The sequence below is a fragment of the Carcharhinus amblyrhynchos genome, chromosome 2 (genome assembly GCF_965287045.1).
Source record: "Carcharhinus amblyrhynchos chromosome 2, sCarAmb.v2.hapA, whole genome shotgun sequence".
Classification (NCBI taxonomy): Eukaryota; Metazoa; Chordata; class Chondrichthyes; order Carcharhiniformes; family Carcharhinidae; genus Carcharhinus; species Carcharhinus amblyrhynchos.
In genome coordinates, this window is record NC_137325.1 from 146,826,130 (window position 1) to 146,931,721 (window position 105,592).

The following is a 105,592-nucleotide window of genomic DNA, read 5'->3' on the forward strand; positions in this document are numbered from 1 at the left end:
AATCAGCTGAGGGTGGGATGGGGTGGTGTAATTGGGCAAAGGGAATATCAATGAGAATGAAAAAAGCTGAGAAAGGTGCTAAAAGTGTTCATTAAGTGATCAGAATGTGTAAATGGCAGAACGGAGATACAGATGGTTAAGAGACTGCCTGTGGATTATGGCAGATGCCCTGAAGGGGAAGGGCAGGCGGGCAAAGAAAGGAGCTGGAATGGAGAAGTGGAAAAATGAAATTGAGAAAGCACAATTTTATTAGGAGGCTAACTGAGTACAGGAGTAAGGAGATGATGCTGAACTTGTACAAGACACTATAGTTAGGCCTTATCTGAAGTACTGCATTAAAGTTTTGGTGTCATTCTTGAGAAAGGATGTGAAGACATTGGAGAGAATAGAGGAGGTTCACAAGAATGGTTCCGGGGGGCATAAAGAGCTATGGTTATGTGGAAAGATTGGGACTGCCTCAGAATACAATGGAAGCGGGGTCACTGGATATTTCTGAGGCAGAGGTAAATAGATTCTTATCAGATAAGGGAATCAAAGCTTATCAGGGATAGATGGGAATGTTGAACTCGACAGATCTTGTTGAATGGCACAGTGGGGCCGAATGACCTACTTCTGGTTTGATTTCATATGTTCGTGGAGTGCCCCAGGGGTCGGTGCTGGGGCCTCAGCTATTTACCATTTATATAGATGATCTGGAGGAGGGAACCGAGTGTCGGGTGTCGAAATTTGCTGATGACACCAAAATTGGTGGAAAGGCAAATTGTGCGGAGGGTGGGGAGAGTCTACAGAAGGATCTAGATAGGCTGGGCGAATGGGCCAGGAAATGGCAAATGGAATTTAATGTTGGCAAGTGCAAGGTGGTCCACTTTGGTAGGAATAATGGTAGGAAGGATTATTACTTACGTGGAGAAAAACTGCAGCAGGCGACGGTGCAGAGGAACCTCGGGGTCCTTGTGCATAAGTCGCAAAAACCCAGCTTGCAGGTGCAGCAGGTGGTCAGGAAGGCGAATGGGATGCTGGCCTTCATCACGAGGGGGATTGAATATAAAAGTAGGGAGGTCTTGCTGCGGCTGTATAGGGCATTGGTGAGGCCGCAGCTGGAGTACTGTGTGCAGTTTTGGGCACCATACTTACGCAAGGATATTTTGGCCTTGGAGGGAGTGCAGAGGAGGTTTACTAGGCTGATGCCGGAGTTGAGGGGGTTGAGCTATGAGGAGAGGCTGAATAAATTAGGCTTGTACACGTTAGAGTTTAGAAGAACGAGGGGAGATCTCATTGAGACGTATAAGATGAAGAATGGGATGGATAGGATAGAGGTGGAGAGACTCTTCCCGCTCAGAAAGGATAGCAGGACTAGGGGGCACAGCCTCAAGATAAAGGGGGGGCGGTTTAGAACAGAGTTGAGGAGGAACTTCTTCACTCAAAGGGTGGTGAATCTCTGGAATTCTCTGCCCGTTGAAGTGGTGGAGGCTACCTCGCTAAATATTTTTAAGACGCAGGTTGATGGGTTTTTGATAAGAGAGGGGATTAAGGGTTATGGGGAGAGGGCAGGAATGTGGAACTGAGCACGACAGATCAGCCATGATCTTATTGAATGGCGGGGCAGCCTTGAAGGGCTAGTTGGCCTACTCCTGCTCCTATTTCTTATGTTCTTATGTATGTCTTCCTTATAATAAAGAAGGCTGTGGAGTGGAGCGAGAGGCATGTAACAAAGGTCAGGATCAGCGTGAAGCAGACCGGGGAGCAGCGGGAAGCCATGGTTTGGCCACAATTACCTTTCCACTCTTGTGCCAAGGAGGAATAAACAACTTCTGGAGTTCACCGTCCAGTTTGTACATGTCCCACCTCCCCAAGAACCAATCCCAATGTCCCAGGAATCTGAAACCCTTCCCCTCACACCAGCCTTTCAGCCTTGTATTCATTCTGTATATCCTACTGTTTCCACTCAGACTAGTACGTGGCTCTGGTAGTAATCCTGAGATCATCATCTTTGAGGTTTGGATCCTACTTTGGTGGAAATCCTGTTCATTAATCATCCCTGCATTACACTGGCTTTCCAGCTGTGCATCAGTTTTAAATGTCTCATCTCTCTACAAGAATCTCTCCCACTTTGTCTCTGTTATCCCCCCAGCACGCTCAGAGAGTAGAATTCTTCATGCTCTACAGCAGTCTGCACTCTAAGTTCTGGAATTTCTATATCTCTTCCCTCTATCTCTCTCCTCCTGTATGACAGTCTTTGACCAAGCTTCCAGTCGCCTGTCTTAATATCTCTCTATATGGTTCATTATCAATGTCTTACTCCTGTAGTTTAAGGAACATGTCTGTTCTTTTTTCAGAAAGCATAAAGTAGTCTGGGACCAAGCAGCGTTAGTACTTAGTGGACAGAAAGCATAATCTTACCGCTCAGTCACATTTCTCTCCTTATCTCCCTAAATGGTTGACAATTTGTCACATTGGGGTTAGGGTTAAATCATTTACTATGAGCCTACACTTGAGCATTAGCTTGAGCTTTCAGCTATGAGGATCTGGGAGAGAGCAGGAAGTCGAGCACAGCTATTACCTCATTCATCCCTGAATAACCTCTTGTGCACTACCTTCCCCTTTTCCCCATTTGCTCTGTCATTGACAGCTTTCTCTTCCACTCTGTGTTATACACTTGGAAATTCTTTCCAGCTCCAAATCAGCAAAAGCCACCTCTTTGATTAAACTTTCATTCATTCCCCCCATATCTCCGATTTTCAAATTCTCATCCATGTTTTCAAATCCCGTGGCCTCAGTACCTTGCCATCTCTGTAATCTCCATCAGCCTCACAACCCAGTGAGGCCTCTGCTTCCATCCTGCCCTTTAAACATGTCCCTGATTCCCCTGGAACCACCATCATGGTTAGCTTCAGCTGTCCAACTCCTCTGGAATTACCCCTCCTCAACCTCACAGAATCTTCACAGTGCAGAACAAGGCCGTTCTGCCCATTGAGTCTGCACCGGTTCTCTGAAAGAGTATTTTACTTTCTGCCTCATCCCCATAATCCTGCACATTCTGTCTTTTCATATAACAATCCCATTATCTTCCCAATACCTCAACTGAACCCGCCTCCTCCATCCTCTCAGGAAGTATGTTCTGGACTCCACCGCCCTCTGAGGAAAATATTTTCGTTTCTACTCCTTTTATCCATTCCATTATTTTGAACCTATGCCGTCTAGCTGGAATCATAGAATCCCTATAATCTGAAGGAGGCCATTCAGCCCATCAAGTCTACACCAACCACAATTCCATCCAGGCCATAAGCCCATAACACCATGTATTTACCCTAGCTCGTCCCCCTGACACTAAGGGACAATTTAGCATTGCCAATCCACCTAACCTGCACATCTTTGGACTGTAGGAGGAAACTGGGGCACCCAAAGAAAACCCACGCAGATGCAAAAAGAACGTGCAAACTCTACACAGACAGTGACCCAGGCCGGGAATCAAACCCGGATCTCTAGCGCTTTCAGACAGCACTGCTAACCACTGTGCCACCCAGTTCTTGATGGCCACTTGAGAGGGAACAGTTTCTCATTATTTACTCTCTCAATACTCTGTGATCTTAAATATCTCTATTAAGTTTCCTCTCAGCCTAACCTCTCCAATCTATCTTCATAGCTGCAGTTCTTGATCCCTGGAATTGTCCTTGTGAATCTCCACTGTACTCTCTCCGGTACCTTCACATCCTTCCTCAGGCACAGTTCCCAGAACTGGACAAAGTGCAAGATCAGGCTTTACTAGTGTCATATACAAAAGTAGGGATGTACTGCTGTGGCTTTATATCGTCTGGTCAGACTACATTTGGAATATTGTGAGCAATTTTGTGCCCCCTATCTAAGGATGGATGTGCTGAGCTTGGAGGCAGTCCAGAGGACGTCCATGATAATGATCCTGGGAATGAAAAGCTTGATGTACGAGGAGCATTTGAGGACGGAGTCTGTACTCAATGGAGTTTAGAAGGATGAGGGAGGGGATCTCATTGAAACTTATAGAATACTGAAAGGCCTGGATAGACTGGACCTGGGAAAGATGGTTCCATTTGTAAGGGAGACTAGGATCCAAGTGTACAGCCTCAGAGTAAACCTTTAGAACTGAGATGAGGAGGAATTTGTTAAGGCAGAGGGTGATGAATCTGTGGAATTCATTGCCACAGAAGACTGTAGAGACCATTGAGTGTATTTAAGACAGAGATAGATAGGTTCTTAACTGATGAGGGAATCAATGGTTATGGGGAAAAGGCAGGAGAATGGAGCTGAGAAACTTATCAGCCATGTTTGAGTGGCGGAGCAGACCGCCCCTTACACTAAAGCTATGCCCCCTCATGACTGACCCCTCAACCAAGGGGAACAGTGCTCCCCACTCACCCTGTCATGTAACTAGACCATTGCAAGAGCTGTCATTGCATTCCCATAGCTCAAAATCATCACCGGGTGAATAATAATCACCAATTCTGCTTATGGTCTAGTACTTGTTGGAGTTTAGAAGGCTGAGGGGGGATCTTATAGAGACATATAAGATAATGAAGGGGATAGATAGGGTAGAGGTAGAGAGATTCTTCCCGCTTAGAAAGGACAGCAGGACTAGAGGGCACAGCCTCAAAGTAAGGGGGGGGGAGTAGTTTAGATCGGAGTTGAGGAGGAACTTCTTCACTCAAGGGGTGGTGAATCTCTGGAATTCTCTGCCCATTGAAGTGGTGGAGGCTACCTCGCTGAATATATTTAAGTCATGGGTGGATAGGTTTCTGATAGACAAGGGAATTAAGGGTTATGGGGAGAAAGCTGGAAAGTGGAACTGATCCACTTCAGATCAGCCATGATCTTGTTGAATGGCGGGGCAGGCTCGAAGGGCTAGGTGGCCCACTCCTGCTCCTATTTCTTATGTTCTTATGTTCAACAGGACCTCCTTACTCTTGTACTCAGCGTCCTGTATTCAGGGTCGTGAATGTAGCCCAATCCACCACGCAAACCAACCTCCCATCCATCGACTGTCTACCCTTCCTGCTGCCTGAACAAAGCAACCAGCATAATTAAGGACCCCAGGCACCCTGGACATTTCACCTTCTTCCGTCAGCAAAAAGATAACAAAAGCCTGAGGTCATATGCCAATCGACTCAAGCACAGCTTCTTCCCTGCTGCTGTCAGACTTTTGAATGGACCTACTTGTATTAAGTTGATCTTTCTCTACATCCTAGCTATGACCGTAACACTACATTCTGCACTCATTTCCTTCTCTATGAATGGTATGTTTTGCCTGTATAGCACACAAGAAACAGTACTTTTCACTGTATGTTAATACACGTGACAATAATAAATCAAATCAAATGCTTTGTGCTTTATTCACTGCTCTCTCAACATGCCGTGCCACTTTTCAATGACTTATGTACATAAACACCAAGGTCCCTTTCTCTGTGTACCTCCTTAAGAATTTCTCTCTCTGGCTCTCAGCCTACGTTCGCTCCAGTATTTCATGGTTGTGCACTGTTTTACTGCACCATGACAGCCTCTTTAGAGAGCTGCACAGACACACAGCTTAGTGCAAACAACAAGATCTCCAATTCTCCTTTAAACACTCCTATGTCTTTTGACTCAACTTCTATCCTGATATCTCTTTATGGGGTTGAGTGTCAAACTGTTTGTTAATGTTCAATGAAGCCTCTCAGGATGTTTAATATATATAAAAGCAGCATTATAAACGGAAGTGGGATCCATTTTCCCTTTGGTTATGTTTCCTTCCAGCAAAGTTTCTCCACATTCAGTGCAAGTTGCTGTTTCGCCTCTCTCTCAACAAGAGAGAGCTGTCCCCAGCTAGGGGCCATACGATCAGGCAAATTTTCAAAACCACACTCAAAATTGTAAAGTCAGCTCGGAATAGCAATTGAACTTTGGGACCTTCAGTTCTGTGTCATAGAATTGCACAGCATAGAAAATGCCCTTTGGCCCATGAGTCTGCACCAAAGATATCTACTACTAAAGTCATGCTAATCCCATTTTCCAGCACGTGTCCCAAATCCTTGAATGTTTTGATGTTTCAAGTGGTCGTCCAAATTTTTTTTTAAAAGGTTGTAAGGTTTCTGGTCTCCACTACGTTCCCAGGCAGTGCATTCCTGATTCCCACCACCCTCTGAATGAAAATATGTAAACTCAAATCCTCTCTAAATCTCCTGCCCCTCACTCTAAAACTATGACCCCTCAACAAAGGGGAATAGCTGCTCCCTGCTCTACATGTAACACCCCTGTAGTTACATGACAGTAGTATATGGACCCCTAGTTACATGACAGGAGTCCACACACCCCTGTCATGTAACTAAACCATTGCAAGAGCTATCATTGCATTCCCGTAGCTCAAAATCATCATCGGGTGAACGACAATCAACATTTCTGATCACTTCATTGGAGGCATCTCTGGACTTTAGCCTGGTGTATGAGACTTCTTACTGTGTTTACCCAAGTCCAACGCTGGCATCTCCACATCACGGCACCTCTCCCAAAAAAAGTCTAATTTTGATTGGATCACTTCTCCTGCAGACCATTAGGTGGCAGTGTAATCAAATCAGTCAGTGCCTACTCTCCAGTGTAAAGTATCCAATACAACAACAACAACAACAACATCATTTCCATTTAGGTAACACCCTGAACATGCCTGCCTGACAATGTCAGCTTCGGATCACTGAGAGCACAACTGGGTTTGAATCATAGAACCCTACAGTGCAGAAAGAGGCCCTTCGGCCCACTGAGTCTGCACCGCCCACAATCCCACCTAGGCCCTACCCCCCCATGTTTCTATACATTTACCCACTAATCCCTCTAACCTACACATCCCTGGACACTAAGGGGAAATTTCTTAGCATGGCCAATCAACCTAACCCACACATCTTTGGACTGTGGGAGGAAACCGGAGGAAACCCACAGACACGGGGAGAATGTGCAAACATCAAAACTCCACACAGACAGTGACCCGAGCCGCGAATCGAACCCAGGACCCTGGAGCTGTGAAGCAGCAGTGCTAATCACTGTGCTACCATGCTGCCCCGGGTTCACAACATCCCCAGAAGACAGAAGCTTGCAATCCCAGACTGACTATGAGGGACTGAAAGTTACACTGTCAGGCAACTGGCGCCAGGGGGGCGCGGGGGGGCGGTACCCAGGAGTCACACCGGCCAAGCACCGCCCCGTCTGGGAGGGGGACAGCTCCAGGCGAGTGCCACCCCACCCAGGAGGGGGGTCAGTGCCAGGCAGGGGTCCAGCCGGGAGGGGGAAAGGCACAGGCCCTGCCCAGGAGGGGGCCGGCACCTTCCAGGAGAATGCCGCCCTGCCCGGGGGAGCGGTGCTGGGGGAGGCCACGCTGATTTGTGTCCTGTTGATGGTGGATAGCACGATGGGAGTGAAGAGGTGACTTACCATAGGATTCCTTGCCTTTGACCTCCTCTGGTAGTCAGGGGGTATTTATATACCTAGTCCGATTCAGTTTCTGGTCAATGCTAACCCTCAGGATGTTGACAGTGGACGATTCAGTAAAGGTAATGCCATTGAATGTCAAGTGGCGCTGGTTAGAATCTTGGAGATGGACATTGCCTGGCCCTTGTGTGGGGCAAATATGTTAAATTTCACTCACGCCTCTGTCAATTTAGTCTGCTATATTTAAATGCAGTCTGGTCTACATTGTGGAGACTAAACGCAGACTGGGTGAGTGCTCTGCGAAGCGTCCTCTCCCAGCCCCCAAGCTGGATCCCAGCCTTGCTTGCTGGCTATTCAAAACAAACAAAGTTTATTTACTAGTGTCACAACTAGGCTTACATTAACACTGCAATGAAGTTACTGTGAAAATCTGCTCAACTCAGCACCTTGCTCTCATGCCCCCATGTCCATCCTTGACCTGCTGCAATGCTCCAGTGAAGCCCAATGCAAACTGGAAATACAACATCTCATCTTCCAACTCGGCACATTACAGCCTTCCAGACTCAACATGGAGTTCAAACAACTTCAAACTGTGACCTTTTTTATATCCCAAATATTTTGTGTCAACTTTCCTCCCTGTTCTTTAGTTTTGCTTTCACTTAATATTGATCTTTATTAACACATTCTGATACCTTATTCAACACCTTCCACCATTAATGAATCCTCTGTTTGTGGCAATCTCTCCTAGCTCCCGCCACTGATCTCTGCCCCAACTGCTCCACCCTCTCTTATACAATGGCACAGTGGTTAGCACTGCTGCCTCAGTACCAGGGACACAGCTTTGATTCCTGGTTTGGGTCACAGTCTGTGTGGAGTTTGCATGTTCTCCCCATGTCCGTGTGGGTTTCCTGTGGGTGCTTCAGTTTCCTCCCACAGTCCAAAAGATGTGCTGGTTCGGTGCACTGGCCACACTAAATTCTTCCTCAGTGTACCTGAGCAGGTGCCAGTGTGGTTTCTGGGGGATTTTCACACTAAGTTTATTGCAGTGTTAATGTAAGCCTACTTGTGATTAATAAATAAATTTGGAAGCCTTGGATGAACCTGTATCTGGGGTCAGCATTGTAGACATCAGAGCAGCCGTCTCAAAGGTCAACTGACAGAAGGCGACTGGTCTGGATGGGATACCTAGACGAGCACTCAGATCCTGCGTGCATCAATTGGCAGGGTACTTGCAGATATTTTCAACTTCTCTTTACAGCAATCAGAGGTCCCTATTTGCCTCAAGAAGATGACAATCACCCTGGTACCTAAAAAAAGCCAAGCAGCGTGCCTTAATGACTATCGGCCGGTGGCTCTGACACCCATCATTATGAAGTGCTTCGAAATATTAGTCATGGCACGAATCAATTCCAGCCTCCTGGACTGCCTGGATCCACTACAATTTGCCCACGGCTGCAACAGGTCCACAGCAGACACCATCTCCCTGGTCCGACACTCAACCCTGGTCACCTATATAAACAATGACGCCTATGTCAGACTCCTACTTATCAACTATCGTTCGGCCTTCAACACCATTATTCCTACAAAACTCCGTGACCTGGGCCTTGGCTCCTCCCTCTGCAACTGGATCCTGAGCTTCCTAACACACAGACCACAATCAGGAAGGATAGGCAACAACGCCACCTCCACGATCATCCTCAACACCGGTGCCCCATAAAGCTGTGTTCTCGGCTCACTACTATACTCCTTACACGCCAATGACCGTGCGGCCAAATTTCCTTCCAACTCAAACAAAGTACAAAGAGCAATACAGCACAGGGACAGGCCCTTCAGTCCTCCAAGCCTGCACCAATCACATGTTCCTACTAGACCATCCGTATGTATCCCTCTGTTCCAAGTTTTCAATTTTAAAGTTTGCTGACAACACCACCATAGTGCGTTGGATCTCAAACAACGATGAGACAGGAATGAGATAGAGAATCTGGTGAACTGGTGCTGCAACAATAACCTCTCCCTCAATGTCAACAAAACGAAGGAGATTGTCATCGGCTTCAGGAAGCGTAAAGGAGAACATGCTCCTTTCTACATCAAAGGGGATGAAGTGGAAAGGGTCAACAGCTTCAAGTTTTTAGGTGTCCAGATCACCAAAAACCTGTTCTGGTACCCATAAGAAAGCCCACCAACACCTCTACTTTCTCAGAAGACTAAGGAAATTTGGCATGTCCACTGTGACTCTTTTACAGATGCACCATAGCATTCTTTCCAGTTGTATCACAACTTGGTACGGTTCCTGCTCTACCCAAGACACCAAGAAACCGTAAAAGATCATGAATGTAGCTCAATCCATTACGCAAACCAGCCTCACATCCATTGACTCTGTCCACACTTGCAGCTGCCTCAGCCAGCACAATCAAGGACTCCACACACCCAAGACATTCTCTCTTCCTTCTTCCATCGGGAAAAAGATACAGAAGTCTGAGGTCACATACCCACCGACTCAAGAACAGCTTCTTCCCTGCTGCTGTCAGACTTTTGAATGGACTTACCTTCATTGAGTTGATCTTTCTCTGCACCCTAGCTATGACTGTACACTTCATTCTGCACTCGCTCGTTGCCTTCTTTATGAACAATATGCTCTGTCTGTATAGTGCACAAGAAACAATACTTTTCACTGTATGCTAATACTCGTGACAATAATAAATCAATCAAAAAACTTAATCCAGCACATTTCTCCCTCTCTATAGCTCTGTAGAAGAATGAAATAGACTCGACACAGTAACTCAGTTTCTCTCTCCACAGATACTTCCAGACCTGCTGAGTTTTCCCAGCATTTTCTGTTTTTGTTAATGGAATGCAAGTCTTTTCTGAGCATAGGGGAGTTATACCTTGCTAAGCACTTTCAGCATCTTCTGCCTTTATTATAGGAAAACAAATACCTTGCATGAACCAAAGGCACAGAGTCATAGCGTCTTACAGCAAAGCAAGAGGCTCTTCAGCGCATCCTGCCTGCGCTGGCTACCAGGCACCTATCTATTCTAATCCCATTCTCCACCACTTGGTCTGTAGTCTTCAGTGCCAAGCCATTTCAAGTTCTCATCTAAATGCTTCTTCAATATTGAGGGTTCCTGTCCCTACCATCCTTTCAGGTGGTGAGTTCCAGATTCCCACCACCCTCTGGGTGGAAAGGTTTTCCTCAAAGTCTCTCTAAATCTTCTGTCCCTGGTTATTGACCTCTCTACTAAGGAGAAAAATGTTCCTATCTACCTTGATGGGCCAAAGGGCCTCTTTATGCACTATAGGGTTCTATGATTCTATAATCTTATTCGAGTCAGTCAGTTCCCCTCAGTCTCCTCTGCTCCAATCCCAGCCTCTCTTCAGAGCTCAAATTCCCCAGCCCAGGTATCAGGAGGGAGAGTAGAAATATGATTATAATAAAACACAAATAGAAAACCAATTCAAACGTCATGACACGATAATTGTAAAGGGGGAACATCATTTACAGTCAGAAATTGATTAGCTCCAACTCTCACCAAGGCTGGAGCCAAAACAGTCACCTCCCACCTGTCCCTTCAGGAACTGAACTACATTTCCCAGAAGGCGGCTCGGCTGGGAGACGCATGCGCTTTTGACTCGGATCAGAAGAGAGTTGAGGCTCACTCACTGATTGGCTTCTGGCCCAGGCGCGCGAGCGCAAGGTGGGAAAGCTGTGCTCACGTGGGGAGGAACACAGCGCTGACTCGCCTCCCGTCACCAAGACAACAGGAGCGACCCCCAGCAAAACCGTCACCGTGGAGACGCCCTCCCAATCGTTGAGCCTCGCCCACCCACGCTGGGTACGGCCACTAACCCGAGTGAAGGCCCCGCTCGGAACATTGAAGATTCCGCCCACAGCCCCGCCCCCACGCATAAAGCACGCCCACAGCCCCGCCCCACTCATAGGGCCCGCCCCAATACTCAAGGCCCCGTCCCACATGCCTCGCCCCAATACTAACGGCTCCGCCCCAGGCTAAGGCCCCGCCCCACATTCCCCGCCCCAATCCTAACAGCCCCGCCCCAGACTAAGGCCCACATGCCCCAACCCAATACTAACGGCCCCGCCCCAAGGGTAAGGCCCCGCCCCACATTCCCCCGTCCCAATACTAACGGCCCCGCCCACAGCCTACCGCCCCCGCCCAACTTCCCCGCCCCAGTATGAACGGCCACGACCCCAGGCTAAGGCTCCGCCTGCATTCCCCGCCCCCCCCAACCAGGTTAAGGCCCCGCCCCCCCCCACTCCTTACCCCGCCCACTTCCCGGGCGCGAGCTGATTGCCCTCCTGAGCGGCCGGAGCCGTTTCCTCAGCACCGACACCGGGAGCTGAACCCGGGGCCATGAGCGGAGCGGCGGCCACTCCGGTGCGGCGGCGCGGGCATGGCACCGGCATCGGATCCGGATCGACGGGTGGCGGGAAAGCGTCCCGGGCCATGAGTTACCGAGACCTGAAAAAACTACAGGAGCCGCAAGAGGAACCGAGTGAGAGCAACTGGCTGAGGTAAACGGCGGAAAGCACCGGCTCCGTGAGGGTCTATCCGTGTCCCTGTCGGTAAATCACCGTAAACACCGAGTCTGTGTCCCTGTCGGTAACTTTAAACTTGGTCCATGTGTAATTTCAACCATGATTTGGAAAACAACTGCATGATTGAGTTTATCTGTAACCCGACATAATGTGAATTTTTATAGGAGCACATGTTTGTATGAGCTTGTATGTGCTTATTTACCACAGCATAAATCTAAATAAATATGTTTATACACTGTAGAGCAGGTATTGTGTTATAAATTCGAGAGAAAAAACAGAGTATATTACCACTGGCGAGCTCAGAGGGAAACTGCTCCCACTCTGACAGGAAGGTGCTGAACCCAGGGTGAATCTTATCAGCAACTTGGGAGTGACACACCTAGGTTGAGCCAGAACAGTGGTGACTCTGGCCCCAGCTAAATGATTGTCTGATCTGGACAGACAGAGTGTGGGAGCTCCCAGTTAGTCAAGGATCAGAGAAAAGAGTGCAAAAGAAGCCCAGGAGTGATAGATTTGTGAGAAGCCTCCCAGTGAGGGTGGATGATCTTCGGATAAGTGTGTTTCTACGTGGGTCTTCATTGCAGCCGTGTGTAAGGGAGCAGAGGAGGCAGGCTGAGCAGAGTAAATCGGTCGACCGGTTTGTGCTGGGAGATCCCATGGTCGCAGGAGTCAGCTTGAAGCTTTAGAACGGGAGCACCCTTAAGTTGCAACTCAGCAATGTTTCGCTTGTGGTAATAGACTCAGCATGTGCTTAGTACCAATGGGTGTGAATGTTACCCATGATCATTGTGCAGAGCATACCTGAATGGGAAAGTTTCTTTCCTTCCTTCCCATGTATTGTGCAGGAACTCCCTCTGCTATAAGATTTCTTCACTGTCCCTCCAATGTGGTCAATCAGCTTTTCCTTCCACCTAGCTTCAAAATGGGAAAATGCTCTTGAGCTGCGCATCAAGTTTCCTGTCAGCTCAGTTTTGGAGTACATTTCAAGCTAGAAGGAGTTTTTGTTGAAATGTGAAAAAGCCTGCCTCACTGCAGCAACACAGTAAAAAGTCTCTCAACACCAGATTAAAGTCCAACAGGTTTATTTGGTAGCAAATGTCACTAGATTTCAGAGCTTTGCCCCTTTGTCAGGCGAGTGGGGAGAACTCCCCATTCATCTGACGAAGGAGCAACGCTCCAAAAGCTAGTGGTGTTTGCTACCAAATAAACCTGTTGGACTTTAACCTGGTGTTGAGAGATTCTTATTGTGTTTACCCCAGTCCAACGTCGGCATCTCCACATTATCACTGCAGCAAGACGTAAATGCTGAAAATTCAATACAAAGTAGCTGGATCATGTAGCTAAATTGCCAAAGAAAATCAAAACAGCAACATTATCTTTTAGTCTGAGGAAAGGAGAATTTTTATCAATGAAAAAATTTGAAGTTTTATAACTTTGTCCAAAGTGACATAATCAGAACATTTAGCCCAGAACCTGCAGTCATCCTCTGGAGTTGAAACAGGTCTTGAAGCCATTGTACCTGAATGTGGGGAGGTGATGGTGGGGTAACATAGAACATTACAGCACAGAACAGGCCCTTCGGCCCACGATGTTGCGCCAACCAATTAAGAGAAAAGCAATGACCCTCTAACCTAAACCAATCCCTTTCCATCCATAAACCTATCCAAGGACCTCTTAAATGCCCCCAAACTAGGCACATCTACAACTGCAGCAGGCAGGGCATTCCATTCCCCCACCACCCTCTGGGTAAAGAACCTACCTCTGACATCCGTCCTATAACTACCACCCCTTAATTTAAAGCTATGCCCCCTCGTGCTAGCTTTCTCCATCCGAGGAAAAAGGCTATCACTGTCCACCCTATCTATACCTCTAATCATCTTGTATGTTTCAATAAGGTATCCTCTTAGCCGCCTTCTTTCCAACGAAAACAACCCCAAATCCCTCAGTCTCTCCTCATAGGACCTTCCCTCCATACCAGGCAACATCCTGGTAAACCTCCTCTGCACCCTCTCCAATTCCTCCACATCCTTCCTATAATGTGGGGACCAGAACTGTACACAATACTCAAGTGCGGCCGCACCAGAGTTTTGTACAGTTGCAACATGACGTTGTGGCTCCTAAATTCAATCCCCCTACCAATAAACGCCAAGACACCGTATGCCTTCCTAACAACCTTATCTACTTGATTCCCAACTTTCAGGGATCTATGCACATATACACCTAGATCCCGCTGTTCGTCAACACTATTCAGAGTCCTACCGTTAGCCCTATACTCTACACATCTGTTATTCCTGCCAAAGTGAATTGCCTCACACTTTTCCGCATTAAACTCCATCCGCCACCTCTCAGCCCAGCTCTGCAACTTGTCCAAGTCTCTCTGTAAAGTATGATACCCCTCTTCACTATCTACCACTCCTCCGACTTTGGTGTCATCAGCAAATTTACTAATCCATCCTTCTATACCCTCATCCAGATCATTTATAAAAATTACAAACAGCAGTGGCCCTAAAACAGATCCCTGAGGCACACCACTTGTAACTGAACTCCATGACGAATACTTCCCATCAACCACCACCCTCTGTCTCCTATCAGCTAGCCAATTCCTGATCCAATTAACTAAATCACCCTCAATCCCATACATCTGCATTTTCTGCAGAAGCCTTCCATGGTGAACCTTATCAAATGCCTTACTAAAGTCCATATATACCACGTCAACTGCCTTACCCCCATCCACCTCTTTGGTCACTTTTTCAAAAAACTTAGTAAGGCACGACCTACCCTTAGTGGGACTTCTGCCCCTCACTGCCTCTGGCTGGCAGCTCCAGCGTTCCTGGCAGTGCCAAGATCTCATTGTTGGTCACTGCCAGCCCAAGATGATCCAATGGATTCCAGAGTGAGTAAGTCTAGGGTATTGGGCATGGAGGGTTTGGCCAACTTAGGGAGGGAGTGGGTGGGTTTTACAGAGCCAGTGGGGAGCTAGATCTTGGGGGGATTGTCTCCCTCCTTGCATGTATACACTTCCCCAAGGCTGCACAAAGGGCACCCCTGAACATAGTAACCCCTCTTTCTCCCTGCACTTCAAAAAACTTGTTAACAAGCATGGCCTGCCCATTCCCAGCTGACTGCCCATGCCAAGCCTATTATGGCATACACAATGTATTATTGGGACCAGTTGGCTTGGTGACGACCTCAGTTGTGCCACGATTATTTATTTTGACATAACAGGCTGGTTGCCAATCATAACACCTGCCTACTTACCATGTTATGGGGCTGAGATTGGAGTTTGGCAAGAGGGTGATGAGGTGGATCCCTGCCCTATTTTATGTGCACCCATCGCCCTGCTGAAAACACCTGGCAAGGGCACATAAAAATTAAGCCCCTAGCCTCAGAAATGATGATCGTGTAACGAATATCGATTGTTTTACAGACCCATTTTGGGAAATCTGGTGTCCTTCCCCCATTTGGGGTGATAGGTTTTTGGGGGTAGGCAGGATTGTTATAAAGTGGAGGTTGATTTCCCCTCCCCACATCTGAGAACTGACACCAAAGCAGCCAAAGAGGAGTATAATCTGTAAAAAGTGTGAAAGAAGTAGTGTGACCTGCTCTTCAGAAATTTCTAATGGTTAAAAAATCCCTGACACTCACTCTAAAATCAACACACAATTTATTTAACTAACAGTGAGCAAATTAACTGAATTATTGACAAACAGAATAAATCCCTTCTAACTATTCCCAAATAAAACAAGATTCTAATGGTATGCCGTTCAAATAATTATAAACTCACATTCATTCTCAAAATAGAATTTAGCCACACTCTGTTACAACCAGGTTTCGTATCTTCTGGAATATTCTCGGCCTTCTCTGTTGATTCTTCTATCTGGGACTTCTTTCTTCTTTGGTACTTTTGCTATCTAGATGGTGCTTCCTCTAAGACATAGATGAAGCTATGAGAGCTAGTAATTCTCTCAAATTGAGAGCTGTTAGCTCTGGCAGGTGGCAGTTGTTCTTCTTCTTTGTCCCATTTCCCCCTTTTATGCCTGTGATGACATCTCAATGTTTCCCATAATAGGATTGGTTCATAAGAACTAGGAGCAGGAGTAGGCCATCTGGCCCCTCGAGCCTGCTCCGCCATTCAGTAAGATCATGGCTGATCTTTTCGTGGACTCAGCTGCACTTATCCGCCCACTCACCGTAACTCCTAATTCCTTTACTGTTCAAAAATTTATCTATCCTTGCCTTAAAAACATTCAATGAGGCAGCCTCAACTGCTTCACTGGGCAGGGAATTCCACAGATTCACAACCCTTTGTGTGAAGAAGTTCCTCCTCAACTCAGTCTTAAATCTGCTTCCCCTTATTTTGAGGCTATGCCCCCTTGTTCTAGTTTCACTTACCAGGGGAAACAGCTTCCCTGCTTCTATCTTATCTATTCCCTTCATAATCTTATATGTTTCTATAAGATCTCCCATCATTCTTCTGAATTCCAATGAGTACAGCCCTAGTCTTCTCAGTCTCTCCTCATAAGCCAACCCTCCCAACCTAGTGAATCTCCTCTGCACCCCCTCCAGTGCCAGTATATCCTTTCTCAAGTAAGGAGACCAAAACTCTACACAGTACTCCAGGTGTGGCCTCACCAGCACCTTATACAGCTGCAACATAACCTCGCTGCTTTTAAACTCCATCCCTCCTTCTTAATTACCTGCTGCGTCTGCAAACCAACTCCTTGAGATTCCTGCACAAGGACACCCAGGTCTCTCTGCACAGCAGCATGCTGCATTTTTTTACTATTTAAATAATAGTCCACTTTGCTGTTATTCCTACCAAAATGGATGACCTCACATTTACCAACATTGTAGTCCATCTGCCAGACCCTCGCCCAGTCACATAGATTATCTGTATTCCTTTGCAGACTTTCAGCGTCCTCTGAACACTTTGCTCTTGCATCCATCTTAGTGTCATCAGTGAATTTTGGCACACTACACTTGGTTCCCAACTCCAAATCATCTATGTAAATGGTAAACAATTTGCGACCCCAACACTGATCCCTGAGGCACACCATTAGTCACTGATCGCCAACCAGAAAAAAACCCATTTACCCCCCTTCTTTGTTTTCTGTTAGTTAACCAATCCTTCATCCATGCTAATACGTTATCCATAACACTGTGCACCTTTATCTTATGTAGCATCTTTGGTGCGTCACCTTGTCAAATGCCTTCTGGAAATCCAGATGCACCACATCCACAGGTTCCCCATTGTCCGCTGCACATGTAATGTTCTCAAAGAATCCCATCAAATTAGTCAAATATGACCTGCCGTTCATGAACCCATACTGCGTCTTACCAATGGGACAATTTATATCCCGATGTCTTGCTATTTCTTCCTTGATGATAGGTTCAAGCATTTTCCCTACTACAGAAGTTAAGCTAACCAGACTACCTGTCTTTTGTCTACCTCCTCTTTTAAACAGTGGCGTCACATTTGTTGTTTTCCAATCTGTGGGAACCACCCCTGAGTCCAACGAATTTTGGTAAATTACCCTAGTGCATTTGCTATTTCTCCTGGTTCTGGATTGTCAAAACCATTAGATTTAAATTTAATAGGTTTTTGGTACCTAAGTGTCTGATTCAAATTGATTGGCTAAATTCAAAAGCCTGTTATCTTGTAAAACTGCTGCTTGGCCTTTCCATATAAATGTTTCACTTTTGTCTTTGTGTACTTGCATTTTTTAAATCTCTAAGCACAGAAAAAGTACCAGCTTTTAATGGAATCATGCAATGCTTTCCCCCTGAGCATTTTACAATTTCCTCATTCTTACAAACTTCAAATTCTAACTTCCTACCTCCCAATCTCCAATTACTCTGTCCAACTTCACAACAGGATGCAGTTATGAGGTTACTATCCAATCAGCCATAATCTTATTAAATGGGGGAGCAGGTTTGAGGGGCCGAATGGCTTACTCCTGCTCCTTGTTTGTCTGAGACTACAGATCCACGTGCATGCCACTCAGTCTAAAGGTATTTAGAGATGGGGCAACAAACACTGGCCTTGCTGGTGACACCCACTTCCATGAAAGAATAAATTTGAAAATAGCCCACAGCTCAAAGTTGCAGTGATACAGAAGGAATTGTATCTATAAGCCTAAGATTTATTTTAGTCAAAATGCAGAACAGCTGAGATAGCCATCTCTATTTGACCCTGAAACTTATCAACATGGTCAAATGTACCAACATGTGTTGAGAAAGAGAATGGTTACTTATTATTCATGCTGTTCATAAATATACAGCTCGTACAGCTGGGATCCACAGACCCACCGGGGTTCTGTGAGGGGTCTCCAGGGAATCTCCAAAGCTGACAGTCAGTGTGTGACCAGTAAACTCCAATTCAAGTATGCAACATATAGAAGAATTCAAGAAGTCAAATGGGCCAATCACAGCAAGGCCTCTTGGAGAAGTCAGCCCATTACTATCCAGCACTCCCACATGCTTGCTCCGATTGGTCCGTTTGCTTTATTCCATCTTGCTGTTGCTGAGCAGATTTGCCAGTGGCAAGGCTGAGCTATAGGAAAGGACATGGTGAGGTTCAGGTGTTGGGAATGGAGTGGAGAGGTTCAGGCGTGAGGGTGTCCGAGTGTGGTCCTATATGTGAAGGTGAGCATGTATGAGTCAGAGAGGGGGAATTGAGCATAAAATATAAGAACTTTGAAAATCTTGTGTTTCACCTACAGGACATGTCTCGATTCCCTTTTGTCCCAGTGTCCAAAGCTGGCATCGTATTGGGGCACGTTGTGAGTAGGGCACTGTAGTGTTTCATCAAGGCATTCCAAGTGAGATTGCACTTATCCAGCAAAATAATTTCATTCTGTAGAAAGGTCAATTAGCTCCAAAATACAAACTCTGTCTCTCTCCTCAGAGTGCAATTTGTGACATGCATTTAGATAGTTACATGGGTAAGATGGGGAGAGGGATATGGGCCAAATGCAATTGGGATTAGCTTCAAGGGTTTAAAAAAAAGGTGACATTGACAAGTTGGGCCGAAGGACCTGTTTTCATGCTGTAAACCTCTGACTCCACGCCTGAGTTTATCCAGCATTTTCTGTATTTCTTAACTTAGTATCCACTCACTCTCTGTATTAGTGCCCTAATAGGATTCAATGTGTTTGGAGTCAATCTACAGTGACTCCTAGATTCGTTTTCATTTGGCTTTTAATTGTCCCCACAGCATGAGAATATACTCATGAGGCATGTTCCTCCCAACATGTTCAAACTTCCATTTTGTCTAAAAAATTTTCTGCTACTACATTGTGTAACTTCCCTGTCGCTCGCTGCCTATTTCTTCCACGACTCTTCTTCCTAGTTTCATGTCAGCCATTGCTGGCACAGGTACAGTGGCCCGAATGGCTTCATTCTGTACTGTATTAATTTGTGATTCTATATGTTCTATATGGGGGTGGCACAGTGGTTAGCACTGCTGCCTCATAGCGCCAGGGGTCTGGATTCGATTCCCAGCTCAGGTCATTGTCTGTGTGGGGTTTGCATGTTCTCCCCATGTCTGTGTGGATTTCCTTCCACAGTCTGAAAGACATGCTGGTTAGGTGCATGGGACATGCTAAATTCTCCCTCCGTGTGCCCGAACAGATGCTGGAGTGTGGCAACTAAGGCATTTTCATAGTAACTTAATTGCGTTGTTAATGTAAGCCTACTTGTGACTAATAAATACTTAAACTTTAGTATAATTGCTAGGCTGGCGATATCTTGCCTTTATAGGACGGGGTATAGAGTATAAAAATTGGCGTCTGACATTACAGCTGCATAGAACGTTGGTTAGGCCACATTTGGAGTACTGCGTCCAGTTCTGGTCGCCACACTACCAGAAGGATGTGGAGGCTTTGGAGAGAGTGCAGAGAAGGTTTACAGGATTTTGCCTGGCATGGTGGGTCTTAGCTATGAGGAGAGATTGGGTAAACTGGGGTTGTTCTTCCTGGAAAGATGGAGAATGAGGGGAGACCTAATAGAGGTGTATAAAATTATAAAGGGTATAGATAGGATGAACAGTGGGAAGCTTTTTCCCAGGTCGGAGGTGACAAACACGAGGGGTCGCAGGTTCAAGGTGAGGGGGGGGGAGGGCAGCGAGGTTTAACTCAGATATCAGAGGGACGTATTTTACACGAGGGCGGTGGGGGCCTGGAATGCACTGCCAAGCAGGGTGGTGGAGGCGGACGTGCTGGGATCATTTAAGACTCATCTGGATAGTCACATGAGCAGACTGGGAATGGAGGAATAGAGAAGAGTGATCTAGTTAGACCAATGAGCGGCGCAGGCTTGGAGGGCCGAAGGGCCTGTTTCCTGTGCTGTATTCTTTGTTCTTTGTATCTCAGCAGGTTCAATTTGCCAAATGGTTTAACTCTGCAAGAATGACCTGTCACCTGAGTTGTACTTATTTACTGAAGATTAGAAATAGTTGTTCAGGTTTCATTGTGTACCCATTGTTCTATTGAATATCTTAATTAATGTCAAGTGCTGAATTTAAAATGGTTGTCTCTGGCTGTGTTGATATACGCATAAAGGTAAGAGTTTGCCCTATCTTTCAGTTAGATGACAGCTACTATAACAGCTTCCTTTGGTAAGGTGTAATAAGTTCTAGGTGTCCACTTGTGTGTGAATTGCTTCCTGACATTATCCCTGAACACAGTAAAAAGTCTGACAACACCAGGTTTTAGTCCAACCGATTTATTTGATAGTAAACGCACAAGCTTTCGAGGTTTCCCTCTTCGTCAGGTGAATGGAGAGTTCTGGCCTCGGACAGAGCATATAAAGCACAGACAGTTTAGAGATTACTGATTAGAATGCGAATCTTTACACCTAACCTGCTGTTCAAGTCTTAAAGTGGCTGACAATGTGAGTGGAAGGAGCACTGATCACAGGTTAAAGAGATGTGTATTGTCTCCAGACAGCACAGTGAGTGAGGTTTTGCAAACCCAGGCAAGTCAACCCCCGTGACTTGCCTGGGTTTGCAAAACCTCACTCACTGTGCTGTCTGGAGACAATACACATCTCTTTAACCTGTGATCAGTGCTCCTTCCACTCACATTGTCAGCCACTTTAAGACTTGAACAGCAGGTTAGGTGTAAAGATTCGCATTCTAATCAGTAATCTCTAAACTGTCTGTGCTTTATATGCTCTGTCCGAGGCCAGAACTCTCCATTCACCTGACGAAGAGGGAAACCTCGAAAGCTTGTGCGTTTACTATCAAATAAATCGTTTGGACTAAAACCTGGTGTTGTCAGACTTTTTACTGTGTTTACCCCAGTCCAACACCGGCACATCCACATCATTATCCCTGAACAGTTAGCTCTAACCTTAAGGGTTTACCACTTGTTCTGAAGTCCTCCCTGGAGGAAATAGTTTCTCTTTATCTAGCCTATGGGATTCTTTAAACATTACAATAGAGCACCCCATCAACTTTGAAATTCCAGGGAAATCAAGCCCAGTCAGTGCAATGTATCCTCATAACTTGATCCTCTTAATTGCTATATCATACTGATGAATGTGTGTCACACTCCCTCCAAGTATATCCTTCTTTAGGGAGAATACCCTGAACTAAATGCAGTTATTCCAAACAGATTCTCATCTGAGTTCTGTACAGCTGTGACATCTCCTTTTTATTCTGCAAGTAAAATGACCTGTTGTTTTATACTAATACTTGCCTCAGGATGTGGGGAAACACTGTATAATAGAGTGGGTTTGTAAACACAGGAAGCATATTGCTCTAAGCAAACTAAGATGAAGATGCAATACCACTAATCTCACCTTTTTTTTAGCTGTTTATAGGTGAACTCTTTCGCTTGCCAAGTAATTCTGTACTTAGATCCTTTTTGTGAATTGTAAATAGATCAAAAGATTGAACAGATCTTTGTACCATAAACATCCATTCAATAATCTAATCAAGAAAATTTGGCCAAACTTATCTCTTGAGCAGAGGTTGTCAGATATAAAATTGCTTTGCAGGATGAAGTTCAGTGACAACTTCCATTTCTATAATTGTAATAGAGTCCCAAGGTGCTTTCTCACAAGGCATTCACGTTATCTGTAAAAGTTTGACATCAAAGCTCTTAAAAATATTACAAAAGGTGATGAGCCAGGTCAGAGTTGGGTTTTATGGAGGGAGAGAGGTTTAGGAAGGAAATTCCAGTGTATGGATGTTATGCAGTGGAATGCACATCTGCCAGTCATTGCTCCCTTGGGTTTCAGCCTACTGTTTATTCATAATTCCCTTTATTTTTACTCTCAAGATTTGGGCAGGACAGGCATGGTAGGAACGCAGGAACAGGAGTAGACCATTCAGCCCATCAAGCCTGCTCCGCCATTCAGTTTGTTCCAGGTTGATCATCTACCTCGATGCCACTTTCACAACACTAGCTCCATGTTCCACAATATTATTGGTATCCAGAAATCTATTGATTTCTATCTTGTACATACTTAATGACTGAGCTTCCACAGCCTTCTGGAGTAGAGAATTCCAAAAATTCACCATCTCAGTCTAAAATGTTCTCCCTCGTATTCTGAGATTGGTCCCTGGTTTTAGACTCACCGTGTTATGGAGATGTCAGCGTTGGACTGGGGTAACAACAGTAAGAAGTGTCTCAACACCAGGTTAAAGTCCAACCAGTTTATTTGGTAGCACAAGCTACAAGCTTTTGGAGCACTGCCCCATCATCAGGTGAGTGGGAGTTCTAGTCATTGACGGGGCATATATAGACACAAACTCAATTTACAAAATAATGGTTCGAATGCGAGTCTTTAGAGGTAATCAAGTCTTAAAGATACAGACAATGTGAGTGGGAGAGGGTAAGCACAGATTAGAGATGTGTATTGTCTCCAGCCTGGACAATTAGTGAGATTTTGCAAGCCCTGGGAGTTACAGGTAGTGTGACATGAACCCAACATCCTGGTTGAGGCCTTCCTTGTGTGTAGAACTTGGCTATCGGTTTTTGCTCAGCAATTCTGCGTTATTGTGTGTCGTGAAAGCCGCCTTGGAGAATGCTTACTCGAAGATCAGAGCCGAATGCCTGTGACCGCTGAAGTGTTCACCAACAAGAAGAGAACCACTCTTTCCTTGTGATTGTCGAGCGGTGTTCATTCATCCGTTGTCGTAGCGTCTACATGGTCTCCCCAACGTACCATGCCTCAGGACATCCTTTCCTGCAGCTTAACAGGTAGACAATGTTGGCTGAGTTGCACATAGGTACAAAGTATGTACCATGTACTTAGTGGATGGTGTTCTCACGTGAGATGATGGCATCCGTGTCGACGATCAGGCATGTCTTGCAGAGGTTGCTGTGGCAGGGTTGTGTGGTGTCGTGGTCACTGTTCTCCTGAAGGCCTGCTGGTTTGCTGCAGACAATGGTCTGTTTGTTGTGCGGTTGTTCGATGGCAAGAAGTGGGGTGTGGGGATGGCCTTGGTGAGATGTTCATCTTCATTGATGACATGTTGAAGGCTCCAGAGAAGATGTCATAGCTTCTCCGCTCCAAGGAAGTACTGGACGACGAAGGGTACTCTGTCTACTGTGTCCCGTGTTTGTCTTCTGAGGAGGTCGGTGCAGTTTTTCGTTGTGGCGAGTCGAGCACCACATCCTGGTCTTATGAGGGCATCCTTCAGTGTCTGGAGGTGTCTGTTACGATCCTCCTCATCTGAGCAGATCCTACTTATATGGAGGGCTTGTCTGTAGGGGATGGCTTCTTTAATGTCTTGCCTGGACTTGCAAAATCTCACTAACTATCCTGGCTGGAGACAATACACATCTCTTTAAAGTGTGCTTAACCCTTTCTCCACTCACATTTTCTGTGCCTTCAAGACCTGATTATCTGTAAAGACTCACATTCCAACTATTATCTTGTAAATTGAGTTAGTGTCTATATATGCCCTGTTTGTGAACAGAACTCCCACTCACCTGATGAAAGGGCACTGCTCCGAAAGCTTGTGGCTTGTGCTGCCAAATAAACCTGTTGGACTTTAAGCTGGTGTTGAGACTTTTTAGACTCACCAGCCAGGGGGAGCATCTTACCTACACCTACTCTGTCGCGCTTTGGAAGAATTTTATAAGGTGTAATGAGGTCATTCTTCAAAACTTTAGGAAATACAGAGTCAGTCTCTCCAAATCTCTTTTTTTAAACAGAATAAAACACAGGGTTGTGAGGCCTTGGATCAACATTTGGTCATATAGAGGGTTGAAGGAAAGGCGATTAGAAATATATGGGAACAAGATGGGTACGTGGCATCCAGACTGCTGTTCGTGTGAAAGGAAGAAACAGGCTAGTTGGTCCATTTTCATCATGTAAATTTTATTAATGTGCACCTTCACTTTAGTACTTCATGTACTAAATTCCTTAACACAGGCTGTCAAAAATGAAACTGACAATTTGGGAAAGGAAGTTCAGTAAACTTGATCATTTGTGAACTGGGAGTAGATAAACATGACCATGAGAGATGGTGGATTGTCATAAAAACACAACTGATAAACTCTTTGCCAGTCAGGTCAAAAGACTTCAGCCCCACACTACGTTATTGACTCAGTGTTTACCGCCCAATAATGATGCACAATGAAAGCTGCAAGTCGGCTCTGCTGGAACTGGGAAACTGCACAAAGATGTGACGATAGGCAGGCAGTGGCTAGCACTTGAAATTCAGCACGTTCTGCAGCAGACAGACATTCCTCAAAACATAAACACTCAACGAGAAAGGTAAATCCACCCGTGCTTCACAACAGAAGTTAACTATTGCATTAGATCAAAGGAAGTGGTTTATATTGCCAGAAAAAGTGATAAACCTGAGGATTGGGAGCAGTTCAGAATCCAGCAAAGGAGGACCAAGGAACTGATTAAGAAAGGAAAAGAGAAAATGGTTGCAAACTAGTGTGAAACATAAAGGCAGACTGTTAAAGCTTCTTTAGGTATGTGAACAGGAAAAGATTAGCCAGAACAAACGTGGGCCCATTACAGTTGAAGATGAGAGAATTTATAGTGGAAAGCCAGGAAACTAAATAGATAACTTTGCATTTCTCTTCATGGAAGGAGGTACAAGAATTCTCCCAGAAATACTAAGAGACCAAGGAACTAAAAGAAATTAATTCTAATAAAAAGGTAGTAGTTGAAAAGTTAACTGAATTTTATTCATTTATAGGACACGGGCGTTACTGTCTGGCCAGCATTTATTGCCCATCCCTAGTTGCCCTTGAGAAGGCAGTAGTAGGCTGCCTTCTTGAATGATTGATACAACTGATGCTGAGTGGCTTGCTCGGCCATTTCAGTGGACAGTTGAGAGTTAACCGTGTTGCTGTGGCTCTGGAGACACGTAGGCCAGACTGGACAAGGATGGCAGATTTCCTTCCCTAAAGGACTTTAGTGAACTAGATGGGTTTTTCCGACAGTCGGCAATGGTTTCATAGTGTTAATTCCAGATATTTTTATTGAATTCAAGTTCCGCCATCTATTGTGGCGGGATTCGAACTCAAGTCCCCAGAACATTAGCTGAGTTTCTGAATGAATAGTCTAGCAATCATACCACTACGCCATGCCTCCCCTGCTGCAGCTCTGTCCTGAATCCTGTGCATTGAACCCTTCATCTATATTCCTTCATTTTGGGTCCCTGAATCAGGAGAAACTGTTTCTGTGTACTTTGTCCCATTCCTGCTTAATTTTGAACATCTCAAAATAAATCAGCATATAATCCTCTCGGCTCGATCAAAGAGCTCCAGTTTATCATCTCCTGGCATCTTATTTTGGATTCAGTGTAGATTTGTCTGGAGTTCAGACTATTACTGTTAGGACGTTTGTTGATCTTTAAGGAACCTTAGAGCAGAAATGTACTGCCCTAAATTGCACCACGGTGCTAACCACTGCTGCCTCAGAGCACCAGGAACCTGGGTTTGATTCCGGCCTTTGTTGACTATCTGTTTGGACTTTGCACTTTCTTCCCGTGTCTGCATGGGTTTCCTCTAGGTATTCCAGTTTCCTCCACGGTTCAAAGATGTGCAGGTTAGATGGATAGGCCATGCTAAATTACCCCATGCTAGATGTGTGGGGTTTTGGGGATTGGGGTCTTGTTGGACCTGGGTAAGATACTCCTCAGGGGACTTGATGGGCTGAATGGCCTCCTTCTGCACTGTAGGAATTCTGTAGTTCTATGATGGATGACTGACTAGGCTAAATGTTGAGAAGAGAATGGACTGCTGCTCTTCCATCCACCTGATAAGACAGACAGATCCCACATCGACAGCACCTCCAACTACGCAATGCTTCCTCATTCCTGCCCTGCGATATCAGCGTGGGTGGGAACCGAACTCTCAGCCTTCTGACTCAGCCAAGAGTACTGCCATTGAGCCAAGGAGATGCTGTTCGTCACTATAAATTGACTCCCTAAATGGATTTTATTATAATCTGGGTTTCCTGTTTGAAATGTTTGTTTTAAAGTCTTGTTTAGTACAATGGACTGCTTATGCTGAAACTTTCCCAATGTAGTACAGCATGCTTCAACATCAATTTGGACAGAAATGTTTAACAATAAGTGCAGCTGTTTGTGTAGGGAGGCCTTCACAGTGTAATTTATCTAAAGTTACTTAATTGCATCCAGATGCTGAGCACAAGACTGTGGAATGACCTTTGAACCAGATGGAAATTATGTAGGAATGCTGTAATAACTGGGTGGAACAAAGGGTGTGAATGCTTTTGTGTAAATCATTTTCATGGAGGTGATCCTGCAAGTAGTGCAAAGCTGGGATTATTAAACTGCCTTTTAAAAGCAAATTGTATTCAGTTTTATCTCCATTCACTTCCCCTGCCCCAATCCTTTCAAATTGAGAGCAAGACTTGATGGTCCCTGCAGAAATCTAAGATATATTTGTGTTTCTTGTTTAGGCAGGCAGCTAGGCTCCTGCTCCAATTTTCCATGTTTGTAATACTGCAGATGAATCTCTTTGATGTTCTGCTCGGGATTTATTTGTGATAGGAAAGCATTTTGTTGCAGAACTCCAGTAGAGGGAATAAGCGAAATAAAAATTGGGGGGAGGCTAGGTGCTTTGTGGGTTAAAGATAATATTTACTTGTTGGTGCTCAGTGCTGTGTTGTTTGAGGGTGCTGTCAGTTTACTATTTCTATCTGACTTCAGTTTACCTTTAGCTCCACCTACCTTTCCAGACTTGGAAAAAAAATCTCATCATGATGAGAGTCCAGAATCTACATTCAAACTGAAAGATTTGTCAGATTGTCTTTGTGAAACAATACAATCAATTCCCTTGGTACTGAGAGAGAGCTGAATTATCAATTTTAACGTGTTTCTGTAACCTATACTTCAAAAATAATCTCTCCACTGCTCCCAAGTCTGGCCCCTTCAGCACCACACCCAGTTTCCAATATCCCTCTACTTCTCTCTCTCTTTAAGACACAACTTAAAACCTACGTCTGACCAAACTTTAGGCCACCTGATGTCCTTATGTGTCTCGGTGTTATTGATTTTAATAATACTCCTGCAAAGAGCAAAGATGGTTGACTCCATGTAAGTGCTATATAAATTCCAGACTGCTGAGCATAACTACTTTCTCTGCAGTTATGTTCAATGAGAAGTCTCTCAACACCAGGTTAAAGTCCAGCAGGTTTATTTGGAATCATGAGCTTTCGAAGTGCTGCCCCTTCATCATTCCATTCATTGGATGAAGGAGCATCGGTCCGAAAGCTCATGATTCCAGCTAAACCTGTTGGACTTTAACCTGGTGTTATGAGACTTCTTACTGTGCCCACCCCAGTCCAATGCCAGCATGTCCACATTGGTTATATTCAAGGCAGAGATGGGTGGATTTTCATTTCTTTTCTCTCTTATGATATCAAAGGGTTATGGGCAGCAGGCAGGAAAGTGGAGTTGAGATTGAAGTGTGTTCGATGCCGTTTCCTGCTACTCTTACTTCTCATTTTCTTAAACACGCTAACTCTAACATCTCTTTTTCTTCATTTTGTTTTCAAAATGACCAATCTGTATTTAAATCAGTGGAAGCTATTTGCCTGGCCTTTGGACCATCGATTTTGCCCATGATCTCGGACTGCTGTTACCTCGGTATAAGTGACATTTCTCATGTGGTGCTATTCTCATAGCTTTTAATGCTGGTTTACTGGAGAGAATGTGACTGGTAAGCTGTAACCTTATCCTCATGATTTAAAAAAAAGGTGCTGCTGAAAGATTTAAGTTAGAAAGCCCTACACCAGCTGTTAATGCTTTTCAGCTGCTTGTGAGCAGTCAGGAAATTGAAATTTTTGACCTAATCTTACCTTGGGATGTGTGTGATACTGGATAGACAACATTTAATACATTAAAGGTTAATCATGTGAAATCGGAGTCAAGTGTGGTCTTGGCTGGATCAGGCAAGGATGGTGTGGTACCTAAACCAGGTGGAATTTGAAAATGCGGCAGATTTTTGATTTGGTGCTGGTCAAGTTACCACAAATCTGTTTCACAATTTGCCGTGACAGGCTTTGAGTTCTCAACATTTGCCCCCAGGTGTGGGATAGAAATCAGCAGACTTAATTTTGGATCTAAATTTATTATTTTGTGGTATGTGGGTATCGCTGGCAATATGTTGTCTCTCCCTGAGCGCCCTTAAGCTGAGTGACTTGCTGGGCCATTTAAGTTGGACAGTTAAGAGTCAGCATTGGTACAGTGGTTATCACTGCTGTCTAACAGTGACAGAGACCCTGGGTTCAATTCCAATCTTTGGTGCCTGTGGAGTTTGCAAGTCTCCTGCAGAGGTTTCCTCGGGTGTTCTAATTTCCTCCCACAGTCCAAAGATGTGCGGGTTAGGTTGATTAAGTGGCAATCTAGCACGACCAGTGTCCAAAGATGTGTAGGTTAGGGGGATTAGTGGGGTAAATATATGGGATTACGGGCCCCAATTGCTGGAATATAAAGGGTTGGAGGTTCTGCTGAAGCTGTACCAAGCTGGGTATTCTGGATTAACTGCACTCAGTTCTGAGCAGCTTCAGGAAAAATACATTGGCCTGGAAGATACAGAATGATGCCAAGTTTAAAAGTGTTTAATCCTGAGGATAGATGGCATGTACTAGGTTTACATTTATCGAGTACAGGAGTTGAAGGAATGTTCAAATTGAAGTTAAATTGGGTGGTTAAAAGATTTGAGAAAATGGATTGGGAGAGGCTTAAAGCTAGGCCTTTCTCACAGCCTTGTTATGATTTACTATAAGTCCTGCTGACAGGACTGCTGTAAATGTTTTTGATCCAGCTTCCACACCAGCTGTCATTGTTTCTAACTGGTGATATGAATCTTCTGTACCTTCCAAACCCACAAACTTCACCTTTAGAAGGACACAACTACCTGCAAGTTCCCCTCCAAGCCACTCACCATCCTGACTTGGAAAAGAAATTGCCGTTCCTTCGCTGTCATGGAGGCAAATTCATAGAATCCCTACAGTCTGATCCCTGGAACACTCTCCTAACAGCACTTTGGATGTACCTACACCACATGAACTGCAGGGGTTTAAGAAGGAAGCTCACCACCCCCTTCTCAAGGAGATGGGCAATAAATGCTGGCCTAGCCAGCGATGCCCACATCCCGAAAACAAATTTTTAAAAATGGTGTCAATGTGAATGACCTTCCAGCTGATGTTCTGAACTTCACTTGTCAATTACATTGTGGTTATTCATGAAGACCTGACTCGGCCTTCCTCCTCAGCTGAAGTATGGTGATCCGCTGGTTAAATCACCACCAGTCAGCTCTGGCCCTGAAAGGGGTCATCAGGGAACATGGCAACTTCATCTTAAACTTTGCAGATTTCATTGATCATTATGATGTCTGGTGAGGCTTGGCAGCCACCACCTCAACTATAACACAAAATGTAGATATAAAACTAGAGAATAAAGACATGAGAATTCTTTGGTCAGAGTAAGCTCATCTTCTGCCCAGCTCTCAGTTTGATTTACAAAGGTACAGCAGTATATAGGTTGTTCCAGGATCAAATTCAAATTCTAATGATCCAGAGAAAGAGAGTTTAAATCCCTCTGACACTTAGGAAATTTGGTTTTGGCTTAATAGCAGATATCAGTAAAAATGAAAATAAAGCTAATGGATTGTTGTAACAATCCAATGTGTTCACTAATATCCTTCAGGGAAGGAACTTGTTCAGGTCCAGACCAACCTGTAACTGTCCTTTGACATAGCCAAGCAAGCTGTGCTGATGTATCAATCCATTACAAAGAATGACCAGATTCCTCCGCTGCTTAGAAGGTAGTTCCTCGCAACCTTCTGTGCGCAACTAAGGAGGGGCAATAAATGCCGAGTTTACCAGGGATGACTGCAACCTGAAAATGATTTTTTCAAGGATTTAAACTGAGTGTCAATTGTGCAATTGTGGGACCTGATTTCTGATTATCCTTTTGTTTGTTCTAGTTGTCACAAGCATCAGGAGTCCTTGTTGAGCTCAGCGAGTGGATACAGTAACTACAGAGGAATTCTCAACTGGTGTGTGGTCATGTTGGTGAGTCCAAATGGGCCTGCTCACAAATCTGTATTTTAATATGTCCAGTTACAGAGGAGGAAAAACTAGCATTGACACAAGGCCACTTTGAAGTTGGGTTTGTGAGTCAGATCTTCAACTTTTAGAATAGTGTCCCGTGTGAAAGGAACATGACCCTTCTTTTGAAGTTTCTAAAGCATTTGCCATCAGCGTTGTTGTTGTCCTATTTTCCTGGTGTAACAAGTTGTGAAGTGCAGGCACTGCGCCAATAATGCAGCAACAATTCTGACCTCGTCACTGAGATTTAAAATGTGAAGGCACCCTAGTTACACTGAGAGATTCTCAACTGAGGCATCAATGTCCCAACTTCTTTGCAATTGATTTTATGTAAATTGTGTATCTCGTAAGATTTAGGTATTTGGGTATTCACTTGAACTGCCCTAACCTCCAGGGCTATGGGTGAAGTGCGGAAAAATGAAATTAGTGCAGCCAGATCATGGACACGATTGGCTGAATGACCTCCTGCTGTGCTGTAAATATCAATGAGTTGTCTTCATCTGTGAGGTAAATAATTTTCTCTGCACCAGTGCCCCACAAAGTTGTGTCCTCAGCCCCTTACTATATTCCTTATACACCTACGACTGTGTGGCCAAATTCCCCTCCAACTTGAGTTTCAAGTTTGCTGATGATGCCACCGTTGTGGGCCAGATGTCAAACAATGACGTGACAGAATACAGGAAAGAGAGAATTGGTAAACTGCTGTGACGACAATAATCTCTCCCTCAATGTCAACAAAATGAAGGAAATAGTCATCAACTTCAGGAACTGTAGTTGAGGGCATGTCCCTGTCTATATCAATGGGGATGAAGTAGAAATGGTCAAGAGCTTCAGATCACCAATAACCTGTCCTGGTCCCCACAGTGATGCTGTAGTTAGGAAAGCCCACCAATGCCTTTACTTTCTGGGGAAGAGAAACTTGGCATGTCAGCTACAACTTTCTCCAACTTTTACAGATGAGATACATAGAAAGCATTCTTTCCAGTTGTATCACAGCTTGGTATGGTTCCTGCTCTGTCCAAGACCGCTAGAAACTACAAACCGCGATGGGTTGTACAAGGGCTGCTCTTGGATGTTCGAGAATAGCCTAGTACTTCATGTACGCTTAAACCGGACCAGATGCTGGGCAACACAACAGCTCAGTGACTATCACTGTTTGCTGTGCAGACACGTGGATTTGGGCCAGTGTGTGTGGGAGTTTGCGCATTCTCCCCGTGCTTGTGTGGGTTTTCTCTGGGTGCTCTGGTTTCCTCCCACACCCCAAAGATGTGCTATTAGGCTGATTGGAGGTAATAAGTTGTCCCTACGTATTAGTTTTCCCTCAATGTGGAATGCCATAAGCATAGATAAGGGTCATGGGTGGAGGGGGGGACTGGTAATGTTAAAATGGTGGAGCGGGCTCGTTGGGCCGAAGGGCCTGTTTCCCGGGCTGTTTTTGTTCTTTGAGTCATGAGCGAAGCCCATCACGCAAACCAGCCTCCCATCCATTGATTCCGTCTGCACTTCCCACTGTCTTGGAAAAGCACCAGCATAATCAAGGATCCCACGCACCCTGGACATACACTCTTCCACCTTCTTTTGTCGGGAAAAAGATATAAAAGTCTGAGACTGTGTTAAACCAACTTAAGAACAGCTTCTTCATCGCTGCCATCAGACTTTTGAATGGACCTAACTCATATTAAGTTGATCTTTCTCAGACCCTAGCTATGACTGTAACACTACATTCTGCACTCTCCTTTTCTTCTCTATGAACAGTATGCTTTGTATAGCAAGAAACAATACTTTTCACTGTTTACTAATATAAGTGACAATAATAAATCAAATCAAAATAGTGATTTCTGTGTAAATACAGCAAATAGACCATTCAGCCCAACCAGCCAATACCAGCCAATATTCCTTTCAAGTCTTCTCTCATCTTTCCTCATCTAAATCTATCTTAACCCATTGTTCCCTTCAACCTCCCAAATACTTTTCTAGCCTCCCAATGAATGTGTCTATACTATCCACTTCAATCCCATTCCCTGTAGTAATGAAGTCCACATTCTCTCCATTCTTTGGGTAAGGATGTTTTTTCTGAAATTCCTGTTTGATTTCCTATTCAGTTCTACCAATTGGACATGAGTTTAATGATTGCAGGCTTTATCTGGCCTCGACTACTTTGCTTTTAATAAGCAAGTAGCAATTGATTTTATTGAAAGGCTAAAATGGAAGTTCGAGGCCCAAGGTACAGCATGCTGCTAAGAGTAGTGGAGATGAGAAGGATCTTGTATGTGAAAAGAATTTATTATATAGATTGTTTGAGAACTGAGTATTTTTCAAGTGCCTTCACTGTTAGTAGGCTCAGAGTAATGCTATAGAATCCCATCACGGCAGATGTTAGAATTTAAACTTAAAACATCTGAAATTAAAAATCTAGTGACCATTAAACCATTGTCAATTATTGTAAAAAAAAAAGCATCTGGTTCACTAATGTCCTTTAGGGAAGGAAAGCTGCTGTCCTCGCCTGGTCTTGTGTGTGACTCCAGATCCACAGCAATGTGATTGACTCTTAAATGCCCTCTGACATAGCCTGACAAGCCACTCGGATGACAGATCACCAGCACCTTCTGAAGGGCAATTAGAGATGGGAAAAATGCTGGTCTGGTCTCATTGAATAGACTGCACTGTTAAGTTTCTCCATATTTATTCCAGATGGTTTTCTTGCCTTAACATCTCGGGTGACTTCTGTAGGCAAGGTCTCATTTCCAATGAACACGGGTCCACCTTCCTTATCTGCCCAGTATTTAGATAGCCAGCTCACAAATCAAAGCAAAAACCCTCTTTGTTGTATTTTGGTAACTAGCTAATTGTGTGCCCTCATATCATTAATGGATGGAATTACAATAAATATTCCTCTAGAAAGAATATGAAATGATAAACAGTCAGGTTTAGTAGATTGTAAATGAACATGAACTGTAGATTTGTGTTGGATACATTCCTCCTGTAAACTGTGTTAAACTGCAGGACTGTTTAGATACTCCAATCAATAACTCGCTCTAATCCCTCAACCCTGGGCTTGCCAGATGGTCACTGCCAGTAATACGCAGACAGGCCAATACTGATCTCTACACTCGGGAATGCTGCCTCTGGATGGATAAGTAGAAATTCATCCATCACAGTCCTCTTCATTCAGGCAGGGGCCAGAGAGGTGCTAAACAGAATTTCCAGGGGGCTTGGAATATCAACCTTCATGTGATTGCCTGTTACTGACAGATCAGAAAAATCTCGGTGGTTAATCTATATCCCTGGGACAAAGAAAAACAATTAACAACAAACTCATGTGAAAACAAATCACAAGATGTTTTTCCTTAATCAATGAAAATGAAGTACTCCTCCAGTACAGCACTGCACTACAAATATTGAATACAGTCCCAGATTCTGGAAGAGATCTTGATCCTGCATAAAAATCCAGCTGACATTCCAGTGCGTTACTGAGGGAATGCTGCACTGTCAGAAGTGTTATTTCTAAGCTGAGATGTTCACCCGTCTGCACTCTCAGGTGGACGTAAAAGATCACTTGGTGCTCTTTTGAAGACAAGTGGGGAAGTTATACCTGGCATCCTGGCTAATTCTTATCCCTGAATCAATATAACAAAACCAAAAGAAAATGATACTGCTGGACATCTGAAATAAAACCAGAAAAATTCAGCCAGTCTGTGGAGAGAGAAACCGAGCTAACTTTTTGAGTTCAATATGATTCTTGTGTAGAGGGAGCCTCGGTTCAGTGTTTCATATCAAAGACAGCGCTGCTGGCAGTGAAATACCATCTCAGCACCACACAGGAATACCATCCGTGATTGGCAGTGTGCTGTCTGTCTGTGAAAGGGAAAAAATTTGCTTTTATACAATGATTTCCATGCCCTCAGGATAGCTCAAAGTGCTTCATAGGCATTGAAATGAAATTATTTGTGCGTAAGAACAATGCAGCAGCCAGTTTGCAAGCAGCAAGGTCCCACAAACAGCGGCTAATCTTATTTTGATGGTTTTGTTTGGCATGTAAATGTAGGTCTGGATGCCAAGGGGCACCCCCATTTTTAAACAGAGTTTTGATGTTAACTTCAGCAGTCATGCAGAACCTTATTTACAATGCTTTGAAATAAATAAAAGTGACCAAAGAAAATAGGGAGAAGAGAGCATGCAATTGTATTCACTGGCCCAATATTTTTTCATGGTTTCAGCAGTGTCCAGACAACTATCAATTCCAGGAGCTTTGAAGGAAACCTTCATGAATTTGCTAACACCAACTGACGCCAGGCACACTGACTACCTAAAGTGGGTTTTAAAACACCATCTAGAAACTTACTGCAAATCAAGCATTGGTAACAGAGCATGACTTAATTAACAATCCCGATTGCCCTGCCAGAAGCAGTAAGGACAGTTGAAGGAAGCAGTGGAGTTACTAAAATCCTGGTTAATTCAGGGTTTTTATTCTCTTCTCATAACGCTAAATTATCATGGGAGGCAGGGCTGTAATATAAAGCTGGACGTGTGGGTTGAAATGTGATACTGAGCAAAGTCAAGTCAGGCATTACTGATTTCTATAATAACTGTTTCATTAACTAATTGAGTGAAATGGAGCACATAAACCAACCCCACAATGGAGTTAATTCTGTTTGGGGATTATTGGTTTATGTAATCCACACCACTCGGATTTAACCGTGTGAATGCTTCTAAAGCCCAACAGGATAAAGGTTCCGCAAAAAAAATTCAGTGGGCAGCCTTCTGTTTGAATCTGAATGTTGTGGGTTCAAACCTCGTTCCAGGACATGAGTATTTAATTTGGACTCTCTCCCTCTCTCCAGTGTGATGCTGAGTGCTGTTCTTCACTGTTATCAGTTGGTGTCTCGGTACTCCAGATGCAGCATTAAACTGAAGCCCAAATGTCTGTTCAGATGGTTGTTAAAAAATGCTATGGGACTATTTGATGGACTAGCAGTGTTCTTCATGCTGTCTAAATCAAACTTACCTCAAGCAACACCTGAAGGAATAAATTAACCGCTGCATTCTTTCCTTTGGATTTGTCAGAATCTGCTGTGCACCAAATGGCTACTATTCTCCCTCTCCCCCCAACCCCCCACACACACAAACTTGTCTCAATTTCCACTTAATCCATCAGATGCAGTGTAGGCAAAACTCTGACAACGCTCAGCTCCACTTTGCCACCACCTGTTTCGATGACTCTGCTGTTGTTAAATTGTCAGACAGCTTATCTGACATCTAGTACTCGAGAGGCAGAAATTTCCTTCCATTAAATATTGGGATCTAAAAATGTGCAGGTCAGGTGACTTGGCCGTGGGAAATGCATGGGTTTATAGCGATATGGTGGAGGGATGGGCCTGTGTAGGATGCTCTTTCGGAGAGTCAGTGCAGACTTGATGGACCAAATGGCCGCCTTCTGCACTTCAGGGATTCTATGGTTCATTGTTTTCTGTCCCCACTCCAAACTCCCTTCCTTCCCACCTACCGACTCCAATCTTTTTCATGACAACAGCCTGAGATCACCAAGCTCTTTGCAATCCTGGTGTCACATTTGAACACGAGAAGCTCTGACATCACATTCATGTCATCCCCAGGACTGCCTAGTTCCGCCTTGGTAATATTGCCTGATTTCAGCCCTGTCTAAGTTTATCTGCTGCTGAAACTCCCATTTTTGCCTTTGATACCTTCAGGTCGACTATTCCAATGCATTCATGGCTAGGCTCTGAAATTCTACCCTCATAAGCCTGAGGTCACCCAAAACTGCTGCCTGTGCCTTAATTTGAGCCAAGTCTGGTTCCCCGTCACTCCTATGCTCACTGGCCTACATCAGCTCCCAGTTGAGCAATGTGTCAACTTTAAAGCGATCTTTGTTTGAATAGAGGGGAGTATGGTAGGATGAGAGAAGAATTGGCGAATGTGGACTGGGGGAGTGCGTTGGAAGGTAGGTCTGCTGAGGAGCAGTGGAGGATCTTTAAGGAGATCTTTCTTGGTGCTCAGCAGAAATTTATTCCGATGGTCAAAAAGGACAGTAGGAAGAGAGGTAATAAGCCGTGGATAACGAAGGAGGTGAAGGAAAGTGTTAAATTAAAAGCGGAGGAATTTAGAGTAGCTAAGAGCAGTGGGCGAGAAGAGGATTGGGAAAGGTTTAAATGTCAACAAAGATTGACAAAAAAGTTGATAAAGGAGGGTAGAAGAAGCTATGAAGCTGGGCTAGCACTTAATATAAAAAAGGATAGCAAGAGTTTTTATAAATATATAAAAAGGAAGAGGCTGGCTAGGGTGAACGTTGGTCCCTTAGCGGATGAGAAAGGGGACCTAGTGGTAGGGGATGGGGATATGGCTAAGGTCTTGAATAACTTTTTTGTTTCTGTCTTCACGGAGGAGGACGTGAATAATTTGCCGGGTGTTAGCGATGGAAAGGTGGTAGGACTGGAGGGTCTTAATGACATTACTGTTACTAGAGAGGTGGTGCGCGACAGACTGGAGGGGCTGATTGTGGACAAGTCCCCAGGACCGGATGGAATGCATCCGAGGGTTCTGAAAGAAATGGCGGAGGTGATAGTGGATGCCTTGGTGGTTATTTTCCAGACGTCGCTGGATTCCGGGGAAGTGCCGGAGGATTGGAAAACGGCTAATGTTACGCCGTTGTTTAAGAAGGGTGCCAGGCAAAAGGCGGGGAATTACAGGCCGGTTAGTTTAACGTCTGTGGTAGGTAAAATGTTAGAATCCGTCATTAAGGAGGAAATTGCGAGGCATCTTGAAGGGAATTGCTTGATAGAGCAGACGCAACACGGTTTCATTAAAGGGAAGTCGTGTCTGACAAATTTACTGGAGTTCTATGAGGATGTGTCTAGGGCGGTGGATAGAGGAGAGCCGGTGGATGTGGTCTTTCTGGATTTTCAGAAGGCGTTTGATAAGGTACCTCACAAGAGGTTACTGCAGAAGGTCAGAGGACATGGAGTTGGGGGTAGGGTGTTAGCGTGGATAGAGGATTGGTTGTCAAATAGGAGGCAGAGAGTGGGGGTCAATGGGTGCTATTCGGATTGGCGGTTGGTGACTAGTGGAGTGCCCCAGGGGTCGGTGCTGGGGCCTCAGCTATTTACCATTTATATAGATGATCTGGAGGAGGGAACCGAGTGTAGGGTGTCGAAATTTGCTGATGACACCAAGATTGGGGGAAAGGCAAATTGTGCGGAGGGTGTGGAGAGTCTGCAGAAGGATCTAGATAGGCTGGGCGAATGGGCCAGGAAATGGCAAATGGAATTTAATGTTGGCAAGTGTGAGGTGGTCCACTTTGGTAGACAGAATGGTAGGAAGGACTATTACTTACGTGGCGAAAAACTGCAGCAGGCGACGGTGCAGAGGGACCTCGGGGTCCTTGTGCATGAGTCGCAAAAACCCAGCCTGCAGGTGCAGCAGGTGGTCAGGAAGGCGAATGGGATGCTGGCCTTCATAGCGAGGGGGATTGAATATAAAAGTAGGGAGGTCTTGCTGCAGCTGTATAGGGCATTGGTGAGGCCGCAGCTGGAGTACTGTGTGCAGTTTTGGGCGCCGCACCTGCGCAAGGATATTTTGGCCTTGGAGGGAGTGCAGAGGAGGTTTACTAGGCTGATACCGGAGTTGAGGGGGTTGAGCTATGAGGAGAGGCTGAATAAACTAGGCTTGTACTCGTTAGAGTTTAGAAGAATGAGGGGAGATCTCATTGAGACGTATAAGATGATGAATGGGATGGATAGGATAGAGGTGGAAAGACTCTTCCCGCTCAAAAAAGACAGTAGGACTAGGGGGCACAGCCTCAAGATAAAGGGGGGGCAGTTCAGAACGGAGTTGAGGAGGAACTTCTTCACTCAAAGGGTGGTGAATCTCTGGAATTCTCTGCCCGTTGAAGTGGTGGAGGCTGCCTCGCTAAATATTTTTAAGAAGCGGGTTGATGGGTTTTTGATAAGAGAGGGGATTAAGGGTTATGGGGAGAGGGCGGGAAAGTGGAACTGAGCCACGACAGATCAGCCATGATCTTATTGAATGGCGGGGCAGGCTCGAAGGGCCAGATGGCCTACTCCTGCTCCTATTTCTTATGTTCTTATGTTCTTATTATTGTTTTCAATGGTCTTGCCTCTCTCTGTATCTGTAATCCCCAACCACACAACCCTTGGAAATTTCTGACTCTAAAATAAAATCATGGAATATTCATCGGATATGAGTAATTTGCAAGGCCAACATTTCTTACTCATCACTGGAATCATAGAAAGTTCGTGTCTGTGCTGGCCAAAATCAAGCCACCCAGACTAATTATACTTGGCAGCATTTGGTCTGTACCCCTGCAGGTTGAATGATTCTTGAGCTGCAAATCCAGACACCTTTTAAATGAGTTGAGGGTTTCAGCCTCCACTACCCTTTCAGAGAGCAAGTTCCAGATCCCCACAACCCTCCTCCTCTTACCTTTCTACCAATCACTTTGATCTGTGCCCTGAGTCACTGACTTCTCTGCTGAAGTAAATAGACCCTTCCCATCCACTCTTTTCAGGCCCCTCATTAGAGACAGTAAATCTCTATCTAATCTCCCCTTAGGCTCCTCTGCAAGGGAAACAACCCTGGCCATTCCGATCTTTCTTCATAGCTGCTATTTTCCAGTCATGGCAACATCCTCATAAATCTCCTGTGTACCCCCTCTACATCCTTTCTGTGATGAGGTGACCACGGCTGCACACAGTAATCGAGTTGTCCAAGAGAAGGTGGTGGCCATCTTGAACCACTGCAGATCAACTGATGTAGGTCCACCCACGGTGGTGTTTGTGAAAGAATTCCTGGATCTTAACATGGTGACATTGATGGAACTGCGATTAAAATAATGTCAGGGTGGGGGGAACTTGCAGGTGGTGAACTCATGCATCTGCTGCCCATATCCTTCCAGATGGTAGGGGTTGTGAGTTTGGAAGGTGTTGTCAGATTTTGTGCATCACCAATTTTGATTGCTCCAATATTGGTGGTTTACCTTCAGTTGCATCGCAGATTGGTCAGTGAGGGAGTAGGAGCAGACAGCTGCTGCTTGTGGAAATGCAGCAATGTGTGATAGATCCTTTGGAGAGTGCCAGGAAAACAGAGTGAAGCTATAGGCCTAAGCTAACCAGGAACAAGATTGAGATAGCAACAGATTATAAAGGTTAAAGAGTTGGGGTGGAATTTAGAGTACAAGAAAGGAAAGAACTGAAAGAGACATGTCAGGAACTGGTCAGGAACCAGTTTGTAGCTGAAACCAATCAGTCTGTTGTAAGCTTGAGTCCCACAGCAGCAGCGTGCAAAGGGCTGAAGCTGATCCAGTGTTTTAAAACATAATCAGCAGGGCAGTAAATCCTGGCACAGCACCCGGGTCTTGCAGTGTAATCCGGTGTAGTCCAGTGCAAAGTTGTAATCTTGATGTCAGAGGCTCCAGGAATTGAAGCCAAAATTGGAGAAAGACTGTGTGCTCACCAAGAAAAACATTGAGCTGGTCTGGTTGATGCTGGACAGTGGCAGCTGAAAGTGGCAGTTAATCTGGAATTAGAACTAAAATGCACTCGCTGTTAAGAGTTGGGGAACAAAAGCAATGGAACAGAGAAGATTTGCAGAGAAAGACTCAAGTATGGCAGCTGTTGGCCAAGGATAGAGGCGCTGAATGAGTAGGCTGACTGTCCAAGGGCCACCTTGTAGGGAGCGCAGAAAAGGAAGGATTCATAGATCTTGAGATCGCAGAGGTAACATAGTAGGATGATGCCAGGATGACTGACTTCCATTATGTGGAGAGACTGGAGAAAGTGGGAATCATTCTTCTACACAGAAAAGAAAATTTAGAGAAAAAGATTTTATCGATGGACCTGCTATGTCTGTCTTTGTCATTCCATTCTCTGTCTTTCTGTCCTGTAGTCAGATATAGGGCTGACATGCAATATCCCAAGTATCTGATTGGAGGCTATAATTTTAACAAAGCTGTACGTTTTATCCAAGTTATGGATGAATATGGAAAACCACTAATCAAAGCTAGTTATAAGAAACTAACTTTTCCCCTTTTCCCACTCCACTCCATCGCTCCTGGGACAGGGTTAACCAGAGATAACTGAAAAGGTTCCTTAAATCCCACACAACTATTCCTTTATACGTTTACAATTCCTTCCCCCTCTCCCCACCACACCAACTCTCTTGCCCGGCCAAGATGGGTAGACTGCCGATGTACTCTGTGACCGGCCCAGTGAACTGGGCTGACTTTCTATTTTCCCCCTATCCAGTCTCCGCGTGGGAAACCTTCTACTGCTCTGTTGATGGTGTCCCCATAGTTACATGGCTAAGATTGCCTCAGTTGCTTGGGAATTAGAAACACAACCCCCATTCTAAGTGCCAAAGCATCCCTGTTACACTGTCAGAATTTTACAAGTTCTTTGTTGCAGCAAGCACTCTGACTTGGAGTTGGATATGAGTTGTCTTGGCAACTGTTTGGCTTGCTGCATTACTGATCTAAAGGGATTTTTTTTCTTTTAAAAAGAAGTTCTGGGCTTTGGAATATATTTAGAACATAGAACATTACAGCGCAGAACAGGCCCTTCGGCCCACGATGTTGCGCCGACCAGTTAAAAAAACAATGACCCACTAATCTAAACCAATCCCTTTTCGTCCATAAACCTATCCACGAGAAATTTGAGAAATTTAAATTTGAGCACAGCCCCAAGAGCAATAAACAAAGTTTTAAATAGCAGCTCGTGTGACTAAGTGAATTCACTGTCAGCTGCATGTGACTAGAGAATTGTGATCTGAAAAAGCCATCAAGCTTTTTCACTAGGTCTTACCTGATTAGGCCAAATCTGATTGGAAATATCCCTATGACTCCCACCACCTGCCTCTACCAGCACTGCCCAGTTAACATCCCTTTGTTCCATTTCCAATATTAATACAACTAATAAAGTGGGGAACTAAACGCACTTTTGTAATAATGCGTTTCCTCCTGAGTTCACAGAATCACGACAGGCCGAATGGCCGCCTTCTGCACTATCAAGCCTGCATCAGCAACAATCCTACCCAGGCCCTATCGCTGTGATCCCATGCTACCCTACTAATCCCCCGACACTGTGGGGCAATTTAGCATGGCCAATCAACCCAACCTGCATATTTCCAAACTCCAGATGGATGCTGGAGCACCCGGAGGAAACCCACATAGACGCGGAGAGTGTTCAAACTCCACACAAACAGTCACCCAAGGCTGGAATTGAACTCCAGGCCCTGGCACTGAGGCAGTAGTGCTGACCACTATGCTACCATGCCACCTGTTGCATATAAAGTAAAGTTTATTTATTAATCACGAGTAAGGCTGACATTAACACTGCAATGAAGTTACAATGCAATTCCCCTACTCGCCAAACTATGGCACCTGTGGAGGTAAATGCACCTAACTAGCACGTTTTTCAGACTGGAAGGAAACCGGAGCACCCAGAGGAAACCCACGCAGACACTGGGAGAATGTGCAAAGTCCACACATGCAGTGACCCGAGCTGGGAGTCTAACCTGGGTCCCTGGTGCTGTGAGATAGCAATGCTAACCATTGTGCCACTGTGCCGCCCAAGAAATAACTCTTCAAATCCCAGAGATTTAAGGACAAGCTGCAAGATTAACAACCATCTGTAAGGACCAGAGAGATGTAGGGGGAGGGTTGAGTTGGACTGTGGTCTGGCACAGAATAGATAGAGTCCAAAGTGCGAGGTGCCTCTGTACCAAGCATCAGGTTCAAAGAGCAGAGCTGATTCAGCCAAATTGTGTTTATTTGGCACTAGTTTAGTATATATCTGCATTGGCCGAGTACAAGTCAGGTGTAGAGATCTTGACTTTTAAGAATAACCCTAGTTGTCCTTCATCAAAGTTTCTGCCTCTGATTATGGTTTGCTGTGTACGTTTTTCCCACTTGGTTATGTTAGTACTGGAGATGGGAAAAAGGAATGGTGTGAACTCTGCCTCTGATTCAAGGAGAGCTGGGTAGAAGCTATTCTGTAGCATAGCCAAGTAAATAAAGGTAGTTTTTAATGTGTGCTGATGTGGAGATAGAGCGAGGTATATAAAATTGAGGGATCAGAGTGTGCATTGAAGAAACCTATTTTGCAAAGTCAAAATCCAAAGGACACCAATTCAAAGTAATTGGTGGAAGGATTAGAGGGGAATTAAGGGCTGTTTTCACCCAGGGATGGTGAGAGTTTGCAACTCTCTGTCTGAAAGAATAGTTGCAGCAGAACCCTGAATCATGTTTGAAAATAACACAAGGATATGCACTTGAGATACCATAACCTACAGGGCTATGGAACAAGAGCTGGGATTACAATGGATAGTTCTTTTTTTAATTGGCAAGGGCCAAACTGCACTGTGCTATAAACCCACGCAGACACCGTCTGTGGCAAGGTGGCACAGTGGTTGGCACTGCTGCTTCACAACGCCAGGGATCTGGATTCAGTTCCGGCCTTGGGTTCCTGTGTGGAGTTTGCACGTTCTCCCCATGTTGTATGAGTTTCCTCTGGATACTCTGGTTTCTTTCCACAGTCCAAAGATGTGTTGGTTAGGTGGACTGGCCATGTTAAATTGGCCCTTGGTGTCAGGGAGAGTAGCAGAGTAAATATGGGAATGTGGCCTGTGTGGAATTAAGGTCAGTGCAGGCTCAATGCACCAAATGAGCTCCTCCTGCACTGCATGGATTCTATGATTCTATACTGTTTGTGGGAGTTTGCTGTGTGTAAGTTGTTTGTTACATTTCTATACATGGCAGAGGTGACTACCCTTTAGAGGCATTTATCCTGGGGTTGTGGAAGACCTTTATATAAATGCAAATTAATGATTGTGTTAGATAAGTTTTTAATACAGAGTGATTAAGAATGTCTGAATCAAATAACCCATCCTATTGTTCCACACAAGTCAGAGATTTGCTTTTAAAGCTCTCCTCAGATGACTGTCATGTTCTGTAACACTTGTTGGTACCTGTCACTAGAAGAAAAGGCTTTGCCAATGTTGCTGTCATTCTGACAGACCTCTGATGTAGCTTCTGTTTCTCTGCTGTAGATATGTTCTCAATTGCTCAGATCACTGATCTTTTCAGTCCTAAATTGAGGGCAGATTAATGTTGTGGTGTCTCAGCAAAGTCATAGCTGTCTGAACTTGTTACACTCTACAAACTCTGTTCAAGAAAGGAAATAGGAATGACCCTGGTAATTATAGGTCAGTCTTACTTCGGTGGTTGGTAAGTTAATGGAAAAGGTCCTGAGGAATAGGATTTATGATCATTTGGAAAGATTCAGCTTAATCCGGGATAGTCAACATGGATTCATGAAGGGTAAGTGTTGCTTCACAAATTTGATTGAATTCTTTGAGGAGGTAATTGAGTGAAGGTAGAGCAGTTGATGGCATACATATGGATTTTAGTAAGGCGTTTGATAAGGTTCCCCGTGGTCAGCTCATGAAGAAGGTAAGGAGGTGTGGGATAGAAGGAAATTTGGCCAATTGGATAAGTAACTGGCTATCTCATAAAACACAGTAAGAAGTCTCTCAACACCAGGTTAAAGTCCAACAGGTTTATTTGGTAGCAAAAGCCACTAGCTTTTGGGCCTCTAACCCTTTGTCAGGTGAGTGGAGAGTTCTGATCACAAACGGGGGATGTAAAGAGACACACTCAATTTGGAGGAGGGGGCTAAAGGGTGGGTCAGTAAACTTGCTGATGATACTAAGATTGGTGGAGTGGTGGATGAGGTGGAGGGCTGATGTAGGCTGCAAAGAAACATTGATAGGATGCAGAGCTGGGCTGAAAAATGGCAGATGGAGTTTAACACTAAGTGCAAGGTGATTCATTTTGGTAGGACAAATTTGAATGCAGATTACAGGGTCAACGGCAGGCTTCTGAGGAATGTGGAGGAACAGAAAGATCTTGGGGTTCATATCCACAGATCTCTGAAGGTTGCCACTCAAGTGGATAGAGCCATGAAGAAGGCCTATAGTGTGTTAGCGTTTATTAACGGGAGATTAGAGTTTAAGAGCCGTGGGGTTATGCTGCAACTGTACAGGACCTTGGTGAGACCACATTTGGAATATTGTGTTCAGTTCTGGTCACCTCACTATAAGAAGTATGTGGAAGCATTGAAGAGAGTGCAGAGAAGATTTACCAGGATGTTGCCTAGTTTGGAGGGTAGGTCTTATGAGGAAAGGTTGAGGGAGCTAGGCCTTTTCTCTTTAGAGCGGAGGAGGATGAGAGGCAACCTAATAGAAGTTCATAAGATGATGAGGGGGATAGATAGAGTGGATGTTCAGAGACTGTTTCCTCAGGTGGATGTAGTTGCTACTAGGGGGCATAACTATAAGGTTCATGGTGGGAGATATAGGAGGGATGTCCAAGGTAGGTTCTTTACTCAGAGTGGTAGGGGTGTGGAATGCACTGCCTGCTGTGATAGTGGAGTCGAACCCTTCAGGAACTTTCATGCGGCTATTGGATAGGCACATGAAGCACACCAGAATGATAGGTGGTGGGATAGCTTGATCTTGGTTTCAGAAAAACTTGGCACAACATCGAGGGCCGAAGGGCCTGTACTGTGCTGTACTGTTCTATGTTCTAAACGGATAGTTGTCAGAGTGGCTGCTTGACAAATTTCAGGGTGATTTCCATATATGTCTTTCTTTTTCCTGTCCACTAAACCTGAGCTATTGAAGGGATTTCAATCTGTCCATTTTGTTCCATTATTCATATTGCTTCTGGCTTTTCATTTCATTCCTTTTGCTTCCCTCTCCTCTACACAAAGCAAACTAATCAGCGTGCCACAGCACCAAATGTCAAATGGACCTACTGCATGGTATCCAGCAATAAGTTCCCCTGATATACAACCTTTATCAGAGAATTGTTACAGTGCGGATGGAGACTATTTGTCCCTTTGTGTCTGTACCATCTCTCCAAATGTGCCATTTTCCTACCTTTTCCCCATACCTCTGCACATTGTTTCTATTCAAATAATCATCTAATGTCCTCTTCAGTGCCTCCTTCATGCTTCCAGGCAATGCATTCCAGACCCAAGCCACTCACTGTGAAAAAGATTGACATAGAACAACATTCCTAATTGATGTAGAGGGGTAATCAGAAGAAGATAACTGGCAAGACACTAAATAACATATTATGATCTCTGGAAATTCATGTGGACACTTGCCTCATCATCTGAGCTTGGGCTTTTTGCCATTTACATAGTGTCAAGATGTGTCTCTGTATTAATATAGCCTGCAGCAGTTTGTTACCTCCATGAAAATGGGAGAAGAAACTCTATATTCCTGCCAAATTACTTTCTTCAATTAATGTACTGCTTCTCCCTTCATTTCTTGGGCAAACCGGTAGCACAGTGGTTAGCACTGCTGCTTCACAACGCCAGGGACCTGAGTTCAATTCCTGGCTTCGGTCACTGTCTGTGTGGAGTTTGCACATTCTCATTGTGTCTGCGTGGGTTTCCTCCAGGTGTCCCGGTTTCCCCTCACAGTCCAAAGATGTGCAGGTTAGGCTGATTGGCCATGCTAAAATTGCTTCTTAGCGTCTTGAGATGTGAAGGTTAGAGGGGTTAGTGGGTAACTACATAGGGATATAGGGGGGTAGAGCCTGGGTAGGATTGTGGTTGGTGCAGACTCAATGGGCCAAATGGCCTCTTTCTGCACTGCAGGGCTTCTATGATTCCTCATTGATTTTTCTCTCCTTCCTCCTAGTTTTCTCTCTTGAGCTTGCGTGCTCTCTCTAGCATATGTTCTCTCATGCACTTCCCCTCGCCAACCCCCTTGCAAAGTTCTGAAGGGTGTCTATTACCTGTACGTCCGGATCCGACTGGCACCAAGTTGGTCAATCCTGGCTGGAGTAAGACATAGCAGTTAATGTATTCCTGCAGCTGATCATTACAGTGGAATATCTTCTTTTATACCACCATTTTGACACCATTTTTACACCATTTGTCACTTTGCCTTGCCCACCACATTAGTCTCAATGCTAATTCTAATCTTCAATTTTATTTATTACCTATCTGTTAATACTTCCAAAGTGATAAGAATCAATCATATGGTGTGGGACTGGAGTCACATGTAGGTCAGGCTGACCCAGGATGTCACATCGCCTCCGATTATTACTGCTCATCATAGAAGCCCTAAGTGCACAAGGAGGCCACAAGGAGACTTGCAAATATCATTCGGCCTGTCAAGTCTGCACCGTCAACAATCCCACCCAGCCCCTATCCCCATAGCTCCACACATTTACTTTGCTAGTCCCCATGACACTAAGGGGCAATTTAGCATAGCCAATCAACCCAACCCGCACATCTTTGGACTGCGGGAGGAAACTGGAGCACCCGGAGGAAATCCATGCGGACACGGAGTATTGCTGAATTGTATCTGTGAGTCACGCCCTTGGGCTGTGCTACTCCCAGATCAATTTGATCCATTATTGTGTTGCAATTTTCTCTGCTCCTAACCTTAAAATTGGGAACATTTAACCTTTGGTTTATTAGCTGATTGTACAAGTCCCAAATGATGCAAGTCCAAAATACCACACGGCAGATAAACTATTTGAAGGTGCTTTTTAAAATGAACTATTACTAAGATCACCCTCTGCACCATGATGCTTCTTTTCTCGTAATAATAAATGTTGATCTCTGCTTAAGAATTGGATTGAGGAATGCCAGAGCTAACAGTGACTGCTTTAATGAGGCTATTTGCTGATGTAGCTGTTGACCAGCGGATCTGTTGATGGTGAATTAGGATAGCATTGGTCTCAGTATCACTCCCCTGACACTGTGCTTGCTGCTGAACCTTGAAAACCCACCACAATCCTCACAGGAAATTCACTTTAGTTGTTTTCATTGTATGTCCAAACCCTTAACAGATATTGGGACATTCATATGGACACATTATCTTAAAACTGCCCAAAGACATTAGGTGATCGATGCTGTGACTGCAGGATAAAACTGTTATAGTCGCCAGCAGAAACATTGTGCTAATTTCGGACTTGCAAATATCATAAGTTAAATTTGAACCCTTGGATAACTGAGTTGATGGGCTTCCCTTTGCAAACCCACTGTTACAGAGGCACCCAAGCAGTCCTAATTTAAAGTAAAATAAGCAGTTGGTGCCTAATGAGGGTCTGAAGCCCAATAATCGTAGAATCCCTACAGTGCAGAAGGAGGCCATTCGGCCCATCAAGCTTTCACCAATCAGAATCCCACCCAGGCCCTATTCCCATAATAATAACCCCACATATTTACTGTGCTAATCCCCTGACACTAGGGTCAATTTAGTATGGCCAATCAATCTAACCCACACATCTTTGGACTGTGGGAGAAAACTGGAGCACATGGAGGAAACCCATGCAGACGCAGGGAGAACGTGCAGACTCTGCACAGACAGTAACCCAAGCCCCTGGAGCTTTGAGGCAGAAGTGTTAACCACTGTGCCATCATGCTGTCGACAGGTGCTGTTGAGGGAAGATCTGTTGCCCCTGGCTGTGTTGGATTTGTGTCGGTCCTTAAACTCAGCAAAGCGGATTTTTGCTCCTTTGTTAATACACAGCCAGCTGCTACCCAGCAATACGGCTACATGATCCTGGAAAAAGAGCAGCATGGTGATAATGTCATCTGTACAAACTTCTGTCTGGACGTGACACAATCACTGGTGTTGGTAACTGGTGGCAATACAATAATGTGAGGTGGACATTGGCATATTGTATAGCTCCATGTCAAATTTTGTTTTGTAACACTCCATGAAGCATCCTAGGATGCTTATACTGAGGTGACCAGAACTGAATACAATATTCCAAATGTGGTCACACCAACATCCAGTATAGTTGCAGCATAACCCCATGGCTCTTAAACTCAAGCCTCCTGTTAATAAACACTAACACTCAATAAGCTGCCTTCATGGCTGTATCCACTTGAGTGGCAACCTTCAGAGATCTGTGGATATGAACTCCAAGATCTCTGTATCCACTTGAGTGGATTCCTCAGAACTCTGCTGTTGACCCTGTAATCTGCAATCAAGTTTGTCCTACCAAAATGAATCATCTCGCGCTTATCAGGGTTAAACTTCATCTGCCTCTTTTCGGCCCAACTCGTATCTAGTGTATAGCATTGGTTGAAAGTCCTATGCGGTGAACAGGTCTTGTTTGAACCAGTGCATGAAGATGTTGGCGTGTTGAGGCGCAAATTTGGTCCCCATGGCTGTTCTGTTTGTCTGGATGAAGAACTGGTTGTTGAACGTGAAGGCATTGTGATCCAGGATGAAGCAGATGAGTTGTAAAATTGCATGTGGAAATTGGCAGTCATCAGCGTTGAGTACTGAAGCAGTTGCAGCAATGCCATTGTCATGGGGAATGCTGGTTTAGAGCGCCGAGGCATCCATTGTGACAAGGAGTGCTCCTGGTTCAACTGCTCCACGTGTGCTGAGTTTCTGTAGGAAGTTCGTAGTGTTGTGATAAAAGCTGGGAGTTCTTTGTACAATGGGTTTCAGGATGCCCTCGATGTAACCGGAGAGGTTCTCGCATCGAGTCCCATTACCTGATACAATAGGACAGCCGGGTGTGTTTGCCTTGTGTATCTTCGGGAAGCAGTAGAAATCTCCAACGTGGGAAGTATGTGGAATGAGAGCTCGGAGGGTGCTCTGAAGGTCCAGATCAAAGGTCTTGATCAGTCTGTTGAGTTGACGGGTGAGTTCTTTGGTCGGATCTGCAGGTAACTTCTGCAGTGTTCCCCGTTGTTCAGTTGTCAGTACACTTTCTTGCAGTAATCTGTTCTGTTCAGTATGATAATGGCCCCTTCTTTGCTGGTTTGATGACAATGTTGCGGTTGGTCTTGAGAGTGCGGATGGCATTGCGTTGTGCTTGAGTAATGTTTGGGGTTGTCTTGAGTGCAGCTGATAAATCTGGTATTGACGCATCTCCTGACAGCTTGGGCATACATGTCAAGTCGAGGGCAGCAGCCTTCCAGAGGAGTCCAATTCAATTCTTTCCTCCTCGGTTGGCTGTCTCATTGTGTTCGCTGTTGGCCTCTTGGGGTTTGTGGGAGAACTTCCTCAGCCCCATTCGCCTGATGAATTCCCCTGTCTGGACGAAAAGGGATTGGTTTAGGTTAGAGGGTCATTGTTTTTTAACTGGTCGGCGCAACATCGTGGGCCGAAGGGCCTGTTCTGCGCTGTAATGTTCTATGTTCTATGTCTGCTGCGCGACTGATGGAGTCTATTTTGGTGGTGGGGCAGAAATTGAGCCCTCAGCTGAGAACTTTGATTTCATCTGGCTGAAGTGTGTAGTCCGACAAGTTGACAATGGGCTTCCCTGCAGTGCTACTGTTTTCTACTGTCGTACTGGGAGAGGCTTGGTTGTTGCTGGAGGTGATGCTGAGTTTCTGAAGTTTCCTGTTCTTGGTATGCATGTAGATAGTGTAGTTCCTTTGCGTCATCCGCTTGGCCGAGTTTCACAGCTGTTCTGCGTCCTGACCGCAAGTTGAGAATATGGACTCCACCTTGGCCTCCAGGATGCGGCGTTTGCTGTAGAGCTGGTGTACGAGGTGGTTGAAGAGTGTGAGAGAGGTGCGACGGTCAAGTCTCTCAGCGTAGTCTGTATCATAGGTCCAACGCCAGTATGTCCACATTGTGAATCTTTACCCAGTGATGATAAATGAGCAGCTTTTGGGACTGGGTGACGCAATAGGTTTGACATCCCTGCCTGCTCTTGGACTCAGCAAATGTGAATCCTCAAACCTCCACTTTCCAAATGGATGGACAGACATTAAGGAATTGTTTGGAAACTCTCAGCAGACCACTGTCTGGGGTAGTGTGTTGGTATGCCTAACTGCTGTTGCTGAGCGAGTTATGAACAGTTTTAACTGGATTATTTGTTAGGAAAGCACAAAAGCAGTATCTGATCAAACATTTCTTTGGGGGGAAGCCAAATAAAAATCTAGCTCATGAGAATGATCACGCAAGTTACAAAGGGCAGCTCAATTTTCAGCAGTCTCTACTTCCTCTAATCATTTCTCACTTCCTTAATTGATTCTTGTACTACTTGGCAGTGACTGTCGGATCAGTTTTTAGACCTTTACCTGCAGTGTGAGCTTGTCACTAAAAGATAGCTCAGTGATAACTCTCTCTCCCCTTCTACAGAATACTAAGTGGAATGTGTTTTCCTGTTGCTTCTCCACTCCACTTCCATGTCTGACCTTTACTCTAAAATGCTTTCTGATAGTTTGCAGTACTCAACTATCCCACAAAACAATGTTTACCCACTAAAGGGGGTAACTTTGTGGCTATCTCTTAACCTGATCTCATCACCACGAGTTACACCACTCCATTGTAACTGGTAATCTTGGTAAGAGCTCTGAACAGCACCTGAATAGTTATATAGTTTGGACTGTAATGAGGCGAATCTATGAGTCTTATGAAGCTTTGAGCTCTGCTCTTTTATCCAGGGTACAGTAAGTAGTCTCACAACACCAGGTTAAGTCCAACAGGTTTATTTGGCAGCATGAGCTTTCAGAGCACTGCCCCTTCATTAGGTGAGTGTAGGATTTGTTTCACAAACAGGGCACAGATAGACACAAACTCAATTACAAGATAATGGTTGAATTGCGAGTCTCATCAGGTAATCAAGTCTTTACAGGACATCTTCTCCAGAGCCTTCAACATGTCATCGATGAAGACAAACATCTTGCCGAGGTCATCCCCACTACTTGCCTTCAAACAACCACACAACCTCAAACAGACCATTGTGCGCAGCAAACTACCCAGCCTTCAAGAGGACAGTGACCACAATGCCATACAACCCTGCCATAGCAACCTCTGCAAAACGTGGTGAACAACAGAGTAGTGGTGGAGGTGAGATCAGGTTAAAACAGACCTGGTTTCGTTCAGGGTTGCAGATCAGAGGTCAGGTAATACAAAACAAGATTTGCTGCACTATGAGAAGTTTCAACAGGCTATTCAAAAGAAGAGGGCAAATTCATTATATTACCTATAATGGCCAGTTACCAACAGACAATTGGCCACAAAGTTACCTTCCTTAGTGGGTAAACATTTCTTCGTGGAATGGTTGAGTACTGCAAACTATCAAAGCATTTTAGAGCAAAGGTCGGACGTGGACATGGACGTGGAGTGGAGAAGCAACAGGGTCATCGACACCGATGCCATCATCTCACATGAGAACACCATGCACCAGGTACACAGTACATATCCTTGTGACTCGACCAACACTGTCTAATGGATATTCTGCAGGAAAGGATGTCCTGAGGCATGGTACATTAGTGAGACCAAGCAGACGCTGCTACAATGGATGAATGGACACAGCTCGACAATCACCAGACAGGAGTGTTCCCTTCCTGTTGGGGAACACTTCAGCAGTCAAGGGCATTCTGCCTCTGATCTTCGGATAAGTGTTCTCCAAGGCAGCGTTCACGACACACAACAACGCAGAATCGCTGAGCAGAGACTGTAGCCAAGTTCTGCACATGTGAGAATGGCCTCAACTGGGATCTTGGGTTCATGTCATGCTTTCTGTAACCTCCACGACTTGCCTCGGCTTGCAAAATCTCACTAACTGTCCTGGCTGGAGACAGTTTACACCTTTTTAACCGGTACTTAACCCCCTCTCCACCCTTTATCCTGTTAAGGGCAGAGCTGATGATAAATGTTGATTGTTCAAATTCCAGAAAGGAATTGAAACAATTGCCCTCGCATTTGTACTTGCAAGTTGTGTTGTACGAGGGAAGGTGTTGAAAATCCAGAAATAATGTCCCTGATTAACTTTTACTACATAGTGCCTTTAATCCTCTCTCTCTAGGTGCCCTCTAAGATTGCCAGTTGAATTTTCAGCAACATAAACAGAAAATGCTAGAAAATTTCAGCTCTGACAAAGGGTCATCCTGACTTGAAAAATTGACTCCATTCTCTCTCCACGGATGCTGTTGGACCCACCGAAATTTTCCAGCATTTCCTGTTTGAGATTCCAACATCCACAGTATTTTGCCTTTATCTTAGTTGGATTTTCAGAATTTCTGAATTTGTTCACAGCGCTTGCTGCGAGTTTAACCAACTATTCCTGCTGTCTGTGAAATCTTAAATAGCTTCTCCCGTATGTTTCAGTATCTCCTTAAATATGTTCTTTCCCTTCAATGACTCCATTGTCTCACCCAGTTTCTTCAGAATTGATCAACTTCATCTCATTACTCACCGGGTAGTGGTTAGCACTGCTGCCTCACAGTGACAGGGACCCTGTTTCAACTCCAGCATCGGGTCAATGTCTGTGTGGAGTTTGCACATCCTTCCTGTGCCTGCATGGGTTTCCTCTGGGTGCTCTGGTATCCTCCCACTGTCCAAAGATGTGTGGGTGAGGTGGACTGGCCATGCTAAAATTGTCCCTTAGTGTCAAGGGGACTAGCAGACTAAATATGTAGGGTTATGAGGATAGGGCCTGGGTAAGATTGTGGTTGGTGCAGACTCAGTGGGCCAAATGGCCTCCATCTGCAGTGTAGGGATTCTATGATTTGCACTTCAGCTTTTAGAATTTGAAAGAAGTGTCTGGGCCCGATCGGTGGTGGTGGAGGGAGCCTGCTGCACACTTTGCATTAAGGATTAGTGGGATTGGAATGGAGGGGGCAATCGGAGCTGGACATAGGGTGGGGTCAATTGGGATATAGGAAGGGAGGGTCAAGCTGGCCAATGGGTGGGAAGGGGACTTGGGATGGACATGGATGAGGGATCATGGAGACTGGAAACCCGGGGATCACGGAGGCTAGCAATTGGGGGGGTGGTCACAGGGGCTGACTATTGGGGTGGGGGGGGAGGTCACAGGCTGGAGGTTGGAGTGGGAGTGACACAGAAGCTGGTGCTCGAGGATGGGGAGGGGAGTCATGGAGGATGGCGATCAGGGGTGAGGGGTTTCAGAATACAGTTGGGAGGCTGGCAGATGAGGAGGGCAGTGCGCATGTACCAATATCCCCACTGACAAATTCCTGCCCGTTGAGCACTCGGAGTTCTTTTGGGAGAATAGTCTCTGTGGTGAAGTCGTATTCAGACATGTTGAGGGAGAGATTATTGTTGTCACACCAGCTCGCCAGATTTTCTGTCTCTTTCCTGTACTCCATCTCATCATTGTTTGAGATCTGACCCACCAACATGGTGTCATCAGCAAACTTGAAAATCAAGTTGGAGTGGAATTTGGCCACACAGTCACAGGAGCTGAGGACACAGTCTTGTGGGGCACCCGTGTTGAGGATGATTGTGGAGGAGATGTTGTTGCTTATCTTTACTGATTGCGGTATATGGTTTGGGAAGTCTAGGATCTAGTCACAGAGGGAGGAGCCAAGCCCCAGGCCACAGAGTTTGGAGATGAGTTTTGTAGGAATAATGGTGTTGAAGGCTGAGTTGTAGTCAATAAATAAGAGTCTGACTGACATAGGTATCTTTCTTGTCTTGGTGTAACATAAGAACATAAGAAATAGGAGCAGGAGTAGGCCATCTAGCCCTTCGAGCCTGCCCCGCCATTCAATAAGATCATGGCTGATCTGTTGTGGCTCAGTTCCACATTCCCGCCCTCTCCCCATAACCCTTAATCCCCTCTCTTATCAAAAACCCATCAACCCGCGTCTTAAAAATATTTAGCGAGGTAGCCTCCACCACTTCAACGGGCAGAGAATTCCAGAGATTCTCCACCCTTTGAGTGAAGAAGTTCCTCCTCAACTCCATTCTAAACCGCCCCCCCCCCCCCCCCTTTATCTTGAGGCTGTGCCCCCTAGTCCTACTGAGTGCAGGGCCAGGGAGGTGGCATCTGCTATGGACCTATTGTGGAGGTAGGCATACTGTAGTGGATCAAGGCAATCTGGGAGGCCAGAATTGATTCATGCCATGACTAACCCTTCGAAGCACTTGAGAATGATGGAATTGTACAGAGTGTTGGTTAGGCCACAGCGGAGTACTGTGTGCAGTTCTGGTCACCTCTCCATAGGAAGGATGTGATAGGGGGTACAGAGGAGGTTCACCAGGATGCTGCCTGGGATGGAGCATTTGAGCTATAAGGAAAGACTAAATAGGCTTGGATACTTTAGAACAGAGAAGGCTAATGGAGGGACATGATTGAGGTGTATAAGATGATGAGGGGTGTGGACAGGGTGGTTTGTATTCCACTTGGCTGTGGGCTCAAATATGAGGGCATAGTTTTAGGGTGAGGGGCAGGAGATTCAGGAGGATTTGAGGGGAAAAAAAAACTTCTTCACTCAGTGAACTGGTGGGAATCTGGAACACACTGCCTAGGAAGGTAGTGGAAACTGGAAATCTTACAACCTTTAAAAAATATTTGTATGAGCACTTGAAGTACTGTAACTTTCAAAAATAGGTACAAGTGCTAGAAAATAGGATTAGCATGACTTTAGTGGTAGATATCATTGGTGCAAACTCGACAGGCCTTTTCTGCACTGCAGACTCTATTGTTGCAAAATGCATTGGAAAGTCCCAGAATAGCCACCCTCAGATATAGTTCAGGCCTTCCTTGCATCCCTTTTGTGTTTCTAGCTAGATTGTAGTTTCTATAAATAAATGTTGTAAATGTTTTGATTCTCAGATGGTTTTAGATTGGCAAAACTATTTTAAGAGTTGAGTTTTGATATCACTTCCTGGAGAGATTCTCAGCTATGTTGTTGTTTGCGCACCCAGCAGTGAGATACGTAACTAGATCATATATGATGTCAATTAAGGGATAAATATTAGCTGGAAAACTTTCCTGCTCTTCGAAAAAGGGCCATGGGATTTTTTGTATCTACCTCCTTAAATGGGATCTTGGTTTTAAGTCTCATTGGCAATAGCTCCAGCAGTGCAACACTCCTTCAGTATAATGACAGTGTCAGCTTGGATTGTATCCACAAGACTCAGGTAGTTTTGAAGTCTGCCTGATAATTTCTGAATCTATAGTTCTTCCTGGCTTCTTGAACCACTTGTGAAAAGACTGAACCAGACTGTTCATCATAATGTCCTATTGAGCTTCCAGCGCCATAACCTCACCATCACGAAGATCTCTTTAAAATCACACCTCTCTCTCTCTCTCTCTGCTGCTGCTGCTGCCTTAGTTCCTCTGCAGAAACTTTTGTTATCTTCAGATTCAACTGTCTGTGGTGACCTCCTATTGTGTACTGTCCAGAAACCTCTCTCTCTAACCACATCCTAACTATTCTAGCATCCGCAATAATTTGCTTTTAGACTAACGTATACATCTGGTGTAGTGGTATTGTCACTGGATTAGTAATCCAGATTCCCAAGGTACTGCTCTGGGTTTGAATCCCACTACAGTAGATGGTGAAATTTGAATTTAATAACAATCTGGAATTAAAAGTCTAATTAAACCATCAATTGTCGTAAAAAAAAAATCCTCTAGTTTGTGAATGTCCTTTTAGGGAAGAAAATCTGCCATCCTTACCTGGTCTGGACTACATTTGACTCGAGGGCAGTTCGAGATGGGCAACAAATGTTGGCCTTGCTTGGGATGCCCACATCCCATGCTTTCTTGCTTGAATTTGTCTCATTTCTTTAAACCCCAGAGTGTTCAGATGTGATTGTTACGATGCAGGGTGAGACTTTTATTGAACCATCACACTAAACACATCTTGAAATTGTGATCAGGTACATGACATGAATGTGTGCCAGTAAATACTGCATACAGCACTAGAGTCATAGTCAAAGGTTTACAGCATGAAAACAGGCCTTTTGGCCCAACTTACCCATGTTGCCCTCTTTAAACCCCTAAGCTAGTCCCAGTTGCCTGCATCTGGCCCATATCCCTTTATATCCATCTTACCCATGTAACTGTGTAAATGTTTTTTAAAAGACAAAATTGTACCCCCTGTACGACTACCTCTGGCAGACACTCACCACCCTCTGTGTGAAAGAATTGCCCCTCTGGACCCTTTTGTATCTCTCCCCTCTCACCTTAAACCTATACCCTCCAGTTTTAGACTCCCCTACCTTTGGGAAAAGATATTGACTATCTAGCTGATATATGCTCCTCATTATCTTATTGGCTTCTCTAAGATCACCTTCTATGCTTCAGAAAAAAATGTCCCAGCTTATCCAGCCTCTCCTTATAATTCAAACCATCAATTCCCAGTGGCATCCTAGTAAATCTTTTCTGCACTCTCTTCTAGTTTAATAATATCCTTTCTGTAATAGGGATGACCAGAACTACGCACAGAATTCCAAGTGTACTACTTACACTATTTTGGCCATTGGTCACTCCACTCCATACAGATAGATAGATAAATAACAGCACAATAATAGTAAATACTTGGAGGGCCTAAAAGCCTGTTCCTATGTTGTACTTTTCTATTTTTCTTTGTAAAGAACCAACAAAATGCACGTGGTTCTTTTAGTCACTTCTAAGTAACTATTGCCTTGATTATATTGCCCTCTCGGTCTTCCAACCATTTAATTTCCAGAAATGCAAATGACCAAGGTGAAAACGCCAGGATCCCTGGGTGATTCTTGTGCGTTACATCAGGCTCTTGTCTATGAAAATATCCTTCCTCAAGCCTGTTTACACAATGCATCTCGTACTCAGCAGGGAAGTGTTTTAACCCACTGTGTGCTGATTCCATTTGCAGTCCAAACCATTGCAGTACTCTGGTAGTGTGAACTTGTTCCCACAGCATCAAGTCCTACTTGCCCATCACCCCTATGGTGTTGGTCAGCATTGGCTCCTGGTCAACAACATCTGCTACAAAATTCTCATTCTTGGTTTTTAAAGGTCTCCATGCCCTTGCCTTCCCTATTTCTGTAATCTCTTTAGGCTCTATAAGTAGTCTCCCAACACCAAGTTAAATTCCAACAGGTTTATTCAGTAGCACGGGCTTTTGGAGTGCTGCTCCTTCATCAGGTGAGTGCTCTGGCCTCTTGCACAACTCCCATTGCTTCACCACATTAAGCTGCCCAATGCTGTAAAGTTCTCTCCCTGAACCTATTAATTTCTCTCTCTCATTAATTACCTCTGTGGAGAGCTAAGCATGCTCACATGTTAAGTATATTCAAATCCAAGATCAACAGATTTTTGGGTACTAAGCAATTGAGAGATATGAGGGAAGAATGGTGTGACTGAGCTAGATCTGTTATGATCTTAAGAGTGGCACAGTAGCACAGTGGTTAGCACTGTTGCTTCACAGCGCAAGGGACCTGGGTTCAATCCCAGCTCGAGTCACTCTGTGTGGAGTTTGCACGTTCTCCCCGTATCTGCATGGGTTTCCTCCAGGTGCTCTGGTTTCCTCCCACATTCTGAAAACATGCTACTTAGGTGCATTGACTCAAACAGGCACTGGTGTGTGGTAACTAGGGGAATTTCACAGTAACTTCATTGCAGTGTTAATGCAAGCATTACTTGTGACTAATGAATGAACTTTAACTAAATGTTGGTTCAAGGAGCCTAATGGCTATCTTCAGTTCCTTTTTTTTTATATCCTTACACTTTCTTCATTAGAGGCAGCTCAGAGAAGGTTCACTTGGATGACCCTAGTATGGAGGGATTATCTTCTGAAGAAAGGTTAAACAGATTGGAGCTCTACTCACTGGAGTTTAGAAGGATGAGGTGATCTCAATGAAACATACAGGATTCTTAAGGGGCTTGACAGGGTAAATGGTGAGAGAATGTTTCCCCTCATGGGAGGATCTAGGATCAGAGGGCAGTCTCAAAATAGAGATCTCAATTTAAGATTGAGATGAGGAGTTTGTTTTGAGTCTTTGAAACTCCTTGCCACAGAGACCAGTGGGGGTAGAGTCCTGGTGTATATTTAAGGCTGAGATAAGATATTTGATCAATAAGGCAATTTTATGGGGAAAGGGCTGGAAAGTGGACGTGAGGAATGTTGGATCAGCCATGATCCTATTGAACGGTGGCGCAGGCTCAAGGGGCTGAATGGCCTACTTCTCTCCCTATTTCTTAGGTCTTAGCATGCTGCTCAAAATCCATCTCTTTGACCAATCATTTGTTCACCTATTGTACTGTCACCATTTGTGTCTCAGCGACTGTTTAAACACTCTGTGAAGCACATTGGCACTTTTATTGGGTGAATGTGAATGATTTGAAATCCAACTAAATAATTAGTTGGATTTGGATGGCACAAGCAATGCCCTAATTGAGGAGCATCACATTGCTCCACATCCTGACAAGGAAATGTAAAGTCAAGAGTACCAGGATCAGGGTTGAGGATCTGTGGGATTTATGCAATAAAAATTTGCTGAATGCAGTTTAGCAGCTTTCCGCTGGTGGGGATTTGTTAGGATAACTGTGATTTGCTGATAGTTTGTTGAATTGGGTCAAACTAGTGAGGCAGCTTTGAGAATATAAATTGCCGTGAAAATTTGCAGCTTAAATGCTTGACTGTTTAATTACAGTTGGTACATTCTGAGCCTTTAATTTGCTGCAATGAATTTTTAATAGTTTAAAATATGTGTGGGAGCGATTCTGACTTGGTTTGTGGTTTGGTCCTTGGGTATTGAATTAATCCCCTCGGCCTGTTTTGCTCCAAGGATATGAATGTCCCAGAATGACTGGATTGCAGAATATTTGTGTAACAAGGTCACTCCCACTGTCTTTGCTGGAGCTTTCTTACGCACTGTGTTTTGGGAAGTTGGCCTTCTCTGTGCTGTATTTAACAGTTCCACCATGTCCTCATTTGACCTGTGAGTCCGTCAAAAGTGGTGAAATGTTACCTTTGGACACAGCTCCATTCCTCACGGCCTGTCAGGAAAGATAAGTTTTCTTGCCTGTTACTTCGTTCTTTTAAAACATATGCAATACAAATAACCACTACTCCTATTTCCAGCTCTATTTACTATTTGGATCTCGGCAGCACCAGTGAAGCTGTATTTATTGTCAATCGCACTGCCCCTCATTTCCTCCACCACCACCACACCCCCCCCCCCCCCCCCATGACAAATTACCAAATTACCAACTTTGTGACATACCCAGATACCCAGGAATTGAACTCTCAACATGTGCCATGATAATGTAGTACCAAAATCACAGGGACAGTTTTACTGTCAGTAATTCTGCAAATCACTAACAACTCTCTTTTGGCTGGGTGAGTTTAACTCCATTGCACTATTGTATTGGGCACCAAAGAGATGAGCGGCCACATGAGTGAGGATATTTGCTGTCCATTTGTTTAGAAATCACTTTGTACGACTCCAGATCTGTTGTAATTTTGAAGCTGTTGTTTCAGTTCCATGCTACCACTGTACAGTGTACAGCAGTTGTATGCCCAAACATCATCTACTTCATCAGTGACCTTCCCTTCAAATTAAGGTCAGGAGAGGGCATATCTTCTGATTGTTGCAGAGTTTTAAACAAAAGTTAACAGAGTTGAGGGCTGCACGGGAAAGCCTGGGAGCTACAGGCCGGTGAGCCCCTCATCTGTGATGATTAAGTTGTTGTAAGATATTTTGAGAGACAAGACCTATAAGCATTTAGAGACACAAGGACAGATTAGGGACAGTCAGCATGGCTTTGTGAGTGGAAAATCATGTCTCTCAAATTTGATTGAGTTTTTTGAAGGGGTAAGCAATAAAGTAGATGAGGGCAATGCAGTTGATGTCTACATGGACTTTAGCAAGGCCTTTCAAGGTGCCTCAATGTAGGTTGTTGCATAAGGTTAAATCTCACCGGATCCAGGGTGAAGTAACCAAATGGATACAACATTGGCTTGACAGAAGACAGAGGGTGGTTGTAGAGGGTTGTTTGTCAAACTGGAAGCCTGTGACCAGTGGTATGCCTCAGGGATCAGGTGCTGGATCCACCGTTATTTATATTAATGATTTGGATGAGAATTTAGTCGACATGGTTAGTAAGTTTGCAAGTGACACCAAACTTGGTGGTATAGTGGACAGCAGAGAAGGTTATCTCGGATTGCAGCAGGATCTTGATCATTTGGGTCAGTGGGCTGACGAATGGCTGGTTGAGTTGAATTTAGGAAAGTGCGAGGTGATGCATTTTGGTGGATTGAACCAGGGCAGGACTTCCTCAGTTAATGGTAGGGTGTTGGGGAGAGTGATCTCAGGGTATATGTTCATAGCTCCTTGAAAGTGGAGTCACAGGTGGACAGAGTGGTGAAGAAGGCATTAGGCATACTTGGTTTCATTGATCAGGACGTTGAATACAGAAGTTGGGACATCTTGTTGAAGTTGTACAAGACCACACTTGGAATACTGTGTATGGTCCTGGTCACCCTAATATAGAAAGGGTGTTATTAAACTAGAAAGAGTGTAGAAAAGATTTACTAGAATGCTACTGGGTCTTGATAGTTTGAGTTATAAGAAGAGGCTGGATAGACTGGAACTTTTTTCTCTGGTATGTGAGAGGCTTAGGGGTGATCTTATAGAGATCTATAAAATAATGAAGGACATAGCTAAAGTAGACAGTCAATATCTTTTCCCAAAGGTAGTGGTGTCTAAAACTAGAGGCCATAGGTTTAAGGTGAGACGGGAGAGATACTAAAGGGTGCAGAGTGGAAGTTCACAGTAACTTCATTGCAATGTTAATGTAAGCCTTACTTGTGACTAATTAACAAAATAAATAATAAAAATAAACTTTTTCACTCAGGGTGGTAAGTGTCTGGGAACAAGCTGCCAGAAGTGGTGGTAGAGGCTGGTACAGTTTTTTGTCTTTTAAAATGTTACATGGGTAAGATGGGTGTAGAGGGATATGGGCCAAACGCAGCAATTGGAACTAGCTTAGAGGTTTAAAAAAAGGAGTGGTATGGACAAGTTGGGCCGGAAGGCCTGTTTCCATGCTGTAAACCTCTGTCACTCTCTGGCTCTAATTTGTGTCCAGTTTCTGCTATTTGCCATCACTGGGAACTCTCCTCCCTTTTTTTAACAATGCTGGACTGAGAAATAAAACTTTTGCAAATGTCTGGTTCTGATACCTACACAGTGCCGCTTCTGCAAAGCACAAATGTGTGAACTTCGGGTACAAACAGCGACACATCCAGACGTTAAAAAGACAATACCGTGGGCCCTGACTGGTTTATTACTTTCCTGCACTTTCTTGAAATTGGTACAAAATTAGCTTCTCCCAATCCTGCCCAGGCTTCTCCTTGCGTTTCTATTTGTGTTCTCCCCTGGAAATTTGGAGCCCTTTCCAAATTTAGTCCTGCACTGGAGAGTTTTACCAAACTTGTTTCTAATTTATGGATTAAAATACCAGTGATAGACTACCAGAAATTGAAGCAGGGACATAAGTTAGAAAGTGTGTGTCCTGTTCTAAGCACCACGCTCTGGAAACGTGAAGACTTTGGAGAGATTATAGAAGAGATTTACTAGAAGAGTTCCAGGGATGAGGAATTAGGGAAATAGACTGAAGAATTGGATTGTTTCTCTTGAGTAAGGAATGCTAAAAGGAGATTTGATAAAGGTGCTTTAAGCCATGAGGGTTTCAGTGGAGTATCTAATAGATCCAATTTCAGACGGCAAAAGAAATTGATAAATATGATGGAAAGATGGGATATGGGGAAGGAGTGGGGAAGTAGGGCTATCTTAGAGAAAACTGGCATAGATGTGTTAGACTAAATGGTCTTCTGGCTATGATCCTAATGAGGGGGTGAGATCGGCATGGGTGCAATAACAGTAGTCACTTGGTACATGTTTCTGCTAACAACACAATGCGAGTTCTTTCCAAATTTAGATTGAGGACATTCCCATTCTGACATTGCAACCTCTGAGCTAAATGCAGCACAATTAGAAATGAGGGCTTAAAAGCTAAGCAGATTTTTTTTTTAGTTACTTTCAAAAGCTGGAACACTTCCATTCAAAACAGATGAAACAGGCTCACTGCAACTTTGTTTCCCATATGGTGAATTTCTGACTGCAGCTGATCTACTATGAAAGGGAGCAGAAAAGGACAAGGGTAGTGAATTTTGGTGAGCTTAAACTCCATGTGCCCTTCACCTATCCACGATCACAGCGTAGTGGTTAGCACTGCTGCCTCAGTGCCAGGGACCCGCGTTTAGTTCCCAGCTTGGGTCACTGTCTGTATGGAGTTTGCACGTTCTCCCCGTGTCAGCGTGGGTTTCCTCCAGGTGCTCCGGCTTCCTCCCACTGTTTGAAAGACATACTGGTTAGGTGCATTGGCCATGCTAAATTCTCCCCCAGTGTACCTGAACAGGTGCCGGAGTGTGATGACTAGGGAAATTTCACGGGAACTTCATTGCTATGTTAATGTAAGCCTTACTTGTGACTAATAAAATGAACTGTAACTTTATCAACAAGACAGAGAAACTTGCTGCCAGGCGTCTGACAGTGCAGCTCTTAAACTAGCTACAAGGCTGGCTATGTGTTCTTTAAACCAGGGAAGCAAAGTACATGCCGCATCCCCCCCCCCCCCCCCCCCCCGCCCCACACACACACACACACACACACACACACACACACACACACACACACACACACACACACACACACACACCCCCACCACCAGGGAAAGGGGGGAATTGAGGAATTGAGCAGTGTTGCCTGAATAACTAAACTTGGTCTTTTCAACCTCTCTGTCATAACAAGGTGACCAGGTTACAAGGTGAGCAAGTTGGGAATATTTCAAGTGCACAATATTTTGAAAAGACAGGAAGACTGGAAAAGGGGAAGTGGTGGCTCTAATAATAGAAGATGGCATCATGATGGAGGTTCTAGGTTCGGAAATTCATAGAGCAGCTCCGAAAAGGCCCTTCTGCCCATCGAGTCTGGACTGACAACTACCACAAAAGTCAGGCTAATCCCACTTCAAGTGCTGATCCAAATTTTTTTTTAAGGTTTCCAGCCTCCACTATCTTCCCAGGCAGTGCATTGCAGATTCCCACCACCCTCTGACTAAAAAATATTTTTTTCAATTTCCCTCTGAATCTCCTTACCTTAAAACATTCCCCCCACATGATTGACCTCTCAACCAAAGGGGAAGCTGTTCCCTCCTCCCCCTGTTCATACCCCTCATAATTTTCTACACCTCAATCATGTCCCCCTCAGCCTTCTCTGCTCTAGAGAAAACAATCCAAACTTATCCAGTCTCTCCTCATAGCTCAAATGGTCCATCCTAGGCAACATCCTGGTGAACATCCTCTGCACTCTAAGAAAGGAGTGGTAGCTAAACCAAAAGAAACTTCTAAATTGTTTTGCTGGCATTGTTTATTTTTGTTAGGCACAAGTATTAATGGTTACCAACCAAGATGGATGAATGGACTTAAGATACCAGGCTGATCTACTAAAATGGCAGAACAGGTTTAGGGGGCTGATTGGCCCCTCCCTCTTGCTATGTTGCTCAATGAGACCTATTGAGGATTGGTTTTTGCACTGATCATTGAAATCTGGTTTGATTGTGGAAGGCATGCACTTAGACTAGGAGCTTTGTACAAATTTACAGCTATAGATTTTGGTATTATTGACACCACCAATGCAGATCGATAATCAAATTAGCAGAATATTGCATAACCAATTTTTATTTTTTCTTGCAGATCTTGAGCAATGCTCGCCTTTTCCTGGAGAACCTTATTAAGTAAGTATCGATCTGTCATTTAGAAAGAGTATCTCTTAGTGAATGGTGAACAACTGTTCGATATATGAAGGGGAGGATATCAATAAAAGGTTTTAGTTTGGCTGTCATGGACAATTCCAGTTTCAGTTGTCCAGTGAGGCACATGGTGAGAATAGTGGAATCACGCCATCCAGCGTACACCACAGTGGAAGAGGCTAGGAATCTTTTCAACAATACCGCCCCACCCCCAGCCCTCACTAAATTACCACGTTAATCCAGAGTGTAAATAACTGAGCAATAGAGGAGGGTGTAAACAGTTGAATTTTCAGCAAGTTCACAATCATTGACATACTTTTGAAAAGTAGTCACTTATGCCTAAGCACTTGGGATTCATGTAACTTCATTATTGCTTTAATCTGATCGTCAGTGTTAGTCCATAGTTTAGTCTGCGTACAATACTTTGTGCACACTGCGTATGCAAACTGATGTCAAAATGTCTAGCCTTATCTGCTGTTCCTACACTCTGTCCCTTCCTACCATGCTCTGATCATTGTTGCCCTTATTCCTCCCTTTTTCATCCTATCTTCTCTGCTTAATTTATTACATCTTCCCAAACATGATCTCTTGCTCCCACCATTTAGTTTAAAGCTTTCTCTACCTCCCTAGTTATACAACTCACCTGCACACTTGCCCTGGCATGGTGCACGTGTAGGCCATCCCAATGGTACAACTCCCATTTTCTCCAGTACAGATGCCGCATTTCTCCCACGTTGATTTTTGAGCCACACGTTAAACTTCCGAATTTTGTTTACCCTGTGCAAGTTTGCTCATGGCTCCAGTAATCCAGAGATTATGACCTTTGATGTTTAGCTTTTTAATTTAGCCTCTAGCTGCTCATCTGCCTCTAGCAGAACCTATTTCCCATTTCTACCAATGTTACAGTCCCTACAAGTAGCAACACAGCCATCTGGGCTCCCGCTCTTGGCTGAAAGGAACTGTGTGTATCCCCTAACTTTATAATCCCCAAGCGCCATCTCATTTGACCCATACTTGCATGCTTGCATCACTCAGTCTCTCACACCACCACCGCGCCGCCCCCACCCCCCACCATCTATCCATCCATCCATTTTCTCCCCCTCCCCAACCACTGCCCACTGAACAATCACTGAACTCCTGTTCCATTGCACTAAAGGCAGCATCGTGGGGATACGGTGCAACTACATTGCTATGAACACAAGATGAGGAAGACCAGTCAGCCCATCTTGGGTTCTCTACTTGTATCAGCTCGTAATTTCCTTTCATGCATCATGATTCCAGAACTTTATCTCCATTATTCTGTTTAAACCATACACACTGAAAGATATTAATGTGGGAAATGATAAACATCCCATGGTAGGAAGGGATAGAAAGTGCAGCTTGTATAAATATAAGGAAATGTGAAGTCATGCATTTTGGTAAGCAGAATAAAGGAGCTGAATGTTATTGGCTGAATGGTCTACTCCTCCTAATCCAAAAGTTCCTATACATCGTTCTTTGTATGTGGAGGCTTTTCCTGATGCTGGTTCTAAAATTACCCATGAACAGGTTGAACTTGTGCCTCTTGCTCCCCTTGCACAATACAATTTATAATAATGTTCCAGATTTTTTTTTGTGCACCTAATCTTCAATACCTATTCAAGATAACTTCACAACATCATTTTATTATGAACTCCCTAACTTCTGTTCATCTATTCTGGCTGTGAAGTTCAGGATTATGTTAGCTTCTTCATTGCGGGTCTGTGCTAGTTTGATGTTGAATCTGTTAAGAGTCCCAAGATCCTTCAGCTCCATTCCTGGAGTATGTGTAATTGCCTATCTGCATGCAGCATTTTACACATGAAACTCCAGCTACCCATGTTCTGTCAACCATCATATTTTGTGCCCTCCTCTCCTTCTTAATAAGGTCCTTAAAGACCAACCCTTTGCTCATTTCTGTTCATGTTTTCATTTACAGGATGTGAGCATCATTGGCTTTATTTACCAGCATTTATTGCCCATCCCTAGTTGCCCTTCAAAGATGGTGTGAGCTGTCTTCTTGAACTTCTGTAGCCCTTGAGTTATAGGTGTACCACAGTGCTGTTAGGTGGATCCCAGAACTCCCACCCTGTGTCTTGTCTAACTACACTACTGCGAAATGGATTGGGATTTTTATGTTCAAGGGACTATTTAAGTGCTCAGTACTAACAATTCTACTTTTACAATTCCACTGCCCTCCTATCATCTGCATGTTTGATTGCTTCACATTGTTCTTGTAAGTTCTGGTCAGTTTTGTAAATTGGGATCGGTGATAGCGCTTACTGAAGGTTGGTGTGAGTGGCTTGCACACACTGATTTTGCTGTAAAATGTTTCCTTCATATTCATGGCAGAAGCCTGAGTTTAAGCATTTTCCCATCAAGCTGCAATACAAAAGTGTTATGGAAGGCTTGTCAACATTGGGATTAATGCAGTAAACACTTGCTTAATGTTAGTCAGCGTCTCATCGGCTTTTCCCAATTTACATGGCTAATGTTGCTTCCACTTAACTGTTCTTGAGTGCAATGTGAACAGCAGTGACCCTTCATTGGGAGGTATGGGGAAATGAGGTTTTTAAAGATACCTTTAATATGTATATCTATTCTATTTAATATCTTCCACCTTTCACTTCTTGTGCATCATAAAATAATTTAATTAGTAACATGGTAGGATGCACTTTTTGTTTTCAAAAATTGCATTGCTGGCAAGGCCAGCACAAACTACCCATCCCTTTTGTTGCCCTAAAAGTGGTGGTGGACACAGTTCTGGTACAAGAAATGGCATAGAGTCACCGTGTGGTTCTAGAGTCACAAAGCAGCCAAACTGGGGAAGGACAGTTGCTGTCCTCCTTTAAAATATATCACTGAAATAATTGAGCTTTTACATCAACCTGGTCAACTTTACTGGCAACACCAGGTTTTAATCCAACCGATTTATTTGATAGTAAACGCACAAGCTTTTGGGGTTAGTCCCTTCGTCAGGTGAATATAAAGCACAGACAGTCTGTGCTTTATATGCTCTGTCTGAGGCCAGAACTCTCCATTCACCTGACAAAGGGACTAACCCCGAAAGCTTGTGTGTTTACTATCAAATAAATCGGTTGGATTAAAACCTGGTGTTGTCAGACTTTTTACTGTGTTTACGCCAGTCCAACGCCGGCATACCCACATCACAACTTTACTGGTACAGATGTATTTTATTTCCAGTCTCCCATGGTGGAATCTGAATTCCAGTTCTTTAAATTACTGGGCCAAGAATATAACCCACACACGACTGTAATTAAAACTGAGGGTGTTTCTCTGAAGATGGTCTTGCTATGTGTAGTAAAATAGGCTGGTCAAAGGATTCTGAGTGATGAAGCAGGCTTCCCAGTCAGAAGTGAGTAACATTTGTTGGTGTCTCTCCCCTGGTTTTATATTTATTTTGGTTATTGGAGAAGGCATTTCTTTGGTGTTCTCATCTTGATATCTGAGTTGACAGAGCAGTAGTCTGAAGATTTATTTATTTATTTATTTTCATTTAATGTAGAAAATCGTTTTTAAATCGATATGGGTTAAAAGTTTTAAAAAGAAAACTGGCATTGATACTACTTCATTTGCAGATATGGTATATTAGTGGATCCAATTCAAGTCATCTCACTGTTCCTCAAGGATCCCTACAGTTGGCCTGCCTTGTGCCTTATAATTGGTGAGTATCCCACATTGGGGAAGTGATTTATTTCTCCGACCCTTTTCCAGTCTTTCTCATGATTTCCAGCACGCCAGAACTGGGTTAAAGTAAAGGTATTTGCCATTGGTTTGCTATGCTAACAGCTCCTTGCTGGTTTAATTCTCATTACAGCATATCTAACTTGAGAATCTTTAGAAGTTAGAGTGCTTAGTTGTCTCAAACTTCTTCCAAGTATCCACGTGATACCTTCTTGGTAACTTACTCTAAACTTTATTTATTTTGCAGGTGAAAATGACTTTCTTTCTTCAGAACTCCTAACTTTGAGCTTGCCCAGTGAGATTTAACATTCCTCCTTGCCTGCAATTTGCTAATTTTGAACTTGTTCTGGCATTTTCTACTGATTTTAATTTCCAATATCAGAAGACTAAAGTTACTAGTAATTAGAATTCTTCTACGTTCATACTGTGCTCTCCATTCCTGTTGTACAACAATGTCACCTTGCCCATTCCTCATCCCATGTGTAGTGAATTGTTGCTTATTTGGAGGTTTCACCTCCTGCCTTGCCTTGGGGTTAGCAGTCTGGCTGCTGCTGTCACCATGATTGACAAGTCTTGTGTTTAGTGACTGACTAGGCAGTGAAACTGTACAGGGAAATGTGTGACAGCAAGAGATGGCGTTACTGTCACAGTGTGATGTTTTACCCAAATCTCACTTGTGTATAATTACATCATTCTCTCTCCACTTGCTGTTTGTGATTTAACAGATCTCTTTATGTTCCCCAGTCTCGAATACTTTTGTAATTGTGGCACTACAGATTGAAAGGAAAATGGCTATGGTGAGTTTGCAGTTTTCTTTCCCTTGAGGGATAGGGAGCGGCTGTGTTTTAAATTCTTATCGGTTATTAGTGCTGGTCAGACTTTGGAGAAGCTGACTTGTAGAGCTGGATAGGTGGGTTGCCTGTTCTCTGGGGGATGTTAACAACCACCGCCACACCCCCAGCATAAGCTTCATCTGTGTCCAGGCAAGTCATGAGGGACCTCGGGGTCCTTGTGCATGAGTCGCAAAAACCCAGCCTGCAGGTGCAGCAGGTGGTCAGGAAGGCAAATGGGATGCTGGCCTTCATAGCGAGGGGGATTGAATATAAAAGTAGGGAGGTCTTGCTGTGGCTGTATAGGGCATTGGTGAGGCCACAGCTGGAGTACTGTGTGCAGTTTTGGGCGCCGTACTTACGCAAGGATATTTTGGCCTTGGAGGGAGTGCAGAGGAGGTTTACTAGGCTGATGCCGGAGTTGAGGGGGTTGAGCTATGAGGAGAGGCTGAATAAACTAGGCTTGTACTCGTTAGAGTTTAGAAGAATGAGGGGAGATCTCATTGAGACGTATAAGATGATGAATGGGATGGATAGGATAGAGGTGGAGAGACTCTTCCCGCTCAGAAAGGACAGTAGGACAAGGGGGCACAGCCTCAAGATAAAGGGGGGGCGGTTTAGAACGGAGTTGAGGAAGAATTTCTTCACTCAAAGGGTGGTGAATCTCTGGAATTCTCTGCCCGTTGAAGTGGTGGAGGCTACCTCGCTAAATATTTTTAAGACGCGGGTTGATGGGTTTTTGATAAGCGAGGGGATTAAGGGTTATGGGGAGAGGGCGGGAATGTGGAACTGAGCCACGACAGATCAGCCATGATCTTATTGAATGGCGGGGCAGGCTCGAAGGGCCAGATGGCCTACTCCTGCTCCTATTTCTTATGTTCTTATGTCTTTATAGTTGGATAGCTGAGAAAGTCTTCCTTTAACCCAGCTTTCTCTATAGCTGTACAAGTACAGTTCCACAGACAGTGGGAACCATTCACTACTACCCCAGTTGACCGTTATTCATCATGCACATCTTGTGACAGTGTGGCACGGTAGCACAGTGGTTAGCACTGCTGCCTCTCAGCAGCAATTCCTGGCTTTGGTGACTGTCTGTGTGGAGTTTGCACACTCTCTCCCTGTGTCTGCATGGATTTCCTCCGCATTCCTCCTAGTCCAAATACATGCTGGTTAGGTGGATTGAACATAAGAACATAAGAAATAGGAGCAGGAGTAGGCCATCTAGCCCTTCGAGCCTGCCCCGCCATTCAATAAGATCATGGCTGATCTGTCGTGGCTCAGTTCCACTTTCCCGCCCTCTCCCCATAACCCTTAATCCCTTCTCTTATCAAAAACCCATCAACCCGCTTCTTAAAAATATTTAGCGAGGCAGCCTCCACCACTTCAACGGGCAGAGAATTCCAGAGATTCACCACCCTTTGAGTGAAGAAGTTCCTCCTCAACTCCGTTCTAAACCGCCTCCCCTTTATCTTGAGGCTGTGCCCCCTAGTCCTACTGTCTTTTTTGAGCGGGAAGAGTCTCTCCACCTCTATCCTATCCATCCCATTCATCATCTTATACGTCTCAATGAGATCTCCCCTCATTCTTCTAAACTCTAACGAGTACAAGCCTAGTTTATTCAGCCTCTCCTCATAGCTCAATCCCCTCAACTCCGGTATCAGCCTAGTAAACCTCCTCTGCACTCCCTCCAGGGCCAAAATATCCTTGCGCAGGTGCGGCGCCCAAAACTGCACACAGTACTCCAGCTGCGGCCTCACCAATGCCCTATACAGCTGCAGCAAGACCTCCCTACTTTTATATTCAATCCCCCTCGCTATGAAGGCCAGCATCCCATTCGCCTTCCTGACCACCTGCTGCACCTGCAAGCTGGGTTTTTGCGACTCATGCACAAGGACCCCGAGGTCCCTCTGCACCGTCGCCTGCTGCAGTTTTTCGCCACGTAAGTAATAGTCCTTCCTACCATTCTTCCTACCAAAGTGGACCACCTCACACTTGCCAACATTAAATTCCATTTGCCATTTCCTGGCCCATTCGCCCAGCCTATCTAGATCCTTCTGTAGCCAAACAGGCGTCGGAGTGTGGTGACTAGGGAATTTTCACAGTAACTTCATTGCAGTGTTAATGTAAGCTGACTTGTGACTAATAATTTCTTTTAACTGAATATTGGCACAGAATTTGATTGTGGAGACATCGCAGTTTGATTCAGTCCTTGCTTATCATCCATGTAGACATCGGCCCTTTAAGGAAGGATTGCCCGAAAGGAATCGGCAGGGAGGGTGGGGGGGAGTAGAGGAGGAGAGAGAGAGAGCCCTGCCCATCATCTTTTACTACCTCCAACCAAATCCTCCCTCTAACAGTGTTCAGAGTTCTTGATGTGAATTATGTTACCCATTCCTTTGCTCTTTGTCAGGCAATGGGAAGCTAAATGATCACAATACTGGGCAAGCAACTCAGAGGTCCTGAGGTCAAATGCCATTATACCAGCTGGAACTAAACTCAGTAAATCCAGAAACATGTGAGCTTCAACTTGAAATAGGATGACCAAGAAAGCTGCTGGTTTAATGAATCTTCAGGGATGGGAAATATTTGGTCCATGCATGAGGAGCTCCCATTGGTCCACACATGAGGAGTTCTAGTCTGTACAATATATCGCTGACTCTTTGTACCTGCTGAATTATTCTAGCTGTCACTGACTTGTTACAAGGAGGCCCATCATTACTATCTTCAGGCACCTAGTTTTAAGTTTAAAAGTTTATTTATTAGTGTCACAAGTAGGTTTACATTAACACTACAATGAAGTTACTGTGAAAATCCCATAGTCACCACACTTGAGCACTTTTCAGGTACATTAAGGGAGAATTTAGCATGGCCAGTTCCCCTAACCACATCTTTTCGACTGTGGGAGGAAACCCACGCAGACATGGGGAAAATGTGCAGACTCCACAGAGACAGTGATCCAAGCAGGGAATCGAGCCCACGTACCTTGGAGCTCTGAGGCAGCAGTTCTAACCACTGTGGCACCATGGCGCTCCTAGGGATGGACAATAAATTATTTTGTCTTACTGACCAAAATAAAAACAATTAGTTCAGATTTTTGCAGCCCCATCGAGGTGTTACGTCTGGAGCCTTTCAATCTATGGTTCAGTGCTTTTACATTTAAGATGCTCATTTATATTTAGTTTGACTTCATGTGTAAGTTGTTGAGATTGATTGATTGATTTGTATGTTGTGCATCCTTTACCCTTGGTTATTTTAAGCATTTGGCTTGTCACTGCCAAGTTTGAGCACCTGCTTTTCCAGTAGGGTGCATTTCAAATAACATCCCAGAGTTTGTCAAATGAACAACCAGCTGGGCTGGCCATTCAGAGGTCCTGTGGAATGCAGAGTATCCCATTTGGGAATCCTATTACCCTGGAACAGAGTTACCACATTTGGACAATCCAAAACTGGAATGGGGTGGGATCAGAGCTTAAACTGTGATCATTCTTGTTCTTCTCGTTCTAACTTTCCCAGAAATTAATAATCAGGAATGCTGACAATGGCAACCAGACAATGTGGTTGAAGATTGGACTGTGCTGTACACTCTGGAGAAGCTACTTGTGGCAAGTAGCAACGCTTCCCACAACCACCTTCCCTCAGCAAAGAATACACTGTGAAATGTACTGTTGTCTGTACATTCAGATGATACTTTGACCTAAACTTTGCATAGTTTGAGTTGCAGATCCTTATGGTACCCCCCCCTAGTCACAGACTGCATCACATCAGTATTATAGTGACCAGATAATCTCTCTGATTTTGGCTGAGGGCTGACTGTTGGCTAGGTTACTGGAAGAACTCCACGACAGCTCTTCAAACAGTGCCACCTAAGGGGGCAGGTAGGGCTTTGGTGGATCATCTCATCTGAAAGGCAGCCTCTCTGATAGTACAACACTGCCGCAATCCTGCACTGCAATCTCAGGAGTAGGGTTCGAGTCTGCCTGCTTCTGACTCGGACGCGATTGCCACCACAGAGATGAGGCCAACATCTAAAGACTGGCAATGCAGTCTTCACAGCGCTTCTTCTGAAAGTACAATTATATTTATAAATGTTGCCGCTTTTCTCTTATAAAGTATTTCCTGCTTGAGAACCTAACATTTGATGTCATAACATCAATAGTTTCTTGGATACCCAGGAATCGATTTAACACAAACCTGATTAATTTTACACTAGCACTGAAATGTGCTCTGCTTGAATTAATACTCGTCTTGAGGGAAGCCTGTTGCTTCTCAGTTCTTTAAATTTTCTTTTTTCTCCGCAGGCTGTTCTATCTGAGAGTCTTGGGCAGGTCTTACACACAGTTAACCTGATCACCATTCTCTCCTTCCCTGTAGCAGTGGTATTAACAGTCAACTCAATAACTCCAGGTAAGTACGGTGAAGACTGGTGGAGTTGGTTGGCAGGGAGGTGAAAGGCGGTCTAGTTTAATCTCATTTCATTTGGTATTGGACTCTCAAGATCAGCCCTGTTACTTGGAAAGTTAATTGGTTACAAACCAACCAAGGTTTTTTCAGGGGTCCTCTGGTGCAGAGTGGAAAATGTCCCAATATACATTAAGCTCATTCCAAGGCTAATAACCTACCATTCATAGTAACTGTTCTTTTATATTTGTGTGCATATTGAGTGTCGATATAGTTTTAGGACAAAGTTTTTTTAATAAAAAAAAGGAAAGGAACGGGCCTTTTGGCCCTCCAAGCCTGTGCCAATCATGATGCCCTAACCAAACTTTTATAAAACCTTCTGCCCTTACACAGTCCATATCCCTCTATTCCCTTCTTATTCATGTACCCATCCAGATGCCTCTTAAATGTTGCTAATATGCCTGCTTCCATCACCACATCTGGCAGCACATTCAAGGATCCCACCATTCTGTGTGAAAACTCTTCAGCACCTCTCCCCTAAACTTTCCCCCACTCACTTTGAACCTGTTCCCCCATATAATTTACACTTTCATCCTTGGAAAAAGCCTCTGACTATCCACCCTGTCTATGCCTCTCATTATTTTGTTGACCTCTATCAGGTCTCCCCTCAGCCTCTATCTTTCCAGTGAAAACAATCCTAGTTTATTTAACCTCCTGTCAGAGCCAACATCCTCAAGACCAGGTGAACTTTCTTTACACGCTCTCCAAAGCTTCCACATCCTTCTGATTGTGTGGTGGCCAGAACTGCATGCAATACTCCATTTTGCTTAAGAAGGGCTGCAAGGAAAAGCCTGGCAACTACAGGCAGGTGAGCCTCACATCTGTAGTGGGTATGTTGGTAAATATTTTGAGAGACAGAATTTTAGAGACGCAAGGACTGATTAGGGACAGTCAGCATGGCTTTGAGAGTGGAAAACGTTTCACAAATTTCATTGAGTTTTTTGAAGGAGTAACCAAGAAGGCAGTGCAGTTGATGCCTACATGGACTTTAGCAAGGCCTTTGACAAGATACCACATGGTAGGTTGTTGCATAAAGTTAAATCTCACAGGATTCAGGGTGACTTAGCCAAATGGATACAAAATTGGCTTGATGACAGAGGGTCGTTGAAGAGGGTTGTTTTGCAAACTGGAGGCCTGTGACCAGCGGTGTGCCTCAGGGATCAGTGCTGGGTCCACTGTTATTTGTCATTTATATTAATGATTTGGATGAGAATTTAGTAAGCATGATTAGTAAGCTTGCAGATGACATCAAGGTTGGTGGCATAGTAGACAGTGAAGAAGGTTATCTCGGATTGCAATGGGATCTTGATGAATTGGGCCAGTGGACTGATGAATGGCAGATGGAGTTTACCTTAGATAAATGGAGGTGATGTATCTTGGTAGATGGAACCAGGGCAGGACTTACTTAGTTAATGGTAGGACGTTGGGGAGAGTTACAGAACAAAGAGATCTAGGGGTATAGGTTTGTAGCTCGCTGAAAGTGGAGTCACAGGTGGACAGAGTGGTGAAGAAGGCATTTGGCGTGCTTGGTTTCATTGGTCAGAACATTGAATACAGGAGTTGGGATGTCTTGTTGAAGTTGTGCAGGACATGGGTAAGGCTATACTTGGAGTACTGTGTGCAATTCTGGTCACCTTATTATAGAAAGGATATTATTAAACTAGAAAGAATGCAGAAAAGATTTACTAGGATGCTACCCGGACTTGATGGTTTGAGTTACGAGGAGAGGCTGAATGGACTGGGACTTTTTTCCCTGGAGCATGGGAGGCTGAGGAGTGACCTTATAGAGGTCTATAAAATAATGAGGGGCATAGCTAAAGTAGATAATCAATATCTTTTCCCAAAGGTAGGGGACTCTAAAACTAGAGGGCATAGGTTTAAAGTGAGAGGGGAGAGATACAAAAGGGTCCAGAGGGGCAATTTTTTCACACAGTGGTGACTGTCTGGAACAAGCTGCCAGAGATAGTAAAGGCGGGTGCAATTTTGCCTTTTAAAAGGCAGTTACATAGTAAGTTGGGTATGGAGGGATATGGGCCAAATGCTGGCAATTGGGACTGGCTTAGGTATTTAAAAAAAGGGCAGCATGGATAAGTTGGGCCAAAGGGCCTGTTTCCATGCTGTAAACCTCTGACTCTCTGCAGCCTAACTAAAGTTTGTATAGTTGCAACATGATTTCCCAACTCTTGTACTCAATGCTGTGACCCATGAGAAGGCATAGGGCATGCTTGCCTTCAATCACCTTGGCAACCTGTGTTGCCACTTTTAGGGAGTTGTGGACCTGCATGCCCAGAGTCTTCTGTATGTTAATGTTCCTAAGGGTTTTGCCATTTACAGTATAATTTGCAGCTAAATTTGATCCTCCAAAATGCATGCACCACCTCGCATTTGTCAGAATTAAACTCCATCTGCTATTTCTGCGCGCAAGTCTCCAATCTATCTATATCCTGTCGTATCCTCTGACAATCCCCGGCACTTTCAGCAACTCCACCAATATTGCATCGTCCACAAACTTACCGTCCACATTTTTCTCCAGATCATTGATACATACTACAAACAGCAGAGGTCCCAGCACTGATCCCTGCAGAACACTGCTAGCTACAGATCTCCATTCTAAAAAACACCCTTGCAATGCTACTCTCTGTCTTCAATAACCAAGCCAGTTCTGTATCCATCTAGCCAGCCCACCCCGAATTCTATGTGACTTTAGTTTTTATACTTGGACAACTTTTTGCAAGGTTCGTTAATCATCCTTTTTCTCCCCTGTGTTTTTGAGCAGTTATACCATATCACTGTGACCTCACTGTCAGTGGGTCAAAATCCTGGATCTCCCTCCATAACAGCACTATGCATGTACCTGTACCAGATCAAGCAGCATTAACCCTTATTAGTTTTCTAATTATCTGTCCTGCTCCCACTGTCCTAATGACAGCTGTTCAGCTAACTGGTCTAAGGTTTCCCATTAGCTGTCTTCCTCCTTTCTTCAAAATGAGTGGTTTGCAATTCATTGGGACCTTTCCAAAATCTAGGGATATTTCTAAAGATTACAATCAATGTATACAGTATCTCTGCAGCTGCTTCTTTAAAGACCCACATGTGCAAGCCATTGGATCCAGGAGACTTTTCAGCTTTTGGTTTTCCTAGTACTATTTCATTCCTGATAGTTCAAATTTACCCACTCTTTCATGTTACTGGGGACAGGGGCCTGGTGGTAATGTTACTGTAACATTAATCCAGAAGCCCAGAATAATGTTTTGGAAACATGACTTTGAAGTCCCACTACAGCAGCAACAGCTGGGAGGATTTAAATTCAAATTATTAATAACCATGGAATAAAATTCTTGTTCCGTTAATGATAACCATGAACCTACCAGAATGTCATTAAAAACCCATTTGGTTCACTCGTCCTTCCGGAAAGGAAATTTGTTATCCTTACCTGGTCTAGCCTACGCATGCCTCCAAACTTACTGCAATGTGGTTGACTCTGAACTGCCCTCTGAAATGGCCTAGCCAGCCACTCAGTTCATGGGCAAATAAGAATGGGCAATGCATGCTGGCTTTGTCAAGAGTGAATTAACAAAAAACATTCTTTCCTTGGGGTCCCTGTACTATGAGATCATCATTCCTGTCTCATTGCACATTCTCACATCTGAAATGTTTCCTGGTTGGTTCCAAAATGTATTGTTCTCAGAAATCTGTCTCTTGTTCCACAGTTGGTGCCGTGATGGCGCTGATGTGCTACACCATTCAGTTTCTCAAGCTCTACTCGTACAAGGATGTAAACAAATGGAGCAGAGAATTGCGCAGAGCCAAAGTCAAAACGCTGTCTCGGTCTCTGTCAGGTGAGTAGCACTTTTCACAACTCCAAAACATCCACTTTACAACCATAAAAACAGAAACTGCTAGAAATGTTCAGTAAATCAGGCCCATCTATAGCAAGAGAAACAGAGTTAATGTTTCAGATCGATGATCAGTCATCAGAACTAATTCTTTATGAATTATTGATGGGAAATGTTGGTCCAGCAGTAGGAATGCTGACAACTGTTCTCCAAATCCCCACTCTGTCAGGCAAACCAGCAATCACTGCGTTACAATAGAGTGGCGAGACTTTCCTACCACGTTGACCATTCATGCTCAGTGTACTGATCTGTGTGTAGACATGGGTAGAATTCCTCTGTTCTCATCTGACTAGTCCCATGGGATCTTGTACATCTACCTGAAATGGTAGATATTTGCAATGCTAGACTGCTTGAACTACACTGAAAGATCAGCTTAGACCTTGGGCTGGGCTTGGACTCTCGATTTTATGACCAGGTACCTCACCCTCAAACTTGGAAGAACTCCTGTTATGCTGTGGGATGTATGTGTTTTGAGGGAAATTCTTCAGTAACAGAATCAGTTTACTGCTGTGGATGTTTGATTTGGTTTAATTTTATCACATGTATCGTGATACAGTGAAAAGTACTGTGTCTTGTGAAGGAAAGGAGAGGGTGCAGAATATAGTGTTGCAGTCACAGATAGGGTGAAGAGAAAGATCAGCTTAATATATGGTAGGTCCATTCAAAAGTCTGACGTGCTCTCAGACTTTGCTTTGAGTGTGGACGTTATTTGGATTTGAACTGTAGCTGGAATAACTTCACAATTCCTTTTGTAGCTCCTGGCTTGAAAGAGAATGGAGAAGCGGTGCAAACAGTCGTCATATATCCAGGAAACCTGACATACAAAGGTGAGGAGGTTTCCAAATTCTTAAGTTAAAAGTCCTGTTTGTTGGCATTTTGACAGCTCAGAGATGGCCCTCATCATGGGCTGTAGGTGAGACCTCCCGTACTGTGGCTGCAGTTGGGAATTTCTGCAGCCCCATTGAGCTCAGTCAGTCATTTGTCTTTAAGTTGCAGGGACATGGGGCAAGGCAGTACTTGTTGTATGTAGAGTTTGTTGGGCAGGTGAAGGGAATGCAGATAGTCTGTGTTTTTTATAATGAACCTCCTGTTAGCCACCCAAGTTTACCGCAGCCTGCTGTTGATCTTTTGAGACAAATGTTCATTTAGGAGGAAAGCTAAAGATACCAGGTGGAATTTTCCAGCTGTTCACGTCAGTGGGATTCTCTGGTCTCACTGCAATGAATGCAGATTTGGCCGAGTGCCAAATTCTCCACCCTCTTAGCGGCAGCGGGGCATGAACGGCCAGAAAATTTCAGCCACTAAGTCTGCAAGGCCATGAAGCAAGACTGAGTGAGAGAACAAACGGAATTAATTGGATAGTTCTTTTCGGAGAACTATCACGGGCAGAATGGGCCAAATGTCCTGCTCCTGTGTTGTATGATTCTATAGGTCACTCAGGATGAAATGCCCCTGTATAATTCAAGCGCTTCAACACAAATTGCAGTGTTGAACTCTGTTACCGTAAGTTTACTGTGCCTGTTTTTATCATTGCATACAAGTAATATTTCATCATGAATAGCACCCTTCCATCCCAAATCATCTGGAGCACGATTTCTGCTGTATCCTCATATTCATAATCTTTAGACTGTCTTTGAGCATTTGCTTAAACATTGGTTCCTGCTGCTCCTTTCACTGAATCTGAGGGAGGCAGAGAGAAAAGCATGCACAAATCTGAAGATTATCCACTTTCCTCTTTCCAAAATGAATTTGACTCCAGTAACTAAATTCCACTAGCTTAAGTGTACATTCAGAAAGGAATTGATTAATCACAAGGCTAATAAATTCCTCCTCGCTACTCATTTAACTTCCTGCCAGTGACTAATCTGGTGTGGGTGGGTTTGAGCTCCTTGTGCTGTCCCATATAAAGTTTGGACATTTTGGGTTCATCAGATGACAAGGGCATCTTCAGGAGAGCTCAGGGGTAAGGTAACTTCAGTCACAGACCATGCTCATCTCCATTGAGTATGGATTTGCAAAGTGACATGGCTCTGAAAAACAGTTTGATCCTTCAACACAGTAATTCCTCACTGATAACTGGTTTATATTACCTTATGTGATAGCTGTTGATGTTGAGAAACTCTTCAGAATGAGGAACATTGGAACAGGCATAGTCCATTCAGTCCCTCAAGTCTATTCTGCTATTGAGTAAGCTCTTGGCTGATCTTCCGATTAACTCCATTTATTTTCATTTTCAATTCCATGATCATAGGTTCTGTGAATCAAACCATCAATCTCAGCTTCCAGTCTTGAAGAAAAGAAGGCGAGGCAAAATTCCCGAAGGCAGAGCAGTGTAGGAACACGGAGTGTTGTGTCTCAGGAGATAGTTGAAGCAGGGACCTGGGAAAATAGATCAACGTTTTGAGGAATTTGGGTAGATTACAGGGCAGTGGGATTAGTTTCAGATTATTCAAGCAAAGAGTTGGTGTTTTAATCCAGATCACTCGGTGGTGTAGGACCAAACTAAAGCCTAAACTTTACACATTTGTAAAGTTTTATTTAGAGACACGGCCCGATTCTCCCGTTCTAAGACTAAGTGCCTACACCGACAGGAACACAGGATTGTTTCCCACTGGTGTTGGCAGCATCTGTCAGGTGGAATTCACCCACCTGAAAGGTGCAGATGAGCTCATTTTGAGCAACCTGCTGGCCAGACCTGCTGCTCAGTGGTCCACCCACCCCTCTCCCCCACAAATATGGATCAGTTGGAAACTTGGGCAGAGAGATGGCAAATGAAGTTTAATCCGGACAAATGTGGAAGGTCTAATACAGATAGGAAATATGCAGTAAATGGCAGAACTCTTAAGAGTATTGACAGGCAGAGGGACCTGGGTGTACAGGTACACAGGTCACTGAAAGTGGTAATGCAGGTGGAGAAGGTAGTCAAGAAGGCATACGGCATGCTTGCCTGCATCAGCCAGGGCATTGAGTTTAAAAATTGGCAAGTCATGTTGCAGCTTTTTAGAATCTTAGTTAGGCCGCACTTGGAATAAAGTGTTCAATTCTGGTCGCCACACTACCAGAAAGATGTGGAGGCTTTGAAGAGGGTGCAGAAAAGATTTACCAGGATGTTGCCTGGTATGGAGGGTATTAGCTATAAGGAGGAGTTGGAGAAACTTGGTTTGTTCTCACTGGAGTGACAGAGTTTGATGTGAGCAGACTCTTTAGAAGTCCCCTCTGAGAGGAGACATCCATTTCACCAGGGTTGGGGCAGTGTTCCAGCCTGCACAGATGTACTCTCCGCTCCAATATAAGCATACTGCTTTGATTTGAAGTCTCTGAGGCTTCCTAACAAGTTGAATTCTTTGAAACTTACTCCATTCCAGTGGAAACGTTTGATCACTAACAAATTCAACCTGCAGTGCCTTGAAAAAAGTTCCAATTATCAGCTTAGTGGTTTTCTGTCATCCTCCAGCCATCTGTGGTTACTTCCCTTCACTTGAATGGATCTCAAGTACCCCATTGATCCTGATCACAACAATGACAGAGTCTAAGCCTGATTGATAGCCAGTGATTCCTTCAAAATGATTGTGGTTTGCAAAGTGGAAGCTCCAACAATGCTCATGAAGCTCAATGCCACCCTAGACAAAGCAGCCCATTTGACTGGCACCCCATCCACCATCTTAAACATCCACTCCCAACATCGCCACCGATGAACAGTAGCAGCCCTGTGTACTATCTGCAAGATATACTGCAGCAACTCACCAAGGTTCCTTCGACTGCACCTTAAATTGCCATCAAGAAGGACAAGGGTAGCAGATATCTAGGAACACCCCCAACCTGGAGATTCCCCTTCAAGTCACTCACTGTCCTGACTTGGAAATATGTCACTATTTCTTCACGGTCGCTGGGTCAGAATCCTGGAACTCCTTCCCTAACAGCACTCTGGGTATACCTACACCTCAGGGACTGCAACAGTTTAAGAAGGCAGCTCACCAGCACTTTCTGAAGGGCAGTTAGAGATGCACAACAAATGTTGGTCTAGCCAGTGTCACCCACATTCCGTAAATGAATTTTAAAAATTATGTTTTAAGCTTTAATAATTTTCCTGTTAAATTAGATATTAAATTATGCTGAACTAATAAGTTATGTTCCCTTTATTTAAATCCTTTACCATTGTGAAAGGATTTTTTTAAAAAAAAGCTTTGAGTAAGTTTGGTAATCAGTTTGCGGAAATTTCAGTAAGGTCACCTCTTAGTTTCCTCAACAGGCAGAAGCCAGACCAGTTCTGGTGACGTTCCCTCAGATTACTGGCTCAGGGTATTGCCTAACATTTTCCTTATGACACATCCTTCCCCTGGCTGATGAGTACTTGAACAGAATGGAGCAAGATATATCTGGTCACGTAACTGCTGAGTTAGGGTTTCTGAGTTCGTGTAGGATGCTGGAACTAAGCCTATTCTGCCCCCTGCTGACTATAACCTGCAGATATTTGTGTCTTAATTGAAGTGTAGATTATTAAAACATCCTTTAACAGGGAAGATTGGGATAGATCTTTTGCTGAGGTCATAATGAAAATTGCATTAAGTTTAATCACCCCCCTGCTTGTTCTTGGAAGCCAAGGTAAAAAAGGAAAAAATGACATGCATTTTGATATAGACCTTTCAGGATTTCAGGAAATCTCCAGTTTGGATAGAGGATGTGAATATAGGAGTTGGCCATTTGGCCCCTCAAGCATGCCCTGCCATTCAGCTAGATTATGAAGCCTCAGTGCCTTCTTGTCACACTACAAGCTATCGATCTCTGCTTTGAACATTCTCAGATGCTGAACCCCCACAGCCCTCTCGGTAGTAAATCCCAAAGATTCACCACCCTCTAACTGGAGAAATTTCTCCTCATCCCATTCCTGAATCACATGCACCTTATTCTAACACCGTACTCCCCAGTTCTACACTACACCCCCCCCCCCAATCGGGGGAACTCCTTTCTGCATCTATCCTATTGAGCCCGTAAGAAGTTTATACACTTCAACGACATCGCCCCTCATTCTACTAAACTTTGCATACAGGGCCAATCACCTCAATCTTTCCTCATAGGACAACCCCCCAAGCCAGGAATTAGTCTGATGGATCTTTGTTACATTCTCTGTATAGCTGGTATATCCTTCTTTAGGTAAAGAGATCAAAACTCCATGCAATCCTGGTGAGGTCTCACCAAGGCTCTCTACAATTGCAGCAAAAACTTATTTACCAATGTAATCAAATCTCCTTACAATTAAATGCCAACATTCATGCCAAGCAGCATGAAAAAAGCCAAGCAGCGTCATGTTGCAACTGTACACAACTCTGGTGCGGCCGCACTTGGAGTACTGTGTGCAGTTCTGGTCCCCACACTACAGGAAGGACGTGGAGGCTTTGGAGAGGGTGCAGAGGAGGTTTACCAGGATGTTGCCTGGTATGGAGGGGAGGTCCTATGAGGAGAGACTGAGGGATTTGGGGTTGTTTTCGCTAGAAAGAAGGAGGCTAAGAGGGGATCTTATTGAAACATATAAGATGATTAGAGGTTTAAATAGGGTGGATAGTGATAGCCTTTTTCCTCGGATGGAGAAAGCTAGCACGAGGGGGCATGGCTTTAAATTAAGGGGGGGTAGTTATAGGACGGATGTCAGGGGTAGGTTCTTTACCCAGAGGGTGGTGAGGGATTGGAATGCCCTGCCTGCTGCGGTTGTAAATGCGCCTAGTTTGGGGGCGTTTAAGAGATCTGTGGATAGGTTTATGGACGAAAAGGGATTGGTTTAGATTAGTGGGTCAGTGTTTTTTTTTAAAAAAAAAACTGGTCGGCGCAACATCGTGGGCCGAAGGGCCTGTTCTGCGCTGTTATGTTCTATGTTCTATTTGCCTTCCAAATTGCTTACGGTACCAGCATGTTGGCTTTCACTGACTTATGAATAAGGACAGCCAGGTCCCTTTGGTCATGAATATTTTCCAATCTCTCCCCATTTAAATACTCCACATTTCTGTGTTTTCTATTAAGTTGATAATTTCACATTTTTCCACATTATATTCCACCTGCCATGTTCTTGCCTACTTACTGAGCCTCTCTAAATCTCCTTGAAGCTTCTTTGCACCCTCCTCTGAGCTCACATTTCCATCAAGTCATGTGTAATCAGCAAACTTGGAAATGTTGCATTTGGTCCCCACATCCATATCATTGATATATATTAAAGAGAAACTTCTATACAGTGAGTTATAATCTGGAATGCAGAGGTTGAAAACGATGGAAGCAGATCAGTAATAAATCTTAAAAGGAAATATACATCAAATTGCAGGGCTATGAGAAAAGAGCATGGGTGTGAGATGAACTGGATAGCCTGTTCAAAGAGCTAGCATCAGCATGATGGGTCAAATGGCCTTCTATGCTGTCAGATTATATGATTTATTGCCCAATCCGGATTACCCTTGAGAAGATGTTGGTAAGGCTTCCATTTGACTGTATAGTGAAGGTACTCCCACTAGTGGTTTATTATGATGGATTACACTACTTTGAAGAACATTAGGAGTCAATCATGTTGGTGTGGGACTGGAATCACTTACAGGTCCAAACTAGCGATCGAGGTCAGCAAGTTTCCTTTCCTACCATTCTTTGTTTCTTTTACTTCCGTTGCCTTCCCCTTATTTTATGTATTTTGTTTCCATTTGTTTTCTAGACATGTATTACTTCCTATTTGCTCCCACCCTCTGCTATGAGCTAAATTTCCCCCGGTCGTCCCGAATCCGCAAGCGGTTCCTGCTGAGGAGAATGTTTGAAATGGTGAGCAATTTTAGACACAATTCCATCCCAGAATCTCTCAAAAGCAGATCTTCCTGACCTCCAGAATTTTTCCAAAGTTGGGGAGGGACAAGGATGTATTTTTTTTTTTGCAAGCATCTCCCTCAAAGTAAAATGGAAACTCTTTGTGTGGCTGAAGTGGGATTAAATGGACAAGGAGATCAATATACATTGTAAATAGCAGTGAATCAACATAAGAACATAAGAAATAGGAGCAGGAGTAGGCCATCTAGCCCCTCGAGCCTGCCCCGCCATTCAATAAGATCATGGCTGATCTGTTGTGGCTCAGTTCCACATTCCCGCCCTCTCCCCATAACCCTTAATCCCCTTGCCTATCAAAAACCTATCAACTCGCGTCTTAAATATATTCAGCGAGGCAGCCTCTACCACTTCAACGGGCAGAGAATTCCAGAGATTCACCACCCTTTGAGTGAAGAAGTTCCTCCTCAACTCCGTTCTAAACCACCCCCCCTTTATCTTGAGGCTGTGCCTCCTAGTCCTACTGTCCTTTCTGAGCGGGAAGAGTCTCTCCACCTCTATCCTATCCATCCCATTCATCATCTTATATGTCTGAATGAGATCTCCCCTCATTCTTCTAAACTCTAACGAGTACAAGCCTAGTTTATTCAGCCTCTCCTCATAGCTCAACCCCCTCAACTCCGGTATCAGCCTAGTAAACCTCCTCTGCACTCCCTCCAAGGCCAAAATATCCTTGCGTAAGTACGGCGACCAAAACTGCACACAGTACTCCAGCTGCGGCCTCACCAATGCCCTATACAGCTGCAGCAAGACCTCCCTACTTTATATTCAATCCCCCTCGCTATGAAGGCCAGCACCCCATTAGCCTTCCTGACCACCTGCTGCACCTGCAGGCTGGGTTTTTGCGACTCATGCACAAGGACCCCGAGGTCCCTCTGCACCGTCGCCTGCTGCAGGTTTTGGCCACATAAGTAATAGTCCTTCCTACCATTATTCCTACCAAAGTGGACCACCTCGCACTTGCCAACATTAAATTCCATTTGCCAGTTCCTGGCCCATTCGCCCAGCCTATCTAGATCCTTCTGCAGACTCTCCACACCCTCTGCACAATTTGCTGTTCCTCCAATCTTGGTGTCATCAGCAAATTTCGACACCATACACTCGGTTCCCTCCTCCAGATCATCTATATAAATGGTAAATAGCTGAGGCCCCAGCACCGACCCCTGGGGCACTCCACTAGTCACCAACCGCCAATCTGAATAGCACCCATTAACCCCCACTCTCTGCCTCCTATTTGACAACCAATCCTCTATCCACGCTAACACCCTACCCCCAACTCCATGCCCCATGTTCTCCCCATTCCTCCAATAGATAGCAGTTCCCACTATGGTGCATCAATAACCCTGCAGTAGGGCATTCTTCATGTGTGAATCAAAATGGTACCAATTCATAGAATCCCTGCAGTACAGAAGGAAGCCATTTGGCCTAAAAAACAAAAAGAAAAGAACAAAAACAGCCCGGGAAACAGGCCCTTCGGCCCAACGAGCCTGCGCTGCCATTTTAACATTACCAGACCCCCCTATCGAGTCTGCACTGACAATCCCACCCAGGGACAATCCCAGTAACCCCATATATTTACCCTGCTAATTCCTCAAATCGATGCACCCCAGGACACTAAGGGGCAATTTAGCACGGCCAATCAACCTAATCCGCACATCTTTGGATTGTGGGAGGAAAACAGAGCACCCGGAGGAAACCCACGCAGACGAGGGGAGAATGTGCAAACTCCACACGGACAGTGACCCAAGCTGGGAATCGAACCCAGGTCCCTGGAGCTGAGAGGCAGCAGTGCTAACCACTCTGCTGCCCTGTTAACTTGAGGGTTGAGGTGGAGGAAACTATAGATGGACCTCACTTAATGTCTGTGTGTGCATATTTCTCCAGCCAATTATCAACTCTGACTTTATTCACCATTCTGAGCCTATTTTGGAACGAGTGGTGCCAGAAGATTGGAATGTCTCCAAGCTTGCATTGTTACATGCCTAATACTCGTACTCGGGGCTGGAACAGCTTATTCGAAACAGGTGACCTTCCTGCATTGCAGCACAGTTGCACCTTTTCCCCATTATGCAGTGTTTTTGCAGCAGATGGATATGCCTTTATAAATTCCTGATGGTGGGATGATATGTTCATTCTCCACTAACAAGTGTCCTGTTCAGATCTGCTGTCACCACAAAAACTAAGCACTTGTACAGCAGACCATTTCATATTTAAAGTATTGATATCTGTTTTGGGGACTGCAGCTCGAAGGATCTGTTGACCAGGAATGGAGAGTATCATGTAGATTCACCCGTTAACAGAGCTTGAAGAATTAAATAACATTGTCATTTATTAAGATAAGGAATGACATGTTTCTATAGCACTTTCATTAACTATTGAACATCTCAAAGTGCTTAACAGCCAGTGAAGTACTTTTGGAGTGTGATTACCATTGTGATGTAGGAAACACAGCAGCTAGTTTGCACACAGCAAGATCCCATAAACAATGTGATAATGAGCAGGTAATCTGTTTATGATATTGATTGAGGGATAAATATTGGCCAGGATACGAGGGATAATGTCCCACTCTTCTTTCAAATAGTGCCATGGGATCTTTTATACCCACTGAACCTTTGGTTTAAAATCCCATCCAAAAGATGGCATCGCCGACAGTGCAGCACTCCCTCATCACTGCGCTATGGTGTCAGCTCCCTGGATTTTTGTACTCAAGCCCTGGAGTGGGACTTGATGAAAAATGCTAGCAACTGAGCCATAACCACTGGGTTTAGATGGATGAGGGGTGATCTGTTCAAGGCATTTAAATTGATCAAAGGATTCAAGAGATGGTTAGAGAGGGAAAAACCTTAATTTGTTGGGGATTCCAGTATAAATGAGCACAGATTTAGAACTAGAGGGAGATGATTTTGAAGTGATATCAGGAAGCACCTCTCCCCACAGAATCATAGAGATCTGGAACAGCAAAATGCTCTGGATGATTGGGTCATTGAAATGTTAGAGACTCGTGTTGATCTCAGGGTAAGAAGCCATGATATAACAGAATGGTGGAACAGGCTCGAGGGCTGAATGCTTTACTCCTATTTTGATATAATAGGAACTTGCCACTCCTCTCACATATTGGTTTGATGTTTATCCTTTTTTTGCTTTCTAGCTTTTCCTCATCCAATTGCAAGTGGGGTTAATTCAGCAGGTGAGTAAATTCTGAGTTTGGGGTGATACACTGTGATTATCACAGCCTCAGCTGAGGCCAACATTGGACAATGTAGACCCCAGAGTGAAACCTGGGTGAGAGATTCAAACTTTGTTAAAAACCATGGAGGAAAGTTACAGGGCAAATTTACAGGAGTCTGCTGAAGAACAGTTAAGACACAGAATAAGAGGAAAAATTAACTATATTATACCAGACAAGCCATTAGAAGGATCTCAATATAAGTAAGAACTTGCTTCAAATTCGGTCTACCCCTTTCCCCAAAAACATCTTTACCACAACCTTGATAGAGGCCACTCGCTTTCACTGATACTGTTGCGAAAGGTATTCTTTCATTGACTTGAGCATTCACTCAATGTTTTTCACCCAACTCTTTTCTCTCCAAGACAACCAAGGGTAAACACTTAGTCTTCCAGTAGCATCTCTGCTAAACTGATCATTTCACTGAGTTCTGTAACTGACTTTTAGGTTAACTACTTTAAGAAAGAAATATCCTGTCCTTTCCTCAAAACCTCTTCCTGCTTTTCCGTCTCAATGCTCTCCTTTATACATATCAGTGCTATCTTGCTTCAACCACTGCATGATGGAATTTTTAGTGCACAGCAACTCCTGTCTGCGACAAGTGATTCTTTAAATGACTGGGACCTCCCAGCACTTTTCTTCCTTTTCGATTTGTTTTTAAGCTCTTTTATTTGCAGTCTTGAGAAGTCTCCAAAGGCTTAGAGCCCAGCTCCTGATGTAACATTCTAGGTTATACCATGGACATGGAAGCCTTCAACTTTTATAGCACCTCCGTGGATCCCAAAGTGTTTCACTGTCAATTAATTACTTTAAAGGTGCAGTCACTGTCACAATGTAGGGTATGTGGCATCCAGTTTGCACACAGCAAGCTCCCACATTCCACCTCATTTGTTTTGAGATTTTGGATGAGACCTAAATGTTACCCAGGGTACCAGAGGGAATTTCCTGCCCTGTCTTGAATAGCGTGGCTATATCTAGGCGAGAGGACTTGATTTAGTATTGTATCAAAAAGATGACACCTTCAATGGTGCAGAACCCCTCAGTCCTGCACTGGATAATTTGCCTAGATTGTGTGCTTGTGTTGTGATACAGGTCAGATCCATGTGCGCAGTAACAATGAGGGTAGATGTATTCTCTCTCCCCAACCCCAACTATTCATGTTGATTGATTCTTTGCCTTTTCTCCCCAAAGAGCCTGCCTGACGCCCAACCTGTGCCTCTGTGGTCCTGGACATATTAGCTCATCCATCATTACTTTGCAGTCCTGATGAATGAATAACATATACCAGATCAGTGGAAAAGGATAGGAATACAATCCACTGATGTATAATGTCCTACACTGAGATAAGCAATCTCTTCATTTGGAGGGTAGTAAACCTTTGGATTTCTAACCCCAGAGAGCTGCAGAAACTCAGTCATTGAGTATGTCCAAGATGGGGATAGACTTGTTCACTAGAAATCTGGGTAATAATGACATTAAGAGATAGCATGGAACAATGGCATTGAGATGGAAGATCAGTCATGATCTAGTTCAATGGGTGAAGCAAGTTCAAGGGGCTGAATGGCCTTATCCAGTTCCAATGTGCTGGGTGCTGAGTTCTGTAACTTTGTATTAAATGTCTTGTACAGATATATTTGTAAGTTGAGAGACTCAGTTTCTCTTTTCTTTCATTAGTGGATGGTGCCAGCTATACAGAATTCCATGAAGCCATTCAAAGTAAGTAATTGGTTATATCATTAAACACATTTTATTTCTGTATTTAACCATCACCATTGATCGATCCATAAATCTTCTAAACTGTTTGTTGGGTGTGCACATGGAAGAAATTAAACAAATGTCAGCATTGAGGAATTAAATCAAATGAATCTATTTTTGCAGCATTATTGATATTCACACTTGTCTTGGGTTCTCAATTCTGATTCTCCTCCTCCATCTTCCTTTCGGATGCCTTTCATTTAAGAGTAAAGCTCCTGCAACACTGTCCCCCTCCACGGCCCCCCACCTCGCCCCACACACACACACACACACACACACACACACACACACATCAATCTCCTCCCAGGATAGGTACAGCACGAGGTTAGATACAGAGTAAAGCTCCCTCTACACTGTCCCCCATCAAACACTCCCAGGACAGGTACAGCACGGGGTTAGGTACAGAGCAAAGCTTCCTCTACGTTGCCTCAAGTATTTGTGCTTTTTATTCCTCACACACTTGAGGATTCAAACGTTGCACATTGTGAGGGCCTCTTGATCTTGAGTCTGAAGCCTCGGATTTAGCTCTTCTCAAAATTAGATTAAATTTTAGTTAAGCTTGATGATCTTTCTCCCCCTCAGTTTTTACAGCAGTTTCTCCATGCAGACATCTGTTTAGCATGTTTGGTATGCTTGCACAGTGATCACTGTTGAAGACTTGATGTTTAATGTTTGTATGTGTTGATAATAATCGTTGGTAATTTTTAATTCCAGGATATGGACTATTCCAGGATGATAGAGCGCCTACTCAAGCTAGCAGTAAGTTATTTTCATTTGGAAGATAAGTTCTGAGTTATCTCTGTTCAATGCATTCTACATCAGTAATGTTGCAAATTATTTATTCTCATCATGCATGTGGACAAGTTCCTAATCCCAATGGTGTTCTGTTGTCTCCATAAGACCTTTCCTGCACCTTCCCCTGATTCCTGCATCCTACATTGTCCAAAATGTGGACAATGGGCTAGATCTGGCCTGCAATCTCTTTTGAGCCTCTGCTATTTTACAGTTTTGGTGATTTTAAGTTTTATGTTTATTTTGTTAGTGTAAAAATTTGGGGGAAAATAATGGGAGGTTCTCCTGGCTAATATTTATCCATCAGCCAACACTGTTCAAACCACTGTTATTCCTCAAAAAATACAATCCAGTTTGTCAGAAAAAACTTTCCCTTAAATAAAAACAAAATGCTGGAAAAACCCAACAGATCTGGTAGTATCTGTGGAAGAAGAAACAGAGCTAAGGTTTCAAGTCCGTTTGACCCTTCTGGCTGCTGAGTTTCCTGTATTACAACAGAAATCACATGGTATTGCATTGGGTATAAAGTGCTTTGGGGACATCCTGGTATTGTGGAAGGCACAGTGTCAATCCAAGTCTTTTTCTTCTTTATATGACATTACTTGTGGTACACATTTATCATCAGCAGCAACGCTCAGGGTATTATGATGAAAATCTTTGCGATTTATCACTTGCTCCAATGATTCATGACATTATACAGAAGGTAAGCAGATAAGCAGCTCAGATAGATCTTGTTGCGATCCCTGATCAGCCTCCCAAATCTTGTTACAGTCTCCAGGGTAGTGGAGGTTAGAGGGATTAATGGGTATGATATGGGGGTGGGGCCTGGATGGGATTGTGTTCGGTGTAGACTCGATGGGCCGAAGGGCCTCTTTCTGCACTGTAGAGTTCTATGGCTCTCGAGACAAAACCTCCAACTTTGTTACCATCTGCTTGAGGACCAATAGAAGCCACAAGATTCCAGTTTGAAACAAACAGAAGACATGTTATGATGCATGAGTTAACAAAGCAAACAATTACTGTAAATCTTATACTCTAACATACGAAATGTGAATTAACAGGCTGTGATCAAACGCACCACACACTGTACGTTAAATGGCAGATGTAACCAAGACAGTACCCTGAATTTCTCAGCACTCATCCAGACGCCAGTCATCACTGAGTTACAAAGACTCTTTAAAATTCTGTCTGCCTCATAAGGAATTTCAGTTCCTGTCTTCCGAAGAGCTAAGCTGATCCCTCAACTCCACCTGAGTTCTAAGGGTACAACCCTCACTCACTAAGGTTCACTATTCCAAATCTCTCTCAATCTGCTCTCAGTTCCAGCAGCTTTGGTCTCTTTTGCAGTTGAGTTGACCCCTTACTGAGATTGCATCCCCCTATTTCAGCCTGGTATTTAACTCCAGCATTTAACCACATGCACGGTCCCAGGTCCCAGCTCCTCAGCCACACTACTGCTGACAGTGGATTCACAGAATTAGATTGGAAGATAGCAAATAATAACTCCATTATTCAAAACAACTAGTCAGAAAGCAGGAAACTACAGGTCAGTTAGCCTAACATCTGTCGTAAGGAAATTGTTAGAAACTATTATCGAAGAGGTTATAACAGATCACTGAAGGTAATCAGGCAGAGTCAGAAACAGAAAATGCTGGAAAACCTCAGCAGGTCTGACAGCATCTGTGGGGCTAAAGGTAGACAAGTCTCCTGGTTCTGATGGAATGCGTCCCAGGGAACTAAAAGAGGTGGCGGGAGAAATAGCAAATGCACTAGTGGTAATTTACCAAAATTCACTGGACTCTGGGGTGGTTCCCACAGATTGGAAAACAGCAAATGTGACACCACTGTTTAAAAAAGGAGGTAGACAAAAGGCAAGTAACTGTAGGGAAAATGCTTGAATCTATCATAAAGGAAGAAATAGCAAGACATCTGGATATAAATTGTCCCATTGGTAAGACACAGCATGGGTTCATGAAGGGCAGGTCATGTTTTACTAATTTGATGGAATTTGAGAACATTACGTGTGCAGTGGGCAATGAGGAACCTGTGGATGTGGTGTATCTGGATTTCTAGAAGGCATTTGACAAGGTGCAGCAAAGACTGCTACATAAAATAAAGGTGCACAGTATTACAAGTAATGTATTAGCATGGATAGAGGATTGGTTAACCAACAGAAAGCGAAGAGTCAGGGTAAATGGGTGTTTTTCTGGTTGGCGATCAGTGACTAGTCGTGTGCCTCAGATCAGTGTTGAGACCGCAATTGTTTACGATTTACATAGATGATTTGGAGTTGGGGTCCAAGTGTAGAGTGTCAAAATTCGCAGATGCCACTAAGATGTGGAAGTGCACACTGTGTGCAGAGGACACTGAAAGTCTGCACAGGAATATAGCTAATGTAAGTGAGTGGGCAAGGGTCTGGCAGATGGAGTACAATGTTGGTAAATGTGAGTTCATCCATTTTGGTAGGAATAACAGCAAAATGGACTATTATTTAAATGGTTAAAAAATTGCAGCATGCTGCTGTGCAGAGGGACCTGGGTGTCCTTGTGCAGGAATCTCAAGGAGTTGGTTTGCAGGTGTAGCAGGTAATTAAGAAGGCAAATGGAATTTTGTCCTTCATTGCTAGAGGGATGGAGTTTAAAAGCAGCGAGGTTATGTTACAGCTGTATAAGGTGCTGGTGAGGCCACACCTGGAGTACTGTATACAGTTTTGGTCTCCTTCCTTGAGAAAGGATATACTGGCACTGGAGGGGGTGCAGAGGAGATTCACTAGGTTGATTCCAGAGTTGAGAGGATTGGCTTATGAGGAGACTGAGCAGACTGTTGCTATACTCTTAGGAATTCAGAAGAATGAGGGGAAATCTTATAGGAACATATAAGATTATGAAGGGAATAGATAAGATAAAAGCAGGGAAGTTGTTTCAATGGCGGATGAAACTAGAACTAGAGGGCATAGCCTCAAAATAAGGGGAATAGATTTAGGACTAAGTTGAGGAGGAACTTCTTCACACAAAGTGCTGTGAATCTGTGGAATTCCCTGCCCAGTGAAGTAGTTGAGGTTCCCTCATTGAATGTTTTTAAGGCAAGGATAGATAAATTTTTGAACAGTAAAGGAATTAAGGGTTATGGTGAGCGGGCGGGTAAGTGGAGCTGAGTCCACAAAAACATCAGCCATGATCTTATTGAATGGCGGGGCAGGCTTGAGGGGCCAGATGGCCTACTCCTGCTCCTAGTTCTTATGTTCTTATTAAGAGAATAGTGCTAATGTTTCAAATCTAGAGGACCCTTCGTCAGAGCATCTGCAGTATTTTGCTTTAATCAGGCAGAGTTAACATGGTTTGTAGAAGGGAAATCATGTTCAGTCAACTTATTGGAGTTCTGAGGAAATAACGTGTGGTTTGATTTGATTTATTATTGACATATAGCGAAAAGTATTGTTTCTTGCACGCTATACAGACAAAACATACCATTCAATGAGAAGGAGATGAGAGGGTGCAGAATGTAGTGTTAGTCATAGCTAGGGTGTAGAGAAAGAACAACTTAATGCAAGGTCAGTCCATTCAAAAGCCTGACAGCAGCAGGGAAGAAGCTGTTCTTGAGTCAGTTGGTACGTGACCTCAGACTTCTGTATCTTTTTCCCGAAGGAAGAATGTCTGGGGTGCGTGTGATCTTTACATATGCTGGCAGCTTTGCTGAGGCAGCGGGAAGTGTAGACAGAGTCAGTGGATGAGAGGCTGGTTTGCATGATGGATTGAGCCACATTCAGGACCTTTTGTAGTTCCTTGCAGACTTGAGCAGAGCAGGAGCCCATACCAAGCTATGATACAACCAGAAAAAATGCTTTTTATGGTGCATCTATAAAAGTTGGTGAGAGTCATAGCTGACATGCCAAATTTCCTTAGTTTTCTGAGAAAGTTGAGGCATTGGTGGGCTTTCTTAACTATAGTGTTGGCATGGGGGAACCAGGACAGATTGCTGATCTGTACGCTTAAAAACGTTAAGCTCTTGACCATTTCTACTTCATCCCCGTTGATGTAGACAGGGGCATGTTCTCCTTTATGCTTCCTGAAGTCGATGACAATCTCCTTTGTTTTGTTGACATTGAGGGAGAGATTATTGTTCCTGCACAGTTCATCAGACTCTGTCTCATTCCTGTACTCTGTCTCACCATTGTTTGAGATCCGACCCACTATGGTGGTGTTGTCAGCAAACTTAAGTCGAGTTGGAGAGGAATTTGGCCACACAGTCATAAGTGTATAAGGAGTATAATAGAGAGCTGAGAACACAGCCTAGTGGTTCACCGGTGTTGAGGATGATTGTGGAGAAGGTACTGTTGCCTATCCTTACTGATTGTGGTCTGTGAGTTAGGAAGTTCAGAATCCAGGGAGGTGCCAAGGCCCAGGCCATGGAGTTTGGAGATGAGTTTTGTGGGGATAATAATGTTGAAGGCTGAGCTGTAGAGGAGAACAGGTGGATGTACTGTACCTAGATCTCCAGAAGGCATTTGATAAAGTGCTACATCAAGCATTATTGTGGAAAATAAAAGTTCATGGTGGAGGGGTAACATTAGCATCCATAGAAGATGGCTAGCTAACAGGGTGAGAAGTCTCTCAACACCAGGTTAAAATCCAACAGGTTTATTTGCCAACAAATGCCACAAACTTTCTTGTGGGAACAAAGGAGACATCTCTGGGGTTAGATGGGATCTATCTGAGGTTACTGCAGGAAGTAAAAGGAGAAATAGCTGAGGCCTTAACAGATATCTTCACGTCCTCTTTGACTACAGGTGAGGTTCCAGAGGACTGGAGAATATCCAATGTTATTCCCTTGTTTAAGAAAGGAAGCAGGGATAATCCAGGAAATTTTAGGCCACTGAGCCTGATATCAGAGGCGAGGAAGCTTTTGGAGAAGATACTAAGAGACAGGAAATATGCATGTTTGGAAGAAAATGAATTAGTTAGTGACAGGTAGCATTGTTTTATACGGGGAAGATCTTGTCTCACCAACTTGATTGAGTTTTTTGAAGAGGTGACAAAGTTAATTGATGAGAAAGGGCCTGTGGATGTAGTTTATATGGACTTTAGTAAGGCATCTGACAAAGTCCCACATGGCAGACTGGCACAAAAACTAAAATCACATGGGATTCGGGGGTGGGCTGGCTAGGTGGATACAGAACTGGCTTGGTGATAGAAGACAGTAGTCATGGAAGGGTGCCAGAATGGAGGTCTGTAGCTTGCATTGTTCCTTAGGGATCTGTGCTGGGACCTCTGTTGTTTGTAGTAATATATAAATGATCTGGAGGGAAATGTGGGAGGGTCTGATCAGTAAGTTTGTGGATGACACAAAGATTAGTGGAGTAGCTGATAGATTGGAGACTTGGGCACAGGTTAAAGTTTATTTATTAGTCACAAGTAGGCTTACATTTACACTGCAATGAAGTTACTGTGGAATTCCCCTCATGGCAGATGGAGTTTAATCCGGACAAATGCAAAGTGATGCATTTTGGAGGATCAAATTTGGGTGTTAATTATGCTGTAAATGGCAAAATCCTTGGGAACATTAACATTACAGACAGATCAGTGTGTGCAGGTCCACAGTTCCCTAAAAGTGACAACACAGGTGGCCAAGGTGGTTAAGAAGGCATGTGGCATGCTTCCCTTTATTGGCCAAGGCAAGAGTCGGGAAATCATGCTACAGTTATATAAAACCTTGGTTAGGCCACATTTGGAGTATTGTGTGATTCTGGTTATCACACTACCAGAAAGACATGGAAGCTCTGGAGAGAGTGCAAAGAAGGCTCACAAGGATGTTACCTGGTCTCAAGGGTATTGGCTATGAGGAGAGATTGAATAAACAGTTTTCACTGGAAAGATAGAGGCTGAGGGGAGACCTGATAGACGTCTACAAATTGAGGGGCAGAGAGGGTGGATAGAGAGAGGGGGAAAGTTTAAGGGATATGTGCAGCGGAAGTTTTTCACTCAGAGAGTGGTGGGTGCCTGGAACACGCTGCCAGAGAAGGTGGTTGAAGCAGGCACATTGGCAATGCTTAAGAAGCATCCGGATGGACACACAAAAAGGGGGGAATAGCAGGATATTGTCCGAATAAGGATAGAAGCATTTTTTTAGTTTAGTTAGGACATCATGATCAGCACGGGCTTGGAGGGCTGAAGAGCCTGTTCCTGTGCTGTACTTTTCTTTCTTTGTAAGTTGTTCAGAGAATATAAGGAGGCTACAAAAAGATCTGGATCAGTTAAAATTTAAAGATTGGTTAAGTGAGTGGGCAAAGATTGTAAAATAGTCGAGTTTGACAGAAGAGTAGAAGAGAAGCACGTTATCTAAATGGTGAGAGATTGTAGAGCTCTGAGATGCAGTGTGATCTGGGTGTTAAATGGAATGTTATTATTTATGGTGCATTGATTACAAAGGTAAGGAAGTTGGTAGTGAATTCCACAGGCTGACCATTCTCTGGGTGAAACAATTTCTCCCCATTTCTGTCCTAAACATTCTCAGACTGTGACCCCTGGTTCTGGGCTCCCCCACCATCGGGAACATTCTCCCTGCATCTACCCTGTCTCGCCCTGTTAGAATTTTACAAGTCTCTATCTGACTCCCCCATGTTCTTCTAAACTCTTAACGACTACAATCCTAACTGGCTCAATCTCTTCTTGTACATTAGTCCCACCATCCCAGGAGTCAGCCTGGTAAATCCTCGCTGCATTCCCTCTACAGTAAGGACATCCTTCCCCAGATAAGCTGGAATTCTCTGGCCATTCACACCCCATTGCTGCTGCAAGCAAGGATGGAGAATTTGGAGCTCAGTCAAATCTCTTGCTCACTGCAGCAGGACCAAAGAATACCACTGGCATGAACGGCTGGAAAATTGTGGCCAATATTTTTCTTACCCCTGAGTAACAAATCTCTTATTGTGTGTTCTTCAAGCATATTAAACACATCTGATGCAGCACAGTCACAGATAGCTGCTCCTGTGTTGGAGTTGATAACTGACTTGTGGTTTCACTGTATGTCTCAGTAGTCTCCATGACCATGAGAAGAGATTAGAAATGCAACAAAAAACCCAGAGCTGAATTCTCCATTCTTTGCCTTTTTCAGGTGCCCAACCACATGATCTGGCTCATCTTCTTCTACTGGTTCTTTCACTCTTCCATGAACGTTGTAGCGGAACTGATGAAGTTTGGAGATCGGGAATTCTACAGGGACTGGTGGTAAGAACTGGAGTTCTGGAATATTCCACTTTATATCCACCCTGGAGGATCTTTCCCCTTAGCATTCCAACTGGCAATATTTGGTTTCAATATCAATGGTGTACGATAGTTAGTCCCCATGAGTTTTCTGTAAGAATGATCAATTGCTGATCTCTGTAACTCAATCCATTCGCTCCAGTGTCACTCCCTCTTGGAACTAAGACATTCCAAATTCCAGTCATCTTTCCTTTCTCTCCTTCCCTTTGAGTCGTCTTCTTTCCATCATTACACCGAGAAAAGTTGACACCACTGTCTTGATCAAGAATAGTCGGCACATTCCAGAGGGTAAATCAGTTGCCATGAAATATTGGGATGTTATTTCTTGGTGACTCGTGACAATGTCCCAAGTGATGGAGCCACAGTGTGGCAGTCTGATGTAACTTTGGCTAAATGCCCTCTCTGTTGTCAGCAGAGCCAGACCACCCTGCCCAACCTGCTCCAGATCAAATCCAGTGTCACAGACATGCTTGTGGTGGCTGTGGACTGTTAAACTCCCCCACCCCACCCACCAGCCATCTAGTGTGAGGGGAGGCAGGGATACTGCAGCATATTTATGGAGTTGCATTGCTGCGGTTGTTCCTTTATAGTTTGTTGTGTATAGGGATAGAATTTCGCATCTCTCTCCAGCTCAGCTACCTGTTGAGTAGCAGACATAACCCATGTTCTTATTTTGATAGCCACTTTGGCCAACTTTGCCTCAGCCAGTGTGCAGGAGGAGGAGGAATGGGTGGCATTGTATACCTGTCAGGGTTGTCGATGGTGAACTAAATGTGTAATAATCTGTTCTTGTCCCAGGAATTCTGAGTCTGTGACTTATTTTTGGAAGAATTGGAACATTCCCGTCCACAAGTGGTGCAGCAGGTGAGGACAGTCAGCACATCAAATAGCTTCTTCCTACTCCCAAAATCCCTCCCACCTCAGTGACATGAGGCAAGTGTGTGGAACACTTTTCTGTCCCCACACTTTTTTGAAAAAAAAATTTTAGTATTGTCACAAATAGAATCATAGAAACCCTACAGTGCAGAAAGAGGCCATTCGGCCCATTGAGCCTGCATTGACCACAATCCCACCCAGGCCCTACCCTCATATCCCGACATATTTACCCACTAATCCCTCTAACCTATGCATCTCAGGACTCATAAGGGGCAATTTTTGGCAAGGCCAATCAACCTAACCCGCACATCTTTGGACTGAGAGGAAACCGCACCTCCTGGAGGAAACCCACACAGACACAAGGAGAATGTGCAAACTCCACACACAGTGACCCAAGCTAGGAATCAAACACAGGTCTCTGGAGCTGTGAAGCAGCAGTGCTAACCACAGTGCTGCCGTGTCGCCCTAGACTTGCATTAACACTGCAATGAAGTTACTGTGAAAATCCCCTAGTTGCCACACTTTGGTGCCTGTTCAGGTACACTGAAGGAGAATTTAGCATGGCCAATCCATCTAAACTGCATATCTTTGGACTGTGGGAGGAAACCCATGCAGACACAGGGAGAACGTGCAGACTCCATACAGACAGTGACCCAAGCCAGGAATCGAACCCAGGACCTTAACCCTGTGAGACAGCAGTGCAAACCACTGTGCCACCACCCCACTTTGTGATCTGAGAATTTTGATGGTCTCCTTAATATTGGAGAAAGAGAGTCCTGAGATGATTGGCTGAGGCATAAGGAGAAGCAACACCTTGACAAAGGAGGAGGGATTAGGTGCGGTGGCCATAAAGCTTTTCTTTATGATGGTCCAGAGAGAATGTAGATGAAGTAAATCTGTTAAATATCTTTGTTTTGTGTGCAGACATTTCTACAAGCCCATGTTGAAGAGAGGAGTGAGCAAGAGGATAGCACAGATGGCGGTCTTCTTCGCATCAGCTTTCTTTCATGAGGTCAGCATATTGAGTTTTGAAATTTTCCTTGCTGCTCAGGCTAATGTTTTGGAGATTATCACGATAAACAGAAGAATTGAAGTAAATCGCTGGAAACAGCACCATGTGAATTAGCAGCTGAAACAGGAGTTTAATGTTTCTGAGGTAGTGCTTCCACAGAAGCATCATTGGGACATAGCAAAGTATTTTACACACACTGTGTATGTTCTATAATATCGTCAGTGACACTGTTGGAAAACATGGCAGGCAATCTGACTGCAGCAAACTCCCACAAACACCAGATTAGTCAGGAGGTGATAAGAACAGAAATGGGAGAAAATGCTCAGGCAGCAATCTTTGGAGAAAGAAACCAAGTTAACAGACATGCCAAAAGTTCCCAGACCTTCCTCCTGTTTCAGATTCCCAACCGTGGCTGGATTATCTGTTTTTATCAATCTGTTTGTGATGTTGGTTGTGGGATAAATCTTATCCAGGGCACCAGGAGAAGTCCCCTACTCTTCAAAATAGTGTCACGGGAGCATTTTCAGAGGGCAGATATTGCCTCAAGTTCAAGTCCCGTCCACAGAAATGCACCTGCATCTCTCCCACAGTAAGGCTTTGGGAGGTCAGCCTTGATTATCTACTCATTCTGGAATAGGGCTCAAACTCCTAATCTTCTGTCTTGGGTGAGGAGCCTGGACTGGTACATAACGAGCTTTTGTCTCCTGAGAAATAGAGAGCCCCTGCCATTGGTGTTATTATTTCCAGCTAATGTTTCAACTGTGTCTCTAACTTCAGTCCTAACTGCCTGCCTTATTTCTCCAGTACTTGGTCAGTGTCCCGCTGAAGATGTTCCGCCTGTGGGCGTTTATGGGGATGATGGCTCAGGTGAGTAACTAACAGTAATGTAACTGAATGAAATGGGAGGTGGATGTGGAGAAACTCACCTTTCTGTCCTGTTGCACAGCCACTGCTCCTTGTGCTGCTGAGCAGGTTGGACTGGGGGCACTGGCTCTTGGTTGTTTAGGAGCACGGCAACAAGACTTTGTAATGTTGCCAGAAAAATAAAGGGATGTGTCCTCTGGACTTGGCAGGAGGTTTCCCCAAATTGTAACAAACCCTGCAACTCTGAACTTCACAATTACCACACAAGAATAGGAGAGGGGGCTGCAAACAGACTGCCATCCCCTGCTCACAGAACTTAAGCTACCACAATCATAACTGGTTTTAAAAAGAGTAAATTTACACAGCACTTGCAACAAAACTAATCAGAGTTTTTTTTAAGTTATTTCCCAGCCCTTCTTTACAGTTCCAGTGTAAATACATGGTTTTAACCTTAACAGATGTGACTGTTGGCTTCATTCATGATTCGCTGAAGTGGAGAGGTGAATTTTGCTATCTGGTTAAAGGGGATGTGAGGTCTGAACCCCAGTTTTTTTTTTGTGATAGTGAATGATCTTTCCTTTTTAAATTCACAAAAGCTTGTTGTTGGAAATGCTTCATGACTGCTTCTTCCAGGGCAATGAAGTAACCCATGCCCACATTTCCATCTTGTTTTCCATCGTCAATTTTATTCCAACTCAGAAAATAGAAATATCAGTAGATAGTGTTACGATGCAGAAGTTGTCCCTGTTTTGAGATGTAACACTGAATCCCACAATGGGGAATATCTTGCCTCGTAATATGTTAAGTGTGTGGGAAGGTGTGGACTGTTCTTCAACAATGTTTAGTGGTTAACTAACAAATACCCGACACTCACTTTAAAATGAACACTTAACAATTTATTTATTTAACTAACTGGGAACTTAACAGACTGAATGAAATAACACTCTACTGGATTTTCCAGCATTTTCTCTTTTGGTCTTGTCAAGACAACTGCTTGACCTTTTGATATAAATGTTTCAGTCTGGTACCCTGGATGTACTTTGCATTTTCAACCTCTGAGCACTGAAATAAAAGCAGCATTTAAAGGGACTACACAATGTTTTTTTTTCTCTAGCATTTTTACGATTTTTTTTACACCTTTACCAACATCAAATTCCAACTTCACAAACTCAACTTTGCAACAATAGTCGGAGCTGGGAATTTTTAAGCCTCCTCCTGGAATTCTAGAAATGAAACTCTCAGCAGCAAAGTGCTTCTTTTCCCTTATTCAAACTCATCAGGCTTGCGTACATTTGCCAGGCTGGCTCTTTGTTGTAAATGCCCCCGGTTATGATTATTGGGAAGTGGAGAGGGTGAATTACAGGGAGAGTAAAAAGAAATGGAGTCACTTTCATCTTTTCTCACTTCCAGGTTCCACTGGCGTGGTTGGTTGGGAAGTTTCTGAGCGGGAATTATGGCAATGCAGCCGTGTGGTTGTCCTTGATCATTGGCCAGCCGGTCGCAGTGTTGATGTACGTGCACGATTATTACATCCTGAACTATGAGGGATCCCAGTGATTATGGGAATCCCACAACTACAGGACCTACTAGGATGAGCAAGGGCTGCGGCGATGCCTTCCTCATTTATTTTATAATTGCTGGAAATTTCTCAGAGAGGAATCATGTTTTGAATTGAGCGGAGGAAATGTTTGTGGAACACGGGGCAGCAACATTTAGAGCTGGTACACTGAGTGTGAGCATGAATTCAGCTCATACAGCAGTGGTAAATATGGGAGCTCAGTCACTGAATATTGCAATTGGAGCCCAGAGGGCTGAAACTGAAGAACAAGGAGAATTGGTGAGGGCAGAAGGAATGGGGTGTGATAAAGGAGAATCAGGTTAAAAGTTGAATTTCAACTCAGCAGGCCAGCCAGTCGGTGTGTGTTTGACTTGCAGCAATTAACAAGGAAAGTGATTTCTTGTTGAGTGATATAATATTCCATTCACCTCCTCTCCCTCCCCCACTCTCCCATGTTTGGAATCGGAGATTACAACAATTTTTCTGTTAAAATCTCTCTCGAATCTCACAGCTGCTACTTGGTGTTGTGTTTGATGAGGTGTCTGAAGGTATTAACTTTGACTAGTGATGGTACTGAGCCAGTGAAAGAGAGTAGAATCCCTTTGAGAAAAACATTTGTAGCCATCTTCATAAATGGTTTGAATTTCTTGGTTTCTGAGATATGGAACATTTGTCCAAAATGACGATAGAATTGATGCTGGAGAGGTTTCTTCCACACCTCCCTTGCCTCCCCAACTTTCATCTCCCACTGCCCTGAAGGAATTAACTATCCATTGAGTGGGGGAATGGCGGGGGATGTTACAATGGCTGTGCTCATCCCCACCCCACCCCAAAGCAAGGACCAACGCAGGTAGATGCAGTGATGTCTGTCCTGGTGCCATCACAATCCCTGATACAGGCAGGAGAGGGACAGAACAGTGGCCAGTCAACATGACTGTCTAGCTGCTTATACCATCAGGATCTCTATCTGTTCAGCTTAACTGTTTAACAGGGTGATCGATAAGATCATAACCTGATTGGGAAACTGAGCCAGATTTAATCCCATTGAGCAAAGCTGAATGTGTTCCACAGACATTTTACGCAGGGATGTGTTGATGATGTCTTTGTTTATTGGGTGGTGAGAAGACTCATTTATATTTTTATTAGTATTTTTCCCTGAAGCCAATCTTGTTTTAGCCCCTGTGACAGAATCTGCACATCAGTGTATTTTGTAAGGAATATATAAACCTGATGTCTTTGTCCGCTTCCCATTGATAAGCAGTCTCCAGGCTGTTTGGGTACAGGCCTCTCCATACCAGCCCTTTTGAAATTCAGTGGTTAGATTTACAAAGTTTTTTTTACACTAATATAGAGGTTTTCATTTCCCCTCGTGCCAAACAAAATGGTCTTTTGGTAACATGAAGGAATTTAATTCAACGAAAGTGCTGTCTGAGAGAGGGCTAGTGTCAAAAGCCTGCAGGTGAATCAATGCATTGATTCTGTGTCGATTTCAGAAGTGTTTCAATACGTGAGAGCTGAATGAACAAATTTCACCCAAGGCCAGTTGGACAGCAGCCCATTTACATCAAGGGGTTGTTGCCCAGGAGACTGCAGTAAAGTAACCAGTGGACGAGGCTCCCAGACGCTGTGAATATCTCCAGCTCTGGGGTCTGCCCACCTATGACAAAGCTGAAGTCTCCAATACAACCAGCGAGGTTACTGAATGAGCATTTACAGAATGGCCTCGCAGGAAGGAGTCCTGGCTTGGCAGCTCCTCGTCTAGTCTTGTTAACACGTTTAAAAAATAAAAATTGGATGGGTGAGTACTTTACAGTAAAATACTCTACCACTGCTCTGTAGAATGTCCTATAAGAGCTGAATTCCAATTATCCATTTCCTGATACCCACTATGTGTGTGCCTGCAGTGCATGCAAGTTTCATGTTACAGTATTAATCAGATATTGGAGAAGATTCACTCTACAAACAATATTGCTCCTAGTCATTAGAAAAGTGAATCTTTTAAAACTGCTTTTGTGTCTAAAGGGGGCTAAAATCAGACTGGATCAGAGACAATCCTCCCAGTTTCTTATTTTTCATTAAGTGCCTAACTGGAAATCTGTTTCCTGTCTTTTATTGCAAGGTAAGAAAACTGCATCAGCAATGCAATCTCTGGACTGTTATCTGTTCAGATCAGTCCAACTCAGTTTCTAATGTACTTCCCTGAGTGGGTCAGTAATCATTTGTCCAAATGTTAAATATGGAGTGCATGTGGAGAGGGGCTCATTTATCAAAGAAGGAGAGTTGTGTGTGTGTGTGGGGGGGCGGGATGCCTTTACTAACCGGATCTGTATTAGGTTTGGATCTGTACGGTTACCAATGCTGAATACCGGTCCTGGCTTACACCCGACCAGACCTGGTGCGTGGTTAGTAGGTGGCAGTACCAGGGATACAATTCCTGGTAAATGGGTCAGAGGTATTTTTTTCAGAGGTGTTGGGGGAAAGGAGTAAGAACTGTCAAGTCTATTGTTGCCCATCCATCTTCCTAACAGTAAGGCTGGTATCCTTCCTCTACAACACCCACCCCACTCTTTCCAGAATTGGCCAGCCCTATTCCCATTTTATACAGTTTTCTCCTTTTTCTTACCCCTATTTGTGGCTGGCATTCTGCCCTTGGAAACAAGACAAGCAGATCATTGGAATAAAGGTGTGCTGGGATGCACTGTTTAGAAGCAGCAGGTATGTGCGGGTGGGGTTGTGGGGGAGGGAAGCCAGACTATTTTCAGGGGTTTCTGTGCTAATTTTGAATATATAGCTGTGTTTTTAAATCACTTTAGAGATTTTTTTTCTAGTAAAGGCACTGCCTCAGTCTAACTGAGCTGAGCAAAAAGTGGGTGATGTCACTCTTGGCAACAGGACTGAGTATTTGCCTCTGGTGCATTTTATTAGGCTAGAGCTCTACTCATTATTTTGTTTTCCCCATCTCCCACTGTTCCCTCCTGCCCTGTGAAAGAAATCATTACATTGTGAAACCCCTGAGCCATTATAACCTGCTTGACCCTGTAGTTAGAAATGCCCTGCTTAATACATTGTATATTATGCAACCTGATTTAATACAACAGATGACTCATTGAATGAGTCCTGTTGGTTGGAAATTAATTACTGTTGAATACTAATCATGAACTCTAACTGCCTCACTTCACTGGGTCTGTTAAACCCCCTCAATCAAGATGAGTGCCTTTTGCTCTTAAAGAACACAACTCCAAACATTGTTTACTGGACAGTATATTAGGTAGAATTTTACAATCACAGCCCTCCTAAGGGAAAGGAACTTTCAAAGGTATTACCATTTTTATTCAAGAAAACAATCTATCTCCATGTGCCTGAACTAGTCCCAGTCTCTCCCTCTGAAAAATAGCAGAGCTTTGACTGGTATGTGTCTGTCCCCCCCCCGCTCCCCTTGTTCCCATCTTTTATACTCAGCTGTAATCAGGGATCAGAATTTTATCCAGCCTTTTCCACTTGAAGTTCTTCCTGGATTTTGAGTACAATTGCAACAAAGGGAGTCTGTGATGTCCCACTAAACATGTTTGTTATACAGTTTTGTATCTGTAGATTTGATGCCTGATACTGTAATGATTTCATTCTGTCTTTTGGGATTTTTTTTAAAAAATTGTAATCATGGAAATTAAACAAATTAATGGAGATCATGGATTTAAAAAGGGAAATTGGCCGACACAAGGTCTGGCCAGGCCTGAAAATGGGTATCCTTCAGGTAGTACTTGCAATAGGTATGGTTTTTAATAAAGACTCGTTTTAAACAAGTTCATGAAGGTGCTTTTGATTGATTGGTTGTAATAGGAGGTGCTTTGGTGGACTGAAAGTTTAACTTTGTAATGTAAACTTTGAGAGACTCCTGGTTCAATCCTTTTTAAAAATTTTCCTCTCTATTCAAATCCCTCTTCTGTCTCAGTAATTTTTTTCCAGTCCCACAAATCTCTCTGCTATCTGCACTTATCTAATTCTGGTTTGTAGTATGAATCACGCAGCCATTGCTGGCTGTGCTATTAATTGCCAGATCTAACCTCTGGCATTCCCTCCTACCATTCTCCCTCACTTTCCATTTTAAAACTGAGCTTCTAGTCATTTAACAATGCCCTTGTGAAGCAATTTGGGATATTTTATTACTTCAAATGTGCTATATAAATTCATTGGTGACTTTTGCCCTTGATGAGTTATTGTTAGTGCTGTCAGCTTACTGTGAAGTCATATGTTCAGATGACTCTAGTTCCACTTGGGTAGAGAAAGGGTGGCACAGTGGTTAGCACTGCTACCCCACAGCGCGAGGGACCCAAGTTTGATTTCCAGCTTGGATCACTGTCTTTGTGGATTCTGTG

General features: G+C 44.0%; 1 protein-coding gene across 1 annotated transcript; it reads left to right on the forward strand.

The window, feature by feature from the left end:
* Positions 1–11,713: 11,713 nt before the first annotated feature.
* Positions 11,714–105,019, forward strand: LOC145359361 (diacylglycerol O-acyltransferase 1-like). Its single transcript, XM_080213949.1, has 17 exons — positions 11,714–11,950; positions 30,415–30,502; positions 64,069–64,109; positions 67,742–67,827; positions 68,592–68,644; positions 72,976–73,081; positions 76,846–76,974; positions 77,787–77,858; positions 83,717–83,820; positions 87,026–87,064; positions 88,778–88,819; positions 89,573–89,617; positions 96,761–96,873; positions 97,708–97,773; positions 98,710–98,797; positions 99,602–99,664; positions 101,072–105,019. The coding sequence occupies exons 1-17, from the start codon at positions 11,790–11,792 to the stop codon at positions 101,216–101,218; spliced, it is 1,443 nt and encodes a 480-aa protein (XP_080070075.1). The 5' UTR covers positions 11,714–11,789; the 3' UTR covers positions 101,219–105,019.
* The last annotated feature ends 573 nt before the right edge of the window (positions 105,020–105,592 follow it).

What these genes read in the sequence shown, in the direction of transcription:
- LOC145359361 (XM_080213949.1), top strand. Translation starts at nt 11,790, where the DNA reads ATGAGCGGAGCGGCGGCCACTCCGGTGCGGCGGCGCGGGCATGGCACC. An exon ending in TGCCTTGTGCCTTATAATTG is followed by an intron (nt 67,828 to 68,591) that starts GTGAGTATCCCA and finishes TATGTTCCCCAG; the next exon opens with TCTCGAATACTTTTGTAATT. An exon ending in CATCAGCTTTCTTTCATGAG is followed by an intron (nt 98,798 to 99,601) that starts GTCAGCATATTG and finishes TTATTTCTCCAG; the next exon opens with TACTTGGTCAGTGTCCCGCT.